Raw genomic sequence first — 142,520 nt, 5'->3', positions numbered from 1 at the left:
GGGCTGGGTTAGCCCGCCCAAGTTGCAGCCCTATGTACAACTATGGTATCCCTTTGGGTAATAACCACAAAATACAAAAAATGATGCTTAGATGTATTTATTTATATATAGCTTCATTAGTGATGCACTAATTAATTAAATAGATAAGTTACATTTGGATATCATATATCTACCCAATTAAAAATTACATATAATCCCTTAATGTTTATTTAATCACTTGAAAATTAATTCCCTTTGAGGAATTATTTCTAATAATTGAATAAACTCAATATTCATGAATTTTACAAAAATTATAAGCATCATTATTCATGAAATATTGCAATTATGTCTACCACTAAAATTAATATCCATTAATCATTATATTTAGGCCACTTTGGTAACTACCAACCATTCTATAATATAAATATTTAATTATCTAGTGATAAATTCAACATTAAATTACCTACCACATTATGCATACATAATTTACAAAATTAATTAATTAAATTTCTAATGGGTGTCCAAAAATTTCATAGATACATGTATTATAATGTATATTAATAAACATATATTTAATCATGTACAAAACAACATCATTACAATTTATAGCCTCAATTTGCGTAGCTAAATAATAATCAAATATTTCATTCTGTATACTACTGGAATTAAGAATGGAAAAGCTAGCTGAGGAAGAACTCCTGGACAATACCGAATACAGTGACAATACGAAGTCAGTCTTAATTAGTTCCTCTCTCTAAACAATTCTACATCATCACAATCAACATAAAAAAAAGGAGACAATCTGATAGTCACGAAAGTCACTTCATTTGTCTCATTATGATATGTAAATATAAGTTATATATATATATAAATATATAAATATTAACCATTCATTAGGTACCAAATCTGGGCACGCAATGTAATAAAAACAATAAATCTGGTAATTGATATATTGTATGTACTGAGAGTTATATTTCATGAAACCAAAATCTCGACAAAACAGATCACATACAACATATATAGGTGTATCCTAACGAGACATGATCATATACAAACAGATCCGTGACAGTAATTCAAAAAACGCTATTAGTGTACGAAATTGAAAAAGACCAGATCTGTTAAATTAAAATTATTTAATTGTTTAATTTTAATTTAAACTTAAATATATTATTTATGCAAATATAATGAAAAAATAATGAGTTCCAAAACTTGGGCTCTGATACTACATGTAAAACTCTAATTAATTTGTGTTAAACATTAATCACAAATAATCATAAATCCCTATATCATAGAACTTCAATTAATTTCACATCCTCATAATGCATAAATAAGGTCCAACATCTAGATCCTTTAACCATGAACTAATCTGCAACTCTGATCAACAGTCAAAGGTGTAAACTGGTTTCTCTCTATTGGCCTTTTGCACATATAAAACTATTACGTATTGTATCAATAATCGTACATAATCGATGGAATATTATACACTTTTATAAAGGCAAAGAAAGGATCAGTTTTCCTTTCAGTAACATAATTTTACTTTCCATCAAAATAAGGAATTAGAAGAAAACACTTCTGCAATAAGTAATTACCAAAACGGTAATTATAAGTTGACCAAGAATAATTAATTGATATCTATTTACTTAACCACCAACCAATATGTCACATGTCCAAATCATGTAGGACACAATTAAATAAATAATCTTACATTATAAAGGAAAAAAGAAGAAGAAAAAACAGTCAATAAAGTTGATTAAATTTATATTTTGGTCACTTTATTATTTATTTTTTGAACTCTTTCAACTTTTTAATCAGAAAAAAGGATCGGTCATGCAATCAAATTGGACCCTCATTAATATGAGTTATTTGTGGGCAAAGGAAAGGAATTAGAAAATAAAAAAAATAGAAAGATCTAAAATCAAGATCAAATTCATGTTAGTTTATTTTAATAATCAATTATATATATGTTTTATGTGAGCAACAAAGTAAGGGTACTAAATTAGTACTTGACGGTACATGAGAATTCTTTGCCAATCAAGTCGTAGAAAACAAACCAGATTATAATATTACCCACGAATTAACAAATTAATCAATCAATTAAACAAATAGTCTCCACAACTCCAATTCAATAATTAATCAATTTAATCATGGACTATGATATGCCGGACAAAAGGTAGTCCAACTATTCAACACCAATACAGTAATATATACTTTATCGTACATACGCCCTGTTTTAAACAAGAAATCATGATTAGGGCTCCTGAGTGGAGAGCATTACCCTCAACACCCTACATCCAAACCCTAAAATTATTATATATCTTCAAATATATAATCATACAACCCCATGTGATCGAGTTTGAATCCCAAGAAAAATCCATGCCACAAAGTCAAAACCTTAAAACTGGAAACTACTCCTCTTTTGAAAACAATCTTTCATTGACTACTATAATTTTCATTTTTAAGGAATAGAATAACGTATTTTTTTTTTATTTTACTAATTATAAACATAATTTCTTTGTTTCCCTTAAATACAATGTTATAATTGTTGATATTACTATAACGGTGGTAAAAGGCGAATGTGTGAAATCTCTCACTTTACACCCTCATATTTTTTGATCATATCATAATGTCATCTATTATAGATTTTTTTAATACTTCACATTTACATGATTACACGTGGACATGAGGTGGTGGAATAGCGACTGTTGGAGGGTTGGAACGATCTTGGTGGGCACCTTCACATGTATTGTTGGTATGGTTTTGGTTAATGAGTTGGTGCGTTTTGTTGAATGATTTTACTTGATTTAACGATGACGTGGTGAATCTGCTAGATCTGGTTGGCCCATTGTCCATGGGTCACACACTTTTTCTAGTTCTACTTAATCTTACGTGTTCAAAAAGTGCATCACCTTACTAACCGTTTAGCCAACCTTCGATTAATGAGCAAGCAATATTAAGACCCGTCAATTTATACATATGAGTATGGAGGGATCTATCAATGGAGCGGATTTAGATCCGAATCGATTAGTCGGATATGAATTGAATAAAAAAATCGATAATTCGATTACGATCCGAATCCGATAATCCATTAACTTAACAAATCGAATATAGATTATACTGATCCGATCCGTTAATAATCCGATCCAATCCAATTAAAATTATATATATAATTATTTACCAATAATTTTATATATATATATATATCAATACTCCTATTAAAATTGTATTAGAGGTAACCCAAAAATCCAAAAAAGAAAATCATAATGTTATATATACAGTAATGTAATGTTCTTATCCACATGCTAATAAATCTCTTAATATACATATTAATAGTATCATACTCTTTATTTATTAACAAAGATTAAATAATTTATAATATACTATATATCAATGTTATATATATTAGTTATATATTACTAAATTTATATATATTAATTATTTATCATCATATTCATTTGATTACATAGTTATATTATGTAGTAGTATTCTGTATATTAGCAATTATTCGCTTCATCTAACTTTATTATTATATATGTTATTAAATATGATTTTAATTGGAATTCGAATCCAATTCGATCTGAGTCTGAGCTAAATAGAATATGGATTGGGACATTCAATCCGAGAACTCGTTAGTGATCTAAATTCGATAATCCATTTGCTTAACAAATCGGATATGAATTTGATCGATCCGATTTGAATCCGATCCGTTGATAGGCCTAACCATTTATAGCCGGTAAGTGAATTAGGTGCACACAAGTACAATACAAACACAAATATTGTGTTTCATGATTGTAATGATGATATTGCGAATTTGGATGACAAAAAATATTAATTTGTCCTATATTAAATTCAGATAGAGAACATAATAATTTAAATTTTTGAGTTAAATCGAATCGCGAAACACCAAAAAAAAAATATATATATATATATATATACAGGTCCACAACACATTTGTCTATCCTACATGTTTATGTTCAACTTTTTTAAAAATGTCAATAGCTAGACCATTTTTTAACTTCTATCACATTACCGAATACTAACAAATGCCCCTTGTTTTCTTGTAAAATAATCATAAAACTTTAGACGTGTCGAAATATATAGTAGATGCATGCACATAGATCTGCTGCAAATATATTTCATTTTTCTAATATGTTCAAATTCCTAAACATTATCGTTTCAACTTGCCATTATATAATTTCAATTGTAATTCAGTTGTCATATAAGTCAAAAAAAATTAATTTGAGGTTCAAGTTGATGATTAAATTATTAGAATTTTAGCAAAAAGTAGAAATTAAAAATATAAAAAATAAAAAATAAAAAGGAGGAGGAAAAAGGAGGCAATAAGTGAAGGCACATGTGGTGGGTTGTGGATGGGTCGGAAAGGAGGAAGGAAGAAGCTAGCCAACCAAATCAAATAATTCGATTCACGTGCTTGTGATCGTTTTGGGTTCATTTGCTGCATATATATATATATATATATGTGTGTGTGTGTGTGTGTGTGTGTGTGTGTGTGTGTGTGTGTGTGTGTGTGTTAGTTTTTGAAACATCAAACTCCCTCCTTTGTTCTTTTTACTTTTTGACTAAGTCTCTAAGCCGTCAAGTCTACATGCCTTTAAGCTTTTGAATGTGACATTACACCATATCCAATTATCCATACATTATATGTGTGTGTGTATACATCCATCTATTTGATTTCTCTGTTGGGAAAGGTATGTTTAAATGCTCTTGATGATCTCTAATGTACCTTTGAAAAAAGTTGTTAAGTTAATTTATCATTGACCCCATTCTTTGTGCAAATTAAGGATGCCATATAGTTAATTCCATTGGCAATTTTAAAAATATAGTTACTTATCAAAAAATAAAATAAATTAAAAATATAGAGCAAGACAGTATGTGTGTGTGTGTGTGTGTGTGTGTATATATATATATATATGTATTATTAAAGTACTACAATTGATGAAACGAATGAAGTCTCTTTTGGTGTTAGCCTCCTTTTGTAGAAAGGAGTTCAATTCTTGTATGTGCACCACAATCATTTGTCTTATGAATGCTACCAAAGATATTTAATAAGGTTGGTCCAATTTCTATTCGCTTCATTCAATTTTGTTCACACCATTTGATTTCCACCTTATTAAAAAAGGTTTGTTTCATGGTCTATTTTGATTAGTTAATTGCGCAACGTCCTCAACAGTTCCATAGACATATTTTTTAGGAAAAAATAAAGGCTCCAAGTAATTAATCGAAGTGGAATCTGAGTTTTATTTTATGTATTTACTTTTGCACTTCGAGTAGGTTGGATGTGTTTATATGCTAAAATTAACTTGCAAATACATGGTGTCCTCTTGTTAAATTGACCCACAATAAATTTTGGTCTTATGATGTTCAACGTCACTCTTTGTAATAATGGTAAAAGTATACTTAGTTAAAATTAAAAGGGACATATAAACGTTCCCTTAATAGAGGTTTACAAACTCTTGAGATTGGTAGAGACTCACCAACCAAAGATACGGAGTACTGTGGAGTAAGATTGAGTCACCCAATATGAATTTTTTACATGATCGCAATTACATGGTTTGATCCAATCGCACATAAATTTGTCAATTTTATTTAGTTTGTTTTATTATTATTAATATTATTTTTTTGTATCAAGTTATGATTGATCGCGATTATTTATAAAAAACACTCGTCACGCGAGAGGCACCCTCATGGGTCCACCCTTTATTATTTTTACTTCAATGCCATTGCATTCCTCTAATTTAAAATGAGTAATGATAGGGTTCAGTGTCAATGCGTTCCTCCTCTTTCAATTGGCGTCTAATTTAAAATGAATAATGATTAAAAAAAAATCTTAAGACAAATTTGTCAAAAATATTAATGACATCATATGATGTCATTCCCCATCCACATAAATCAATCAAACTCTATATTATTATTTCTTTAAAATTTATCTCATTACCCTCTAAGAAGGATTCGCATGAAATTTTATTTGACAACTTTTAATAAAAAGTAGAGTAGATTAAGAGGTAATTTTTTTTTTTTTTTTTTTTTTTTTTTTTTTTTTTTTATCTTTAAAACAAGAATGTTAGATTATAAATTAATAGGTACAAATATTCGAACACTAACTCTCAAAGAATGACATTTTCGAAATAGCTAAGAATTTAAATACGTCACAATAACATTTTTAACATCCATGTAGCTAAGACTGAACTAATACAAAATCAAAAGCTTTTTCCATCTTGAATTTTTGTTTTAAAAAATATATATAATAAGTCCCACATGACATGTGCTGAAGTTATTTGCTCTGGAGCATATCTGATGATCACCCGCCGGGCACATGTCCATATCCTTTTATCTAATATTATGTGCTTTAACAGGCAACGAACAACCAAAATACTTTACTTAAAAAATAAAAAAAATTACTATTTGACGACGTGGCTACTTTAATGTCAAGTATAATGGACCCATCTTATTACAATCCAAATACAATTCTACAAATATATTTTTTTTTTTTTTAAAAAACACAAATAGCAACATTCCCGGATAAAAAAAGAACAAATCGCAGCACTTTAAATAATTGTACACAACGAAAAAAAATTCACTTTTGTCCTCCTCACTCAATATTCTGAGTCCGACCTTGATTATCAACCAAATTTGATACTTCTGGATTAGTGAATCTTTAGAACTAAAAAGTTAAAGTTTGAATTCAATTCTTTTTTATTTAAATCACCAAAATATCATTACAAGTACAGAAATCCTAGGTTAAAACTTTTGATCTCGCTTTTCTCCCTTGTTCCTTTATCTATCCTTTTTTTTTTTTATCTTCCTTGTCATCTTTTCTCCTTCTCAATCCATTCAAATCCACACCTTTCAAAACCCCAATCTCATTCAGGTAAGTTATCCTTCATCATTTATCTTCTGTGTGAGTTGGGATATATTTACTTATTTATTTTGATAAAGTAAGTTTTGTTGAGATAATGTAATTAGTTTTTTTTTATTGACATTAGCCAAGGTTTAATTAATAAATATTGACCTTTCTCTTATTCGTCAAATTACTAAATTAATAAATTATGTCGCCCTTGATATTTGTATGTAAATAAAAGATATTTTCCCTTCATTACCGAATTAACACAATTAAAAAAACTATTAATGTTAGTAATTTTTATATTTCAATTCTACTTGTGAATGACATGTTTATTGTAATAAAATATAATATATCTAAGAAAATGAATATAATTATAAATCGGACAAATTTAATAGAAAATGTGAGTAATTTGACAAACAAGATGGGAGCTTAGTGTCTATTGGTGTATAGTTATGACATATGTTGTGAGTTTCATCATTTTTTTTAATTTTTTTTTTTAACTCAGAACTTCTCGAGCAGGGCCCTCTGGACTCATCCCAAGTTATAAACCGAGAGTGTTGCAACCAGTCCCACAGCGACAGACCGAGGGTGCTGCAACCCGCTACACAGCAACAGCATCGTTAAATCAATGGTTATAACAGGGTGTTGGGAAGTCGAACCATGGACATGTTGGAGTGGGGCCCACTTCCTAAAACACAAGAGCATCTGGTTACAGGTTTAGGATTATAGGCCGTTGCACATGTGATTCCTTCCCTTAGTCCCCACTCCTTCCATAAGTACCCCCACCGTCCTCCCGCTTTCCTTCCATTCGCCCCCAAAACCCTCTTATCGTTCTCTCTCTCTAAAACGCACATACACACACGCAGTCTCTCTCAAACCCCTCTTGAGTGTGAAATGGCCCTTATGAGAGTGCTCTGCGTTGCTACTCTACTTTCCATTGTGACGGTGGTTTACGGTCGGATCCCCGGAGTTTACACCAGTGGGTCGTGGCAGAGCGCCCACGCCACCTTCTACGGCGGCAGTGATGCCTCTGGCACTATGGGTATTTTTCCAGCTCAAATCTAACATATAACATCTCTCTCTCTCACACACACACACATATATATATATATTAGCTCTTACTCTGTTCTTCCATTTACTTCCAAAGGAATACCCCTTACTCTGTAGGTACTCTGCTTCTCCCCTGTATCAAACGGTCGGCATTTTTCCGCCATTTTATCCAAAACCCTCACCAACCTCCATTTGTCTGCAAATCTCCAAAAACAAATGCCATCCTCTTCTTTTTCCAGCTAAATGTACAGCACCCACTTGTAATTTTCCAAGCCCCATTAGCACAAAAAATTTCGACCTCAACTATGTTACACTTGATGTTTTATACTCCTAAACATCATATATGTGAATTTATATTCAAATTTGTGGTTATACATTATGTAATTAAGAGATAGATGGTCTTGTAACCACTTATTGTTCTTGATTTGCTCAGGCGGTGCTTGTGGTTATGGGAATCTGTACAGCCAAGGTTATGGTGTGAACACGGCCGCTCTGAGCACAGCCTTGTTCAACAATGGCCTGAGCTGTGGTGCCTGTTTTGAGATCAAATGCTCCGATGACCCAAGGTGGTGCCACTCCGGCAGCCCCTCCATCCTCGTCACGGCCACTAACTTCTGCCCGCCCAACTACGCCTTGCCCAACGACAATGGCGGCTGGTGCAACCCTCCTCGGCCCCACTTCGACCTCGCCATGCCCATGTTCCTCAAGATCGCCGAGTACCGCGCTGGAATCGTTCCCGTCTCTTTCCGCCGGTGAGTCCCCAAAACCGAATCTGTTTTTTCTTCTTATCCTTTGCTTTGCTTCGTTTCCACGTCTTGTGGGTCAGGTCTGTTGCGTCAGTACTGTTACGGCTCCATTTCTTTTCTCTGTAAGTACAATAATGTCCTTTTGTCTTGCATTAATTACCTACATAACTGAATTTATCCATTGTTTTGGAATACGTAATGGTCCGCGTTGTGGGTCAGATTCCGGCCTTTTTCCTCACCGTGCCTCAAAACTTTTTTGCCTAGACTGAAAACGCGATTTTGTGTTTTGTTAAATATACCGGGCATAATTTTCAAATGATTTATCAAATAAAATAAAAAAACCTAATAGAATGACAAATTACAAATTTTAACTTATTAATCTTGGATGTTTTTATAAAACTATATTCCTTACAAATTTTCTGCTACTACTTTTCAGTGGTTTGTCTTTTCTATATCAATGAGAGAGATGGGTATATTTGTAATTAGACATGCATGAGGTGATCTGGTAAATTTACCTCACCGGATTATCAGGATTCGCCTTTCGGAGAATACGAAACGTGTGTTATGGTGTCCCACGCGACTATTGGCTCAGCTGACCGACGGTGGTGATGTGAGATGAACATTGGAGTCTGTTTTTTTGTGGGGTCTATTATTTTACCGGAAAACCGGTCAACCTAGGGTTCTTAACCGCCTAAAAGTCCTCCAATACGAAATTAAATTAATTAATTTATTCTATTTTTAATTTAATAGGTATATATTTTTGTTGTACAGAGTACCGTGTCGAAAGCAGGGAGGGGTGAGATTCACAATAAACGGCTTCCGTTATTTCAACTTGGTTCTGATCAGCAACGTCGCGGGTGCAGGGGATATCGTACGGGCCAGCATCAAAGGGTCCAACACCCAATGGATGCCCCTGAGCCGCAACTGGGGCCAGAACTGGCAGTCCAACGCTGTCCTGGTGGGCCAGTCTCTGTCCTTTAGGGTCACAGGCAGTGACCGTCGCACCTCAACCTCATGGAACGTGGCACCAGCTAATTGGCAGTTCGGTCAGACTTTCACGGGAAAGAATTTCCGCGTTTAAAGAAGATTCTCCCTCGAATTATAATCTATATTTGAAAGTTTCCCTCCTTCAGTTTTCGCTTTTTTCCCTAGAAAATTTGAAGATGGTGGTTGGATGGTAGTAGAATAGAGAAATATAGCAGAAAATATGTGGTAATGGTAAAGTCAGAAAAAGTGAGTGTGGTAACTTTAACTTTTTTACTTTTTTTTAACTTTGAAGTGGGATTGTTGTTTGTGGGGCTGGTGAAAGTAAGAACCAGCAAAGGCCAAAAAAATGTGTTGAGGCTGAAGTGGCTGCAAGAAAAAAGTTTGTTGCCCGCAGCTCCATTTATATGTCTAGGGTTATATATATATATATATAGATTTATATGTAATTGTGGTATTGTCAATTGTCTTTAATGAGAAGGTGTATGATGCACTATTGAGTTTATCAGGTGGTGTTTGGAAATTATTTGCCAATTTTTAGACTTGTATTGTGTGTGACTTGTGAGGTTTGTTGAAGGTGCATCACAAAGCACCAAATCAAAATTTAGTTAGAAACTTGAAAAGGGATGTTTCTTGCACACCTTTTTACATAGAGGGTAAAAGTGATAGGTATACTTCAGGAGTGTTTCTTACACCTACTCCATCAAAATTTAGTTAGAAATTTAAATTTAATTTTTTCAAATTCTAATTTTAAGGTGCCCAATTTGAACATGGCATTCACCAAATTTGAATGTCATAAGAGACACAAAGATAAGATCCTTTTAGTTGCTTCCAAGTTAATTCAATACAACGTTTTTTTTGCACATAACACCTTGAGAAGACAATGTAGGTAACCACAACGTTTCTAGTAATGCAATGTTTGTATACATATATGATGATTGACTTGCATAATTGTTATCAAAATGTATGTCATAAGAAATGATCAAATAGACTCCGAGGAACCGAAAAGACCGGATGGTTGGAGTCGTTGTAGGTCTAAGTGGGTCTGTAAATGTTAAAAATAAATAAATAAAATAAAATAAATTATACTCTGAAGCAGGAATATGTAGAATTGAATTTTGAAAGAGAATTTGTCCTAAACAAAGTAACAAGAAAGCTGATAGAAATATGACATGAAATAAATACAGTTAGGTCTGATTTTGTGAAAGAAATATGAAATGAATGACAAATTGACTCCTTTAAATGTTTCTCTAAATTAAAGAAATAAAATACACAATGATGAAAGCGATACAATTGACTACATTCATTTTCTATATATGTTCCAATTGTGAGTGAAGGGAATATATAGAAACACAAGTGACTAGGGGACAGTCTTCATCCAAATGGGGGTACTAATGTGACAAAATAATGGTAGGGCGGTGGTGGGTAGGCCTGTCAAGCCCCAAAAAAAAAGTGAGTTGAGTGTAAAACCCAATCTGGATTGAAAAGAGAGAGAGAATGGTATTTATACCTCATCTTTCATTTCCACAACCCCTTTCGGTATAAAAAAACAATTCTCCTTTCTTATAAGTGTCTAAAGTAAATAGTAATTGCAACAACCATCGACCGCCAAACATATCTTCATACTATGATTCTGTGTTTCTAATACTGTGCACTTGATATTATGGATATTAATATTCTTGTTTGTCAATGTATTTACAGAAAATTGTTCTTATGTTACGCATACCATTGATTGGTTTGCTCTTTTTACTGTTTTTTTTTTTTTTTTTTTTTCCTTCTCCTCCTCCCAAATGGAATTAAAGGTTTCATAATGTCAATGGCAATGGAATTTGAATATAGACTGAAACGTTGATTTATGGGTTTGAGTTTGGGAATTTTTCCAAATGGACAAGTTAAAGTTTAGTCCAGAAAGTTGGGAATATTAGAATGATCATTCCAACCACAAATGAAAAGTTTTGGAAGAAGCATATGTCCTCCTTATTAAACATATATTAATTCATACGAGTATATAAATTAGCTAATGAAATAATAATAATAAACAGTGAGTTTTTGGAAGTTGAATACACTTTACTGAGGATTGTTTGATGAATGTATGGTCTGGATTACTTTTTTTTTTGCTTATTTGTAGTTGTTAGGAAGTAGACATATAATTAAAATTCCACCATTCTTGAAAAATAAATAATGAAAGAGAAATGGATATTCACTCAAAAATAATTTTGAGACCCTTGTTTCTCTTATGGCAGAATAGAAAATGTGGGAAATATTTCTTCTGAATGCGCATATGCCCCTCGCGACTGAATAAAAAAGACACTTTCTCATGCTAGTTGACTCTCTGTGATCATTTTGATCCACTTTGAAGTTGCATTGTTTCCATGGACCCATTTGTTTTACCCACAGTTCGTATATTTTCTTGCAATTTTGGCGGGCCTGACTCCCCAAAACAGAGGGTCGGCCTGGCCTGGCCCAGCCAGGTACAAATATGGTACCTACAAGTAAAAAGTATTCTCATGAGTTTAATTATGTAAAAATTGTACCATTTTTTGTGGATAAAAATATCACTTTTTGTGCATATATGTATTATTTTTTATGCAAACTATTTTTTACGATCAATGATCAAAATTTATATATTTACTTATTTATTTAATCACAGATTTGTTCGGAAGTTGAAACTAATAAAATGAACAGTAGTTTTTCATATAATTATTGAAAACTATATATATTAAAAGTTAAGAAAAGAAAACTATATAGATAGTAAATTAATAATGAATATTTACAAAGAGTTGAAAAGGAAATTGCACGAAGAACCTGTCAACCCATTTTGTTGGAAGTAATAATCTAAAAATCAATTCTAGGATCGAAACAATCATACGCTCTATATCGACTACCATATCCCAACCTTTTATCAAACATATAGAATAGTGCGTATAAGCTTATTAATGGAACAATTAAGTTGTTGAATTTGAAAAGCCACTATCTCCAAAACTTTTGTCACCCTAACTCCCACACCCACTCGTCTCAGTACACTATTACTCATGACTATCACTAGTGTTAATAATACACTTCTAACATTAATCAAGAAAGTATTGTTACAAGACCCTTTAAATAACTGATCACTTATTTATAGTCTCACTACTATTTAGAACTTTTCACACATTTAAATATTTACAACCCTTCAAAATTCTGTACTATTCTACTCTCATTTCTATTTTTTATACATATCTATAGTTTCTCCAAATTTTCAATTATCTACAGTACTCTGCAATCTCCACACAATTTTTGGAACACTTCATAACAACTCTTCACATTGTGTCCCCTGGGTGAAGTAGCCTCCCTGCAATTAGGTGGGGCTTGACATAGTTGACCCTTTGTGATCATTTTGGTCTAACTTTGAAGTTGCATTGGTTCCTTTGGCTTATTTGTTTCACCCCCACTTTCATCCATTTTCTTGCACTTTTGGCATAGATGAGAACTGCTGTGCCATAGAATTCTGGATAACAAAAACCATTGATCCGTAATTTATATTTTTCTAATAATTAAAACATACTGTACATAAATCCTAGGCCTAAAAACAAAAAAAATACTTTTTGTCCTTTTTAATCTGGGAAGACATGAGATTCTTTTAGCTTATTTGGAGAATTAAAAAAATAAATCTTTTTAACGTCCATAATTATGGTCTCAAAGTTTATTAAAACTTTAGTTCAACCTACATTATTGACCCCATGACCCTACGGAATATAAGTTTATAACTCGGTTTTTTTAAGTCGGTCTAAATAGCAGTACTCTTATAACAATACAAGGCGCAAAATTTACGTGACATTGTTGGTTAAGAATGTACATGTGCACCATTTGTTTTGGCTGCAAGTAGATATCAGGAGAAGACACTCTTAATTCTAATTTGGGAATAAATGGAGAAATGAGTAGTCCAAAATATTCAAGAACTTTCATATATTGGGGAGGCATTGAAATGATACTCGAATAAGGTCAAGACAAACTCTCAACAACAATTTAAGAAAAACTAAATACACCCTCAATAACACTCTCTCCAGCTTTCAATTCAAAAAATTTGAATGATAGGTTTTTGTACAACACTTGAGTTATAATACATTAACAAAAACAACTGTACATTGTTTTAAGAAAATATAGTTACAGTACATGCCTGGAACTTCCTGAGTACTGCTTCCACAGGACCAAAGTCCGCCATTGGAATGGCCTTGTTGATTTACAGGTCCTCCTTTTGTGTACCTTTTATCACGCCCTTTGAGTCCTGAAGCTGCTCTAAAGCTGTTACCACCTCATCCATATTTGGTCTGAACTTCGGATCCATACATAAGCATTTAAGTGCAAGGTTAGCTGCCTTTAGGGCCTGACGTCGTGAATACTGGCCTTCGATACGGGCATCCATAACAAACAAAAATTTACGTTTATTTGCCAGATATGGTTTTGCCCACTCCACCAGGCTGCGCTCTCTAGTAGGTCGGTTCCTGTCTACTGCTCGTTTACCAGATAATACCTCTAGAAGAACGACACCAAAGCTGTATACGTCGCTCTTGGCAGTTAGATGACCTTCGCAAGCAAAATGCAACTTATGATCAGAACAAGGAAACACGTTTTTGTATATTTAATCAACTAGCGTTGGTATTTGCAGAAAACAACAATCCACTAGCCTGATATATCATATATGTAATCCTGGGTTAGTACCAAAAAAAATTTAAAAATCCTGGATTTAGCACAAGGAAGAGGATCACAGAGAAAATATCTGGATTTTGCCCACTTCACTAGTCTTGTCTACTGCTCATTTACCAATGATTCAGGGGATCTCAGAGAAAGTATCTCACCTGATTAGTTATAAGCATTCTATTCAAACCCATAATAACCAATAACACATTTAAAGTGAAGCAAATTCCACTATATGGAACTTCAATCACAAAATATGAATAATTTCTCATACTCGGTTTTGCACAAGGTTTACTGGACACATCCATGAAACCATTCAGTATTATTCTGCCTTGGTATTATTATGATGTAAGTGTAACAAATCCTTAAGTTTATAAAATAAGCAAGCAAAATTTACATTCCACAGTGCATATGATATGTATTATCCTTTACTTAGACAGCATACTTAGGTTTACATGAGAACCATGTCACAAAAAGCTATATTTAATTGGAAATGTAATCAAGGAACCAAAATGATAAAGGAAGATGCTAAAAAAAAAAAACCAAAGAAGCATTAGATAAAGTAGAGAAAGATGCATGAAAGCCGTATGGATGAAGGAACTGACACAACAAATTGCAAATGGAAACATACCTGTGGTTAGATACTCTGGAGCAGCATATCCAAAGGTCCCCATAACCCTAGTGGAGACGTGGCTCTTATCACCAGTTGGCCCATCCCTGGCCAACCCAAAATCAGAAAGTTTTGCATTGTAGTTCTGCGAAATTAAAGCAAAAACACAGAGCTATACAAATAAGTCTGCAAGAACTTTAAAATTGCATCAATATATGCTTTTGAAGTTACATACCGAGTCAAGAAGGATATTAGATGTCTTGAAGTCCCGATATATAACTTTTGTTTCAGCATTGTGAAGAAAGGAAAGCCCCTTTGCAGCACCAAGAGCAACTTTCATTCGAATGCTCCAAGAAAGTGGCTGAAACTGAGTCCCCCCTGTTTCAACAATATTTCAACTTGTCAAATTCAAATCATATATTAGGAGCTTAAGAGCTTTGAAGTTAGAATGATAAGCTTTAACCAGAGAATGTACAAATTTGAAATGGCAGTTAACTTAAGGATATGGAAAACTCACTCCTGAATAGATGTTGCTCCATGCTGCCCTTAGCCATGAACTCGTATACCAAAAGCCTATGGTCATCTTCTAGGCAGAAACCAATCAATTTCACCAGATTTGGATGATGCAACTGCCCAAGATAGTTTATTTCTGCCTGTGCATACAAAGATGAAACAGAAACTTAGCTATTCAATTAATCTGAAGTATTCTCCACACAATAGCATTTGAGGGGCATTGGCATCCAAAACAATTACCACTATGAAATTATGAACACCGTCATGGCCACCTCAGCTAGATTTATTGATTGAGTTAGTCTAGTTTAGCAAGTCAAGAAGGCATGATGGACAATTGAATACCCACTTTACAAAATACCCTTGTACACCAAAGTCGTGGTAACTATGGCCTACAAGCACTATAATATCCAAAGAAATAAAATATATCACTTTCCCAGAAGTAGTAGTAGTAGGTTTAAGAAAGTGAAATTTATACTAACCAACCATTCCCTGTGACCCTGCATACCATCTTGGTTTAGCCTCTTCACTGCAATTACCAATCCTGTGCCCGGCTTTGCAGCTGCAAGTGATTGCTCGTCGATCCACCCCTTAAAAACCGAACCAAAGCCACCTTCCCCTAATACACTATCAGGACGGAAGTTTCTGGTGGCAGTTCTGAGATCGTTGAAGGTAAAGCTTTTTAAATTGCTTGACTGCAAGATTTCACCCTCGCTGCGTGGAGCCTGGGATATGGAACCTGATGATACCTTACCACTAGAACTACTTAGGAATTTCCCATCACTGCTGACATTCTTTGAAGTCACTTCACTGCTTACATTCTTTGAATTCACTTCTACAAAAATTAACGAGACATGTTTGCAAATATTAACATTCCCAGACCTAGTCTCCATTATAAAACATCAAATCCTAATCATATAATCAATCCAGCACTGAAACAAAAGTAACACAAAGCATTATCTTTCAATAAAACCCCCTTTAGATAAGCCGATTATTTAATCATATCAAGAAATCAATATAGTCTGCGATCTTGCCGGTAATCTCAATGCAAATGCATCTAAATCCATGATTCAGGGGATCTCAGAGGAAATAATATCTCACCCAATTAATTACAAGCATTCTGTTCAAAAACCCATAATAGCAAAGAACACATTCAAAGTGAAGCAAATTCCACCAAAATGGAACTTCTTATAAAATATGAACAATTGGCTGATAATTTTCTCTAGAATTAGGGATAATTTAGTCAGAATGAAAAAAAAAAAAAAATCAGTATAGAAACCAAATCCACAAAATCATACATAAAAACTTCAAAAATGAACAGTTTGGTTGCTGAGAAATTGACGGAGGGGAAATGAAATCAAACCCTTTTTCCTTTAATCTAGCTAAAGTGTCTTAACTTTCTGGAAACAACAGCTACAGAAATCAAAAGGACGCAAAATTTGTCATCTAATCTTTTTTCTCACAATTTTCCCAGCTACCAAACGAAGTATACAGAAGAATAAATACGAAATCTCAGCAAATAATCGATACTACACATATATTTGAGAGTACCTGCATGTAATGGACTATCGGCATCGGCCTTAATTCGATTGCTCCAACACGCACCCATGGAAGAAAAGAACACCGAAACTCTCATCCCTCTGCTTTAAAGATCAGAAATGAACAAAATTAGGGTTTCGTTTGCAGGAACAAGTTGACAAAACCCAGCTGTTAACCATACATACAAGGTCCGTGAAGGAAACTTATACATAAATGCAATGCGAAAGCATATATTTTTCCTGGATAAAAGTCAGGTCTCAAATGCCCAACTGCTCCCTCTCTCTCTCTCTCTCTAAAAATTCTCTCTCTACAGCTTGTTTAGTTTGACCGGGAAAATTAATCGGTAGGAAGAATTGTCCACACAAGCAATTGGAAATTGACCTGTCCCTTCACTTTGGGGGGTGTTTGGGTTTCGGGAAAAGTGAGAAGAAATACACCTTAACTCTCTTTGTTGTTGATATTTATACAAGTATTTTTCAGACCTTGACCAAACACGGACGGTTGACTTGTTTTTTAATGTATTAGGACTAACATTATTAACTTAGACTAGCTAATGTTTAATGTTACATTCAACAATCTGTCTATGTATCCATATATGTTTCACAGCTGTACAAATTTATGTCGTTGCTTTGTCTTGTTTGTGCTAAATTGTTAGTAATAGATTAGTCAATATGTGTTGGTTTATTTATTTATTTTCGGAAGGTTCTGTGTGTGTTTGTTGACTTCATGTACCTACAATAATATGATCTTTATTGCCAATCCGTGTTTGAATGACGCAACAAGCTTCACATGAATGACTAATTATATATAAATATATATTTTGAAAAATTAACGACCTTTATTACGTTGGATTGCATAGAATTAATATTTTGAATTATGAATTAAAAATAATAATTAGTTTAAAGGTTAAAATAAATTTTCTTTATTTTTAATTACAAGTAACTGAATATAGCAATAAATTCATAAGAAAAAAAATTTAGACATTATCAAACACATTTTAGATTTGTAATTAAATCACTTAAAATTTAACATTACTTAATTTTCAGACTTGTAAAAATATAGGGTGAAATATGTAGCCGACTTAATTAAGTGGTTGGCAGTACTCTAAAACGATTGGATTCTGAATTATCGTCCTAGTTGTAGTGCTAATTGTCTTGTCCAGATTTTTGGACTCCTATACAGAATTCAATCCATTTGGAATTTTAAAAAGAAAATTTGTTATGTTTAATTTTTTTAGTTTATGTGGTATGAAAATTTGATTATATAATGAAGAGCTAGATGAATTTTTTTCTTTAGAATCGTTTAAGAGGGTAATATCAATAAACAATAAGGGGAATAATGCACAACAATTACACCAAGAAAAAATTCCATACAATCTAATCCAGGGCGGAGACATGTAGCTATGGCCCCCTGCCCATGTTGCTCCACTAGATTTTTTTTTTTTTTTTTTTATACATAAATTTGTAAAAATTAATAAAATATTTTCCAAAATGAATAAAATGACCATTTTATTCCTAAGTTCACTAAATTTTATTTTATTTTATGCGTATAATTTGTAAATATTTATAAAATACTCTTATAAAATTTATAAATTATTCCCTATAAAATTATCTATTTTTAAAAAGGTCTTTAAATCTTTATTCATTTTCGTTCTTATTCTTCAAATTTCTTTGTCATCTTCAAAAACTTTTGCATTCTCTTTCTACAATTAAAACCTATTTTTTCTTTCAAAATTCCCTCATATTTTTTTCTTTCTATTTTATTTTCTTCTTAAAAATTTCTTTTTTCTTGCACTCATACATAATTTATGTGCAATAACCTTTTTTTTCTTTTTTTTTTTTCTTCTTATTCATTTTTTTATTCTATTGCACTGTTGTTACACTATTATCTTTTTGGCTTGTTTGAAAAAAAAATATTTTGTCAGTGTTAACATGTCCCCTGAACCAAATTCCCGGCTTCGCTGCTGATCTAATTTGATGCATTTTTTCACCCATGAATGTGAGGTGCTTGACCAATGTTTATCATAATGGGGCAATGGCCTAGCGGTACTTGAGTCCTACTTCTTAAAGAGAGGTTAGTGGTTCGAGCTTCGGTGCAAGCATGTATGCGTGAGTATCAATTAAGAAAAAAAAAAAAAAAAAAAAAAATTATCATCACGGGTTGGACGCTTGTCTTCCCATAACATGCCGGGTATTGGACAAAGGCCTAAGCCCATTTAGCAGCTGCATTGGATCAGTAAGATCCAGCTCCATTTCAGCACTTCCTTTAAGTAAAACTTACTTGACTAGGGAAAATTTCTCTCGCCTTCCTTGGGCCAAAATGTAGAATTCGTCATCGGGCTGTTCATAAAAAACCCAATTTAGAAACTAAAACCCCTTTTCCGGCCCACGGTCATAAGATTTCAGTATATACTATATAGCATGTGGATATCATATCGTGCTTAAAGTGTTATTATTATTATTATAATTTTTTTTTGGTAAATCGCTTATATTAATTTAGGTGTTTTTAGATGATGTTAGAGTTGAATCACACACATAATTTAAATGTAAGTGTTTTGGGGTGATTGATGTTGATATAAAGTTGACACATTTATTTATTTGTCATTGTATAATTGTTCCAAAATCATTATGTAATAATTTATCATGATTGAGAGTTTTTCATGAAATTCAAATTCACGATTCGCTCCAAGAAGTCCCTTAATCACGGGGCATCGTATAAGGGTTTCACATCCAAGAGATCGTTACATTTCTTCACCGTGTTTTCACTAATTGAACAAAATTTGGCAAGATACATATAGATACACACACCCTTCCTATAATTGACCATGATTTGCAATATTGGTTTTGGCATCGGTAGCAGTGTAATGGACTCAGATAAATTCAGTATAAACTAGTCGATACGAATCACATATCAGACTAGAAAAAAGATCGCGTATCAACTGATATATTGTATATGATACGATATCTCGAATCATGCATTTGACACTAAAATTGATACCGACTAAAATTCTTCCAAAATAGAAGTCCTCTAACTTTGTATGATATATGGAACAATTATTTTGACGTTAGAAGTTAGAACACAAAATTTTAAAGTGATCAAACAATGCCCTTTTTCAAATTGACAGTGTCAAACCCTAGATAATAAGAGTCTCCTTAGCACAAGTTGAGTGGTGAGCAAACATGCCAAAGAAAGGATTTGGTATGTTCCCCATTCATCAAACCACTTGGTAACAGAGGTCAGACAACTGAGGTTATCAAGGAAAGACCTATTTTACCCTCAATTTCACAGATCCCTATGTGATCTGCAGGCTTTTCCTTGTACTGTTTTTACTGTTCAAAATTACTCGCTCTCTCTCTCTGAAGTAGGGAAAAAATATAGTACAATACAGGCGTACAACTTTATGTTACCGGTGCTGGTAAGGATTGTTTTGGTGTTTATTACATAAACATTTGGTGATGTTGATGGATCATATCCATGAACCAACGGTGTGATGTTGAGGAGGAGTTGGTGCCCATTGGAGGACAGTTCACTGTTAGCAATCCCTTCACACAACTTTTTCTTTTTCAGAAGTGGGCTCAGTGTGGAGATTAGGGAGGATCTCCCTCAATTTTACAATATGTTTGATGTGTCACAATCATTATTTTTACATTCCAAAGATACCCTTAGTTCTGTAACTGCATAGAGTAGACTATGGCTGGGCTTATAAATGATTATATGTCATTGGGACAAAATTTAGTGAGATTGAATTAAGTATCAATAATTCGATTTTTTCTTAACGAATTGAAATTTTTTTAATTCGTTATTGATTCGTAGGATAACGAATCAGACCGGAGCATATTCATAAAATGATCGATCGAATAGGATCAATTTTGCGAATAAAAATTCTTAAAAATTGTCCAATTTTTTTATTATTATTATTTTTATTTTTTTATTTTTTTACCATTACACACTATATAGTAAAATTTTAATTTATTAATATTAATTCATATATTTAAATGATCATTAACTAATACATTCTTAGATTCTATTAAATGATCGTTAACTAATTAAATTAATTAATACATTTTTTGAATATATATATATATATAAATATAGCGGATCGGATCAAATTTTGACAGCTTAATTCGTGATCCAATTCATAAGTTACGAATTCAATTTTTTTAAATTCGTCATCAATTCGTGGGCGTAGCAATTTGATTCGATCCGCACGGATTAAATTGGATCGAATTCGTGAAATCATAGCCCATCCGTAGAATCTATAAATAAATTGGTGTAGTGAGCACTTCTTAATATGGAAGCTCAGAATTGGATGCAGCATGTTCACGGGCTAAAACTTGTTTAAAAGTAGTAAGCATGCTAGGAGAGCTCTTGCAATTGGATTGAGAGAAATTTACCTTTTAACATATATGGTAAATTACACTGACCAACTTGGATATTAGGTTCAATTATATATATATATATATATATATATATATATATATATGAGGAATAGACCTTTGGAGTCAATGCTCACACAGAATACTTATAGTGAATTGTCTAGTCGAATAATTTTTAATTGGTTATTTATATCAAATACAACTAAGCGAAGGATTCTAATTCTTTATTTGTTTCATAATTTGCAATTATTCCGTGCAAGAATAATTTCCATATACGAATAGATCAGTTCATTGTTTACTTTGATCTCCTTTAAATTTGTGACTTTGAGAATAAAAAGTCAATAATATCCTTATATTATAATAATATATTATATTTTGTTAATATAAAAATTCATGTGTGTAATTTGCTGACCTTAGTGAAGATCAGGATAAGATATTCTATTGTCTTTTCAAATAAGAAAAGGGCAAAATTATTACTTTATAAAATTTGATTAACAAATTTGTTAAAATAAATAAATAAAAATACTAGTGTCATTAAGTACACACATCAAATCAAAAATATTTGTTACAAATGTTAGACAAGATAACTTATTCTAATTAAAAATATATGGGAATTTTGAACCAAATGATAAAGCAATTCACAATCTTATTGATTGAAAGACCATTAATGCGACCATATTAAGCATATTGTTGCTTTAAATTTCTAAAAAAAATTACCATTTAACTATTATGATAGTAATATATATAAATACTCCATATATATTTGTGGATTATGGTGATGTTGAGTTCCTTAGAAGAGAAATTCTCACACATTACTCATTTGAAGATTCAAAAGTCAAATCTTCACAATTTTGAGTCATTGGTAAAATACTTCATAATTAGTTTTGCACATGGCAACAAAATTATCGGAGACTGAAATTTTGTGTGATCACAGACAAGTGGTGCAATTTGAGTTTGGTAATCTGAACCTAACCTGAGTTCAACTTGATTTTTCATGAATTTAGACCATCATTTTTACAATTAGGGTTGTGTTTGGATTGAAAAATCTCAGTTCAAATTTAATTAAGGTTGGACTTGAGTTAAAGTGCTAATAACCCAAGCCAAACCCGAACCTGAATTCTAATATTATTTTTATATATATTTTTACTTTTAAATACATTATATATAATATTAAAACTATGATTAATTTTTTTCTTTTCAACTTCTATTTGTAAATTAAAATATATTGTATGTTAACATTTAGAAAAATTAATTTCCTATAAATTTGTTTGCAATTTATAAAAAGTATACAAAAATTCTTTAAACTTTTTATTGTTTAAGAATAATTTAATCTAAAACTAATTCAAGATCGTATTAATTTTTTGTGTAAGAATTAACTATATGAGTAATCTGAATTAACCTAAGTAAGTTTTTATCGGGAATCCAAACTCGAGTTACAACCCCGTATTTAAAAGTAAAAAGATAGAGTTGGATTTGGATTGAGTAGTTATGGTTGAAGATATGGTTAGAATTAAACTTAATTTTAATATTTTATATAATGAATTAGATTCAAGTTATATCTCAAACCTACCTAAATTGCACCCCTAGGTAATGAAATTTTTTCATGAGTTAGAGGGAGGATTCGCATGTCAATACCACCAATTATTTAATATGTATTACTAATTACATATTTTTTACTTTTCTTTTCGTAAAATAAAATAGCCTACAGCTTTTAGGCCAACAGGAAAATCATATTGATTCATGAAAGATTAGATTCTTTCATGAAAAACATTCACTAAAAAATATTACTCTAATAAGTGTTGACTTGAATGGTTTGTTTTTTGGTCTCTTAAAAACCAATCGTAGTGTGTTCAGATAAACAATATGTAAAAAATGTGGATAAAACCAACACCAAAGAATAGCATAAAGTAAAGGAAATAATGGTGTAATTTCATTAATTATTTAAAAAAATGTGGATAAAACCAACACCCAAGAATGGCAGAGAATTTACGGTGCGTGAGTGTTTTCATTTTGTGTACTTTTTTTAACCCCAGAATTGAATTGAGAGAGAGAGAGAGAGACAAAGAAAAGAAAAACAGACGTAACGTATCACTGACATCTGAGAAGGGCTGCAGCAAAGGTCGAGTCCCTATCAGACTCGTCCCTTTGTGCCGCGAAACCCGGACTACAGTCCCCCCACCCCTCCACTTATTATTGGGCCCCACCTCACTTCTCCTCTTTCTCCCCCTCTTCCTTAGATAATAATCATGCCTGCACTTCTGCACCTCCTCTCTCTATATCGTCTGGCTATACATGTATATATTTATATATAGACGTAGTAGTGAAACATATATGAGTTTTTAGTATCCGTTTGGTTTCAGGCCTACTAATCGATCACAGCTCCCCAACATGATACTGTACTGGTATAATCACAGCTTTTAGACTCGTATGGTGTGAAAATAGGTATTCAACCAGAGTGTCGTTGAAACTCGTTTCATTATAACTTTGTTCACGAGTTGGCTTTACAACTAGGGTACATTACACCCATCTTCTACGAGGTTTAAACTAATTACAAGCGTTTAGTGTTTATTAATTGACATTTAACTAATGTTTGTTGAAATATTCCTTATGTTTTTATATTATAATAATATATATTATATTATATTTTATAAAATTTAGTTACTATGTCTGCAAAATTTTAATAATAAATGTTGAATGGTGTATAATTTATTTAAATTTATGAAGACATCATTATAATTTACTCCAATTAATCCAATTTTATCCCTATTAATATAAATATATTATTAGAACTTATACTGTTTAATAAATTACTAATAAACTATTTTACAATTTAATCAACCATCACTTTTATTTCATCTTTGTCATACTGTTATACTCATCTTAATGCCATGGGAATGGAGGTTTGGCCACATGAATTCTTGGGATTTATAGTGCATTGTTAAATTAGTGTATTGAAATATAAATAAAAATATTTTATTTTAGTAGATGGGATTATTTAATAAGTTAATATATCATGTTATTACTGTAACCGTCAATGCTACTAGCATGTATTGGAAAGATGTGGTGAATAAATTACATTATAGCGTGGCTCAAATATGATAATTAGAGTATTGCAAAAGCAAGACCACAACTTTAACCAAAAAAAAAAAAAAGCAACACCACAATCTGTATTTCTCTCCAGTCACGTCCATGCAGTTGCAGAAAATGGGTAAAGTAACTGGGGGATAAAAGAAAGAGGTGCAGTGAAATATCACAGTGGCTTGACGATGATAGTTTCAACTTTCAATAACTCTGTGCTGCTAACATACGCCCAATGTTTACTATCCCCATTATGGTATTTATATACCCCTTCCGTTGACCAAACCCTTTTATTATTTACAATTCCTTTACAATATTGAATATCTACTGTATCGTATGAAATTGAATAATGAAAATTGTTTTATATAGTAATTGCAAATCTACTATAAATAATTTTCATGAGAATTATTTTTGGGGACCACGAGTGTCCTTTATTTGTGAATTACCTAGCATACAAGATGACACGTGTATGACGTGTCACACTTTCCAATAATGTCCCTGAGTTGTACCGCCCTTTCTGACCCAGGTGGCTCAAGTAAAATTCCCTTCCTCGAATTTACATAGATACATCACTCCGTCCAAACTCTTCACTCTACCATCATGATCGTCGGTTATTATCAATCATAATTTTCTACATCACCGACGTCCGTGATTTCGCTGTCATCTCAGTGTGTCCACTTATCCGTGACTCTATAAAGAAAGAAAATGAGAATCGCGAAATGACGGAATATGGCGCATGTTAAGCGCTGAAATCGAGCGGTACGCCCACTGTCGTTAATGCATTCTCTCTCTCTGCTGCGTTTGCTGCAGCAGTCCGTTTATCGTCTCTCTCTCTCTCTCTCTCTCTCTCTCTCTCTCCACATATATATATATATATATATCATATATGTATATGTATGTACTGCTATAACCTTTTTTGGCCGGAGAGGCACCCAGACGAGCTTACGCAAGCACATTCCTTTAAAGACGTCAGCCAGCGAGGGAGAGACCTTCAAATCTCGACCTTAGCCTTTATTTTTTTCCTACTCCCATTCGCGTGCCCACCTTTTTCGCCACTTTCAGAGCCCTCCCTCTCTCTCTCTCTCTCTCTCTCTCTCTAGACCTTTGTCTTTCTTCTCTGGTCTAATCTTCTGTCTTGCTCCCTCTTGAGCTTTCTCGTGCTTTCTTAATTTTCTCTCTCTAGCCTGGAATCTAGAATTGGAGTCTCTACCAACTTTGTTTTGGTTTTTGTTTTTTTTCTTGCCCTCTGTTTCATTGATAGAGTAATCCAACAGCAAATGCGTCAAAGAATAAGCTCGGTTACTTGAACGGAACTGTAAGAGCTCTCTCCTCCTTGCTTCGCTCACTTTCTTCTTCATACTAGTAATTTTTACGCATTTTTGCTATATATATATATATATATATATAATATATTCAAGTATGGTAAGATGATTTGAGCTGCCTCAAATGGTTGTACGTCTTGTGCTATGACTAATTTTCTTCTTTGAACACTCATGGTACTAATTTTGTATGGATCTTTACATTTTCTGTGTTTTGGAGAAAATTTGATTGCTTGACGTTCAGATTATTGGTTGTGATCGCGTACTGTCTTTTGAAGAAAATTTGATCACAAAGGACATTCTATTTTGCTAGCAAATTTTGATTAAGCAATGATAAGAGAAATTGGGTGTCTGTAATTTGTATGCTATAATATTTGGACTCCCTTTTATGTTAATGTGTTTATAGCAATATTTACATAATATTAACGTTTAATGTATTATAATGATGTGTATGGTTTGAATAAAAAAAAAAAAAATTAATTCTGTTACTCCTTATGGAACTCAAAGTAGTCTTAATTTACTTGATCATAAGCCCTGTTTTTTATTTTTATATTTATTTTTACGATGAGATTATGTGTGTATAATATTTAGAATAAAATGTTTGTGAATTTCTGAGAATTAAATTATGGAAATTTTTTATATCCTTTTTTTGGCGCATAACTACAGTGTTCTGGTAATCTTCATTGAGAAAACACTGTACTGCTATTTGAATTACCTAATTTGCTAATGAATTTGTGATAATCTTGCCTTGGATAAGTTGTATATATCTCAATATATTTTCTTTGATACATAACACTTTCTAAAAAGATTTATTTAATTAAACGAGGGAATTTTATCCTTGGTAAAATCCAATCCTATGGACTAATTCATTCTGAACTTGTTAAATTATAAGACTTTTTGATTAATTTTCTTCCAACCATGTTTTAAGTTCACATGTTAAGTATCATATTCTTTAAAATTTGTTCTTTTGGTACATGTTAACTAAAGAGGTTAAAGATGATGTGTGAAGCTTGTAAGAAGTCTTAGGTTTTGCAGTTGCATTTATTTATTAAAAAAAAAAAAATTAGGGATGATTTTTCAAGGATTTTTGTAGAAATTTCTACCACGGTAGATTATTGTCTTTTTGGAGGATATGATACGAATTAGGACATAGTTCTAATGTTATATTTATGGATATTTGCAGGGCACTTATATACGATCTGAGCCTTGTACATCCTATCAATAATTTCTTTGATTATGTTTATGTTTTGCTGGTTAATTTAAGTTATGCAGTAGCTTTCTTGCACTTAATTTAAGTATTAATAATGTTGTAAATATAGATCAAGAATTGACACTGTACTACAAGTATGGACTATGGACTAATGCTTCTCCATTGATTTTTTATGCACTTGGTCAAAGTGATTCATAGGTTTCTTATATTTTGTCAATGCTCTAGAAATTGTATGAGTTGCTTGTAATAAAGGTGTGAGGCTTTTGAGTTTTTTAGTAAATTCTTTTTCTTTTTGTTGCTGTCGTTGTTCAAGTAGTTTAAATGACTAGATATATAAGCATTATATTACCATGCATATATTTTATCATCAGTCAAGGCGGCATGCATATTTAGAATTTTGGTTGCGCATATTATTCTTAGTAATTCTTGATTTATAGTGTACTTGTGATGCCAAAATATTAAAATGTTGTATAATGTTTGGTTATACTTTGTTCTACTCTCTGTTAATATAATCGATATTAGGTGTGAAGGTAATATGAAATCTTTTGGATCTCATGGGAGTTGGTGGCTATGCTTTTACTTGGTAAACTTGTGTTATTAATGCATTTGACTTTACAATACAATTGAGAGAAATTATAACATGTTGTAGTCTTTCTCAAAGTGTGATTAGAATGACAGTTGGATTTTCCCCATATATCAGCTTATACTGGCTTATGTAATTTTTTTATTATTTATTTTTAGATAAATCCTTATCTTGCTAATTAACTGCATCTTAGTTTACACTATGAATAGCATAATATTTGGATTATTCACATGCTTATGGTCATTCATTATGCAAAATAAGTTTGGATGAAGGATATTTGTTTCAATTTCCATTACTAATATGTTATTCAATTATCTGTCACGAAAACCCATTAGTATGGCGAATTGCTTTTATTCTCGCCGGGGTTTTAATGAATTTAATTAGATGTTCACCTGAACCTTTTAAGTTCTATTGATTTTGTAATTCTACTGCCTATCTACTTGGAGGCATGAGCCAAATGAAAAAGGGTTTATGTATAAGTATAACAAACATAATGATCATGAAAAAGAGTCTTACCTGCAGCTAGATTGGGTATTCGGAGATTGGGATATAGTTTCATGATCATTATTTATCTCCATAAAGGAATAGTTAGTTCTTTGGGTTAGAAGGAAATATTCATTTTAAACTCAATTAGTGTGGTTACTCTGTGAACAGAATATGGTGAATTTTGTGATCTGGTAAACTTTAGGTATAATCTGTTCCCTTTCTTGAGTTCCTTGTGTGACAGAAAATTCAATATCTGTCCTTAATTCGTTGTTCAATCTATAATTAATAATCAAACCTGGCTGCCACCTGACTGTGGTACCATGATTGTACACCAATTTGTTTAATAGGAATCGTCCTAGAAAAAGGCTGAACAAATTAAATGTGTCAAGTCCACTGTAAAATGAGTCAGTTGAATAATGGTGTTCTGCTGGTATACCGTAAAGGTACATCGTCTCTATTAATTGGGAAGTACTTATTAGCTGGTAGACCATATGAAAACACAGTGTGTACGTCGTCTCCATTTATCATTTCCAGTATTTGAAATATTTTGCCTATAATGCACAGTGAATCAGACACCATATTGTGCCCTCATCAGTTCACGTACTCTTTTCTTGTTGAGAAATCCATGCCTAAATTCATCATTGTAGTTCATCATCTCTCTTCATTTTCTTTTGATAAATTGTTCAAGTAAAGAATTGGACAAAAAATGTTTTTGCAGATGGTTAACCTACATTCATTTTTCTAGAATTAACTTTTTGTTAGTGTGATTTTCTTACTCTGCCATTAAATTTTCCCTGTTACATACAGTATGAGCTAATTTCTTCACCCTGTTCTCAATTCTTCAACCCCTCATTGAACCAGATTGATGTTGTTGCACTGTCTTTTTGTTTTCAGACACACTATGAAGACATTGAGGCAATGGGAAGTGGTGTTTGCACCAAGAAATGAAGGACAGACAGAGGTGGCAAGCTGAAGAGGATGCTTTATTACGTGCATATGTGACGCAATATGGCCCAAAGGATTGGAACCTTGTGTCTCAGCGCATGAACACACCCCTCAACAGGGACGCGAAATCCTGCTTGGAAAGGTGGAAGAACTATCTCAAACCCGGCATTAAAAAAGGATCTCTAACAGAAGAGGAACAGCGTCTTGTAATCTGTCTTCAGGCTAAATACGGCAACAAGTGGAAGAAAATTGCTGCTGAAGTCCCCGGCCGAACCGCCAAGAGACTGGGGAAGTGGTGGGAAGTGTTTAAAGGGAAGCAGCAGAGAGAACAGAAGGAAAACAGGGTTGTAGACCCAATTGAGGACGGGAAGTACAATCAGATTCTAGAGACATTTGCCGAGAAGCTAGTGAAAGAGCGTCCTGCCCCATCCTTTGTAATGGCAGCTTCCAATGGGGGATTTCTTCATAGTGACCCACGGGCTCCTCCTCCAACTTTACTTCCACCATGGCTTTCTAATCCCAATGCAACATCCACTGTTAGACCATCAGCTCCTTCTGTAACCCTAAGTCTCTCTCCCTCAACCGTTTCACCCTCACCTTCAATCCCTTGGCTGCAGCCCGAGAGAGGACCAGATAGTAGCCCTCTTGTCATGGGCAGTTTGCCATCTCATGGAGCGGCACCACCTTGTGGAGAGCACCCGCTGATCTCTGAGCTCGCTGAATGCTGCAGAGAATTGGACGAAGGGCACCGTGCTTGGGCAGCGCATAAGAAGGAAGCAGCATGGAGGTTAAAAAGGGTGGAGCTGCAATTGGAATCGGAGAAGGCAAGCCGAAGGAGAGAGAAAATGGAGGAGATAGAGTCAAAGGTGAAAGCTCTTAGGGAAGAGCAGAAGAGTGCACTGGATAGGATTGAAGCTGAATACAGGGAACAGTTATTGGGACTGAGAAGGGATGCAGAAGCCAAGGAACAGAAACTAGCTGAGCAGTGGGCTGCAAAGCACCTACACCTCAGTAAATTTCTTGAGCAGATGGGTTGCCGGCCTAGGCCTTCGGAGCCTAACGGCCGGTAAGAGGATGTGTTATTTATGGTTGACCTGCTCTATTACTTCTCTAACTCTTTGCACTGCCCTCTATCTCGTTCGAACTTTATCAAACTTATTGTATTCTCTATGTTCATTTATATATTAATTCCCTACTGATATTCATAATAGGAATCTACTTTTAATTATATATATCTTCTACAAATGGTGTTGACTGTGCATCTGCTGGTTTAACTTTAGCTAAACCTGCTCTATCTCACATTTTTCTTTCAATGTATAAGAAAAATTCTAAACAAAATGAAAAGTAGTAGTAGTAGGTGGTGGTAAATTAGTAGAAAATATGGTATTGCAATTGATCATCAACATTTACTTTCAGTTTTTTGGTCATGTGGAATATAGCTGAACTAGAGATCCTTTTATGCCTTCGTTATACGTTACGTTTTGTTTTGTTCATAGATGTAGAAATAACAACATATCATCATAGAGCCTGACATATATTGCAATCTTCTAGAGTTCTTAGGTTTGCTTCTAATCCATCCTCTTACTGCCACAAAAATTATGCATTGCTGATGGGATGATACATGCAAAGGTACCAACCGGATCTTGGGGTTAAATATACAACAACTATTCGGTCTTTGTGTTGGGCTATTAGGGCTGGTCAAGCTGCACACTCTAGTTTCGACCCCATCAGCTTATTGGGATTGTCAGGCTTATCCCTAGATCCTAAGCCTAATAGTCTTGACCACTGGACTGATGTTTTGGGCCTCGGCCCATACACCAAAAAAGTTCATTGATAACAACGAAGTCTGATGCTATAACAAGACGACAACCTATCACGGTAGTTGATTGTTTGATAAGGTAAAAAAAACAGGTCAGAGACAGCAACTGGGATATTAATCCCTTTGGATGATGATATATCACATCTTAACCCTATCAAAGGATATGGGTGTTTTCGGGGTGATCCTTTCAACGCATCTCTGCGCGCCTTCAGAAAATCACTTCCACGCCTCCTCCTTTTCACTGCCCAAATGCACACCCACACAATGCACAGTAGATTAGACTCCACCCAAAACACAATGTACCACTATCCACAGTAGATTAGACTCCACCCAATACACAATATTGCACTATCCTCAATAGATATTTATCCAAAACTTCCGTATTTTAGTAAAAACAAATAAATAAATAAATTTCATATTGTTGTTGGTAAATTCGAAGTACCCAATAATTTCACAAATATATTAAGACATTTACTTATTTTTATTATTATTTTTTAATCTTGACAAAAAAAACTTACACATCTTGGACTCATTCTCACCTTTTTATATTAAAAAAAAAGAATTAATTACATTTACACCATTTAAGATTTGCCTTATTATCAGATGAAAGTTAATTTCTTTTTAAACAAAACATTCCCAAGTTCAATAAAGTTAATAAAAACTCTACAATCAACACATATAACAAATGACACAATAAATGACCTAAATACCCTTTGAATTGTCGACAACCATGTTAATTCGTTAAATAACTTGAATGCCCTTGCTTTGGCTTTGGCTTTTTATTTGTCAAGTTCCACATAGTATTGTCATGTTAAAAAATAAAATAAAGAATTGTACGGAGTAGATTACAGTTTGGTCAAAATTAGGCTTACTATTCAGCCATTTACCAAGCGTATTGGGTTGGTTGTAATACATAATGTCACTGTTCGTGCTCTTTTGGTGGTAGGCTGGTGGTGGTGGTGGGTGGGTGGGTGGAGAGAGAGAGGGGGAAGAGAAGGGAGGGTGGTTGTGTATAATTGTGGGTGGAGAAAGAGAGAAGCGGTGGCAGATATCGTGGAGAACCCATCAAACCCCATCATCTTCGCTCCATCAAACCCTATCATCGTCTCGGTAACTTCATCGGGGTGGTTGACTTCATCACATTGAAGTGCTTCTCTGTATGCAGCTATTTTGCTATGTTCTAGATTACCAAATTTAATTGGGTAATTTCTATGTATATAGTGTGTGTGTGTGTATATATATATATATATATATATATATATATTTCCATGCTCTGAATTACCAATACCAATGCCAAACCCAAATCCCTGAATTTGTTAATCTTGGATTTGATTGATTTATTTTGGGTGAAAATACGTCATCAAAGATGATTTCATTTTAGCTGCTCATAGCCAATGAACCCAATTTATGGGCAATTTGAATAGCTGTTCTAAAAGCAAAAGCCACAGTAAAATATTTGGGTTTCAAGTTGGTTTGATTGCTGTGAATCTGATGGTGTTTTTTTTTTATATATATTATTATTATTTTTTTTTATCTTTGTTTATATATATATATATATATATATATATATGAAACTGGTTTTTTCCACATATATATTTAGAGACATGAGAGGTGGGAGTGATAGTGGCGGGACTGTTAAGTGGTTGTGGTGCTTAATTTATTAGTATAAAAATAGTAGTGGAAGTGGTGGTGGTTCTCACGAAAGTGAAAGGGTAGATGTGACAGTTGCAGATTTCTGAGTTTGTAAGAGAGAAACATGTGGTAATAATGTTAAGGGGTAATTCTGTCATTTTAATATTTTAGATCAAAACTTAATATTTTATTGAAGGGTAATTTTGTCTTTTTCCATCTCGAAGGGTCTGTTTGAGTTAAATTTCTGACATGGGTGTGAACATTCAAAAAGAATTTAATTTTCATCTAACTTTTAATAAAGCAAATCTAAAAAAATGCAAGTGTAATTAACCCAAAAACAAAAAGTGTATTCCTAAAACTCACTTGTTGTAACAAGGTGCATTGAAGTTATGGGACCAAAATAAATTTAGTTTGAAAAGCTAAAGGATATACTAAAAATAAATAATTAATAATTAAAAATATATATCCAAAGTATTGATTGTGCATCACCCGACCAAAGATCTTATGGTGTAAGTTATATCTCATCACTTTCAAATTAGATGATAAGGGTTGGAGTTTGTAAATATGTGAATGGGGGTGTGTCATGTGTGTGTTTTTTTATCAATGAAAAATATATATATATATTTGCACGAAAGATCATGACACGTGGACGGTCGATATCAGTCCCACTTCCTTCAACCGCCTTATAAGTTGGGTTCATGGTGAAGCACTAATTATCCTTGTACATTGAGCGTGCGTTTCTAGTGTAGTTGTAGTCATCAACATCTCCTTCTATATCTTCTCACAAAACTCTCTCTCTAAAAAAAATGTCTTGCTGCGGAGGCGACTGTGGTTGTGGAGATGGCTGCACGTGTGGCTGCGGCTGTGGCTGTGGCTGCGGAGGGTAAACCTATTATTTTATTCCGAGCTCTGTTTGTTTTCCTAGAAACTAAAACCTTTTCTTGGATAAAGTTTTATGTTTTGAGATTTTCATTTTGAAATTTAGTCTCTTCTTTAAAATAATTGTTCATAAAATTATTATTGATTTGTTAAGTGTTTTTGCAATGATGACAGATTTGATATGTACCCTGATATGAGCTTCTCAGAGAAGACCACCACCCAGACACTTATTGTTGGGGTTGCAACCCAAACCACGTATGCATATTACTGTACTATATATATGTAACTTGAACTACTAATATATGTTATATCATTATTTGTTTAAAATTATAGTAATGTATATGGAAGCTGAATTAGTTTCATATATATATATATATATATATATATGCTCATTATGCAGATACTATGAGGGTTCTGAGATGGGTGTGGGAGCTGAAAACGAAGGGTGCAAGTGTGGATCCAAGTGTACCTGTGACCCCTGCACATGTAAATGAGAGTGGACACACAATCCAAAGCAGAGTTAGAGACCTCTCTTCAACAATTAATAATACATATGGTGTACAACTAGTGGTGATTGTGTGTGTGTGTGTGTGTGTGTGTGTGTGTGTGTGATGTTATGTTTAGAATAAAGTGGCCATGGTTGCTCTGTATGTATAGGATGGTGGGTGTCTCTGCTGGGCTTGTCATGTCGTGGTTCTGTGTTAGTATGATGTGTGTTAAAAAGAGATGTTGAGTTTGGTTGTATGAATGAGAATCGCTTGAGTTTGAAATTTTGAATTGGCTTTGTTTACATTTTAATATGTTCTATGACTTTGTTTTTATATCTAAATTTTTGGGATTTCAAGGTTTAAAAAGTTGCATAAAAAAAAAATTAATTTTTAAAAAAATATTTTTAGATTTTATTTTCTTGAGTTTGGTTGAACGAACGAGAATCACTTGTGTTTGAATTGGCTTTGTTACATTTTATTTGAGTTTGTTTTTCTATCTAAATTTTTGGTATTTCAAGGTTGAAAAAGATAGATATAAATAAATAATTTTTAAAAAAATATATTTTTCTATTTTATTTTGTCTTGTCTTATATATTTAATTTTTTTCAGTTTTGAGATAAGTGGAGGATAAGTGGACAAGTGCCCTATTTTTCTATTTTATTTTGTCTTGTCTTATATATTTAATTTTTTTGAGTTTTGAGATGAGACAAGTGGAGGATAAGTGCCCTGCATAAATTTCTACTACGATAGAATGATGTGTTTTTGTTACTTTCATCAATCATCTAAAAGAGGCCGGTCGTGAATTCTCTCCTATATTTTATCTCTCCAATCATTTCAATTTTGATGACATGATAATTTTTTCTCCGTGGATATAGACATGGACTTTGGGCATGTATATGTATATATATATTATATTATATTATATGCTTTTAACCAGGCTAATATACGGGTTTGCAGTTGTGTGTAATGATATTAAATTATTAAAAAAGAATTACGAAATAGATAAATACGGCGAATTATAACATGCATATAATCTATGCATATACATATGTCAAGCTGATTGTTTTACTTGGATCTAAAACAATAAATGAGCATTAAAAAGAAGACATCCTGCACAAGACCGGAAAAAAGAGATATTTAAGGACTTGGATGGATTTAGAAGACAAAAAAATTATTTTCAAATAAGTATAAAAGACAGTTCTCTAGAGACAAACTATTTTCAAAAAACATTTTTTTCAAAACTAAATCAAAGGCTTGCTTAGTTTGTAACTCTGAAATCAGTTCTTAAGAATTCAGAAAACTATTTTCAGAAAATTATAAAAGACATTTATTTGAAAACAGATCTGTTTATAACTGAATTTTTAGAAAATTGAACCAAATAAAAAAAAATTGTACAATTTTTTAAAAATAAATAACTATTCTCAAAATTACAAACCAAGCAAACCCGTAATTTATTTCCTTCCTTTCAAATTTTGGCCTGCAAGTAGGTAGAATGTTTTTTTTAAAATATTGTTTTATTTTCTAACATCTGATTGTCATAGTTTGTTTACGAAGAACAAAAAATATTAAAATCAAAAATATCTTAACCATCAATTTTCGACAACCTATTTTACATGCCCCGTCTAATGAACTCGATCTAGACCTTTGCCAAACACAAAAAAATAAAATTTTAAAAATATATTTTATCTATAAAAAAAAACTTTTTTCCGAAAAAATTATTTTACGTCACTAGTTTTACCACAAGACCACATATCACACCTTAACATTGGAATCGAAGAGGATACTGGATCAAAGGTTAACAACTTTTCCCTCCAATTTCATGCTACATTGCTACCAAGCAGGCATTAAATCATCTAGAAGGAGAGAAAAAAGAAAAGGAAAAAAGACCACTTCCACAGCCAAGTGAGCACGTGAACACTAGGGCGGACAAAATACTTGAAACTATACTGTTGCGAATGAGATATCCATAGCCGGGTGGAGACTTTCCAGAAGTATCCGAGAACTACTTGATACGTGACCCAAATATCTTCGGTCGTGATAGATATTACTTTTTCCGTTCCAAAATAGTTGGGATACTTTAAAAACTGTGACACACAAATTTTGGAACAGAGGGAATAAAAAAAAATTACTCAAATAAATGACAGGTTCAGGAGGTAGTGTCAATATTAGACACGGACACAATACCGAGTGTGTCTCCCTTGTACAGTATCCATGCACTTTGGTAACACAAAACACGAAAATTATTTATAATAATAAATAGTTTTTTTTTTTTTTTGGTTGAATGGGTAATAGATAAATAGTTGCTACCAAGCAACTTGCAGGTATTTCCTCGTTCGCTGCCAAAGATTAATCGACGAAATAACATCATTATATGAAGTGAAACCTCCTTACTATTATTCTAACATATACAGTATAGTCCCCGTGAAACAAGGCCTCCCAAATTTTCTTAGAATGCAAGTACTTTCACTACTAAAATCGGACTCTAAATATCCTCGTCAATTGGGTAGAAACTAAAAACACGAAGAATATAATGAAATAAAAGGGATACTTTCAATGGGAAAATAAAATAATCCCTTCCTCTCCTCTAAGGAAATTTATGTACAAATCTATTAAACTGGAACCCATCATTTCTTATTCTGCAATAACACAGATGACAAGGAACATACACTACCACTGAATTTTTTCCACGACGATATGATGAGAAGTGATGCATGTACCTGAGAACGACTGGTGTTAAGTGCGTGCATCCACGAGATGATTGATTATGATTGATTCATGGCACTACAGAGATTTGTAGCATTAGAATGTTCATCGTGGCCTGCCTCTTTTTAAAAGAGTTCTGTATATTGGGAAATTCAGCTGCCATTCTTGGGAGAACTTACCCAACTTCAAGAGTATCTCCACACTTCATCCCTATATGCATAAGAAGAAATAATCAAATAAATAATATTCATGTCCTATGCTCCTCGCTGCCCAAACAAACAAACAAAAACAAGTGTGGAAGTAATAATAGCAATAAGACCCACCCAGGTGGAAACTTTTTAGGGCTAGCAACAACCAAAGATAAAAAAAATAAACATAACATTGAGACAACCTTTCACACCCGCGACATTGTAAGAATGATTTTTCATTTGACTCGGCAATTACAATTTATAATGAATACTTTCTGATTAATCCTAGTGAGTCTAGTTTTAGTTCTCAAGCAACTAGTAAAGAACAGAAATCAAACTAGAGCACATTTGTTTAAAATGAATGCATAAAGAACAAGCCATTCATTGGCAGTTGTTTTAGCAAAGGCTACAGATGATAAACCTAGAGCACATTTGTCAGCAAAAGTAGCAGCTCAAGAAAGCACTTACAGTTTTTTGTCCTAGGTCACACCAATCTTTGATGCATGCGAACAATCTTTGGTCACTGGAGAGTTTCCCTCAACAATCAAATCCCCAGATTTGGTATTACCATCATCACAATGCTCCTTGTTGAATGTGAAATCAAGTTGCTTTTCCACAGACTTGAAAACAGCAGTTCTTTTGGATCTTAACTGATACGGAGGAGATGCATTAAGAGTCGCACCATTACGTAGCACATTGGTAGTAGCACTATCAAAACATGCAGAATTTTCACACAAACTTCCATCTCGTGACCCAAACTTCTCCAAACTGTTCTTATTTTGTTCTTGTTCAGAACTACTTTTACGCAATTGCAGAGGTGTTTGAACTCTGATCTTTCTCTTCCGTAATATGGAAGGTGTATTGGGGAAGCTCTTAGCAGCAATTTTCAATATAGATTCTGGACTTTGTCCACACAAACTGCCACTCTTTACACAAGGCGGTGTGGAGAAACTAACAGGCGACGTAATTGGACTAGAGTCAAATTCTGACTGCATCCATTGCATATTTGAAACAATGGAACTTGATGGACCAAAACTTTCTAATTGCAGTGGTTCATAGTACAATGAACCGTATATTGGAACATTGAACTGCAACGAAGTACCACTCTCTTTATCCCGATTGATTTCACCATTGCTTCTACGTCTCTCAACTGCTATATTTGAATGACTGTAGCCAAAATCTATATTTGATGACAATGGCCTGCATTTTACACCTATAGAATCAGCAGACTCATTTGAAGGAACACTGGATGTAGCAGCCAAATCGAGAAGGGGGGTTGAGGACTCTAACTGATCTTTGTCATCTTCTTCTAATTTACATACATCTGTAGTTCCTGATGAAGTTTGGGCAGTTGACTCTGATCCTCTATTCGAACAAACAAGCAGTTTCCCAGTTGAAGCTGTTCTGTTAATGTCTTTTGCACCATTCTGGAGACCATTCTTCACTACTGGTGGAAGATTCCCAGTAGCCAAGTAGAAATCTAGCTTCTTCTTTAAGGAACTATTCCAGTGATTCTTTATTGCATTGTCAGTCCTGCATAAACAAAATTTAATCACCAGCAAGAATTGGTTCAAATTAGTACGTGAAATGCGTGCACAGTTCACATGGCACTCCAAATGGTTCATTGTGCTCCTCCAACCTTGTTTGGTTGAATTTCATACAAGCCAATGCCTTAGTTTTATTAGTCAGATAGGTAGCTGGAAATATTTGTTTGTTTTAATTACAAGATATGGAATAAGTCTTCAATGAGCATCGAGGTTAGAAAGCCTGCCTTCCATATACAAGCCAACGCCTTAGTTTTATTAGTCAGATAGGTAACTGGAAAGATTTGTTTGTTAATTACAAGATATGCAATAAGTCTTCAATGAGCATCAAGGTTAAAAAGCCTGCCTTTCATATAAAGGAAGATGAGTGATGAGCAACACAAAAGCACATACTGCAATGCGCAACATAAAAGCACATGCATTCAGCAGGATTCCAAACTTTACAAAAACCCTTGAATCTTGAATTTTATCTTCTCTTAAATGCAGCCAGTTGTTCTCATTTATATAAAGATATTTCAGAATTCAGATTATATATCACCCCCCAAGATCAAAGGGGCTTAGTGTGTACTTCATGCGGGGAAAGAATACTCCTTTCTCGCTTAAGCGACTTCCCGTCTTGGCACTTTTGGCATCCGACTACGGTGCGGAGCGGGAACCCGCCGGGTCGAACTAAATTGCCACCCCTGATTCTAACGCTCAAAATCATTAATAATAAACTTTGCTTTCATTGCGAGAACCATATTCTAAATGATGATTAACTGGTTTACAATCAACTAGTGATACAGAAAAGGTAACAATATAAAATGATCGCATTCCCCCAAAACCCAAAGGTTGGCTTATAATTGAAGGAAACTAATAATGAACTACTCTCGCATAAAATAAAATAAAATAATCAAAAAAAAAAAAAAAAAAAAACTACTCCACATACTTACACCACCCAATGTTGGTCTCACCAATGCAGGGTGTTCAAAGAGGTGGACTCGATACAAATCTAACCTCCAACATTACTTTTAGGTTTTCCTCGCACAGATCAAGCCTCCATCATTCACCCAGCCATGATTCCCTATATGGATTGATTGGTCTAATTAAAGAATATGATGCATTCTCCATATCATAATTAGAGATATAAATGAACCACGCCAAGCTCGAGATTGGTTGGGCTCTGGTAATTTGTTTGTGGACTCAGCTTCAGTCCATTATGATTTTCAAAAGCTGATCTCGCGGCAGCTTGGGTTCTTCACGAGCAGGCTCCACCCATGAGTTTGTGAGCCAAATTTCTTTGGGCTCAAGTTGTTTAGTAAACAAGCTCTGAACAAACACAAGCCAGGCTCTAAATGAGCGAAGCAAGAGCTGTTCATCCACAGCCCTAAAATTATGAAATTTATGCCATAACATAAACATATTTCCATCGCAATCATACCCTGTATGTCAAATAGGACACGCTTAATGGGATAAAAGCAAAGTTAGAAAGGCAATTTGCAAGTTGTTAAATTTCCTTGATCGGCTACACTTGTGAGGGAAAAATTGTAGCGTGAGAGTGACCAAAAATACCAACGAATTATTTAGAAATTAAAATCAATTTGTTCTTTACTTCTGGCAGCTCAAACAAATATAGCTTTCAGATGTTTGTGATATTAAAAAATCCTAACCCTTCTCCTTTTAGCAGGGAAAAGGAGATTTGATGCCCTGCCCCCACTTCATTCGCTTCTTAGTTTATGATCGTGCAATTTCTCTGAACATTGCACATGAACAAAACTTTAGATTTAGAAATTAGCCAAAATAAAAACTAGCAAATGCCAAGGAACGGCTATTTCTTTGTGATCTACCAAATTGGCCACTCTGTTTCCTCTTTCAGAATTGACATACTATACATAAATGAGTACCTTCCAGGAAGAACCTTTGCTATTTCAGCCCATTTGTTCCCATGTGCCCGATGGGCACTCATCAGGGCAAGCTCCTCGTCTAATGTCCAAGCATCCTTTTTTATATCTGGATTTAAATGATTGTGCCACCTGAAAATATTCAATTAATAAATGACTCAAAATAATAATAAAAGAATAAAGATAGTAACTTCAAACCAAAATATAAAATAAAATAACGATTCTATTGAGTCATAAAATTACCTCTCACGGCATTGTTTCCCTATACGACCTGGCAAAGACTTCGCTATGATAGACCATTTTGTAGGACCGTATTTTGCGACCAGTTCAGTAATTTTTTCATCCTCCTATGAACCAAACAAGCAGCAAAGCGTTTAATTTTCAAATACAAGCACTGGTTATTTTACCAGAGACCAACACAAGAGGCCTTTCAAAAGTATGGGTTAGTTATACAAATGGGCTAGAGCTAAAATGAAGGATATAGTACATCTTTTCCTCTGATGGTTTCTAGACTGGCTTATGCTGGCCTGGTATATCATATTTGGGGTGAGCTTAATCGACAAAATTTGATGATATTTATATAAATAAGGTAGCATAAAAAGATGGATTGCAAGAGATGTAAGGGGTTGATTGTCACAGATAAAAAATGTTATAGATACTCTTGTGGCGAATGAAAAACTCATCACTAATGGAACTTTTCAGTTCAATGGAAGACATTGGCATGGAGTTGTCTTGGGTATAGCTGTAGATTTTTGTAGCTAATATCATCCTAGGTTGATATAATTGTATTTTGAGATCCTCTGTGTTGACAATATTATGATTTTTTAGGGAGTATTCCTCCTTTGGGAAGTCTCTTTGTTTAAAGAATTTTCATTTATGTACTCCTTTAATCAATAAATTTCTTTTGTTATCAATCAAAAAACAAGATACCTTGTCAAGATAAAATGTTTTAAAACAATCCTCAAGAACAAATATCAATAGAAAAGGGAAAGAAGCTAGGTTCCAACCTCTTGAGTCCAAGGTCCTTTAACAAGTTCTGGATTGAGAACCTTCTGCCACCGATGCAGGCATTGCACTTCCGATCTATCAGGAAAGAACTCAGCTGCATACACCATCAAGATACAAATATTAAGATAGGCCTCCCATTCAGAGTGCAACAATAGACTGTACTTAAGCAATTTGATACCAGTATTGAGAATAAAGAATAAGATTGCACCTCAAAGTGCTGTAACTAGTTTGTTTTCTTCAGCAGATATACAGCATATTAATTGCAAACATTTACATTAGTCAATGTTTGCAACTTACTTAGATGACTTAACAGATAGCATTTTCACCAAAAAATTATTATTTTTAGTTATTTCAATTTCTTTGCAAGTGCATCTTAAAGCTATTAAAAGCAGTATCCATATCAATTCTGCAACTAAATTAATTATGTCAAATCTTCTGCAAGCTTCTCATCTAGTTTAAGAACAATGCCATAACCTGTATGACAGAAGTTATTGCACGAAACAATTTAGCTCTCAGATAGAGTCTTAGAGAGAATAAAATGAAAAACTATATTGCAGACCATGTGTGATAGCTTGCATGTATTCATTTTATCCCTCGTTCATGACAAAATATGTAGTCCAGTCATTGTTAAAATTGTTGAAAACTTGAGTAATATAATATTAGGTCCAGGAATACAACAAAATACCTTGGATTAATTAACTATTAAGATTGATGCTATATTTGATAATATAACTCGGGGAAATATATTATCTGAACAGACTTACTGATATCACCATGCACACCACCACCAAGAGGGCTTATCCCTAATGGTATCTCCTCCTTCCAATGGAAGGTCAAAGGTTCAATCAAATCCCCAATGGGGTAATAATTGGTGCGTGTGGGACTTACCTATCAACAACAACCACCAAACAAAAAAGGGATACCGCCAAGCATGCATTAACAATTTATTTCCATTTCTCCAAATGGTAACAGTAGATTGTTTACCCATTTCTCTTATTCTAAGTAAATGCAGGTCCTTTGTGACAAAATCTACTAGGGCTGCAAATGAACCGAGCTATTCATGATAGTTCGGGCTCGACTCGTTAAAAGCTCGGCTCGGGCTTGGGCTCGGGCTCATTCGTTACGTAAACGAGCCAAGCTTGAACAATGCCAGGCTTGGCTTGTTGAGCTTGTGAACAAGCTCGTTTACATAAAAATACATAAAATTTATTTTATATATTTAAAAACTTGTCCCACCTATACAAGTTTAGCCCACGTAAATATATATTTTTAGTTGGCCCAATTGATAAGTCCATCATACAAATTTAGTCAATTTAACTAAGTAACCCAATGACCCAAGTCATGATTTAATCTAAGCCTTGCCGAACAACCGCAAGAAGAGCACCGCTTCTGCAAGTTCAGCAACTTGTGTAACTCTGCAAGTTGCAACTCCTCTGGCCATTGCACCGGCAACCAAGATTACTTTGCTCTCTCTTTATTCCCTCACTGGCCTTCGCACCAGCCTCCCTTCAACTCCACCGGCGACCAATGTTACTTTGCTCTCTCTATTCCCTCACTATTGTTAGTGGTATCGGAGATTAGTGGTTGGTACTTGAAGACGGCGAAGGAGCTGATGAAGAACTGATTAATGGTTGAAGATGGTGGCAATTTTGTCTCCGAAAACGATATGTTACCACTTGATTCATTTGATATACATACACATACATATATATATATATATACTCACGAGCTCGAGCTCGAAATCGTCAGAGAACTGGCAAGCCGAGCTCGAGCTTGGCCCAAACACCCTTATAGTCTAGGTGAGCCGAGCCTGAACAACCTAAACCTCTGCTCAGCTCGGTTCCTTTGCAACCCTGATATCTACCAATCTCATAACAATGACTTCAGAAGATTTACAAATTCCATTTGCAAGGAAACATGGGCTAACAGCTCAAGCATATATTGTATGATGCGACAATGACATAATAAACTGCATAATCTTTACTTGATAATTGAATCACAATTGCATATCTAGAGAAACAGGAAAATATATAAACGTAAGTAGAAATAAAAAAAGTTGCTAAGTGGACTTTAACCAAGTAGAAAAGAGGAAAATTGCAATTAGCCATAATAGAGTAACAATGTTTTCTTAGTATTTATAAATTAAATAAATTTCCAAATCAAAAATCAAAAGTTTTTCGCAGAGCTCGTAAGCCGTTCTGAATATAGATCCTGCAAACCCCAATTGCTGGTTTACTTCTTCATCAAGGGTGTCATGGAATATCAAGCATACAAGAATACTAATTATTCCTCATTTATACATTATCTACATCAACTCAACTTAATAAAGTCTTGTCCAAACTATATCTGCCCTAATCCTATATTTTCAGTTTCTACATCATCTACCTTGCATTATAAAGGTCAAACCAAATAATAAGTATGGATCTTGACCATCAATCCGAGAGAGTGGCTCCCAGACATGTACTGACACCTGCTTTCTGACAATGAAACAAATTCTTTCTGGTGGATGGAATACCATCTCAATCATAAATCATAACTTGCTCAGTATTCCAACAAATTGATTCTAGGTCTACAAACATGCACCCAAGATATATTAGGCTGTTAATTTAGAGTTTTGACACTCCTTACCAAACCCTGGGTGGTTAAAGCATGACCAAATCTTAAATTCCCTACTCTTCCAAAGTACTACACGTCAACATGAAGGAATGTGAAAGTTCTCAGTTTCTTTTGAAAGTTTAGATCGAAGAAGAAGAAATGATAACATAAAATCTTTTTGTGATAACTCTATGATAGCACAACTTCAGCACAATGTAGCGGGTTTGAACCATGTGAAGTCAGCTTTTCGGTGCAAACTATGACAAGCTTCCCCAAAATCCAATGGCATTTGATATAATAAACTTATAACTAGCATAACCTTAATAAGTTAAATCCTAAATTTATGATGAGGAATACTATAAATTTTTATGACAAGCTTCCCCAAAATCTAATGGCATTTGATATAATAAACTTATAAATAGCAAAACCATAATAAGTTAAATCCTAAATTTATGACGAGGAATACTATAAAAATTCTTAAATTTCAGTCTGGTCAAGGTCCACCAATAACTACCAACTGCATTGTAGCTTTAATAGTAAGTAATAAATATTAGAGACACCGTAGAGTGAAGATCAAAACCTATTTTCTTCCAGCACTTCCCCTTGAAAGTGGCAACAGCTTTTTTTAATGTATCATCCTGTAGCAAATTGAAAAGGTTGTTAGCAGAAGAAGACTATGATCCCCAAAAGAGTAATTAAGAGAAAATCATCGAAGAGACAGATGAACACAGTATAATTAAGACAAAGGCAGCAAAGAGACAGAGGAACACAGATCAACACTCGCAGATCCGAACTATAATCATGTGAAAGAGTGATGGTTTTAAAATAGTGTGAATCCACGCCTACATTGTTGGAAAACCAGAAGTTTCTTTAATTTAAACACCAGTCTAAAAATCAAGGCTGTATGACTTAAGAACTCAAACGGAAGACTCGCTAACAAAAAGGTTCAGTGCAACTATAAAAAAAATTCCGTCATGAAATATAAATTATGTTCACTAGTTACAGAAAACTGCTTACCTCCTGTGGAGTCCAACCCCCCTTAGCTCGTCTAATTGGGCCTGTTGTCCTCCTACAAATCCAAAATTCACCATCATCATATAATTTTCCAATCCAAGAAGTATGAATCCCATGCAAAATAAAATTTAAGACTTCCCAGAAAAAAGTGAAAATAAAATTAATAATAATACAGTGTAAGACTGAAAAAATAGAAAATTGAACAAAAAAATTACATAATTCTTCTGGTGACATCCATAGGCCATATGCTAGATGGTGGGGAGAGACTATAGATTATAGAAGTGTTTGGAATGTTAATTTGAAATATGTTCTTATTATTGGAAAATGTCCATAACATGGTTGCAAATTTTTGGATTTCAAACTATGTGCATACAACTTTTAAGTAAAACATTATACATTTTTTAGTTCTTAAGTGCAATGGGAATTAGCACATGTGTTTTATCCTCCATGTGACACAGAGGAAGCAAAAAGAAAAACCTGAATCCTAGAATTCACGGCCCTCAAATTCACAAGGAATAACAAGAGAAGACTCTCTTAAAGTTTATTATAGAAGAATAATAAGATTTATTTTTGTTTTTTTCCCTAAAAAGCCTATTCCATATAGGCCTTGTATAACTTTAATTACAAGTGATAACCTTCCTAAAATTACCCTAACCATCACAACAACCTATAAGAACTTGAATGCTACTATAAGTACCCTAAAAACTACTAATGTTATGAAAATTAAATCCTATAATTCTAAAAAGTGAGAATTAGAAGAAAAATAAAACTAAAAGATCCAATGATTGTGGCTAAAACTATGCAATCTGCTCTACGTAAGCCCCTCCCATTCAAAGAAATAAAATGAAACAAATATTCATCCTTGATTTTACAACTTTATCTTCAATTATTGTCCTTTCAAAAGAATCAAAACCAAAAAAAAAAAATGTCCTGGATACTTCAACAACTCGATTTCCGTTCAAGTTACACAAGCCAAATTTCTTTTTTAATAAATTTCAATGAATCCAAAAACAATCACTAAAAATTAAAGTTTTCCTCACATACAGTTTCAAAATTGTACATTTCTTCTTTAAATGGAATTCTAATTGAAGAACCATCAACCTTTAATTTGTGATCTTCAATCTCGTCAAGGATTTATTGTTGCTTGACTTCCTTAACTTCAAAAATCAAAGATTTCAATACCTTCTTGTTCATCAACTCAGTACATTATCACAATCAAAATGACAAAAAAGAACAACGGATTTTGAATAGTAATAATAAGAAAAGATCATAGCTCACAAATAAATGCCCTCTCATTACTGCTATAACGATATGCTATTCAATGATTTTCTTGAACTAGATCTTGTACGATTTCATTAGCATCAATATCAACTGCAGATTTTGAATACCAATCAATGCTTGAAATTTGAATATGTTCCAGCTGTCGTCCCTTCAAAGAAATCATGAACTTGTTGAAAAATGTTTGCTAATCCATAAACGAATGTTTTTCTAAAATCCTGTAATTAGTGCCACCAATAGAACAATGCACTGGTGAGGTTGCACCCTGCCCTTAATTTTGTTCTATTTTGACGGTCTCATATTCAAGACACGTCCATATCGTATCATCTAGTTATCACCAAAAAAAAAAGAGTTCTCTCTAAAGTAAAAATAACATAGATTGTCGGTGTCCCATATCAATTGCAAGATTCCCATATCAATCACAAACCTTCCAAATAGGAACATGTCCATGAATACGTTGTTTTGAGACCAATTGTCAATGCACCTATGGTCTTCAAGATCTCATGTTGGATGGCAGCCCACAACTAAAACCCTCATTCTGGTTGCCAGTGTTGTCTTGTTAGGAAATTGAGTTATGTGTTGGCATATTCCGCATCAAAACAGAAGTGCAAGGTTTACGGATATCCAATCACACATTTATGTTAAAAGGTAATTTTGAACTTTAGTTGACCTTAGTTTAACCTATTTTGCTCTTGGTTGGATTTAGAATGTTTTGGAATTGTTCTATTTTTTATTTTTTATTATTTATTATTTCTTAAAACTTATCAAAATTATGTTTTTCACTTGCTCACAAAGTTCAATTAGAATAAGTGATTCCCAGTTTAAACGATGTAACAGTTATACAAGTTAAAGGACAGTACCTATGAGAAGGTGACATAGAAGTGGGACTGCCTATTCCCGGGGACTTGAGCGTAACACTGCCACTGCCTTCAGAAAAAGAAGAGTTTGATGCGGCAGCTGATTGTTTGTTCTCGAGACAGAATTCCTCCATTTTCATCTCCGCCATCTCCTTGGAATTTTCACTTCCAAAACCTTACAACCTAATCAAAACCAATAACACAATAAACAAACAAAACCCTCAGACCGATTCAATAAACTAAAGATTCATTCAGTACAAAACCCTAAAAACCCTAGTCACGATCAACAGTTCCGAACCTCCAGTAATAAAAACAAACTAATCCAGATCTCGGAACTAATACACAGATCAAAACATGATTAATAAAACCCAATTATAACAGTTCTAGGGCTTTCGCATCAAAAATAAATAAATAACATAAGAAAAAAAAAACTAATTAAAAATAAAGGAATCAGAACAAGTGCAAAATAAGAAGAACGGTTTCGAATTATCAGAAACAGTTGCGAATTTAAACGAAAAATTAAATTCGAAAAAAAACAATTAGATAAATCTGAAAGCAAAGTACCTCTGCTCGCAGAGAAGTTTGTTGAATCAAAATCAAGCTCATCGAGAGAACATCACGTTCGAACCTCTTGCAGCCCAAGAAAACTCTGATATTTAGAGAGAGAGAGAAAGAGCTTTTCGCTCGAAAGAAAACCTCGCCCGTTGAAACAGAGACAGACTTAAAGAAAATATAAATATCAATATATGCAAATTTCATATATAACGAATAGGGCCACCGACGTCTCCGTTTCCTGCCGTTATAGAATGATTGTACTTTGTAGGCTTTAGAAAGCTTGTACCTTTTAACGGCGGTTGACGGTTCACGTAAACGTTAAGGATCAAAGTTTGAACCTCAAACGGCACTCTCCTCTTATAGCCATTCTTTAAATATCGAACATGTTAGGAGCTGTGGATGCTTCCCGGGTACTTTTGCACCGTTAGATTGGAATTTAACAATCAAGGTTTAAGTAGTTTGTGTATGAGAGATACGTTATAACTAACCGAGTGTGTTAGGGTAATTATCTGCTGGAACGTCAGATCACGCGACATCAACGGTGTGCAAATAATCTTGCTGGGCATTTAATATGGACCGTCCACTTTGAATTATTTGACCGTAGGAAAATTGCAGTTGAAGGTTCATTGGATGGATATGATTGTGTGGCATCCCTAAGATATCGAATATTTGATGGGTATTATGGAGGTGAGCTATAATGTATAGTCCATTCTGATATTTTTGTTAATTAACCAAGATGGAAAGGAAAGATTAATGGAGGTAGGGTATAAAAAATGTTCAGAATATTCTGCAAATTACTAGCAATTAGATGTATAATGTACAGTCCATCTGACATTAATTTTGTAAGGGCAAAACACAATTAAAAACTAATTAATAAATAGAGTTTTTTTTCAATTATTTTAAAATGAAAGTAGACGTTGAAAGTACAATGAAAGGTAAAAGGAGAATAATTAATCCTAACCGTTGTAAATTCTAGCAACAAAAATAAAAATGTTAAAAAGGAAGCAAATACAATATAGTCATAGAGTTTAAAAACCAATATACAATTTATACAAAAATATAAATCCAACAATTCCACAAATAATGACAAACCAAGGGCATGCTCGATCCACGTTTGTTTTTTGTGTTTTTATTTTTGTTGGGTACTATATTAGTGAACAGTGAAAAAAATCGTATTTGGTAAAAAAAAAAAAAAAAAAAATTATTATACAGCATTGAAACGTTTTCACGAATAATGATCAAAATTCAAAACACTAATTTAGTGGTGATGAAAATAGTGAGAAAAAAAAATTGTATTTGGTAAAAAATATATTTTTTACATAATGTTGAAACGTTTCTAAAAAAATGCTCAAAATTCAAAACATTAATTTAAGTAAAAAACAAAAAAATAAATAAATAGAAATAACCAAACAGCCCCGATTGTGTGGGTTACATGACCATCTCCTCTTAATTCGATAGTGGGACCTCACCTTAATTTGTGACCCAAATATCTTTCGAATTGGTGTTGGACATGACATGACTTGACCCTAGATCAAAGACTGCAGACGAGACACTTATACTCAAACATATTAACTTAAGTTGTTGAATATTATCCCACACACTTAAATATAAAGGGAACGAAGAGTTTTGGAGGGATAGAGAGGATTAATCACTAACTTTTTCAATCATCCAAAAAATGGTGGGAAATGAAAGACTAATTTAATTTTTCTAATACCAAATTTACCCTTAAGACAAAATCAAAAATATGCTTGGATTTTAGGACGCCCTTTTTTTTTCAGTAAAGCAAACATACACCCTTTTTTAATCAGGTCAGGACTTGAACCCCTCTCATCTTCTGCAGAGATAGGAAGGTTATACCATTAGGCCAAAGACCCTCTGGTATTTTATATACTACCTGGTATATATATAATTTGGAGAAAAATAAATTAAAAAAAGGGAACACATATGGGAGTTGTGAAGGGCCCCACAAAGGTACACAGTACACGAGCCCCAACTCCCAAGCAAATTCAAAAGAAAAAGCGCAGGTCTTCCAACGGTCAGATGATCCAAAACTCTCTTACTTTTTTCTCTCTCTTCACCACATCTTCACCTGTTCCTCTGTCTTCAAGATCCATTAGTTTCTTCTGCAAAATAAAAAAATCTCTCTATCTCTCTCTAAGTTCCTTGTCAATGGCGACTCAAACGAATTCATTTCACACTCCCAAAAAGGTCGAAGCTTTTTTCACTCCCGCAAAACCCTCAAATTCAAATCCCAATTCGATCTCAAAGGTCAGGGTCATTGTAAGGGTTCGTCCCTTTCTTCCTCGTGAAATCGCCTCAAAAAATGGCAGCCCGGTCCCTTGCGTATCTGTTCTTGACCCAATTGAGACTAGCGAAGAAGTAACTGTTCATCTCAAAGATCAAGAAACCAGGTTAGAAATTTCTTGTTCCGAAACCACAATCTGCTGTCAAGTTTTCTAGGGTTTGGTTAATAATTCTGATTCTAGGTTGTTTCTTTTTGGGTGTAGTCGAAATGAGTGCTATAAATTGGATTCATTCTTTGGCCAAGAAGATAACAATGTTCATCAGATTTTCGACAAAGAAGTTAGCCCTTTGATTCCGGTGATCTTTCGGAGCTGCAATGCCACTATCTTTGCATACGGGGCTACTGGCAGCGGAAAAACCTACACCATGCAGGTCTATTTCTTGACAAATAGAAGCCTTAATCTGAATATTTCGTGTGCACTTCATCAAAAAATTTCCCCCTTTCCATCCAAAACCATAATGTTAGTAAAAGCATAAGCTATCATGTCTTCTCTTGTGGCCTCAATCACCAAGGTCTTATCACCGATGATTTTCAATTTTAATCAGGGTGACAGTAAGGTTTAAACCCAAAACTTTTGGCTATGATAACATACGTACGATCCTGCTCTGATGCCATATTAACCACCTGACCTTTTTTTGGATCAACACATATTTTTATTCTAATTATCAGGTGAGGGTGAGCTTTGAAATCAGGACATTGCTTGCTCTAAGGGTCGTCTTCTTGGTCAAGAACTCAAAACACAGAAAACTGTTTTCAGATAATTGTAAAAGACATTTGGGCCTCCTTGGTTAAGTTTGGAAACAATTTTTTGTATTTTGAGAACTGAAAATAAAAAAAAAATTACAAAAACCTGCTTGACAATATATGAGGAAACTCGGTTAAAAAAATGTTTGTTTTTTAGAGACCCGTCTTTTATAGTTTGCTAAAAATAATTTTTTGTTTTATGAGTGACAGACAATTATTTGAAAATAGTTTTTATTTTTTCTTTTATTAATTTTTTTTTAGGGTTTTCTGATCTTCAGTTCTCAGGGAAAAAAAAAAAAAAAAATCCAATATTTTAATTCTCTAACACACACTTGCACACAATATCCAACTTTATAAGGCTAGGTTTAATTTTCTTTTTCAATTTTTTTTTTTTTTTTTTTTTTTTGAATTGTGGCTATTGTGATTCTGATGGAAATAAAGAGGACTTGGATGATGATGATGCAGGGGAGTGTTGAGAACCGAGGTCTAATGCCTCTAGCCATGTCGAAAATTCTGTCTATGTGCCAGATAACAGGAAGTACTGCAGAGATTTCATACTATGAGGTCTATATGGACAGGTGTTATGATCTTTTGGAACTCAAAGGGAAGGAAATTGCTGTGTTGGATGACAAAGATGGCCAGATTCATCTAAAGGGACTGTCTCGGATCCCTATCAACACGATGTCCGAATTCAATGAGGTGTTTTCTTGTGGAATTCAGAGGCGGAAGGTTGCGCATACGGGTCTTAATGATGTCTCTAGTAGAAGCCACGGTGTGCTTGTGGTTACTATTTCATCTCCTTGTGGTGATGGTTCTGCTGTTACTGGGAAGCTTAACCTCATAGATTTAGCAGGTTCTTGATTACCCTTTCACTTTCAGTGGCTTAATTATGATAAAATTGTGCCATTTGAATGTGGGTTGAATTGTAATATTTCATATTTCCTGAATTTTATGTATGATTTGATCAGGTAATGAAGATAATAGAAGGACCTGCAATGAAGGTATTCGTCTCCAAGAAAGTGCCAAAATTAATCAGTCCTTATTTGCACTTTCGAATGTGATTTATGCACTAAATAACAACAAGCCTCGAGTGCCATATCGAGAAAGCAAACTGACCAGAATATTGCAAGATTCTCTTGGAGGAACTAGTCGCTCTTTAATGGTTGCTTGTTTGGTAAGAAGTTTTGAGTTATCATAATATCTTTTGCTGCTTTTAATTGATTGTTATTCAGATTGTACTGAGATAGGAACTTAATTTTCTTTGTTGTTAATAGAATCCGGGAGAGTACCAAGAGTCTGTTCATACGGTCAGCTTGGCAGCTCGATCTCGTCACATCTCTAATTTTGTTTCTTCAGCTCAGAAAAGATAAAGTTGACATGGAAGCAAAGCTTCGTGCTTGGCTAGAATCTAAAGGAAAAACAAAGAGTGCGCAAAGAATAGGGGCATTTGGTTCTCCATTTTTGAGCCAAACTCCCAATTCTGTGACCTCTGCAAGAAAACCCTTTGCATATCAGAGCTCTGCAAAAGAAAAGACTAACACCAATCAATGTGGTTCTAATGCAAAAGAAAGGTCTGGGATTGCTATTTGAACTTCTTAGCCTTACACAGTATAAGCCTTCCTTGGTTCCTCTAACAGTCGTAATTATGTGATTCACTTGCAGGACTATGTCTCGCAGAAATCTATTCAACAATGGAGGTCCAGTTGATGTAGGCATGGAGGTAAAACATTTAATTCTTCTTGCTGCTTGGAGCTAATAGACATAGCATTCCTATTAACAAATAATATAGTATATAACTCTATTATTTGTTAATAGGAATGCTATGTCTTGCACAGTTCTTTTATCATGTAAAAGAAAGAGGAGATCACACTGTCACTTCGAGTTAGAATGCGGAGAATATGCATAAAAAATCTTTTCGTAGATTTAGCAGGATATGTATATCCTTGCAAAGTAGAAACGTGGTGTGCAACAATTTCAGAAGATGGGGGCGATTTTGGGCTTCATTCATTTAATCTTAGTTTTTATGTTTTGTTACATACAGTAAAGGAAATAAAGCCTGTTGCACAATTTAATATCTTGCATTTCCACATTGAATTTTTTATTTGCAGAATCCGGAACATACTCTCAGGGGCAACACAGAAGAAGGGATCAAGGTTTACACTGATGATATTGCATTTGAGTCAAAGAGATACATACCTGGTATCTTTCTCCTATTGAGACTTTTTATTAGCTTGAATGTTAACCTGATCTCTGCTGCTTTACACTAAACAAAAATTAAAAATAAAATAAAATTGCATTCGTATAAGAAGCACATGTTTATTTTAGTTCAATTTAATTAGACTGTTTTAAGGCTTAACATTTGTTCTCCTCCTCTGTAGATGGATCATTGGACAATGAAGACAAGACAACAAGCATCAAATCTATTGACTCACTTGGATCTTCGCCAATTTGTGATAAAATAAGAGCACTTCAAAGCTCCCTAAGAAAAGTTCTCTCCCCTATAAACTCCAATGTAAACGTAGAGACTATATCATCAAGAGATGATCAAACATTTGGCACCCCACTTGATAAATTTAATGCACTTAGCTCTCATGTCAAGGTTTGTAATAACATTTGACAGCTCGAAGTTTCTCCTTTGTCTTTTGTACTTGTGTTCCTGATCTTTATAATTCGAATGTACAGAGCTCCCTAGTTCAAGAATATATCGATTTCTTGAATACAGCAAGCAGGTAAGTTATGTTTCCTTTTCTTTTCTTTAAATATATGTGTGTGTGTGTATATATATATATATATTTTTTTTTTTTTTCGTTTGAAATTTAGAGAACTTACTATCTTTACAACTCTACATTTCAGGGAGGAGCTACTGGAACTGAAGGTATAATCAACTGATCAAATGCAACAATCCAGATATTAGCCTTCCCAAGTTATTGATTTTTTTTTTTTTTTTTCCAACTCTACTAATATACAGGGAATTGGAGAGAAGATGGCTGAGTACATACTTGAGCTTAGAGAATTAAGTCCAGTAAAAAGGGTAAGAAACTTTTCAAAATGAAGATGTGAATATTAATTTCCTTTAATTTATAAAAATAAGACTTACACTGATATCTCGAACTGTTGTTGCTTGCAGCTAGGTGATTTGGAGAAGATAGGCCTCTCATCCAAGCAGGTAATAATACTGTTAATTGATATTCAAAGGTTGGTCTAAAGTCTAAACCATGATCATGAAAATTTAATCAACTATATTAAATCGTGTTGCAGGTGCACAATATGTTTGGCAGAGCTGCCAAACGTATATTTGATTAGATTAACTGTTATATGCAACACCCGGTTGCTTGGAAAAACTTGCAGCTGAATTTCCTCCATCAATTCAAATTTTACTTTGTAACAATTTTTATTTATTTATTTTTATCACCTGTATCAATTTCCTCCATGTAATAATGAACATGATGATATTCATTTATTTTATGTTACTAATTGATAGAATTGTCGTGGATTAGAGAAATATGGAGCTGTTAATTTTTTCTTTCTGCTAAACTACCCTAGGTGAAAAAAAGCAAAATAATGTTTGACAATTCCATATAATCGATTGGAAGAATAATACAAAATTTGTATGGAGAACAGAAACTTGTTATTTTAGGTATTACTTGTGTATTTGCCATGCTGCAACTACCCTTTGATGTTTGTTTGAGGGGGAGGAGGGGGAACTTCATAGTAACATTTTAAAGGAGTTTCTAGTACCAGGTATCCGAATTTCTTTCGGCCTCGTTTGGATGGGAGGATTTGGGAGATTGGGAAAGAAAAGAAAAGAAAGGATAAGGAATGTTGTGTTTGGATAGAAAGATTTGAGAAATTCCCGGCATCTAGTAGAAAAAGAATATAAACAAGCAAAAGTTTTTCTTTCATAATTCAATTTTTTGACCATACATAATCGCCAACGAGAATTTTTACGAACTTGATGTTGATAAATCCGCGAATCTAGAAATTCATTTCGGACAATTGAACCTTCTCGAACTGTTTCTTTTTAAGAACCAAAAATATTTGTGCCAAAATAACAGATGCCAAGAAGAACAAAAGACCCTGGACACGTAATGGATGAAAAGAAAGGATTGAGGAAGATTAAAAAGAATAGTTATCTCTCCAAATCCCTCACATTATGTTCTTTAAAAAATGAGAAGGTTTGGAGAGAAAGGAAAGTGAGTTAGTGATACTTTCATAATACCAAAATTAACCTCCAAAAATCAAAATTATAATATTGGCTTGCAAAACTACCTCCGAAATTATAGATAGAAGATATGATAGTAATTTAATTGCTATCATTTCTTTTCTTTTCTCTCCCACGTCTCATGAATACTAAGAGTTTCTTTCTTCTCTCCTTATCTATTCAAACATGAATATAAATTATTTCTATTATTTCATTTCCCTCCCATAACGAATATTGCATAATAGATTTAAAGGTTGTTGTATGATTTTTGCTTTTCTACTTTATTTTTTTAATATATAATTTTAAAAATATATATATTCCCAAAAAAATAAAATTCAAACTATAATTAAGTGAGTTTTGAAATCAAAATCATAATAATAATAAAAGAAGCCAATTCTAGTAGAAGAAAGGAGTTTTCATTAATTCAACCAAACTCACTCTCTTGTTTAACATAATAGAAGATCCCATGAACAGCAGAGACGCATCATCACCTACAATTCACTTGCATTATACAAACACAAGCGCAACTCAGAGCATGCAAACCACGCCCACCTTATTATTCTAAACACCATAGAAAAGCTTCATTTAGAAGCTTTAACAAATACATACATCATTATTATTAGCTATATATGTATATAATATTATTCATCATATATATATATATATATATATATATATATATATCTCTCTGCTTTATATAGACTTGTTGGCGTCACTCTCATTTACAAGTGCAAGGATTACAGGTGCAGGGTTTGCACTTGCAGGCATCATTCTCAGCTCCCACACCACTCTCAGAAGATCCCACAAAGTATCTGCATCATAAACATCAAATTATTTTAATTAGCTCCATATAATAACAAATATATATTGACATTTTATTTTCATTCTAATTATATACTAATTATATATGTTATATACACATACGCCTTCTGGGGTGCAACACCAGTAATAAGAGTCTGGCTTGTTGTCTTCTCTGAGTAACCCATGTCAGGGTACATTTTGCATCTGTCACCATTATAGAAAACATTCAACATATCAACAATGAATATTTATTAACATTTTTTTTTGTTTTTTTGCAATAAAGAAACAGAGGTAAAACTTAACAGAAAAAGAACAGAGGAAATATTTAAAAGTATTATTATATCATTAAGTATAATCAAGTTATGAATTCTCATGTAAAAATGACAAAAAGAAAAAGTTTCATAAGAACCCATATTACAGAAAACCAAATAAAAATCTTAGTTTGTTTTTCTTTTAATTTTCTCCTAAAAAGTTTTGTGGGAAAAATAATAATACTAAATATATTCCAGGAAAGAGTGGTAAACATTTTTTTGTCTCCAGATATTTCTTTTCAATAAACTGTATAAAGAAAACAAATTATTTGTTGGTGCAAACTCAGTCTTTGAATTTTGTGGGTTTCACAGTCAAGCCCACACATTTAAGGGCTAACATTGTGCAGTCACGATCGCACTCAACATTTCTCATTTTTTAATGCCAACAGAGGTTTTAATTTCCCGGAAAACAAACAACTTGAAATAAGATCAAAGCCTTACCCTTTACAGTCGTTACCACACTTGCAGTCAGAGCCACAGCCACAGTTCCCTCCGCAGCAAGACATTTTTTAGAGAGAGAAAGTTGTTTCAAGAAAACTGAGCAGAAAGAAGATATTGATGAATGCCAAGCAAACAATCAATCAATTATAGAACGAGTATTAAGGCTTGACCCATGAATCCAATTTATAATGCAGTTAAGGAGAGAGAGCAGTTTCCATTCACCGTACACGTGTCATGATCTCTCGTGATGTTAGTCCCCCCATCCACACCTATTATAACTCCTTTTCCCGCGTATATCTCGTTGTTAACTGGTTCTAATTAGTTGTTTGTTATTTCAATAAATTGTTATTCTATTTCACAACCATTGAACTAAATATACACAACAATTGAACTAATCAAATAAGAATATAACTTATTAAAATAAAAATTTGCAATTTTTGCAGTCTTCCTCTCGCATATGAAAGAAAATATTGTGAAAGCAAGTTGTTTTTTTATTTTTATTTTTTCTTTCCCAGACTGAAAATTGAAAAAATCATAACTATTTTTTAAGGAATATTATATATTTTATGTATTATTTTCTGAAAAATACAAATTAGAAGTGGAAACTAAACCTGTAGAAAAATCATAATTAATTTTTGAGGAAATTTATAGAAATAAAATACAAGGTAGTATTGAAGACAAAAAAAACAAACTACGAAGTTAATATGGAATTTGATTTCTAAAAGCATAAAATGAGCCATCCAGAGTCAACATGCAACCGAAATTTGGTTACATTATGCAATGCAAAATATGCTGGTAGGTTGGAGCTTTGATGATCCTCTGCAACAAAATCTAATAATTGTGTTCATGTTGTATTACATCGTTTAAATATATATGATTTATTATTTCATTAAGACTTGAATCGTAGTCCTAAGTTGTTAAATCAGAAATTAACCATTCAAAAGGATCAAAATGGAGCTATTAATTGATTTCACATTTAGAACAGGACCACTGAGTGAGAACAATATAGCACTCTTGAGAAATTTCACTTATTAATTTCTACTTTTAACATGAACTGTTACAATTTAAAATTTCACAACAGTACAGTGTATATAGATTTTGTTGTCAAGGGAAATTTTTTTTTTTTTTTTTTATCCCTCATCTCTTTCCCAACTATTTTCTATGAATCTAAGTGAAGCAATATCAATTTCACAATTAATATACACGAAAAAATATATATCAGCAAGAAAGCTGCTTCAGAAGAGAACCTGATCTAGCTGGCTGCAACAAGCTCAAGTACAAATAAGTTCCTCTAAGAGATCATCAAATATCATGTCCTCCAGCTCTAGCCCGACACACTCAGCATCAAATTGGAGGTTCATCCATCCATCACTTTTTGCTAGATCCCGGCTCACAGCATCATCCAATGACTGGTCAACCTCAGGTCTACATCTCAAGCAACAGCTTATATTTGCCCAGACCTCTTCAAGAACATGGAATCCCACCGGCATTGGATGGATGTGAGAACGGGAAGACAAGCGTATGGGGCAGTACATGAATGATCTCTCATAAATCTCCAATAAAACCTCATTGATTAGATCAAACAAAAGCAGATTATTACTATTGGCACCTTCTTCATTTTCAGAATCGTCCGTTTCATAGCCTTCCACTTCCTCAAACATAGAAGGGTCCAGTGGCTGGTCAACGGAATGCCATGTCCCAAGAAACTCATTCCTGCTGAAGCCAGATAACTCCAGCACATCTCTTACATAATTGAACTCAGCTAAGTCTTCTGTGTCCACTAGAACTTGCGGAAAGTCAATATTGAATTGCTTAGTTGGAGTTCCTTTTTTCTCTAGGTCAACTTTGCTCTCAGCCAAAGTAGGAGAATCCATGCCTGTCTCATCTTGCTGATTGGCCGAAGAATCTGAAGTATCTACTCCATCAAAAAAGAGGCATCTTGGTTTTAATTCTAGCCCTGCTTTCATCAAACCAAATCATGAGACATCCACTTTCAGCCATATGACACAAAGATGGTTAAAGAGGGATTGATATTCCATGAATCATAATTTTGACCACATTAAATTAGCAAACATATGACCAAATTATTGAATATTGTTTTTACATAAGAGGAATATATAATTGATGGTCTGGATACTATATTGTCAAAAGAATGTATTCACGGATTTCTAAGTTATATCCACTAGAAAATGTTACCATGAGGACAGAAATCTTTCAAGTTCATGGGCTACAATGTTTCCTAGGCCATGTAATCCAACAATGGCAGTTTGAACAATGAATATTAGAGTATCAACCTCAAAGGATTCTTTTTTTTTTATTTTTTATTTTTATCTACTGTCATGATATAAAGTGATGTTAATTATGCACAAAATTTGTGCATCTCTTTGTGTCTCTCTCCACGGACGGACACATGTAGTTGTTGCATGACGTACATTAAGTAAGAGGTAAAGAAAATGATGACGGAGAAGAAACAGTTGGCAAGTGGATATACCTTCTGATATGGAGGGATTTGCCGGGCTGGTTATATCCTCTTGAAAATTGGAGTCAAGTACAGAATTTGGACTCGGTTCTGCCACCTTAGAATTGTGCAGAATTTCATGCTCATCATGAGAAGCACTTTCCCCTGTTGTCAAGTTCCCCAGTCTATCAAGAGTCCAATCCACTTTAGCTTTTGCCTCATCATTTGCTAATGATGTTAATCCCACCTTTTCCTCTGTAATCAGATATGATTCACCAACTTTTTGACTTCCAATATCTTCCTTGGAATCTAACACAGTTGCATTTTCTGAACCTAAAGTTTTCTGTTCATCAAACCTGCTATTTCCTCTACCCAAAGTACTGTTTACAGCTGTCCTTATTGGTATCCCTGAAGACATATCCTTGGGAGATTCCTCATTTTGAAGATATGATCTGAGATCAGGTAAGGAAAGAATTCTACCCAAGGGTTTTGGACTACTCCCATCAGAAGAAGGTATCTCTTCTGCTCTCGACTTTACTCTCTCAGAAATATGATTTTTGGCTTCTTTGTTGAAACTGGACTCAAATAACTTACAATATCGATCCAATGATTCATCAAAAGATGATGTTCTTCGGATTGATTGCAGTCCACCCTTGCTTAGAGCAGTAACAGACTGATGATTCTCACAACCACTTTTAGGAATGTTTTTACTACTTCTGTCCATAGCTGGCTCCTTGCCGAAATCAGCAGTCTCCTCCTTCATGCCTCTGGACAACCTATGGCCATAAGGAATTTTGTGAAGGATTGCATCCATAGAGATCCGATACTTCTCCTTTTTGCTCTCTTTCATTGCATGTTTTATCTTTTGTCTAAGATTCTTGATGCGCTTAAATGCTACTTTATTTTCAGGATCGTTCAGCTGGCAGGGGGAAACTGAAGAAAACTTGTCAACAGACTCAGACCTTGCCAAGCATGATCTTGGAATGCAATTCACCCGATAATCTGCTCCCTGTGACACTGAATTCTCACTTATATCTTCCTTAGACTCCAATTCAACCGATGTCTCAGCTTGACTACCAAATTTAAATTTCTCTTCCCCTTCTGCACGAGACTTGGTCTCCTGCTTGTGTTTAAGCTTGCTTGGCCAGACAGACCTTCTGCCTGATGAGCCAGCCAAAGGGAATGACACAGACTTGCTTATTCCTACCTTTGAGTTGAATGCTCGTCGTCCATGGAAGTGATGTGCCAATGGAGAGCTTGGATCTTGTAGAATTTTCAGGAATAACTCCTTTTCCCTGTTGAATATACCCACAGAATCCAGAGATTGGTTTGACTTGTGGACTGAAACATCGTTTCTAGGTTCCAACAGATCTTGCGCTGCTTTGTTGAACTTCTCACAAGAAGGTGTGTGATTCCCAATGGGTTGCTTCCCACTCTCATAAACCGGACTTTGTCCCAAGTAATTCATAGTAAGAGTGGTGGCACACAACTCACACGTTTTGTTGCTGGCAACCCGTTCCTCACAGACCTTTGATTGCATTATGTCCAAAGTGCTGGCAGCAGAAGAGTCTTCACTACCTAGGTGAATATTTCCTGGTGTATCATTATTTAAAGCAGCTTCAACTGGGTGATCCAGATTTAAAGGTTCTAGACGATGGATGGAAATAGTTCGTGTAAGTTGAGTTTGCGCAGGGTAGGAACAACATCTTCTATGTCGGACCTTTCTCTTAGACACCTCCTCAGAAATCAAAGCTTTTATTCGAGATTTCACTGATCTTTTGGCTACTACCTCTGTTGTCTTTTCTTCACCCTGTTATTTTTTTATAGATACTTTCTTAATGAAATTTATATAATAACCTTGGCAATTTGACCAAAAATAGGTTTTATTCTGATAAGAGCATTTTAAAACTTGTAACTGGAAAAATATTTAAAAAAAACCGAAGGTAAAGCCTTCGAATTTTTTTTTTTTTTTTTTTCAGTCAAACAAGAAAAGCATGCAAATAAAAATCATATTGCAAGACTTGCACAAACTTACAAGGGAGTTGTCCATTTCAGTATCAACATGTTCTTGCAGCATTTCACCGGCATCGGTTGATTTTATTTCATTTCCTGGATTTTCAACTCCTGAACAAGGAAAGGGGTTATTAATTAGAAACACAAATTATCACTTAAAAATCCATGGAATCAAACACTTTGTACCAGCTCAGGCTTGTGAATAACCACTAACTGAATAAAGGTGTATAATAGACTGAAGTACATCACAATGACATCCCATTTGCGTATGTATCCTTTATCTATCTCATGATCCCAATGGAATAACAAAGCGCACATAGCTCACACATTAACACACCTTGACAAAAGCTGTCTAGAACTGATATAAAACATTAAATGAGAGTCAAGATGGCTTACCAGCATCATGCTTTCCACCGCCACGGCTCCTGTGTGGAATCATTTTCTTGACACAACGCCAGCGATGGTAGTGAAGAACATGAAGCACGCCCCACATGCATCCCTGACGATTATTGTCTACTGAAATGCCAGAGCGTTTCTGCTGCAACTTCTTTCCCATTATTAACAATGAATTACTTTGGAATCCACTTCATTGATATACGAACGTAGCTATAGCTTTCCTAATTCCCAAACCTGATCAACATCGCAAAACCAGAATTAAGAAACACAACCTATCTTCAGTGAATTGCATACATTTGTACCATGCAAAGCCCCCAACTTAAACAACCCAATGCACGTCACCGAATAATACTCTGTGCACATTGTTAATTAAAGGTCATGAAAGGACAAAAACAACCATGGACTTCATAGCAATTGAGGCCATGAAAGGACTAGATTTTGTTGATTTATAATAATTATTTTGTATAAGGAGTTCTGAAATAGTTACTTAACTATAATTTGAAGGAATATGTTGAAGTAGATGGATATATAATCAACCTATTCCATGAAACAAAGCAAAAATATTCAGAGTTTTTAAATATAAGAACTACACTAATTGGCATAAATAGGCATAAAGAGAACACAGAGTATTTAGTGGGTTTCAAACTTCACATAGAAAAGGAATTATCCCCATTAATTTGATCAAATTTAATTTTTGATCTTGGATGCTGAGAAAATTTCAAAAAGATAATCGAAACAAAACATTTCACCCAACTTAAAAGACTAAGTATGTGGTTTATTTGAACAGAGTTTATAGTCACTCAAAAACGCAAACCAAAACTACAATAAAAGTGACAGAATTAAGACTTTTCCTAAGGAAAGTTCCCCCCCTTTTTTTTTTTTTTTTTTTCATTTTTTATAAAGAATCACGAACAGTATATAATTGAAACAGAGAATTAAGGTTAATAATTGGGAATTGAAAACCTAAACTTAACTGCAGATTGTCCCCCCAAAAAAAAATAATAAAAAAAATAATAATAAAAAATCGACATAAATAATATACACGCACAGACATATTTCTGCGTAAGGTCGACATTGTACCTTTTGGAAGAGAGAGATTCTGATGGAAGAAAGTAGTTGTTTTGCTCCGTTGGCATGGGGAGAGGTCCAACTTTAGAGAGAGAAAGAGGGAGTTTTAGAGAGAGAGAGGGTAGAAATTTGTTGAGGATGAACGACGAGAACTTTGGTAGCAACAAGAACGAAGAAGAAAGAAGAAAAAAAATTATGTTTGTTTGACAAATAATGGAGAGAGAAAGCAAGAGAGCAAAATTCAAGCCATCGTTTTCGGATTGGGGATTCCATTTTTGTCAGGTGAGTCGTGGTTTTTCCCACTGAAAATTCTCACTTTTTATTGGGTCTCACTTTCTGCTTTTAGCGCCATTTACCCGCCAACCGCACTCTCCCTTCCCTCTCTTATTTATCTTGTGAGCTTGTTACTTTCTAACGTGCGCCTGAATCATTTTGCTTGTGACTGCTTTTAATTTTCTGGAATTGCTGAGTATCCCATCTCACAGTCCCATCTTTGATTGATTGAAATATTAATTATGAAAGTCATCATTAATTTATTCTTCTTACTTTTATGAAACTTTAAAACATAAATTTTTAAGATTAAATTACTTTTTAAGATTTTATTTTTTTACCAAAAATAAGAGGATTTTTTTCATATAAGAAAAGGAAAGAATCTTTTCATATAAGAGGTTTTTTTTTTTTTTTTTTTTTTTTTTTTAATCATTCACGAATATGAATTTAGAGAGGAGAGGGGATAAAAAGGAAAAAATCAATTACAAAGGAAAGAATGAAGATTATATTTATATTTGTGTGTGTATATATATATATATATATACATACACATACCAAAACCGAAGGAGGAAATAATTTTAATTTTAAAGGGTAATTTTATTCTCAAAGGTTATATTTTAAAGTTCCATAAAAGTAGTAAACATGCATTAATTATGACTTTCATGATTGGTATTTCGACCTTGTGCAACTACCCCTGTCACTTCTTCTTATTGTGAAATTCATAATTCAGAATTGAAATTGGACATAATAGTATAAAATAAAATAATAAATAAAAATAAAATAATAAAATGTGAGGTATTCTACTTCTCACTTTCTATCACATTCAAGAACTGAAGGATATATTATTAGCACATGAATGGTGTAGTTTGTCAAATGATTCATTATAGGGTGTCAACAATTCCTTCACGTCTAGAAATTAATCTAAAAAAGAAGAGATATATTCACTATGAAAGGATCTAAAAGAGGGTGACTATTTTTCTTGTTAGTTTGTCAATTTTTATAAGAAACAATAAATAAAACAGGTGTTAGTTTGTCAATTTTTATAGGATAAAATGTCAATGTTTGAAGAAAATGGTTCATTTATCTCAAAGTCAGAATATGAGAATGCTAACATGATCAATATATATTCTTCAAGAGTTCAACTGCAGCTTGTGACAGTCACTGACATTAAAATATAAAATAAGAAGGAATTTAAGTAAATAATGTTAAGATCCATGTGAATTAATCTATCTGAGTTATTCATGTTGAAACTTAAACCATTTTACCTTCAATTTTAAGATAGAAAGAAAATATCACTGGATTATAGTACTTGTTTAATCCCGTTACAAATCTTACATTACGACATTTATAGGCCCAAGTGTTTGTCTTACATCATATCTAAATTGGGAAATGTTATAAAGTACGTATGAAGTATAACCCAACAATTTAAAATTTTTAATTAGAGGGTAAGTTCTATACTCTGTATAAGTGATATTAGAGGGGTTTCATGCCGAATAAGTAGGGTAATACCTTTTTTTTGTGTGTGAAAATTTGTCACTAAAAATTCAACCACACATATACGTCTTTTATTCTCTTATAATTTGTAACATTGAAAAATTTGTAGAAAGATTTCAAAAGGATAAAGAGTTTGAAAATTTATATATATATATATTTAATTGGAAAATTCTAGTAACTAAATCTTAATCATTAATTTAATGGAGAAAAAAAAAATTAAGAGTAGAGTCACATTTCTAACAAGTTTAATAATGTAAACTACTAAAATTAATAAGGAAATATGGAGTGTTGGAGAGAGATAACAATTATATAATATTAAATAGTTTGTAGAAATTGATAAATGAAAGAACTTTTTAGAAGAGATGTAAGCCTCATTCCAGAATTTTTACAGAAAAAGATCCTTTTCCTGATATAGTTGGAAGTTCCTATAACATAATAAATGACCAATCAGATAGAGTAAACTAGCAATTCTAAAAAATTAGTCGGTGCAAGTACGATTATTTATTACTGTAACAGTTTTTATTTTTATTGATAGTCGTTAACTCTAACCAAACTCGAATGTAAGTCTACCATTTCCAACCAAAATTCAAAGATTCGAATGAGAATTGAACTCAACATCATTCTCTTTCAAAAATTCTAATAAAAAAAAAAAAAAATCAGTTAAAAAAAACTGATACAATATTTAGCTACAATCATGTTTGAAAAAAATGTAATTCTCATTATCAACTTTGAGAAGGTTTTGAAAAATAATTCCAACTTGAAAAGACGAACGGCCTGTTTGATTTGTCACTCATAAAATATTATCTTTAGAAGATTTTGGAAAAAGAATCCCAACATAAAATAAAAAGAACAAACTTAAATGGTACTCAATCATTAAAAAAAAAAAACAGAAAATTATTTTTTTAAAACTATAAAAAAAAAAAATTATAATTGATATTTAGAAAATTGAATCAAGTAAAATTTTTGTACAATTTTCTGATTTTTTTTTTTTTTTCCAAGTGACGAAACAGACCCAAAATAACTCCCAACATACATTTAATAATGTTTATGCCATCCTGTTTGCAGAATGTGTATTAATTGCTTAGTTGTACAAGGAATACCTATATTTAATAATGATTTCTGAGTAATTTTCTTCTAGTTTCTTAGCAACCAAATCGTTTCCTTTCTATATTTCAATTAAACACCACCAGTAGACCATAAAATCCTTATAAAGGTGTATCGGTAGAAAAGAAATCCAATTCAGGATTAAGCCGATGGGGAACTCGTAATAGTACAAGAATGTGATTATACAAAAAGTATCACAGTAAAATTAAAATACATGAAATGGCTTGATCCAGTTGAGTACAGATTCCATGAAGCACAAAGCAGCAAATTATGTAGTTAGTCCCATCTTATGATGCCATCAACTACTGTATATTTGTGCATCTTCAATTTTAACTCCTAATCGCACTTTAGCTGAAGAGAAGATGATTTATGGTGCTGAAAGCCAAGAAACTGGGGATGAAGCTGAGCATAAACCATAAGCGAGCCAGAAAAAGTCTCAAGTGTCATCAGCTCTGAGTAAATTCCATATTGTAGCAAGTAGGATTGCAAGGATAAGCACAATCAATTTGTTTCACTACTTCCCGGTCGAAGTACCAATCGCCTACAGACTCTGCAATTGTCTGTTAAACAACCAGTAAAACAATCACTTCCCAAATCCCATTAGGTTCCAAAGAGAAAACTACTCCTGTGCCACCAAGGTACAGGTTATGGCACTCAAACATTTTCGCAGGCACCAAGCAGAGCAACTCAATTGCAAAAACACGAGGAAAAAGCACCTTTCTTGTTGAAGTAAAGTTTGGACTTGCCCAAGAATGATCTGTGCTGGTTTTCCAACATAACTGAGAGGGTATAACGGTGGCGGTATCTAGTTGCAGCAATGAAATTTGTGTTGCTTGTAGTGGGGCCGGTATGGTGTTGGTGGTGGAAGGTTTTTGAATGAATTTAGTGTCACCTTGAAAGGTTGGGTTGGGTACTACTGGCGCAGAAGTGATAAAGATGGAAGCCTTTCCATCCCCACTCCCCGCGAAAGGTGGGATGGAGGCCTTTTGCTGATAGTGCGGCCAGTGGACATTAGTTTGTTGCTAGCAGGATTCTGGGGTATAACATCGGTGAGGATTTTTCTCTACGTTCTTGTATTGAGAATTTGAGATCAGTGTTTGAATGATAAGGTTTTAACGGGAAGGTGCAGAATTGGTTGGTAGTTTGAATTTGAATTCTAATCCTTTGGCCAGGGCTTTACAACCACCTTTATGCATGTTCAAGTGTATTGGGAGGAGGGAAAGTTGGGAGGGACGGTACAGGTGCAGACTTGGACATAATAGTATCTATTTTAATTTAAAAAAAATCTCTAGAGAGAGAATATAGATTTTTCTTTCAGTATAATACCATAATCATATTTAAACAAGTGGAAGGGCATATTTTGACAAATTATTAGGTTGAGTGAATTTATTTAAGTTGAGACCTTCTCATCTCCCCAACTCCCCAAATAGTGCAGAAAGAAATTTTCCTTACCTTATTGTTGATTCTCGGAGAAATGGGAGAATGCCATGTCTCAGCCGTCCATGTCTGACAATGAATAAAGCAAGAATTTATAAACATTCCCCCTTCCTTGTTCCGCTGGAATTCTTTGAGCGCATCTAGCAATGAATTCCTAAAACCTATATCATAACTCTGATTAGCAAATCATACAGTATGGGAATACATTATAACATATTCAGATATTGCTAACACTCCTGATACTATATGAGATAAATATGAATTCCAGTTATTCACCAATCACTAAAAAAAGAGCCAATTTAAAGCTCTTACTAGGGTCGGACATGCCATGCCATGATATCAGCTGGAGCATTTATTGTTTTAAATATAAACTATGGATAAGGTGACTTTCCCATGTCATTCTATTATTATTATCATCATCATCATCATCATCATCATCATAATCATTTATCAACAACCAAACCCTAGTATTGTATTATGATGGATTTAACACCATCATTATTTTATTTTTTAATGTTTTTTTTTTTTTAATTGATAAAACAGTCTCCTATGCAGGGGTGATCACGGCACCTGCAAAACATTCTGGCCTGGTGATTCAGCATTTCCTCTAATTTTAACTTATGAGATTACTAAGATGGTAGCTTTTAAAGAGCACAATTTATTAAAGTCAGCGACAATTCATTACATTCACGAGTAAATACATATGCCATCACCTTGGAGTACTTCAATTTGGCTGGGATTACAGTCACGAATATTCAGCCTGCATTTGAACCAGCTGTGATGCAGATCCGATGCATCAGGTACCAAGATGTGTTGTATCTGAAAAAAAAAAAAAAAAAAAAAAAAAAAATTACTTTTACATGATGCTTGTAAAATTGCATCGCAGAAAGAATAAATGAAACATGTTATCTGAGGATGGATTACCTGCCAAAAATCATAAGCAGGGTTGACGAGGAAAAGTGGTGTCTTTATGTTATTAATAAATTCTTGAGGAAAGAAACACTGGCATTGTAGTTCATAACAAATAACAGTGACTGCATGTTAGATAATCAAGGTTGAGCAGCAAAACAGGAAAGCAGCTTATATATAATCAGTGATTCCAAGTGGAAGTTATGTGCAATATTGCAATGAAAAAGCTCACCTTAAACGGTTCTGTTCTTGCCATACAATCCTTGTCCAAGCCTTTTGCTACACCCTGACACCAAGAAAGGTAAGCATAGAATATCAAAAATCAGTCCTAGAAGGCTAGAATAGAATTTGCAGCATTAGTTGAAACAAAAGAGTGATTAAACGAGTGTATTTCAATTCAGAGCATTAACTGCATCATTATGATGACGAAATCGACTACACAATTTGAAGTCAAAGTTCACACATACATACTATTTACTTTGCAGTCTAATTTTATCATTTATGGGCACTATACCTGGTGTTCCCGTCACACGTTCATTATTAATCCTAATTCTTTTGTAACTACATATCATATAACTATTTCATTCTTTTGTAATTTAAAACATTCTAATTGTTTTGGAGTAGACAAATGCATAAATCCAAAATGCAAAAATATATATATGAGTATATCGATTTGATTTAAGCAATGTAAGCCATCTATTATCTCAAAAGGACCAAAAAACCAAGACCTAAGTGTCAATCATGGCCAAATATTAATTACCGAAAAATCATGGCCAAATACAGAACATCGACAATATTATAAAAACAGGAACTTGTGATATCTAAATAGAACTAAAATCTGGTATAAAATACAAATAAAGAAGTACAAAAGCTTGACGGCACAACCTGTAGGTGGACAACATCATGATAAAAAGATTCAATGGTGTGATTTCCAGCAATATCTATCCTGAAATTGACGGGAAAAAATACAAAGAATCAAATTTCATGCTTAAAATATGAGCATTCAACCATCATACATGTAGAACAAGCTTTCAACATAACTGCAGGAATCTTTTAGAACATTACACATCTTATAGGTATCCATTTTAGATTTCATTGTGGACAAATATGTTAAGATCACAAAATACATATAAGTTTATATCAAGATTAACATTGAGAAAAGGAAAAGCATGTTTGCAAAATTTTGAATAAATTGTGAAAATCTCCATCACATCCCCGCCGAAAGCTTAATTTTGAATAAATTCTGAAAATCTCAATGAAATTTGAGGAACCATCACATCCCTGTGGGAAGCTTCCTCCATAACAGTTTGTTCATGTCTTTCAGTCTTTCATATTCTCCTGGACGGGATCTAGGACTGCCACACAAGTCTTGTACTTTTTCTTCAAACTTCCAGATGTCGAGCGTTTTTAGCTGTCCATTGAGGATGGAATGAGTCAACATGGAACGGCCAACATACCAGCATTCAAGAATTTATTGTTAATTTGTAACGAGCTTTCATCGCTTCAATGTATATAAATTCTATTCTACCACGGTACCACCATGACTGTAAAAATATTTGTTTTTGAATTTTCATATTAGAATTCTATGTTAAAGTCTCTCTCTCTCTCAAACACACACTCACAAACACACATGCAGATAAAAGAGAAGTGTGAAAGATAAAGGTGAATTTTTATTTTTATTTTTTTAAAAGGAAGCTCTGTGAAAGCTTTACAGTAAAACACTCCATGCACAAATTCTTAAAAAATAATTCCACAAGAATGCCATTTCAGAAGAACTTGAAATGTGAAGATTCTTAATAAAGAGATAGCATATGGTTGTATAATGGAAACATATATGTAAAAGAACATACTGGTTAAGAAAAAAGCCTGCATCAGAAAGACACTTGACATTAGCAGCCTTTGGCAAAATTTCTCTAAAATTATCACAGTGTATAAGAGTTGCCAACCCTCCAGCAGAGCATCCTGAAAGAAGTGCCTGTGAAATTATCAAATATATCAGTAAGGAACTGCAGTTTTTTAATTAAATTCAGAATGCAGGTCAATACTTATCATCAACCGAACAAGAAAACAACATTTAAAGAAGATTTATCACAACCAGCAAAAATCACTACATTAGTGTGGATAGAAGTTCACTGCTGAAGGCATGTCAGTAGAGTAAACAATGGCACAACAGCTGTCAATGATTTCAATCTATTTTGCAAGTGTTACAGGGAGAAAAAAAAAAAAAAAAAAAAAAAAAAAAAAAAAAAAAAAAAAAAAAAAAACTATTACTTAAACCACCTCTAGAATGAAAATAGATTCAGGATTCATTTGAATCTAGAGCCACTGAGGATTTGAGGGATACAAAGTGTTTGGGTGAGCAACAACTCAGTCTTTATGTTATACTGGTACTTTTGTCGCCGATCACCATAATATTGGGCTAACTACATTGAGTAGTGAAAGTGTAATCAAGTCTAAATGACTCAAACCACCAGAATGAGAGTGACGGGAGAGGAAAATGAAACTTACCTCTGATTCTAATACCATTGATCATTAAACAATAACATGAAAATCATCTAAAAGTCTATGATTCCCAGAGTGTGTCTATTAACTTTTTAATCTTAATAAAAAAAAACAATGAAAATTTATAATTAACAGAATTAAGTAATATACTTGTCTGGCATTAGACAATCCTATTGACAAGAGTTCATCTAGTAGTGCTTCCCAGATAAGCTGGCCTCTGAAGAAGAGTTCCTTTCCATGCTGCAGCATAAAAGACAGAAGACAATTACATCAAAAATAAAATCTGTTTCTTTTACTTTTTCCCCTTCTCATTTGACATGAAGTACAAAAATGCACAAATTTTTCTATAACTTCCAACCAATCAAAAAAAAAAAAACCTCCTACAAACTTACCTTAGACTCACTTTCAGGGTGGCCAGCAAAAGATGCACCGTCACAATAACGTATCTTGACTTTGTTCCAGTTAAAGAAATCTGAAGAATGCCGACAACATTAAATTAGAAATCTGAAACTGATTGAATATGAATATTGGAGAAATTGGACTAAAGCTCATGTAAGCATTGGTTATATTTGAATAACATCAACAATAAAATGCTATTAACATTACAATAAACAAATATATATATATATATATATATATATATAATCCTACTAACTTTGAACATTAAATAGACAAAAAAGTGAGTGGTTTGTTGTTATCCCCCAGATTAAAGCATAAAACAGATTCAAAGCATTTGTTTTGCGGAACTAATGGATGACTAGAATATCTCCATACCAAATGAATAAGTTCAGACAATCATCATTTAACAAATTGAAAGAAATAAAAGGACGAAAACAATTAATGTGTATATGTGTCTCTATATACATACTTGCAGGACTAATATCACCCAACCACTTTTTGGGGTACAACATTTACAAAGTAGTTATCAATCAAGATAAAGAAAGCCCTACGCAAGAGAATGAAATTGCTAATGAAGTGCTTAAGAGATAGAAAATTGACCCAGGGATACTTAGCCTTTTCTAAAACAGTATAATCTAGGGCCAACTTATGCAATGGGTTTATCAATGCTTCCTGTTCCAAATAGTTCATCCTAGCTTCTAGCTAAATCAACAAAAGAATATAAAAGAGTATGGTTCTGAAAATTAATAACCAAGTACGCCCAGACTTTGCAAAATTATAGTTGACGTATTATCCAAAGTTTGTCCAAAATTCCAAATTTTTACAACCATTATAATCAGTTAGCATGAATTTTGTGATGCACCCAAATAAAAGTGAAATGCCATCACAAGGTCCATATCATGGCCATGAAAACTGGTTGCAGTAAAAAAAATAGGGCATTGAATGTGTAAGAGGCCATTGTTTGGTGTAATAGCAAAAGCTCAGTTTGAAAAGCATGAGAATGCAAGTTCAAGTCTGAAAGCAGACACTCTTATAAAAGGCTACGCTTGTCTCTGGTCCACCAACAATAAAGATACTCTAGGGGCACATGCATAAACATATCATGATATACTCAGAATGTAGTACAGTGCTTGTAGCGCCTAGGTACTAGAAATTTAAAGTTCTTCACAACGTTTAGACAAAGAGGATAGCCTCACCACAGGCATCACATATTTTTTAACAATGAAAAAAAAAAAAAAACGAAAAAAAAGAATCTTAAATAGTAAGCCATAAGAGTACATTTTGCACTGGTTACCAGGATTTTGTGATGGGTCATGGCCCAAAATTCCATTAAATTGAACTTGATGGTCCATGTACTTCGAAGAACCTAATGCAGTGTTCTTACGAACAGAACACGACTCTATTGTATTGCACCAACCTCCACCCTAGCAATGTAACAAGAAAAGAAGAAATATCAGTGAGGTAATCACTACCTCTGCAATTAAATAGAGTAGAGTTGACTCTGCTAATTCGATTTGTTAACAGCAAAAATGTTTTACAAGTTTCTCTAAGCATATACATACCTATATAGATATATATAGACACACTTTGTTTTGATACAAGTAGTTATCAATGAAGATCGATTCGTGTTTTAAGAACAGAGAAACGAAAATAGTAGTGAGAGAGAGGAGTGTAAACCTCAATGTGAAGAACCCAGTTCACAGAGCCAGATCCAAAGCCCTTTTGAAAATGGTATCCAGGAATACTCCCATCCAAACAAACTGAAACGAGGGGAGAAGACATGTAACTAAATAAAATATATATATATATATATATATATATATATATAAGTGCGTGTTTGTATGTGTATTGCATATGATTTGGAAAGAGTGGATTACAGGCGCCTCTGTTCTTGGCATTGCGCAACAAGGTTAAGGGGACCCAATCAGAATCAGTGGCGGAGAGATTTTTGGTCCGTGAATTGGAGAGAAGGGAGAAAACCAAGATCAGTATAGTGAATCCGACGGCTGCGATGGTCCACTCTCTTCTGGTCCATTTTCGCCACCAGATCAGACCTCGAAGCCTTTGATTCGTCATTCTAAGCTCTGTGTTAGTCAATGCACCATCACTTCGAATCCAGGGATTTCCATTGCAGAGTATTGTACTCAAACGAAGGAGCAGAGACTCACGACGTCGTTGGACCATCTTTAAAGCGTCACTCTGTTTTTTTCGTTGTTTTTAATCAAATTTAATAGTCGTATAACTTAGTATTCACTATTCACTAGTAAATGAAATATTTATGTCATGTATCAGTTTAATAAAACAAAATTTATAACGACACCACCATCATCAATATATATATATAAAATTGCATGCTGGGCATTGTATTTGGGAGTCTAGAAACACATTTAATTTTAAAATTCAATTCAGTTTAGGTTTAGAGAAAAAAAAAAAAAAAAAAAAAAAAAAAAAAAAAACCCCATTTTTACTTAAAAATAAAAAATAAAGAAAAAAGATAATATAGTTAACCTGTAACACTCTTATTTTTTTTATTTTTATGGAATGAAAAGCAAAAAGGACAGAGAATCCAGAGTAGATTAATTCATACAACCAAGTTCGCTCTAAAAAAAAAAAAAAAAAAAAATTTGCTCTAGTATAGATAAAATATATATGGAAACATCCCGAAAGCAAAAAAACCAGATCAGGTACAACCTAAAGACATAACCAACATAACAAAGTGCAAATTTTCTTCAACTGATGATTCCAAAGTAAATGTACCCAAATCCAGTTCCAATTTTGTTCCAATCCAAAATTGACAGCCACAATCTATATCCCCTTTCACATCCAATCCCACCCAAATCCATCCAGAAAATTGATTACAGCCACAAAGGAACACGAAGCATGTTTTCCCCGAACAACATTATCTAATGAGTAGCAGAACCTGCAGTGGACATAAATTACCAAAAAGTATTGAACCATAAACCAAAACTTAGTGCTCTGCTGTCCAATGCAATCCACGAGGGTGCTGGGATAGCGAGGGGCTTTCTGCCAGTTCTTTCAGTTTTTCAATATCTTTGAGTCAAGTGATGTTCAAACTTCAAATAGTAATTTGCTGAAGGCTTGTGTAAGGATCTCCTGAAGCTTTCCGAACTTTGGCATTTATCTACCATATAAACCTCTGGATCCCAGGCTCATGGTCCCAATGGAATGACCGGAACAAGAACATGATCATTGTGAAGACATTGATGGCAAGATAAAGGATTGCCATCAGCAGCCAACTCTTGTAATCATTGACGTGGGAATGGAGAACTAAGAAAAAGAATGGAATAGTATAGTATCGGAACTCTATCAGTGGAGCAGGGATAAGAACTGCAGCAGAAGCCAAGAAATATAACACCACCCAGATCTTCTTCTGAACTTTCGCTGCCAGTGAACATATAAACAAGTGTTCAGTATAATTGACACAAAGAAGAAATGATATAATGATTTGACTTTGTACTGACCCAAGATACTGAAGATGGATAACCACGAGTAAACATAAAGAGGGACCAAAAGGTACTTCATTGACCAATGAGCTTTGATGACCTTCCGCCAAAGATAAAAAGTATAATGCCGATTGTCAGCAAGAAGATAAGGGTGAGCTATGCTGCAATTTCCAGTAAATCACGTCATTAAATCTTTGAAGCATAGGTGTCGACACGAGACACTCATACAAACATGAGAAATGGACGCGGGCACATTGTCCCAAAAACAAAAATGAAATCTTAAAAGATAACACGTACACGGATAAAATTGCCACATCTTTTATCCACGGAATTACATTGCATCCAACAAAAATAACTTTTATGATATGTTAGTATAATATTTTATCATAATATTTAATGACAAGTTGATACTTTAAGAACATGTCACATAGACAAAGATATTGGAAAGGCATGACATATACACGCATACATGTCCATATACAAATATGAAATATGCATATCAGTATCTGTATATAAACGGATTATGGTAATTTCTCTCCTACTCCAATACCCACTTATTTAATAAAACCTTTCCATGTCATAATTTTCTAATGAAAGAACACAGTCAACTTTTTATAATTTCTGCCTTCTCCTGGACGTAGGAAAGTCGTATTCAAAAATTTTCAGTCACATGTTTCCAAGTGCCAAAGAAGTGTCACGGATTTTATTTTTAAAATTCTGACACATTCAAGATGAATTGAGCATGTATGGGAGCATGCGAGATGCGTCGGTATTTAACACAAAATTCTCATCCTTGGAAGTGTCTGTGCTTCTTAGTTAAACATTACCAATTTCCAAGTAATCTAGGATTTGCAGGCCATCAAAACTTGTGGAGCTAGGTTTAACCATTCAAGGGAATTGAAAAAAAAAGTATGATACGTTCAGCTCCAAAATAAATAAAGAAATAAAAATATGTAATTAGGAATACAATTGCAAAAAGATCACTAGAAAGCTGATAATCTATATCAGATCTAATTGGCGTGGAACCTAATGGCACCCATTTCACGTGCACCACATGCATGAAACAAAACCAGGACTATTAACTTTTAATCAATTCCATGCAAGTGAAAATATTGAACTTCTAGTGGAAAAACTAGTAAGTGTGCTTGTCATGTGAAGTGGCTGAGCAATCTAACCTGAAAAAATGCACTGAAAGGAAACCAGCAGCAAGGGCCACAGACCATTGAAAGAAACTCAGTGGTTTGTTCTTCCAAAATGACCAGACCATAACTGAAGCTCGACTTAAAGTGAAGTGAACTGGAGCCATAAACAGAGTAGAAACGAGACTAAAATACATTATTTGTGTAAAGTGTAGAGAAACTGCATGCGCTTCTTTTGCCCCTGCAAGATCAGGAGGCAGGGTGAGAGATTGGTCTTATGCTAGTTCTAATAATTCTTTTAAAAGAAAAATAAATTAAGTAACAACAAAAAAAATAAGATGGGTAGTACTGGTACCAAGAACTACACTCCCATTCCAATGGACAAAAGTGACAAAAGCCACCAACACAATGAAGAAGGGACCAAAGGAAACCAACAGCTCCCACTTAAGATGCCATGACTTTAAAATAATGTCCTGAAGTTCATTAAACAAACCTGCAATGAAGTTAATGCCGAAATGATATATACTGTTAGCATTGTGACAAAAGCATATACAGTACATGGGATGGAGGATAAATCACGAGATAGACCCAAGGTTGCACGTGGATATCTCCACTCCACATTAATGCCCAATTATCACACCGTAGAATGAGTTAAAACTTTTAATGACGATCAGAAAACTAGAAGCAAAATATGAAAACTCCACAATATTTGATGCATAAGTACTCAATTATGATGCCGCAACAGCAAGACTAATCTATTTGACTCTTCATTTAGTTTTCTTCCCTCTGCCATTCCCTCCAAAAAAAAAAATACACACACACACACACACATAAACTTAATTTCCAATTGACAATATTAGGGAAACCTTGGAAAAATAAGATGACATGCATTTGGTAATCATATTATCCCCTTAGGTTAGGTTTAAACCCATCAACCTGTGAGTAACATTATGGCACTTATTCTACATTCGTGATAGCAAGCACTTGTAGACGTTCTCAAATTAAGACTGAAAAATAATGATAGGGTGACATCAAGAAAAGGTTGTTTTGCTGACAATGCATTTACCATAATAATAGACTCCTCCTGAGCCATGCTAATGAACACTTAAGACACAGACGAAGTAAGGCATGAATAAAGTATACGCAAAGACGCGCTTATGGACACACACTGAATTGGTGCAACCAATAGAGTCAGAGATTAACATGCTCACAGTTAGTTGGTAGCTTCTTAGGATACCTTCTTAATCTGCCACATGTAGCATTGGTATTCCAAAGTGAAATATCTTAGTTTTATTTTTAAAAAAAAAAAAGTAAAAAAAATTGAGAAAAACAAATTGTACTGGTTTGAATATGCACTTCATTTACCCCATATTCACAAGGGAAAAAATGCAGTACTTAGAAATTTCAGCTTTGTCCTTGTATCCTATAATTTAGGGCATAACTTACTCTGACTCCTACACACCCACACTAGACATGCATATTCAATTTCTTGTATCAATCTAACATCTTGTTTCTTCACATGAACAGGGGATTTTTCTTTCTTTTTATTTAGGGCACCACTGGGTGGGGGGTTAATGGCGAAAAATGATTAAGAACACAACAATAGCAGGAGGCAAAACTATTTGTTATTGAGTAAATCAAGAGGGCACTCTGTCCACATCACACAGTCAAATAGATCAGGAAATCTTGTACTCCACTTTCGAAGATATTGGGTTGATTTTTTTCTCACTCAAATATATTTAAATATTAGTCTAAATACTCTACAGAACGGCAAATGAACATCATTACATCAAGCTATATTCATGAGAAAGACTGCAGAATATTCTATTGCAAAAAATGGGAGATGCCGCCAAATATTAGAAAGCTTGCTCTACACAAATTTGTGCAGGACTGAGACATTCGGAAGCTATAATTAGTAACTAAAATCACTAAGAAATTCATTGGAAGACGAGATTTAGAACCTGACGAACGTGTCACCAAAGGGGTGCGTGTTCTGGAAATAGCATGGTTGACAGTACCCAAAGCATTACCAAGACTTCGCTTTCTCATATTGGGGCCCACTGTGACACCTTTATTGGAAGCTAGCTGACCATCTTTCAAGACTGATACATCAGAGTCATCTAATTGCACATTATTTTTTGGAGGAGCAGCCACAGTACAATTTATAACCCCGACACATGCAATAAAAAGCATCCATATAATATTTGTCTGTCGTATGAATATGGCCAATACCCCAAGCTGCATATAAGTCGATGAACACAAGTTACTGCTTCCGTTGAAACATAAAAACCAATTTTTCATGTCTTTAGAGTATATAACTAAATTGCATGTGGGATGTAGAAACATGCACCATAGAACACTGGCATTGTAATAGAAAATAATGGAAAAAGAGAATCATGTGGCCAACCCCACTCATATGGGATAAATGCAAGGATAATGATGAAGAGAAATATGCACCATAGATCTCCTATAGTGATATAGAAGATAATGTTCCAAACTTGTGATCCGTATGTTGTTTTCTCATAATTTGGTCCTAATGCAAGTCTCATTTCAGTAGACAAACCAGAAACATAAGGAGACGGATAATGGGCCTTTTCTTGCTTAGCTAGGCCGACTGGACGAAAACGAACTCTTGAAGTTCTTTAAACTAATAACTAGCATCTAATGGGAGAAACCTGCACCATAAGTCTGTCACAGAAATTCTTTTTGCTCTCTTTGTTGCACCTGGTGGCCTGAGCCAACTACATAAAGAACAATTCCATGTCCAACTCGTGATTATAGTAAGGATTTAAAAGTACCACTACTAATGATTGGAAATCAATCTTTCAAGTCGGTGCATTAGAATTGATAAAGAACAATGAAACCCTGAGCTCTCCTTTATTGAATGAAGATCATTGCAAAAATAAAAATAGGAAGAATAAGGAATAAGAAATAAAGAAGGAAATATAAACTGTAATGGTTTCAGAAACAATAATTTTAGTGGTGCACGGCATTTCTTCATGCTGTAATTCATGTGGCAGTCAAAAATCTTCAAGGTTTAACCCAATTATTTATAAAATCCCCCTCTAAGGGCCCGTTTGGCCTTGCTGTAGCTTATAACAAGCACTTCTTCTTCTTCTTTTTATGTAGATTTGTCAAAATCACAGCCTCTGGAAGATCAAATAGCATTTGGTGAAGCAGTATATAAAGCACTTTTTACAAGTATTCTTTTTCCATAAATAGGCTCTTTCTTTATATAATTTTTTTTCTCTACTTAAGAAAAGCTCCAAATTTGAGCTTTGGTAAAGCACTACTAAGCCAAAAAAACGTTTTATTTTTTATTTTTTATTTTTATTTACCAAACACAACTAAAACAGAAATTTAAATTAAAAGTGCTTTTAGTCTGTCCAACAGCAACGCCAAGCGAGCACTAAATAAATTGAGAATCATGTGATTTATAGAAGACTTCATTAAAAGAGTGTGCCAGCAATGAGGTGATTTCAAACCAACTTGTTTAAAGAGCTAGTTAACTGGAAAAACAGGTCTTTTGTTTTACCAAAAAAATAAAAATAAAAAAATAAATAAAGTCCTTTGGTTAAGAAATAACTACCATTGAAGGTAAAAACAAAGAGTGCCAAACAAGTAACAAAAGTAGTTCAGAAAATTTGATAAAACTCATCCTTAGTAATACCTAGATAGAAAACATATCTGGAGGTATCACCACCATAATTGGAGACAACAGAAAGCATTGAAGACATAAAAGTTTGCTACAAAGGAAAATGCCTAGTAGCATTTAAGGGATTCGTATGTGTTGAAGGATATAAATATTAAAGTTACACCCTCTCTAACAGCTTAAGCTTTTAGAGTAGATGGTTGTTAACACCCTAATTAAAAATTGAAAAACATGTGTTGGACCAAAAAGAAGGCCACGCGTGAGGGGGCGTGTTGAAGGACATAAAAATTAAAGTTACACCCTCTCTAACAGCTTAAGCTTTTAGAGTAGATGGTTGTTAATAGTATGCAACAAGTTCATGATGATCAGGTGTAGAAAACTCGAACAAATGGCATCCCATTAAATTATCAACTGTGAGGGGCCATAAAAATTTGCTACAAAGGAATATGCCTAGTAGCATTTAAGGGATTCGTATGCAACAAGTTTAAGATGATCAGGTGTAGAAAACTCAAACAACTGGCATCCTGTTAAATTATCAACTGTGAGGGGACACTACTGCTGTGCCCTAGGTTTTGGGCATATAAGTATATAAAAATTAAATTCCTCAAAAATGTAGTTGAAATATTTTCATAAAAAATTGCTATAAACAGAGGACAGAAGCAAGGAACGTAGAGAAAAAAGCTGCATGACCCTGATCAATAAATTAATTATCTAGATAATTTTATAGTGTACTAATCACATATGACATAAGTTATAACTGATTCCATTACCAGTGCACTGAAAAGGTAACTCTTCTTTAGGCATGCAAGATACATAGAAAGCACTATCGTAGTTGATGCAACATCTGTATAATAAAGAAAAGTGAAGAACCAGTGGAGGGGATACAAGGCTAGAACAACTGCATATAGAGTTGCTTTTCTATCATCAAGAGTTGGCCTCAAGCAGGTGATTATCTCATAAACCAGAATGCTGCAAATTACAGCCAGTACACCATTGGTGGAGCGAAGAACGGCGGTGGAGCAGACATCTGAAAACAATGAGGCTATTTGCATACATAACATGCCTGGAAACAAAGAAGCAACATGGGCAAGTGAAACATAGTACCTGCAAAAGTATTAGATTCAATCTATCAACTTCTGTTATTACTATGTTTCTTCTATTTGGTTGATTATTTATTTATTTATTTATTTTTCTTCTAATTAGCACAAATAGGGTATCCAAGAAAAGAAAACCAAAGGCATGCCAACTGTTTCAAGTGTGAGATAGTTTCTGATAAGTTTAATATACCATTAAACAAATTCACCCAAAACACAGGTAGTCTCATAACAGAACTCCATCACACAACACTAGCACCAAAAGAATGACATTCTGAATTTGTTTTTCAGGTAGCTGATGTTTCATTTACTCGAATTCATTCAGCATTGATGTCCTTATTCCTTTATGCCTTTAGGCACTGCTTAAGTGGCATCATGGAACAACCTGATTCAGGTGTATTTGCTTTCATTTGAGAGAAAGAAATTACGAAATTGAAGAATCAATGAAGTTATTTTCTCTTGAATCGCCAGCAATGAAATGTACAAGATTTAAAAGTTTGATTTCATTTATTTTCCTATATTTTCCAAGCAACCAAACAAAAAAAAATATAATAATTTGCCCCTAATGTCTAAGATTCAAAAGTTTGATTTCATTTTTTTTTTTTTTTTCCTTAATTGGTACTCATTTGAGGAGTAGGAGCCTGGTACCGCGAGGCCACTGGCCTGTTGGTAATTTCATTTATTTTCCTACATTTTCCGAGCAACCAAACAGAAAATTATAATTACTTGCCCCCTAAACTTATCAAAACATCTTTTTTTCTCGGTATCTAAACTTAAGCCCAATAAAGTAACTATGCAAAACAACACTATGATTCACTCCCTTCTCTTCCAATATTTTCCATTCTATCGAAATTTCAACCTACTTGTGAATTGTGATGTATAAAAACATTGTCTAAAAGAAAATCAAGAAGTAAAGATTCACAAACTCACAAGCCAGGGGGAGTCGTGATCATTGGGTCCCAACTTCTGAAATTTCCTTTGCAATACTGTTGCGCCTGAGGTACATGAAATATCTCATCCTGCGCATTATATGTATATCAGCACGTGATGATTATATAGATATAACGTCTATATTTCAATTTTGAAAGATTACCATGTAAGGATCAGGGACAATGCGATTGACGATGATGAAGATGGGGATGACCCACGAGGTAACTATCACTGCAACTGCTATTCTACCCATATTTTCTACCTTTCTTCTCTCTCTCCACGATTGATCAATTACACAAATCAATCAATTAGGGTTTTTCATCCGCCCCGATTTGTGAAGTTCTTTGGTTCACCGACTAATTCTACACATACTGAGACGGAAAAAATCAACAACTCTGGGTAGAATTAGAGTCTTCTGCAGAGACAGGTGATTCGAACGACGTCGTGCATATATGGACTTGTCAATTGTCATGGCTGATGAGGCATGAGCGAATAGGACAATGTCCATTTTCTACTGGCTGCTCAAACTTTTTTCCAAAAATTAACGATTAATTTTGAAAATTTTAAAATCCAGGTTGATAAGGCTTGTTAGGGCTTGCGTGATATTTCAGTGTTTTCATTTATTTATTTCTTTTTGTAAGTAACTTAAAACCAAATACCTCTCTTTTGAGAAAGTAAAATTATCCGATTCGATTCGGTTTAGTCCGTATAGATCGGATCGAATTATTATACTCACGGATATCCTTAACTTACAGGTTGGATCATGAATTGAGTTGTTAAAAATTCAATCCGATTCGTGAAATTTATATATATATTAGTTAAATTAATTAGTTAATGACAATTTAATGAATTCTAAAGATGTATTGTATTAGTTAATAATTATTTAAATATGTGAATTAATACAAATAAATTAAAATTTTATCTATTGAGTTATGATTAAAAGATAAATAAATAATATTAATTATAAAAATAATAATAATAATGGATAATTTAGATAAAATTCAATCCGTGGATTCAATCCGATTTGATCCTATTACACGAATTCGATCTAATCCGTGAGATAACGGATTGGTGGCGAATTAAAATTTGTCTAATCCGTTGAAAGCGGATCGAATTAGAATTGATACTTAATCCAATCCGTGACCAACTCTAAAAATTATACTCTCTCCCTTTTAAAATTTATAACTATGAATTTATGGAATCAATTTCAAGTACAATTTTCAATTTAACTTTTAAAAAATAATTGACTTGATTTCATTTTAGTCTGTTTTCGATGAGAATTTTAAAAAATTAGTCTTAAGCTAAGCCCAAATTAGTTTGTTTTAGTGCTAGGTTGCGACAAGTGGAGCAGTTTACCCAAAAGTTTCACTGTCATTGAGCCTCCAGGATTAATGATATCATGTCTAAGGTAGTAAATTTTCAAATAACATCATTTTTCGGACATTTTATTATTTGTTCTTTTGTCATTTTCACATAAATGAATTCAAAGTCTGATGATAATGATTCTTTTAAGTCCATTCATTTTCAAAATTTATTTAGAGTTTCTATCCGTTTGATATAACAAATATGACTCACACTCGAGCATCAAATATGTTTAAATAGTATTAGCATGACAACATCATTGTATATATTGCACTCTTAACCAGATGAATGTGTTATCTCATCCACTTTAGTTATACAGAATGTCATATGAGAGTTAAAAATAAGAGAGATAATAAGTGTTTTTACGGTTAAGTGCAAAAATTTGCGGTATAAAAAGAAAACAATCTTACACCAATTACACTAAAAAAATAGAGCAAAAGATGATGGGTAAAATTTTCACAAAAGCAAAATGACCCCTCCCCCGAATTCTTTTCGGTTGTGAGACACATTTAAATTCAATATAAGTCCCCCAAATGCAAATAAAAAAATAAAAAAAACTAGAGGGGGGTCAAACTTCTTGAATGAAAAAAAATGAATAAAATAATTAGAATCACCCTAAAGAGAATCTCTGGCCTTGCCCTACACAAATATGATCCAGGCATATATATCATATATGTGGACATATTGCATATCAAGAACGAAAAAATGCGGATATGGTCGAATGGTAAAATTTCTCTTTGTCAAGGAGAAGACGCGGGTTCGATTCCCGCTATCCGCCCAGGATCAAGTAATTTATTTAATATGATAAAAGATTCGGTATAGTTGGCTGTGACAGTGAAGTAGTTATATCCCCCTTCCTTCCCTCCCACCCCAAAATAAAAAGTGGTAATTAATTACTAGTTAACAAAGTTAAACCTCAATTTTTTTTGTAAAAAATGTGATTTGAACCCGTGACCTCAAGGTTATGAGCCTTGCGAGCTACCAAACTACTCTACTCCGCTGAAGAGAAGAACTGAGAACTAATAGAGAAACAAGGATTGAATGCGCCCCTCTACCATATCTGTACAAATAGAATAACCCATTTATACAGAATGGTAAAGGGACCCTATACGATCGATGATCATAGAAAAGGGATATTTTAATCCTTACCAACTTGATCTTGTTGCCCCTGGCAACAAACATGCATGAACCATTTCGCGAAATATGTGTCCGGATAGTCCAAAGTCCCGGTAGTTAGCTCTCGGTCTTCCGGTCAAAAAACAATGTCAATGAAGGCGTGTAGGTGCACTATTCCGTGGGGGGGATTGTAACTTTCCATGAATTTCCCATTTGTCACTCAACGACGAAACTTTGCTTATTTCTTTTTTTGAGGATCGACGAATCAAATGATATTTCTGTTCCAATTTTTGCCTCTTCTTCTCCCTCTGAATCAAACTTTTCCTTGCCATAATGGTTCAGTTCCTATTAGTATCTATGATACAAGTCGGATCCTAGATGTAGAAATATAAGAAGGTGGACCCCCTCTCCATCAAAAGAAATGAGATTATCGCGAATACAACATACAACATATTAAGAAAAAGAATATCAAAATATTGTACATTAAGGTTCAATCCCGTGAAACTTAACAAATTCTCGAAGATAACATAATCTGGTATCTTCCCGAATAATTTCTCATAAGGTGAATTCATAGTTAGGACATGAATAGGACTACGGTTTATTCACCAAATAGTTATGTTAAATGGTTCAACCCAAAAACGCAAAACGTGTTGGAACTATACTGTGAAAAAGTACGAAATAGCTAAACCATTTTGCTATTTAATTTTTGGACAGAATTTATGATGAACAATACCATTTATCTTCAAAATATGAAATAAATCTGTTTGATGCTTTTTGAGGGAGGGATTAATGCAATATTTTTATTGCTTTGTGGAGAAAGATTAATGCTTAGAGATTGTCAACTCATATCAGTCATAATTCATAGTTGATTTCTCCATAGTTGGAGAACATTACAATCTGAAAAGTGAAAACGACAGCCCCTATCCCGAATTCAAGTTGATTATATTAACATCAAACAATTCCCATGCAGATGGGATCTATATTAAATATTTGAATATTTGAATAAGATCTCAATTCCAGGCCACGATTTCATTAGAGATATCTTCTAACTAGAATCTCTCTTTTTCCCAATCCAGTTTCTCCACCACAGCAAACCCCAGTAAGAGAACACAACATTACATTCACAAATGATGACGTCGATGAGTAGTTAGCTATCTAGATAGAATGTTTCACATTGAACAGCAGTTACCGAGTTAAATTATTCATTCATTCATCAAACACTCCCTAACAAAGAACATATATAATTATGAAACAGGGTCTGCAGGGCAACCATTTCTCAACTGCTAAATAAAAACAACAAAATCAAGACTAGAAACATTCCGGAAAATCACCCTGCCCTCTATTAGGTTAATGTCCAGACATTAAAAATAACAATAAGGAACAAGAATATGTTGAATCAAAGAACAATAATGCAAGCAACATTTTCTTTCCACAATACATTATAAATATAATACTTAATCCACCTATTTCCTCGCTCGCTCGTGTGTGATCAGAAACATTTCCTGTACACAATTGAAGGGCCAGACTCATCATATTCTGCCTTTGCAATCCACATCTGCAAAATCAAATTATCCCCATCACAAACACTGCAAAGAGCACCTTAAAAATAAAATATTGAACAGAAACCAACCTACCTGTTGGAAAATACTGAGAGATGCCAAGATGGAACCTCCGATCCAGACACTATACTTCCGTTCGGGTGGAGCCACCACCTTAATCTTCATGCTGCTAGGTGCTAATGCGATAATTTCCTTGCTCATTCTATCAGCAATACCAGGGAACATGGTAGACCCACCACTGAGGACAATGTTTCCATATAGATCCTTCCTGATGTCCACATCACATTTCATTATGGAGTTGTAAGTTGTCTCATGAATACCAGCAGCTTCCATTCCGATCATAGATGGCTGGAAAAGGACCTCAGGGCATCGGAAACGCTCGGCACCAATGGTGATTACCTGGCCATCGGGTAATTCATAGCTCTTCTCAACAGCTGAGCTTGTCTTGGCTGTTTCTAATTCCTGTTCATAATCAAGGGCAATGTATGACAACTTCTCCTTCATGTCCCTCACAATTTCACGTTCGGCAGTAGTGGTGAATGAGTAGCCACGCTCAGTCAGAATTTTCATCAGTGCATCCGTGAGATCACGGCCTGCAAGGTCAAGACGCAGGATAGCATGTGGAAGTGCATAACCTTCATAAATGGGGACAGTATGGCTGACACCATCTCCAGAGTCCAGAACAATACTTGCACAAGAAGCAAATAAAACAATGTTTATTCTTCAACATCTCTGTCAAGCCAATTCAATCAATAGTGCATTAAATATTCATGAACATCAAAATGAGCCAAATAATGTACCATATTATTTGTGAACTTAGAAAATTATACTAAGTAACTAATAATGACCCAAAAAGCATGTAACATCTTTCTTTACCCTGGGAACCTGACTTATTGGGTCCCCACAAAGGACCATCGCCCTTATTTGTTTAGTGCATCCTTCCAAAAAAAAATGCAAAAACAGATGTAGCTCTGTATTCCTCCCCATTTAATTGTCTGGCTTCACATAATGCATAAAGAGTCCAAGCAATAGGCCTAAACCCTCAACCATCAAGGCCCTTTTCACTTCGAATACTACATCTCTACTTCTGACCAAAAAAATGCTCAGTATAGCACGTGATAATCCCCTAAAAAAATAACTCATGAAATTTCAAAATCTAATTGATAATAATTTTCCAAAATAAATCTTAAATATCCATTTCCGTATTTGTGCGATGTGATTACAAATTGTCATACACTCCCATTCTCATATATAAAACAAAACAAAACCTAGAATAAACCAATTATGCACCACCATTGCAACGATTTGATTCCTGGTTTAGACATCTAGCTTTATCAACAATGAGAACTGGAAATTGCTCAAGAAAGTTTCCTGGTGAAAACATATCTTAAATACCAAATGTTCCCCTAGAAACAAGAAATGGAATACTTGATATTGAGATAACTGAACAAGAATGAATAGATTGTGCTTACCAGTTGTACGGCCACTAGCATATAGGGAAAGAACGGCCTGGATGGCAACATACATAGCAGGGGCATTGAATGTTTTAAACATGATTTGTGTCATCTTTTCACGATTGGCCTTTGGGTTTAGAGGTGCTTCAGTGAGAAGAATTGGATGCTCTTCCGGAGCCACACGAAGTTCATTGTAGAATGTGTGATGCCAGATCTTCTCCATATCATCCCAGTTACTCACTATACCATGCTCAATGGGGTATTTCAAAGTTAAAATACCACGCTTAGACTGAGCTTCATCTCCGACATATGCATCTTTTTGGCCCATCCCAACCATCACACCAGTATGGCGTGGCCGTCCAACTATGCTAGGGAACACAGCTCTTGGAGCATCATCTCCAGCAAACCCAGCCTATACGTTGAAGGTCACAATCATTAAAAGTAATTCGAATACCAAGGAGGAAAGTATATCAATATTGATAATACTCTAATCATAAATAAATTGTGTTAGTCACATTGAGTAAAAGTTTAAAGAAAAGGACTTCTCTGCTAACAATACTTCAAAAACAATTTGTATTTGATACCTTGACCATTCCTGTTCCATTATCACAGACGAGAGGCTGAATATCCTCGTTATCAGCCATCTTCTACTTCCTGCCAGAGAATTTAGCACTGCATTAGCGAGTGACAATGTAAAAAATGTACCCAGCTTCTTTCAATTGCTCATTGTCTAGAGATCTTGCAACAGGCAAAAACTAAAAGTGAATTCGCTACAATGACCACCAACAAAATGGAAATAAGATCTTTAGGAGCTTATATACTAATATTTTGAATTTTATGTAATCTAAAATCATAAATAGATTTTTAAAAGGAAAGTACTAGACGGGATTTACTCATTTAAGAGATACGGAAAAAACTGGCACAAATCTAAAGAATCAAGAAAGATTAAGATCTAATCTCACATGCTTATACTCATTTAATCTTTTTATTAGAACATGAATATACAGAAATGACTAACAAAACTCTAGTGGTCCAAAAACTAAAAGACAGGTCCTCAATGTTAACATTAGCCAACCCAAGTGATAACCACCAAAACTTTCACAGAGACTTATTATATCTTACTTCGACCATGTATATACAGAAAAATGTGAAAGCAAACACAGCTTCTGCATGCACGTTGCATCGTAAAGAAACAAAAAGCATGAAAATCAAAAAATTACATAATGTTGCAATTAGGACAGAGATGTATCCAGGGAAGAACTAACAGTGTACATGAGGTTCTGAATATAATTATATGAATATAAGTTTTCTAGGGGAAGAAATCTGAAACCTGGACAGTGTATACTTTCAATTTGAAATAAGAAATCATTTGGCCCCTAACATTGTCAAAAATATAAATCATACAGCCAATTTCAGACAGGTAAAATTTTTCTATTTCAAATTACCCAGTCTTTTTCTTTCTTTTTCCAAAAAGTGAATTTATAGATTCAAACTGGATCAGAGTACAATCCTCCTTTTTAACCTCATTCAGTCAAATATTACAAAACTTCAACATTATCCAAATTATGTGCCAAAATTAATTATAAATAACAAAACAGCCACAATTTTCCCTACATCATGTAAATAACAGATAGCTTCAAAATCAAAATCATGGCAGAATTGCACAGCACCTAATTTGAGGTGCCATCTCGAATTGGAAGTAGATATCATGATAAGCAACCAAGAAAAGACGATTCCTTGGCAGCCAATGGCAGAATTCAACTCAAAAAACTCTTGCATTGCAATAATATGAAAGGCATATATATATCTAATAATCATAAAAAAAATGGCGAAAGAACAAATCCAAATTACGGCAACGCATTCGCTAAAATTCGTGCAGTGAATACTGTAATGTATATATCTATACAGCAATTTGTTTGAATTGCAAATCCCAATATCAATCAAACAACAAATATCCATTCACATACCTAAATCAAAACCTTCAAATCAAGAACAAACCAATCAGCAGTCACGAGAGTGAAGTCAATCACATAAAAAACAATAGATCAACAACAACGATAGATCAACAACAATAATCGAACGAAAATTCATGACAATGCACCTTTCTTGATGCCCTTCTTGAAAGTGAAAGAGAACGAATGTCCTTCGGTTAAGCGCGTCACGTTTCAAAAAAAAAAAAAACAAAAAACCAAAGATTATGGTAAATGAAACGAAACTACCACCACCACCAAATGAAATGGAAATGAAAATGAAATACGCCTTAAATGAACAACAAAAGCGGTCACGCTCGGATCCCGACGACCATCCGTTGTTATATATACTGTGTGTGTATAAGTAGTATATACCTAATCTACGGTCACGGGCCACGGCTGATCTGGGGCTCTTGTGGATACAGCTGTTTGATTTACTTTCCGATTCTATAGTTGCCAAGGTTTTCATTCTCCAGCTACTACGAACAAACCGATTTGCCCCTGCATTTTCTCGATTTTTGGGTATGGGTCCTCAATCTTCCATGGAACATTTATTTTGTTTTATTTTATATTTTTAATTATTATTATTTTTTATTATATGAGGGGTAAAGGCTGGATTTTCCCATGGATCTAGTGGTGAGTTCCACCGACTCTGGCAAAAGATTAACACCCTCAGGTGTTGTATGAGAAAATTTACTGTAATATTAATTATGAAGATCTTAACACTGTGTTTGGAATCCAAAATTTGACGGAAATTAACTTCAAATGGAATTTGTCTTGTTTGGAAAATATTTTAAAAACGAATTTGTTTGAAAGGATTTTATAGTAAATATTGTAATGTAAGGAAATCAGGAGAAAAAAAGAAGGAATTAGAAAGGATTTGCTAACTAATCATTAAACTTATCAAAATAACCATTTTAAAATGGTTACAAACCATCATATTTTACCAAGTATCTATTTTCCCTTTTTAAATCCCTTATCTAAAATGGTACAATTTTTTTCTTCTCCTCAAATTCCTTTTTACAAATTTCAATTTATTCCAAACTACAAATAGATTACTATTTTAATGACAATCCAATTCCTTTTCAAATTTTATTTCCAAATTCCAAATTTTTTTATTCCAATCAAAGCGTTAGAGTTCATTGTTGATATTTATATTCCCAAAAAAAAAAAAAAATGGATGATATTGGTAAATTCTTTCAAATGTTTAGAATTAAAAATAGGACTAAAATCATAAAATCTCCTATTATTTCAAAAAAATTATCAATTAATCCCTCAATTAAAAAAACTATCATATTATCTCTTGATACTTTAAAAAGCTTGTCATATTGCTCCTCCCTTTAACTAACGAAATTAAATCACGTGATTGTCACGTGCATAATATTTCACTTAAATCTGACCACACTGTCCTTTTAATCGCCTAAGGACTAAATTGCCCCTACCTCAGTCTAAAGAATCTCTTTTCTTCAACAACAAACTCATGCTCAGTTTGGTAGAGTGGAAATGGGAGGAAAGGGAAGGGAAGATGATAGAGAGTGATTAAAAATTTGTGTTTGGGTAAAATGGGTGGAAGAAAAGGAAAGTAGAGGGAAGGGTTTGGAGGGTTATGGTCTGCTTTGTATAGTGATATGCTTATCCTCCCAGAAATGGGTGGAAATGGAAGGAAAAGAAAGGCAATGACTGATGTAATATTTTTTATGCCAATTTTACCCTCTACTCGTTACCTTAAGCTTGCTAACGGCGGTGGCCAGCTGCTGAAGCTTGCGAACGGAGAACCGAACTGAAACAACGGGCGATGGAAACTGAAAGATATGGGTTTTGATTTTTTGAACAATCTGAAATGATATGTCGATATGGGTTTTGAACTTTTGATTCTTGATAGACAGCGGCTGTAGTGCGCAGAGAAAGAGACAGAGAGAGAGAGAGAGAGACGTGAGAAGGTTTGATCAAACAAAGACCCAATAAATTGCTTCAGTCCAGCGACACCTTGTGGGTGTCACTTATCAGACGCTGATGTGGCACGTTGACAAGTCAATTCAACCCTGGCTAAATCCTCCGTGGCAAGTTGAAAAGTTAAAAGCCTCGAAAGATCTAGCACTTTAAGCCCTGGCATCGCTCCAGGCCCTCAAGCCTCGAAAGATCAAATCTCGAGCACTCTAAGCCCTGGCATCGCTCCAGGCCCTCAAGCTTCGAAAGATCAAATCTCGAGCACTCTAAGCCCTGGCATCGCTCAAGGCCCTCAAGCCTCGAAAGATCAAATCTCGAGCACTCTAAGCCCTGGCATCGCTCCAGACCCTCAAGTCTCGAAAGATCAAATCTCGAGTACTCTAAGCCCTGGCATCGCTCCAGGCCCCCAAGCCTCGAAAGATCAAATCTCGAGCACTCTAAGCCCTGGCATCGCTCCAGGCTCCCAAGTCTCGAAATATCAAATCTCGAGCACCCTAAGCCCTGGCATCGCTCCAGGACCCCAAGCCGCGAAAGATCAAATCTCGAGCACCTTAAGCCCTGGCATCGCGCCAGGCCCCCAAGCCTTGAAAGATCAAATATCGAGCACCCTAAGCTCTGGCATCGCGCCAGGCCCCCAAGCCTTGAAAGATCAAATCTCGAGCACCCTAAGCCCTAGCATCGCTCTAGGCCAGGCCCCCAAGCCTCAAAAGAGCAAATCTCGAGCACCCTAAGCCCTGGCATCGCTCCAGGCCCCCAAGCCTCGAAAGATCAAATCTCGAGCACCCTAAGCCCTGGCATCGCGCCAGGCCCCCAAGCCTCGAAAGATCAAATCTCGAGCACCCTAAGCCCAGGCATTGCGCCAGGCCCTCAAGCCTCGAAAGATCAAATCTCGAGCACTCTAAGTCCTGGCATCGCCCTAGGCCCAATAAGCCTCGAGAGGCTGATCTTTGAGCATTCCGAATCCTGGTGTTACGCCAGGCGATACCGTCCCGAGAGATCGGAGCTCCTTAGCACGAGATGAGGTAGGATCTCTGTGCTATAGGAGTCCATATTTGGGAAACTTAGGAGGATCTTGGATTGGTGGATGAGAAGTCAAGAAGTGCCTTCGCTCTTAGCAAGACTCAATTAACAAGATGATGGGATTATACACGTTATGACAGCAAACCTTAAAATCACAATTAATGCTATATCAGGCTTGACCAACCGACAGCCAAGCAGCATTTAATGCCCCTGATTAGGGGATAAGTGACATGGCAACATAGGACAAGGCTCGAGGAAAGGATTAGACCCTTCAGCCCTCTAAATCTGCAGGATTACTCGCGTAATCCGGATTAGGGGTGATGCATGCGAGAAACCATGCATAGAAGAAACCATTGGGTAATGACCAATGGAAACTCGATCTATAAATAGCACTGTCCTATGAAGAAAGAAACAACTTTCCCGAACAAAAGAAAAGCTGTTACATTGTATATTTGCCCTACCACCATCTGGATCTAGTTAATTAGTCTTTTTCTCCTCCTCCTACACTAAGCATTTCCTCTGTTTTCCTTCTTATTTGTATTACTGATATCTTTTTTTATTACTATGTTATTACTTAGCAAAAAAGAACCCCTACACACCTCAAGCCCTCTTTAACGAAACCCAATTCAGCCCGACGATGTCTCAAGCGACCTCGACCTGTAGCGACCAATATTATCTAATGAGCTTCTGAACAACGGACCGAAACGAACGGATTCCCAAATGCATGCACTTATCTCTTGTGAACAGACACAAAGTTGTAAGACGTCCATCGGTCCATGCAACTCCATGAATGTCAGTGATATGAACTAAGCATCGAACGAGCTAAACCTAAAAGCGAGCACCAAGTTGCTGCAAGACCCACCTTGACGTACTCCATCGACGATCAAAACTGAAAGCTCTGTTAGCAAGAAAACCGACATACCTAGTTTGGTAAGGCTTACCCATTTTGATCATCATCCAACGAGCTACACTTCCATGCATGCGCACATGTGAGCCTTGGTACACCAGACAGAAAACTTCTTCAAGAAACCCAACTCCGGAGAGATTCACTCCAGTCCGGCTAAACAGTTTCGGCAAGCCACTAATATATATAAGCGACATTTTAAAGAAACAGTTCTTGGATTTGAGTTTGTTAATCCTTTTCAAAAGTTACTAATCCAAGAACTTGTGAGCTAAACCCAAAAGTGAGCACCAAGTTGCTACAAGACCTACCTCGACGTACTTCATCAGCTATCAAATTTGAAAGTTCCATTAGCAAGAAGACCGGAGAGACCTAGTTCGGCGAGGCTTACCCATTTCGGTCATCATCTAGCGAGTTACACTTCCATGCATGCGCATCCGGTGAGCCTCGATACACCAGATGAAAAGCTTCTTCAAGAAACCCAACTACGATGAGCTTTACCCCAGTCCTTTCAAAAGTTGTTAATCCATCTGTGAAGTCACGAAGAGTGTTTTAATGAATAAAGATTGAATATTTGAATGAAAATACCTCAATAAATGTACCTATTATATCACTAGACCTTTTTAATGAGTTAAACTTATTCGAATTTCGAGTTAAACTTATTTGAGTTTCCTATGAAGTTGCGTAGAGTGTTTTAATGAGTAAAGATTGAATCTTTGAATGAAAATACCTCAATAAAGGTACTTATTTTGTCACTAGACCTTTTTAATGTATAAAAATTGAATCTTTGAAAGAAAATGAGACTTTTGAGTTTAACTAATTCGAGTTACTTATGAAGTCGCGAAGAGTGTTTTAATGACTAAAGATTGAATCTTTGAATAAAAATTCCTCAATAAATATATCTATTATGTCACTTGACCTTTTAGGCATAATTGCCATTTAAAATCAACATTTTCAATTTAATAAAATATTAATATACTATAAAGGGCATTATTGTCATTTCATAATAAATTAAAGGTTCTGTCGTGATAGATTTTGTTAGTTTAAGGAGTTATTTAATAATCGAGGGTGTTATATGTTGTTTTTAGAAACAATAGGGTCTTTTTTTTTTTTTAGCGTCAAGTCACTCTACTTCATTTTAGCGTAATTTCATTGACAAATTTTTTAAACAATGTTTGCCTCACCCTGCATAAGAAGGAACCTCATTCTTATGATGAGGTAACCCAATAAAACATCAACATGTGTTAAAGTTTTAAAAGAAAAAAACAAATGATGACTACAGGGAATAAAAACTGATTCTTCTTCTTTTCCTCTCATGTAGCTATATATATTACTTATGTGTTTTGAATCTAAAATTAAACAAACAAAATTTAAAGATAATAATAACCTGCAAGTTGTTATTAGTTCGAATATCAAACTTCGATAACATCTTTGAGATTCAGAAAAAGAAACAAAGAAAAAAATTATCAATTATGGTTATAAATCTAATAGCTAATTAGAGAATATTTAAATACAAGATTTAATAGACAATTACAAAACATCTAAATAACCACACACATATACAGAAATTGCCAAACGAAGTAAAACACACTATTGATGTTCTAGAAAGAGATATTTATCGAGTAAAGATAATTCAGTGACTTGTACGATTTTGAAGATCAAATGGCTGAATCAATAAACTTTGTGAATTTATGATGGTGGTGATGTACGAAAAATTAAAAAGGAACATTGTTGATTTTAGATTCAAAATAGAGAAGTAATATACATCGCTTCATGTGAGAGAAAGAGGGAATGATCAGTTTCTATTTTATGTGGTCATCATTTTTTTTTTTTTTTTATTTAAAAACTTTAACACCCGTTGTTGTTTTATTAGACCACTTCATTATAAGAAAAATGTTCCTTCTTATGCGGCTTAAGACAAGTATTATTCAAAAAAATTTAGGTGATATTTAAATAATAAATGCTCTCAAAAGAGCTCTCTACTAAGAAGAGTCATGAACTCTGATTGTATCTAAACAGTGGATTGAGAAAGCTTTTTGAGATTTGTGAAATTTTAAGCAAATCATTTAGTACATTTTTTAGTTCACTAATTAAAATGAAGAGGTTATGGTGAGGGAGTTCTTTGGACTCTTGAGAACATTACTCTTTTAAAATTGTGTTATTAAATAAAGATAGGAAGAATCGATGTACTTGACCTCAAGGCTAGTTGATATTTTTTATTTTCTTATTTATTTGATTTAATTTGTATTTTATTATCTAAACTAAGCAGAATATATATATATATATATATATATATATATATATATATATATATATATATATATTACTTTTTGTTCATGGGGCTTTCAAATAAAGACCAATAATCAATTAAAATCAATGACCTGTTCTAATTGAAAGCTAATTTGCCGACGTGAATGGGAACTTGAAATTTTATAAAGCAATTTTAAAATAATATAAATTAAACCGATGTTCTAAGCATTTACGGTGACATGTGGTCATGGAAAATTAAATTTAAATTATATTCGATTACATAGAATTAATATTCTAAAATTGAAATAAAAAAATTAATTCAAACTTTAAACTAATTTTTAAGTCACTAATTTCATATTACTGAACATAATATTAGAATTTAGTAAGAGGTATATGTAAATAACAAACACATAATACCATACATAGCACAAACAAAGTCGAATTCATCTCAAATTTTCAGAAATTTTGTTGACATCCCATAAGATGAGAAAATGCGAATTTGGAATTCTAAATGAAGGATTTCAGCCGTAAACCACACACACACGTTAAAACTATTGGGTTTCTTTCAATGGGTCGTTTTCACTCCAAAAAAAAAAAGAAAAAGAAAAATTACACCATTCGAGTAAAAAAAGAAATAAACTTGTTAAAACTGTCCGGTGAATCCTCAAATTAACTTAAACAAAGGTTACACAAGTACAGAAGTACTGATGAAGGCTGGGTCAAGTAAAAAGGCCAACTCAGGCCCAACATAAACTCCGTCAAACCCAAATGGCTAGCTAGCTGTAAAAATTAACTACTCCGTTTGAGAGATGGGAGTTGAGAGTTGCGTGTATTGCATGAATTTTGGACTAAATTAATTATGATATATATCTCAAATTTTTTATTTTCTAAAAGAAATTCTAAATTTTAGTGTTCAAATTTTGTAAAATATATGTTTGTGAACAATGTCAAAATATCTCAGAAGTATATTATAATTAATTTAAAAATACATGGTAGAAATTTTAAAAATTAATTTAAATTTGTATATAAAATTAAAAATTATCCAAAAATGTATGTAAGGGCTTGACATGCAATTGGAGATTGAATGTGACCCACTTGAAGTTGTATTCCCTACCACCAATGAAATTGAGTGAGGCAGCTCAGACTTTTAGAACAAGGATGTGATATCTCTCAATTCAATCTTCTGAGAAGCAAAAAAAGCTTTTAAAAAGATGAAATAAATGGGTACCTGACATACCAAGTCACTAACAAGAGACACATGATGATAGTGGAGAACATGATCACCTTGTACTCTAAGAAAGCTAGGTTGACACTTCAATTAAATGCATCTTCTTCAAAAGTAACCTAATTATTCATTAGATTCAAGAGTACTACTCTGTCCAAGGGACCAATCTGCTTCTCTCTCTCTCTCTCTCTCTCTCTCTCTCTCTCTCTCTCTCTCTATATATATATATATATATCAAAATAGACATGGATGGTTCGTTACTCTTTCCTCCACCAGGAGTGCATGGTACGTATAATATAGCAGAAAGGGTAGTGTTAAATTCAAGGAGAAGGCAAGCTGTTATTCTCTACTTCTATGATTGTCACAAATTGACTAATATTGTTTGTGTCTGAATGATGTTAAAATAGATGTAATATTGATACTGCAATATATACAGTATCATTCTCTACTTATTTTTTTTTTTTCCTTATTCAAAATATAGGACGCATATACAAGAGTTTGAGTCTCGTTCACAAAAAAACTAAAGTAAATTTAGAAGTACCGAATTAGTAGTTTAAATTTGAAATAGGTGATTCAGTGACTGATGACTCAGTGAATAAAGACCCTTTTTTAGGCAAATCCTAAACTCAAATGTTGTGAATTTAATTCTCATTAATTAGTATCTTAGAATTTGTCATCAGTGGTCTAAGTTCGTTATCCACCTCATCCATATAATGACTTGACTCTTGAGTGAGATTGATACTTTTTTCTCTTTCCTTTTAATTACATCGAACAATAATTACTAAAAAATAAAATTAATAATTCGGGCATGAAATATACAAAAAAAAAGAAAAATAATAACCAAAAAGAAAAAGAAGTGCAAATAAAGGAAGAAAGCAAAAGATAGAGAGACATAGAACATGCCACATGTTGATCAATGATTCTGTAGTGACTCTGAAAATGTAGTACAGGTACAATAAATGCTAATCATGCCTGTACGTGCTGCATTTCTCTTTGCACGATATGTATAACTCATCTTAATATATATATATATATAAATTAAATTTACATTCTTAAAGTGAACCAAGGTCACTTCCACAATATTGAATGAATTGGAATCTCATTACATCTTTGGATCTTTATGAATTATGTGAGGGGGCGGATAATGAATTTTTAAAATAATTTTAAAGGAGTAATAATAATATTTCAAAGGTATATGGTTGAAGAAAATAAATTACTGAAAGTTAATTATTAAAAGATAAAAGAAAATTTCAGGGGCACAATTGCCTCTCCCTCATTCCTGTGTAGGCCCGTCCCTGCTAATATATATATATATATATATATATATATGATGTGAAAGAGTAACGATTCTTCATCCACTTTTACATGAGTTTATTCGCAATTTTCATTTATACTCTTAAATAAAGATTCAATAATTGTAACTCGTAAGTCATAAATTTTCTTAATATAAAATATTTACTGTAAAACAATTTTAATCGTTCTTCAATACATAAAATACCCTAGTGGAGAATTGAGGGAATGGATTAGAATGGGTTGAAATTGGAAAGGGAGGTAGAATTATTTTGAGACACGGGACACATATGATGGTTGGCAATGGGGGCAAAATAATGAAGCATGTGAATGAAATGCAATGATGCCGCATGAGAGTGTGTGTATTTGTGTTTTTGTTTGTCAATCTTTATGCTATTTCTCTCTACCGTACGTTAACCCCACCTCGGTAAATTATTAAGCAACAGTAATAATAAATTAGTACATAATTACCAAAGTAAACATTGCTTGTTTTACCTCCCTACCAGAGCTGGTAGGTACACCTCCCAGTTAGAGTACAAACTGAATCACCAAATTATACACGCGCATTGAATTCGCGTGTGAATTCTGCTTCTCAATTATAACTTTTGATGATGAAAACCATGCACTCCCGTGCTGGCCCCCCGCATTACACTCGAACTTAATTTTGCTTTCATATCTTCAATTTCTCGTGTCACGACAATAGTGTGGTGTGCTATATATATATATATATATATATATATATATATGTTTTTATGCATACATATATTAAATATAATTATAGATGAGCTGCAGATGTACTAACTACTAACTCATGGTAGCAGAAAAGTGAGGAAGGTTTACCAAATCTCAACTCCTTCCATCTTTAGTGGAGGAATCCCATGATCAGCTTGTGTACACATGGTACATGCAAATCCACAAAATAATATTGAATTAAGAATTAATAGTATTAAATTGAAGATAAGTAGACAATGTTAAATTGTTACATTATTTTATTTAAAGATGTGCCGCTGCATGGCTTGGTCATGCCTACTATAATATATGGTTATTTTTAATTTTAGTTTTACATATATATGAACATTTTGTTTAATTCCCTCTTAAACTTTTAATTTCTAAAATCATCTTTTAAATTTTTTCTTTCTTCTCTCTTTTACTCTTCAAATTTTTTTTATTTTTTTTAAAAAATAGTTAAATTGTCCTTCTTCAATCAAACTCTAACGAGTAATGATAGACAACGCGAAAGAGAAAATGCAAAAACTCTCCTCTAACGAGTAATGATAGACAACGCGAAAGAGAAAATGCAAAAACTCTCCCAATTTGAATTTGATTTGGCTAAGTGAGTTAAAAAATTGAAAAGGGAAAAAGGAAAGAAAAAAAAAAAACAGTGCTTCGTCTTTTCCCTCACAAATAGGAAACTAAAAACTCTCCTTCTTATCTGTTACCAAAATCCTAAATTGCAATACATAACAGAGTATAAATAATACTATATTTGTTTTGCTAAAATCAATAGTTAAAATAATTAAAATGATTTGATTTAATACTATAAAATAAAAATGATTTGTTTTGTTAAAACCAATAGTTAAATGATTTGATTTAATACTATTGGTTTTAACAAAATAAATACAATATTATTTATACTTTGTTATGTATTGGCAAAAGAAAAAATAACTAATCAGATCTTACAAAGTTAAAATTTGAACTATACAATTTGAATCTATCAAATCATTTTAACTATTGATTTTAATAAAACAAATACAGTATTATTATTTATACTCTATTATGTATTATTTAGGATTTTGGTAATGAGGAAGATGGAGAGTTGTTTTTAGTTTTCTGTTTGTGAGGGGGAAAGAAGAAGCGCGGTTTTTTTTTTTTTTTTTTTTTTTTTTTTTTTTTTTTTATATATATATATATTTATATATATATATATATTTTGGTTACTTTTCTTTTTTCCCTTTCAACTATATAACATAAGAGTGATTCATGGCTTAACCAAATCAGATTCCAGAGAGTTTTTGCGTTTTCTGTTTGGCTTTGTCTATCATTACTCAACTCTAATTTATTTCCTTTCAAAGTTTTGCATTTTCTTTCCTTTTTTTTTCCTATATTTTTTTTTCTCTTCTTTTTTAAATTTTTACCGAAATTTATGAAGCCAATTGATGTAATTTTCATGCATTGCTTTCAAAATACTAAGACGTACACCAAACATTGTTCTAGTTCTTATATTGGTGAAGTATTTATATTCTTATACTCACTGGTTTACCATATTGTTTTGCATTTATTTTTCCCTGCTTTGCTCCTTAATTTGAACAATCAATATTTGTCATATTAATTGATTTTTTTTTTTTTTTTTTTTTTTTTGAGAGCTATATTGGCCTCCACTATTATCCTTTGGCGTTCCATTTCTTCTCTCTCCTAAGATGAAATTACAAAAGAGTCCACAACCTATACAATGTTTGGTTGTCATAATTTTTAATACCATAATTGTCCTCATCTCTTAAGGTTAAAATTCTTTAACTAAATTCCTTCAAATTCTATTCACATTACCTTCCTTCATATCTCCAAACACAAAAATGGAAGATTTCCCTAATGGTACAACGTTACTTAACTTCCTAAGACAAGAAAATCTCATTATAGTAATTTTTTATTTATTTTGTTCTCCTTCCTTCTTTTAAAACATATATTTTGAGTTAGAACATACTAATTGTTAACCCTAAGATTAATTTTGATGATAACAAAACATTAATGATGTTTTAAGGATTAATATTTGCATTAAGATCATATGACAGATAAATCAGTTGAAGTCCAAATGGAGAAGAAATCAAAGGCAAGAATGAGCCAAGCAAGTTCCATTCCATGCACTCCAAGGATAAAAGAAGACAAGTCATTCAATCCCAAGCTTCAAAGATGAAACATGGAGAAGAAAAGTAATTAAGACCGGCGATTCAAATGGGGTTAGATTTAAATGTTAAAATAATTTATGAATTTTATGAATCTCATATCTTAGGATCATTCATTCCTCATTTCAAGGTTTAAATGGCATCACATATGGTCAATAATATGACTTTGAAAGCCCAGCACAAAGAAATAGAGAAGGAGGTTCACATTCAAGGATTTTCGGCCAACTGAATATAAGCACCAACCGGCTAATATAGAAAATAGAGAGTTAGGTTTTGGCTAACAAACGTTTCGGCCGACCGAACATGAAGGTTCAGCCGACTGATAAAGGTTTCACGAAAAATATATTCCAGAGAGTCATCAGTCGACCAACAAGAAGCTTTCATGAAAACAGAGAGTTGGTGTATTTCAACCATCGTTTCAGCTGACCGATGATTGGGGATCAGCTGGTTGACAAGAGATTTTCGGCCGACAGAAGACACTCCATCAGCCGACCGACACAGCGTCAATTTCAAATCAAACGGCTACCTACAAACTTGGACTATTCACACCTCATCCCCAACACCTATATTACGTTCCTCTCTTTATAAATAGGGCCTGCAGCTTTTGTTATATATACACAACTATTGAGAGCATTGAAGAGTTTTATTCTAGACTATTCAAGTCCTCGATCATTTGATCACTCATTCCATATCTCTTATTCTTTCATATCATCTTAGAGATTTGAGTTTCATTTCATTTATATAATTATTCTAGTTGTGAGCTTACACTTGTGCATCTATCTTGAGAGAGATTCAATCTTGTATTTCAATTACAAACATTGCTACAAACTTGTAAGGGTTGGTGTGACCCAAAAGAAGCATAGGAAAAGGGTGTTCTCCTAGCAAGAAAGAGAAGCAAGGGCTTACTTCATGTGAAGGTTTGCTCTCCACCATTAAGGAGAAGCTTTAATGGATTGAAAAATCTTAAGAGGGATCTTGAGCCGAGAAGTAAGAGTTTCTGAACCTTACTAAAATCTCCGAATCATTGTTTTCAATTTCTTATTCTTATCTCTCTTATATTTATGTTTTGAATTGTTTATCTACCTTAATTGATTATTGAATGATTGTTAATTAGAAGTTAAAGTTGCAAATTTAAAAAATTGGCCATTGACTCTATTTACCCCTCTAGAATCAATTAGTGTTTAACACTATTTATTCTTTGATGAATTTTACCAATCTCCTTGCAATTAATATTATTCTATCAATATTTACTTTAAAACTGAATTTTAACATTGGATTCTACGGGGAGAATAATAGATACAATCCCTGATGTAACTTGAAAATTTCTATAAATATTCTTACTATTCTATTATACTTCTTGAAAAAAGCCCTCAACCAACAGTTCTATTTTTACTCGTACTTAATTTATTTATTTGCTTTACCTTTTTCTCTGTGAGCATGGATATGGGCTGCCTACAATCCCAATGGAAACATCACCCTTGAAATGTTCAAGACTTCTCAAAATTTGGACAACTTTCTTTACAAGTAACTTATTGTTAAATATAAGAAGTATTTAAGTTGGAAATAAACTTTTATATAAATAAGTAAAACTTATCACATTATAGAAACAACATTTAATTGAATTGAAAATCAAAATATAAATATATGAGAGAGAACATGATGAATCCTAACAGAGTTCAAGAGAGGAGATGCAACTTGAAATAAAACTCAAATGAATTGAAATTCTTAATAATAATAATAATAATAATAATAATAATAATAATAATAAAAGAATTGAAATTCTTAATAATAATAATAATAAAAGAATTGAAAGAGTTCTTACTTTATAAAAAAGGATAACTATGGCATTATAAATATAAAAATTAAACATTAGATATGGTAGGGATTCTTTTGTAATTTAATTTTAAAAACAGAAAAGGAATGGAGTGCTTTAGTAGGATAATAGTGGAGAGCCAATAATGTACTCAGGCGGCGCTCCACTCTTTTTATCAAAAACAATAGTTTACTCGAACAAAACTCTAGCCTCAAAGACTAAAAGAAATATAGAACATATATATACCCAATAATACCCTTTGAAGCAAGTTCACACACGTGTGTGCGTATATATAGCCAATCTTTACCATGATTCTTAATTTTGTCATGTCCAAACTTGTTGCCGCCATATGGCCGCAATTAACGTTTTCAAACAAACCCAATGTTGACATGTTGAAAACTTTGATTTCAGTTTATGATTAGACCTCTCAGCCCTCACAAGCAATTATGGCAATAAAAAAAATATAAGAAGAAGCTATTGTGTTTAATTAGGGATTATTTATTTTTTTATTTTTTTTTTTTTCTAGCAAATAACTTAGACCACTTTTTGCTCTAGTAAGAATTCGAACCTTCAACTAATTTCACTTTTTTTTAAGTATGTGAGATTATCATACAATATTTCCAGAATTTGAAAAATTATTAAAAATAATTATTTTTTTCGCATGTACTATTTTTATTTAGAAAAAAATAATTTATTTTACTGAACTAAATTGCTGACTTTGCCACGGAATATAAACAAAAAGATGCTTGTTAATTTAGTTTAATTTAATTAGTCATTATTTTTTGTTAGATGTGAATGTGATCCAAGTCTTTCGTATGCGTTACGCAGTCTAGATAGGATTCCATGTTTGCCCAATTTCCCCGTTTTGACTCTGAAACATGTACAATCGTGGTTAACTGTTAAGTCAAAACACAAAGTCATTTGCTCTCTAATTAATGCAATTTTAAAGACCAATATTTCAAAGATAACTGACCCATATCCACACACACATTACACACGCTACCAACATCCCCTTATTTTCAATTTAATAACTCACTCTTGAAATGTCTATACATAGTAGATTTAAGGTGATAAAATAAATGTAAATTATAATAATGAGGAATTAAAAAAAGAGTAATACCCACTTGATAGGTTTTTTGTTTTTTGGTAGACTATTATGTATGTGTGTGTCAGTGTGTGCATATATATATATATATATATCACAGTTGTGCTTTCTTGCAAGAGAAATAAAGCATCTGAGAAATGAGTAAAGATGGTGATATCGTGAGAAAAGGGAAAGGAGAATTTCACATCAGAAATGGTCCCCATATAGCAAAACCACGTGCATAGATGCATCAAAGTTCGTAGAGATCAGAAAATTAAGAAAAGCTAAATGCTCAAACACATTAGCTATATACACACACACACACACACACACATTTAATGTCTAAAATATGTATATTCGTAGAGAGAGAGAGAAATCAGTTAGTGAAGGGTGGAGTCTTTCAACCCTCCGTGCCGAAGGATCCGATGCACTTAAACTATCTCAATCTCTCTCTTTCTCTCTCTCTTTATAAGCTTCCATAAACACGTTACTCTCTCTCTCTCTCTAAAAGTGTGGAAAAGAAAAACCAGAAATCCAAAGAAGCTGAGAGAAATCACTAAAGAAACAGCAAAGATGGTGATTTGATGATTATATTCCATGTAGGACATCATCTATAAACCACCCACCCTTTTTCTCACTTCTCAGCTTCCCCATACCCCCCTCTTTCTCTCTCTTGCCATTTTAGCTTCATGTATTACGAGTTCACCAAGTTTTCCTTTCTGGGTATGTCAAATTCGGATTTGTTCATCGTCAAAGAAGATCAAAAAAAGATCGAATTCCAACTTTTCTCAAGACCCACCTCAAATTCACCAGATGGGTGTCAAGTCACACCCTCAAACAATCATCATCTTCAACAAGATCTGCACAAAGATGATGATGATGATAAGAAAGAAGAGAGACATCATGAGGCCACATCCTCTTTTTCTACTGAGCTCAAAACGCCGTCGTTAGGTGAATTGGACGCAACAGTGGACGAAGATGACCACAATAATGGGTTCAGAACTCCAACATCTCTGGATCACAAAATCCCAGTGATCACACAGTGCCCGCCGGCCCCGAGAAAGATCAGGACATTTACGTCGTCGGCAAAGAGGAAAATGTTGCCGAGGCTTCGCCGGAATCTCCAGCTAGATCTGTCAAAAGAGGTTGAATCCATGTTCCCTCCAATTGTTCAAGATGACATAGGACGCAAGATCAAGAAAGCTCGGAGAGATCATGACACAGAATAGTATCATTATACTGTTACTCATGTTTAATTATATGGTAAGAAATTAAATTTCATGTAAAATGAGAGACTAGTATATGTATTTCGTGATAATGGTGCTTTTAGCAATAATATATGTTTTTTTTTTTATTATTTATAATTATTATCTATTTTGTCATTTTCCATTTTTTCCGGTGGATTATTCTCATATATATGTGTGTGTGTGTGTGTTCTGCTTGAGATCTTCAGTTGGTGGGATTGTTCTAAGACCTTCAGATACAATTTGTAAAGTTAAAGTCACAAAAAAGATTAGAGAGATGAAGAACATATATACCAAGAAAAAGAGGTGGACATAGAGAATTCGAACTTTATTGCAACCTACTTCTTTTGTAATCAAGGTGTTATGCAGTTTCAAAGAAGAGAATATATTCTCAATTGTTGGATATATTCAAACGTTTTCTTTTTTTTTTTCCTTTAATTGTGAAAATCATTATTCGTAATTGGAAAGTTACATCTATACTATATATATAATATATTGATGCAGTTCTACAGTCTGAAATATCTTCTTTGGCATCCATAAGGGCGGGCAGCTGAAAGCAGTTAGCAGGAGAAGTAGTGCTGTGAATGTGTGAGGCTCTGCACAGCAATTCCTGAAGATTTGGTTTTGGGGGCCAGTATTAATGGTAAAAAGACAAAACTGTCCTTACAAAAAAGCTACACGTTATCATTTGATGTGGGGGCAAAATTGGGTTTCCATAGCATTTAATTATGAGGGTTATTTTAAGCATAACTAATTTGGTGACCTTAAATCACTGACCTCTCTTTGCTTATGGAATTTAAGTAAGGTGTGTATTAAATGTAAAACTTAGTTTCCCAAGAGAGAGGCAAACATCCTCCATGATGAGTGCTTCTTAATTTTCTAAATAGTGGTAGTTAATTAATGACTATTTATGGGAACTGTGGCCCTATTGTTTCCCATGAAAGTTGATATGCATGGGTTCAACAACTTCAATGCCATAGCGGCTATATTTGTGTGTGTGTGTGTGGATATTAAAGTTCATGCGTTTTAAGAGAGACTCTTGTTATTTTATTTGCATGAGCCAAAAAAACAAATATATATATGTTATAAAAATTTATTGATTAAGTACATGCACTTTCACCAGGTTATTTTATCTTAAAAGTTTTAGCATACCACATAAGATTAGTGATATGGTTATCCATTTTAGAGAAATTGGATGGAAGGACAATGCAAGATTAATAGGTTTATTATTACATGGTCTTCCCTCACATGGCACGTATGCAGCTCGCACTATTAAATAATATAACCTTTTAGGTTAATGAATATGCGTTTAATTCGTTACAGTTAATACTAGAGTTAAATTCAATTTTTGATTTGATATCATGTCAAGCGACGTACCCACTCAGAAGGTGCCTGAATTCAGACTGAATAGGCAAAGTAATACGACCTCAATAAGGACAATAATGAAAGAATTTTTTTTTTTTTTTTGGTATACATAGGCTAATAGGTTAAGTTTTGTGTAAGGGGGCAAGTATTACCTAACAATTTAAGTTTTTTGGTAAGAGATGACAAACACCTTCTTATTATATTTTCTTAAAAAAGGGAGGAAAAATTATGCCTATTTGTTATATATATATATATATATATATATATATATATGTATGTATTTTGGGTGGGGTCCACTTGTAATTAACACATTTTGAATAACTGAGCATCTTGTTGAAGAAGCTGCTTGGTGCCCACATTTTGGAGGCTATAAATTGATACCATGTGTACACAATTGAGGTGTGAAAAATGAATAAAATTATCTCTCTCTCAGCACTCTCTCTCATATCTTACATCTCTCTCATCTTTCATATTTGTCATATATTGTAATACATATATTTATTACACGTTATCAACACGAACTCTAGTCATCTGAGATTTGAACAAGAAGTTTTCTCTCCCTCTTTCTATTTCAACTGTATATCTCTTTGGTGAAATTAGTTTTGATAGATTGCTGGGTTTGTTTGCTTTACTAAAGAAAATTGTATTCCTGATTCCGAAGGGTAAAAGTATCTAAATTATTGATTATTGTTCATGAATTAATTTGTCTACTTAAATGATATATGTGCTCACACTCTGGTCAGTTCTACCACCTTTATTATTTAATGATCTACTAATTATGGTCAGTTTTACTACCTTTATTATTTAATGATTTATGACCAATTTTTATCGTCTTTATTGTTTAATAATTTATTCACTATGGTTGGTTTTACCACCTTTGTTATTTAAATAATTCATATTATATTATTGTTTCACTTAATACTATTTTATTTATTTATATACTATGCTAAATTATATTTTTATATTGTTGTCACATCTAGTTATTCTGAAAATGTCAAACTTGACAAAGCTGGAATTCGTGGCCTTAGATATTTCTGGCAAAAATTATTTATCTTGGATTCTGGATGTTCAGATCCATTTAGATGCCATGAGCCTCGGAAACACAATTAAAGAAGAGAATGATGCATCATTACAAGATAAAACGAATGCCATGATTTTCCTTCAGCGTCATACTAGTGAGGAGCTAAAAACTAAATACCTTACTGAAAGAGATCCACTGTGTTTGTGGAAAAATTTGAAAGAAAGATATAATCATCAAAAAACAGTTATCCTCCCAAAAGCTCGGGCTGATTGGCAGCAACTGCGGTTGCAAGATTTTAAATATTGTGACTGAATATAATTCTGCCCTATTTAAAATCAGTTCTACACTGAAATTGTGTGGTGATACCATCACTGATGAATTTTTGTTGGAAAAAATATTCACCACATTTCACGCCTCGAATGTACTCTTATATTGAGAGCGTAGATTTGAAAAATATTTAGAGCTGATATCATATTTACTTATGGCAGAGCAAAATAACGAGCTTTTGTTAAGAAATCACCAGTCCCGTCCAACTGGATCGACACCGATCCCTGAAACATATGTTGCCTTATCACGTGAACGTGGACATAATAATAGACATAATCGTGGTGGTAGAAATGGCTACAATAATGAATATGGTTGTGGTAAAAATCATTCTTATTACCGTGAAGCATATTAATCCTCAAATTTTCGCAATCAGAGATCCACACCATATCCTCAAATGGGATATTATAATGAAACAAATAAAAGGGAATGATGTGGTTCAACCTTCCATAGCACATGATAATACTTGTTATCGAATAATAGGGCATTGGCAAAGCATTTGTCGTATACTTAAGTATCTGACTGAACTTTATCAAGCCCCAATGAAAGAAAAGGGGAAACGGAATGAAATGAATTTCATTGATCATGATGAGCCAGTTGACATCACAAATCTGGATGTATCAAATTTTTTGAGGACCGTGATGGAAAGATAGACCACCTGATTGATGAGGGAAATGTCCACACCAATTAATCATATTTTTCATTTCATGTTCTTTCTACTATTTTATCATCAACATATTTTTAATTTCCTTGTATTAAAGTTTATTTTGTTATAATTGTTTCTTTTCTAAATTTGCAAGAATAAGAATGGATCTAACTGGTCCTAAAATAAATGGTGAAGATATATGTTTTGCTGATAGTGGAACAACACACACAATCCTTCGAGATCAAAAATATTTTTCTGAACTAACTTTGACAGATGCTAGTGTCAGTACAATATCAGATCCCACCGACTGGATTGAAGGCTCTGAACGAGCCAACATTATTTTACCACGTGGAACAAGATTACAAATTAATGATGCCTTATATTCTACAAGATCTTGAACAAATCTGTTGAGTTTTAAAGGCTTGCGTCGTAATAGGTATCATATTGAGACCGCAAATGAAAAAAATGTAGAATATTTTTATATTACTTCCATTACCTCATACAAGACTCTGATATTAGAAAAACTCCCCATTTTCTGTTCTGGGTTATACTATACAACCATTAGGACAATTGAGTCAAATGCTATGATACATAAAAAATCTTGTGACTCAAAACTTTTTATACTTTGGCATGATCGACTTAGTCACCCGGGAAGTACAATGATGCGTCAAATTATTGAAAATTCACACGGACACTCACTAAAAGATAAAAAAAAAAAAAAAAAAAAAAAATTTATTTTACCAAATAATCATCTATACACCACCTGCTCACAAAGTAAGTTGATTATTAGACTATCCCCTTCAAAAGTCATTGTCGAATCTTTCCCATTTTTATAACGAATTCACGGGAATATATGTGGGCCAATTCATCCACCCTGTGGACCATTTCGCTATTTTATGGTCTTAATTGATGTCTCAACACAATGGTCACATGTTTGTCTCATTTCTACTCGTAATATTGCATTTGCTAGACTTTTTGCTCAAATCATCAACTTACGGGCACACTTTCCTGATTACCTAATTAAGACAATTTGTCTTGATAATGCCGTTGAATTTTCTTCTCAAGCTTTTGATGACTATTGCATGTTAGTTAGAATTAATGTTAAAGATCCTGTCGCACACACTCATACTCAAAATGGTATGGCGGAATCTTTTATTAAAAGGCTTCGGTTAATTGGTCGTCATTTGCTTATGCGAACAAAATTACCTGTTTTTGCCTGGGGACATGCCATATTACATGCTACATCATTAGTCCGTATATGACTTACTATTTTTCATAAGTTTTCACCATTACAACTTGTTTTTGGTCAACAATCAAATATCTCTCACATATGAGTTTTTGGCTGTGCTGTATATGTTCCAATTGCACCACTCCAACGCACTAAAATTGGTCATCAACGTAGACTTGAAATTTATGTTGGTTTTAATTCTTCATCTATTATTAGATTTCTTGAACCCCTGACAGGTGATGTCTTTAAAGCATAATTTGCTGACTGTCATTTTGATGATGTTGTTTTTCCACCATTAGGGGGAGAAAAGGTACAACAGCAACATGACATTACTTCTAATGACCTGAAATTGTTTCATTTTGATCCTCGCACAAATCAATGTGAAAGAGAAGTTCAGAGGATTATTCACTTGCAAAATATTGCAAATCAATTACCTGATGCATTTTCTAATACAAAGAAAGTAATAAATCACATATACCAGCTGCAAATGTTCCAGCACGAATTGCTGTCATTGAGGGACCTTCTGTCAGAATGCAACAAATGCATCTATAACACGCCTGAAGCGTGGCAAACCAGTCGGTGCAAAAGATACTACTCCTCGTAAAAATAAATCACAAAGAAAAATTGGCATTCCTGAAAAGGCCACAAAAATATCAACAAATATTATTGATCAATCTGAGATTATAATCTTTAATAAGGTAAAGGCTCTTGATGAGGCCCAGGTACCTAAAAATGATGAAATAATAAATATTGATGAGGCAAATGCAATAGATGATGATATGGCCCTTGATAAGGCACATGTCCTTGATGAGGTAAAGATATCTAAAAATGATGAGATCTCATTAAATCATGGAATGAGATGGAATAGAAATGAAATTGTTGTCGATAACATATTCTCATATGTCGTTACTCTTGATATTGATAATGAGGATCCGGAACCTCAAAACGTCGAAGAATGTCGACGAAGAAATGATTGGCCAAAATGGAAAGTAGCGATATAAGCAGAGCTAAATTCATTAGCTAAATGTGAAGTATTTGGACCTGTAGTCTAAACACTTGAGGGTGTTAAGCCTGTTGGGTATAAATGGGTATTTGTACAAAAACGTAATGAGAAAAATGAAATCATAAAATACAAAGCCCAATTGGTAGCTCAAGGTTTCTCACAGAGACCTTGTATTGATTATGAGGAAACATACTCCCCTGTGATTGATGCACCCACATTTAGATTCACAATACATTTGGCAATCATAGAAAGATTACATATGCATCTAATGGACGTGGTTACAGTATATTTATATGGATCACTAGATAGTGATATTTATATGAAAATCCTAGAAGGGTTTAAAATACCTGAAACAAAACCACGTAGTATGTACTCGATAAAATTACAACGATCCTTATATGGATTGAAGCAATCTGGACGAATGTAGTATAATCACCTTAGCCATTACTTACTCAAAGAGGAGTATGTGAACAATCATATTTGTACATGCATTTTTATTAACAAATCAGAATCTGGTTTTGTTATTGTTGCAGTATATATTGATGATCTGAATCTTATGGGAACATTGGACAAGATTGAAAAGACGACCACTTATTTAAAGAAATAATTCGAAATGAAAGATCTCGGAAAGACAAAATTCTGCCTTGGGCGGTAGGTTGAACATTTTTCGAACGGTATTCTCATCCATCAATCAACATATACAAAAAAGATTCTGAAACATTTTTATATGGATAAAGCCTATCCATTGAGCTCTCCAATGGTTGTCCGATCACTTGACATCAAGAAAGATCATTTTCGTCCTCGAGAAGATGATGAAGAACTCATTGGTCCTGAAGTGCCCTATCTCAGTGCGATTGGTGCTCTTTTGTATCTTACAAATTGCACAAGACCTGACATAATTTTTCCAGTCAATTTATTAGCAAGCTACAGTTCCGCACCAACCCGCAGACATTGGAATGGAATCAAACACATATTGCGATATATTCGTGGTACAATTGATATGTGATTGTTTTATTTAAAAACACCAAATTCTCAATTAATTAGATATGCAGATGCCGGCTATCTCTCTGACCCACATAAAGCTTATTCACAAACAGGATATGTGTTTATTTGTGGTGTCACTGCTATATCATAGCGATCTATGAAACAAATAATGATTACAACTTCTTCAAATCATTCTGAGATACTCACAATTCATGAGGCAAGCAAGGAATGCATTTGGATGAGATCAATGATCCAACATATTCGAATATGTGGTTTCTCATCAATAAAAGATAGCCCAACAGTATTATATGAAGATAATGCAGCATGCATTGCACAGATGAAAAAAAGGGTATATTAAAAGTGACAGGACCAAACATATCTCACCAAAATTCTTTTATGCACATGAACGCCAGAAAAAGGATGATATTGATATTCAGAAGATACATTCATGTGAAAATCTAGCAGATTAATTCACTAAAACGCTTCCAACTACAACATTCAAAAAGCTAGTGTACAACAATGGAATGCTTCAACTAAAGGATCTTTAGAATTGAACTAATGTAACAATGAGGGGAAGAAATGTAATACCCCTAATTTTAAAAGGATAGTCCTGACATTTATTTAATTGTTTAATATTTTATTTAATTGTTTAATTGCGTGTTGGCATTTATTTAATTGTTTAATCTTTTATTTAAATTGTTTAATTGCGTGTTATTCTCTTAATTGGTTATTTTAATTGTGTGTTTCTTCCATAGTTATTTAAGTTTGTTTTTTTTGTTTTAATTAATTGATTAAATTGTTTGGTTTTCTTTTATTAAATTATTTTAAATTAAATTGTTTTATGATGTTTATTTGACTTAATTAATAATTGGTTTTATTTAATTAAATTAGTTTAAATTAGGATTGTGTTTTCTGTTTATTCACGTATTAGCAGACATAGGTTATAATTTAGGTTATTCTTGGGCCGACTAAGTGTTGCATTAGGGCTCACATTATACAAGGATTAGGGTTGGATTACTATGCCTATATATATGACCTTATGTGGGTTTAGAGGTTGAGGGGAAAAAAAATACATAAAACTCTATTCCCGTATACAGTGATACAGAGAGTTGTGAGAGCAGAGAAACAGAGAGGGAACTTGAGTATTATACAGAGAGGTTCAAGGAAGGTTGGACGAGGTGTTTTCTGGGTTGAACCAAGAGCGTCAAAGGAGTAAGACAGTAGTCGACGACGTTGACGGACAATTTAGAGACGGAGGTTTAGAGTTTCAAAGTCTGAAACTCAAGGCAAGTCTTTGTTCCACTCTATCCCTTTAATCTGTGTTCTGTGCATGTTTAGGAAGACTCCAGGGATTAAAATAAGTTTTAAATACATCTTGTATGCATGTTAATCAGTGTTTAAAATTATTGAATTAATCTGTCTTGCAGTTGTTTAAAATTTCAGTTTTGAATCCTACTGCCGTTGTTTAAAAAAAAAAACTGATGTTTAATTAAATTCAAGTTTTGATTGTGTACCATTGTCTTGTGATTAATTTGGAACTGGGATGGAACTTCAAACATGTAATAAAAGTTACCACAGAGGGCTGGTACTCACAGGAATCGGAGAAGACGAAGTTTAAACGGACAGAAAGCTGCTAAGGGAGGAAGAAGAGGCTTCCAAAACCTTTAGAGCCGGCTCCCAAAGAGGAGGAGCCGGCTCTTGGTGCACTAGAGCAGGCTCTAGTAAGGCTAGAGCCGGCTCTAGATGGGAAGAGCAGGCTCTACTTTTTTCTAGAGCCTGCTCCCTCTTTAATTGGCCAGAATGTTGATTTTAGGGTCCGTTTGGGCTGAAAATTGGTTTTCTAAAATCATTTAAAAGCTACTGGAGAGTGTAAATCATTGCCAAATACTTATAAAAATGTTGGGAAGCATGGTTACAAGTAGGTATAGAGGATGGAATTAACTTTAGTTTAAACAGAGAACCGTAGGAGGATGATTGAAGAATTAATTTTCTTTTGTCTATTATTTTTGAAATTTTGATTTCTCTATATAATCTTAAACTGCTAGTTATGTTTTTTATTATGGTTTAAGCATATAGTAGTATAATTAGATGTAGATTTGGATAGAATTAACTGATGATTTAAACTGGATATAAATTGCACCAGTTATGGCACTGTTTGGAGAAATAAATTGCATGCTTTTGTTTTGTCATTTAACGGACTGGAATTGGGATTTTTTTTTATTACTGTTTTAATTATGTTTAGACAGTTTTATAAGCATAGTAAAATTCTTGGAATTATCTATGTTTGGTTGGAAGTAATTGATATAACAGTTCAGTTAATTTTATCAATTAGTGAATTTGATGCATGCTATAAATGCTATGTTTTATAAATAACAAATTTAATGGTTGGAATATAATTTCTAGGCCTGGACTGAATGCCTAAGTTTTATAATTATGGATTAATTTGGTTTGTGCATAATTTGGGAGTTGGGTTGATGATTATCTAGTACTGTTTTATCAACTCTGTTAACTGGAGGATGGTATGTACCGGTATGGGACGGTGACATACTAGGTATGGACTAATTCCAACATTAAGTCTTACCTAATTTGGATCAAGGTATGGATTAATCATATAGGTTAAGTCCATCACCTACTTGTGTCATATCAATTGAGAATTGAATGACCTACTATGGTATCAGGATGGATTTGTTGTACATATATCAGACCACTACACAGATGGATGGTATACTGTATTAGGGGGAGTTCGGACTTTATATATATATTATATGGTGCCGTGGTATAAGCTTGAGTCTCATGACTATGGTTAGGGCGCGTATATCGCCGAGGATGGTTAACTGGACATAGGTGTTGTTCCCTGGTAGGTCTAGGTACTCATGCCCACCTTAGGGTGCGTATTTGCATGTTGCCTTCTATTCAGGCTGAGACAAACCTACTGGACTAGCGAGCGTCCTATAGTGTGTACTATATACTTATATGAACTACTTTAGTTATTGTTGAGTCTTCCTAAGATGTATCTGCGTATCGGATTACTGTTTGGATTGTAGTAGATCAGGACTTGTATGTGGGCCTGACCCATTTCTTTATTTTTCAGGTGTTCGTCAGTTCCAGGGTTAGATCTTGGACGTGCAGAGCAGATACAGCTATTCATTCCTCCGATTATGTAGGAATCTTCTCTATGTTAGCTTTGGATTTTATTTTTATTATTTCAGTATCTTTTGGAGAACTTTAATAAGGGGTCCAATGGATGGATTTCCGAGTTATAAACTTATAGAGTTTTGGATTTTTTGGATTTCAATATTTATATCTTAAGGATTTTCAGTTAGCACTCTTCCAGCTTATTATTTTTATTTCTTATTTTATGTTGTATTCTGTGTTCGATTACATATTAATTGTTTGATATTTCCCTCGGGTTTGGGCCTGAGCCTGATCAACCCGTATCTCGGATTCGAGGGGTATCACAAGAAATTAGTTGAAAAGGTATTGGCATATTGTACTCTTTTTCCTTCGTTCAGGTTTTATTCCATTGGGTTTTCCTGTTAAGGTTTTAATGAGGCAGTTTCAACTTTTGCAATACCATTTTTAGATATACAAGAATACTGTACTCTTTTTCCTTCGCTAGAGTTTTGTCCACTGAATTTTTCTTAGTAAGATTTTAACGAGACATATTCTTAGTGTAGTGCAGTGGACCTCAAAGAAAAGTGTAATATGTATGTTGGGTGAGGTCCACTTGTAATTAACACATTTTGAATAACTGAGCAGCTTGTTGAAGAAGGTGTTTGGTGCCCACATTTTAGAAGCTATAAATTGATACCATGTGTACACAATTGAGGTGTGGAAAATGAATAAAATTATCTCTCTCTCTCACACACACACACACACATTTTTACATCTCTCTCATCTTTTATATTTGTCATATAATTCAATACATATATTTATTACAGTATTACAATTGTACCTAGTACAATGTACATGTGTGGCTTAATCTTCATCACGTGAACTTCTATTTTATTTTATTCAAGTACCCAATACGGGTTGTGTTTAAACTCATATGCTATATATTTAATTTCGTGAAGTAATTATTTATTTTCCAAGTCAGTGTTCAAGTGATTAGTAGGTGAAGAGTTAGTAGGTGAATTGATTCTTGTTAAATATATATATAAAAAAAAATGTTTAAACACGTGTTGTCAATTTGATAGTCCAAACATTTGCAATTGCATCATACCAAACGGTAGTCAAATGTGCATGGATTTTGAGAACTCCAAAACTTGGAAGAAAAAAAATAGGGAGAAATAATAAAAATAAAAATTGTAAAAATAACTTTCATAATATAGTGGTTTTTGTATGACATTTGATATTGGGGGACTAGACCGAAAATTGAATGCTAACACTTATGCACAGAAAGAGAAAAAATTCTGTATATTAAAATCATTTTAATTCTCTTTGCCTCCATTTTATCCCCATATTTTCTTTAATTATTTGTCCAATCAATGTTGAAACTCATTTTCCTTGCCACAAAACTTAAGATGTCAAAGATGTCCAAAGCCTGATCAATTGAACAAATATTACATATATATATATATATCACAGTTTGTCAGTGGTGTTGGAAAGAACTGAAATTCAACATTTTTTTATTTTATTTTATGGATTTTTCATTTACTTTAAAGTTATGTCTGAAAACAACTACATTAATTTTTGAAAATGTAATTGAAAGAAATTTAGTTAGAATTTTGAATAAAATTTCGTCTAAGTCTAACACATTATTTCTAACACGTCTAAATGACTAAACTGCAGTGGCCATTGCATATCAAGGACATATTCATTTAAAAAAATAATCAAATGTTAAATAAGGTTATATCCACCAAGCTCTCTCTCACACAAGACACATAGTGAGACCCCATAATACCTAATATCTTACGAAAATAAAACAGACGTGAGACCCATTTATTGGGTAATGTAATGGTACGGATGTGAGGAGGAGTGATCACTGATGATCCATTGACCGTTTCTTTCTTGCCAACCAACCAACCATCCAAAGAAATGTGTAACTGTCATCAGCCATGTTTTTCTCTCTTCCGCTTCTCTTTCTTTCCTGCCGTTTCTCTCCCCCCAAAGGAAAAATTACCAAAACTTTCTTGGAATTGTTTCAACATCTTTCTGTCTATGTTTTCCAAAATCTGATCATTTCCCTTTCTTTTCTTTTTTTCTTTTTTTTTTTTGCTTATGTTTTCATTACTTCGATCCGTTGAATTCTTTTAGCAATGGCAACACCAACGCCAACGCCAACGCCAACGCCAACAACACCAACCACGCATCAGCATCGGAAGACAATGACGATTGCAAACTGGGATGGTTTAGGGAACGATGAAGACGATGACAATTTCTTCGAAACCTTCAGTCGAATCTCTGCAGCAGATTCCCATGACTTGGGGTCTTCAGGGTCTGATGAAGATTTTGAAGACAGCCGGATGTCCTTTGCTTCTGCCGTATCATCGGCCTCCTCCATTGGTGGCATTCGTGGTTACAATGCAGTCAAAGCCTCTTCAATCATGTTGGAGAACTATGACATGTGGATGGAGGAGCCTGGCTCCATCGAGGATCGTCGCAGGCGGCTCCTTCAGGGTATGGGGTTGTCAAGCAACAAAGACCTTCTCAATGTCACCAGCACCAAGTTCAAGCACACTTCTTCAAAGAAAGTTGCCAATGAACAACCACCTCCAAAGTCGAAGGTTGACTCGGCTCCCTCAGAAGAATTAAAATCAAAATCAAAACCAGAACCTGATCCTGAGCCAGAACCTTCATCTTCTACGACAATTGTGCTAGTCCGATCAAGATCAGATGGCGATATCGAATCATCTTCTGTAAATACCAAAAGAAGGAAAGAAGAATTTATTGGTGATATCTCAAAACAGCGCCTCACAAGAACATCCTCGTCATTAGTAACACCACATGCTAGTATGTGTGCCAATTCCATTGAAGTATTACCAAACAGAACAAAAAACAGATCAGTAAGTAATGCTGATGTGATGTCATCTGTATTATCGGACAGCCAGTTTAGTGCATTCTTTTTGATAAAGAATTTGGACACCGGCAAGGAGTTCATTGTTAAAGAGTACAACAAAGATGGAATGTGGAATAGGCTCAGTGATCTTCAGACAGGGAAGCAACTCACCATGGAAGAATTCGAGAAGAGTGTCGGCTATTCCCCTGTTGTTAAGGAGCTGATGCGTCGTGAAAATGTTACAAGAAATCTGGACGATGGTCGGAAAATGAGCACTAATTCGTTTAGTAAGAGCTTTAGAAATAGCAAGAGAAGGGGGGCTGCTTTCTTGAAGAACATAAAGGGTGTGGCAAATTCCATGAGTGGATCAAAAGCTGACAAAGAAAGAGAGCATTCTACACCAGCTGATCAGCAGCGATCTAACAAGAATTTGTCCTCCCAATGGGTTAAAGTCCGTCAACAGGGGAAGCCCCACAAGGAATTTACTGCTCTGCATTTGTGTCAAGAAATTCAAGCCCATGAGGGATCTATTTGGACCATTAGATTCAGCTTGGACTCACGTTACCTTGCAAGTGCAGGAGAAGACCGGGTAATTCATGTCTGGGAAGTCCAAGAATGTGAAGTGTCAACGAGATCATCCGATGATCTGAATTCCACCAGTTCAAGCTCACTTTCTACCCTGGCGTGCAATTCTCCAGATAGGCCCCCTCTTGCAGAGATTTCACCAATGCCATCAGAGAAAAGGAAAAAAGGGAAGGGTACAAAAAAAAAGGGCAACTCAATTCCTGACTATGTTTATCTGCCAGAAACTGTATTTTCGTTCTCAGAAAAACCAGTATGCACCTTCACAGGTCATCTGGATGACGTCTTGGACCTGTCTTGGTCGAAATCTCAGGTCAGCTTCCACCACTAGAAACACCCTTTAGAATTTGACTACTCTTTGAAGCCAAACATAGCAATCTTCTTTATCAATAATAAATAAAGGACTACAGTCTTCATTTCAGAAGAATCCATCCACAAAATACTGAAGTCGTCAATTGCACATTATAAAAGAATTTTCTTTCTCTAATAAGGAAGAAAATATCCATCTCATTTGCTACATCAAAGATGTCTTACAATCATAAAATTTTATGGATTTGCAGCTACTACTTTCATCTTCAATGGACAAGACAGTTAGGCTATGGGACATGGAAACAAAAAGCTGCTTAAAGTTGTTTGCACACAATGATTATGGTGAGATGCCTGCCTTTGTTATCACAGCTTAATCAAGGCCTAATGCAATGATTTGCCATAGTGTTCCTGTCTAACCTACTTTTGCTTCTATCCGTGCTTGGTCTGGCAGTAACATGTATACAATTCAATCCAATAGATGATGATTATTTCATCAGTGGCTCACTTGATGCAAAGGTCCGAATTTGGAACATACCTGATCGACATGTTGTGGACTGGACTGACCTTCATGAGATGGTTACTGCAGCTAGTTATACTCCTGATGGCCAGGTAGTCATGCTGAGTTTTCAGTCCATTTTTTGCTTAAATAAACTCAGTTGACCACTTATCTTCAGTCTGAGTGGACTCCAGATTCCGCAATGAAATGAAGTAAATTTCATGTTTGATATATTGAGTACCCCATACTGTTCCAATCTGCTCCGTTAAGCTATATGTAGCAGAAACTTTAAGTTTCAACCCAGGTACACAATTTGTGTTGGACTTGGACCAAAATAAAACAAACATAAGGAAAAGCAAATTCCATGACTGTATAATTTGATTTCTAAACATGAATTTAAATATTTACTATTGTTTTGTGTTTACTTATTGAAGGGTGCCCTAATTGGTTCACATAATGGGAATTGTCGCTTGTACAGTACAGCTGGTATGACTTGCTCTTCTAGATTCTTTTAATTTTTCTTTTCCTTTTTGCTTTGTTTAATATTCTTGTCCTATCCATTTATCATTTCTTCAGTCCTTGGTTCTACTCTAGTGAGTTCTACTTTATAATCTTTTCATAGTATATACAGATGAGTTAGTTAATATCCATTTTATCTGGTGACTTAGATTTCAAGCTAGAACAGAAGGAACAGATTCACATCCAATTCAAGAAAAAGTCTCAAGCAAAAAAGATCACCGGTTTCCAGGTGATGCTCCCCTCCTTGCTCCTAGTTTCATCTTGGCTTATATAAGCTCCTCTTTGCCCAACCACTTATAGCAAGCTAACTAATCTCGTTGATAGAGAAACACTAAGTAATCTTGTTTATGAACAGTTCGTCCCAGGAAATCCATCTGAAGTGCTCATTACTTCAGCTGATTCCCGGATTCGAATCTTTGATGGTTCAGACCTCGTTTATAAGTTCAGAGGTACTTCCTCGAAATATATTCCCACATACATGGATGCATATAAATCTATGTGTTTTCTAAATACTATTTGATAAGCTTTTGGGTAACAGGTTTTAGAAATACTACCAGCCAAATTTCGGCTACATTCAGTCCAGATGGAAAATATGTCGTAAGTGCAAGTGAAGATTCCCAAGTATGCATCTGGAAGCGTGAAGAGCACCGAAACGTAGGCGCAGGGAAAAGCAGAGGTTTTGTCTCCACCCAATCTCACGAATTCTTCCAGTGTAGAGATGTTTCCGTTGCAATCGCATGGCCAGGTAGCATAAAAAATGAGCCACCTACCATAGAGGTGCATTCTAAGAGGCACTCAAAACGATCTATTCCACAAGTAACTTCAAATATTGGATCTCCTACCCAAGAAGACAATTTGGGAGGTTCCAATAGTAAAAGAAATTTGCCACCTCTTCCCAAGAAAAATAACGGTTTGGAGAAAGCTTCAAGTTGCAGGGACGAGGACCTTGCTCAAGCTTCTCGTGCAAACTCCGGGATCGGAGTTGGCGAGTCCTTCGATTCAGCTTCTGCTTCACTTAGGTACGGCGATTCACCGTCTATTTCTGCTTCTGGAAATCCTAGGTCGCATTCTTGGTCTTCCTCTTGGTCTTTGTTTGATGGTGGTATTAACCATGGAGGCCGTACCATCCAAGCAACAGCATGGGGATTGGTGATTGTAACAGCGGGGTTGGGAGGTGAAATCAGGGCTTATCAAAATTTTGGGTTGCCATTAAAGTTTGGTCGCCAGATGATCTCTTTAGATTCCTCACGTAAATAGTTTTGCACATGTAAAAGATGGGAGCGCATTTTTATTTTTCACCAACAAAGAATCTGTTCCGGTTCAGAATCTGTTCCCCTTGTCCTGGACGTGATTGTGTATGTAGTGGTAGAGTTCTTACAAATGAGAGTTAGCTGGTGCAGTGATATGGAACACTAGGAGCTGTTTCTTCTAAGTAGTTTCTATATCGTAAATGCCAAAGTTTCTTCTATTCAGCTTATAATTCACTGATCATTTTCGCATATTGAGCATTTTCAACCAAATACGAGTGCATGAAGAAAATTTATTGTGGTCATCCATCATCCTGATCTTAAAACAACTATGGCTAAAGATGAGTTCATAAAATTCATGCATATTCCTAGTGTACATGCTATTGCATTTTGATTCTATGAAATAGCTCCTAGTTTTTGGTGCACCTGAATTGATTCCTATAGAAACATCCAGTTGGCGTATACAGACAACTCCACACAACACATAGAGTATATCAAATAACTTATATCATCCACAACAAGAGAAGATGAAATCCTCAATGGGTTTCCTTAAACAAAAAGCACAAGGCAGCAAGCAACATATAGAAAAGCTATACGTATCAGAAAATATATATAGATATAAGAAAAGCTATCAAAGCCCAAACCACAAAAGATAGTTAGGAATTGAATCAGATAAAGCTTTGGCTTCCTCAAGAATTATTTTTCTACCTATCCCATCATATTTGGTTTTCGCAATGACTTTTTCTGCCTTATTTTATCATCATACCCTTCCAATTCAACTAATGTAAGTTTTTTTTTCTTTTTTTTTTAAACATTCACACACACTTTTCGCTGACACCCGTGCTCGAACCCCTCCCCTCCTCCGTGAAGACGGGGAACAGGCTAGATGCCCTTTGGTATAACCTAATGTAAGGTTTCATATGAGCAAAAAAATGCTTTTTCTTCGTAAAAAATAACATATTATTTCTTTCTCCTACAAAATAACTATAACTTCCAGTGATTTTTATACTAAAATTGGAGACTTTTTAAACTGCCAATGACAATGTTTTGGACATAAGCAATGAAGACATCAAGAGAACTAATAGCATTTAGAAGTGTTATAACAAAGTAGAATTAAACCATTAATAAATCCACATATCAGTCAGTTAACAGAAACAAAAATCATCCACAGTACCTAAATCACCGATGAATAGCCTCTTGAAAATGGTCGTCAATGCCTGCAAACAAAACCTACAAACACATTACAACTTACGAATTTCATATACAAAATCTAAACAAAATCGATTAATATATAAATATGTACACGCACACGCGTATATATATACTTGTATGTATCATTTCTGTTACAGTGAAAAAGGCGAAGAGATTTACCGAATCACCGGGCTCACTCGGGAAAAAAATCCCAACTCAACCATCTCATTCATTAAATCCTTCGTATACTTTCAACTATTCTGAATATACATAGTCGATGAAAACCCTAACTCACATTTATTCCTTTGATTAACTCGCAACATTCAATTCACACCCATTCGACACCATCCAAATTAACCGCTACAGTCGACCTTGGAGATGGAGAGCGAGTGAAGAGGGAGAGAGTAGGGGGGGCCTCGTAGAGTCGCAAATAAAAGTCACGTGATGGCACGTGAAAATTTTAATGGTACTATAGTTTAGGCGTATTATATAGTTTACATATATTACTTTTTTTTTTTTCTTTTTTTTTTTTTTTGCATTTAATCCTCCGAGTAATATTTTTACAGTATATAATTTTTTATTTTTTGTTATCTTTTTCAAATGAAAGAAGCGAATTTTGATAGAACATTAAACGGTCAAAATTGAAATAATTTATGCAAAAAATTACAATTTATACGAAATTACATGAAACTGAATAAATCCTAACTCATCCAGTATTCTTTTTATTCACAAAATATGTATAATCTATAATATAAATTTTGTCCACCTTTGAGAAAAATTTCTCAATATTAATTTGAATGCATAAACAAACATATAATTTAAAATAATTATTATAAAAGATCGGGGTATCACAGTACACTAATTAACTAAAAGGTGAAATTTGAAGTACATAAGCTATGAGATTGATACATTCATAATACTCACACACTTAACTCTTACATTTTGTTTTTAAAAAGTAATTTTATCATTTTTTTATTTTAGAATAAATCAGGAAGAGGAAGTGAGGGTTCTCTTCTTAACCGCAGATATCACATCCCACGAGTTTTTTTTTTTGGGTAAGTCTCGTTCCACAAAGTTTCTAAAAGTCACAAATATTATCTTTATACACCAAGTTCATTCCCAAATGTCACAATTAATCCATCACAAGGACATTTTAGTTCTCAAATGTAGCATGTTGCTATGTGTTCAATAAACAATTAAAATGATCTATTAGTTTATTTAAAAAGGTACAACACGGTCAAAAATAAAAAAAAAAAATTGTTTTTAGATATATAGTTCAATCTGTATAAAATAATAATAAAAGGTATACAAAATGCAACAAAAGTTAATTTTTGAAATTCTTTTGTTGCTTTATTTTTTAGTTATAAATACATATATACCAAGATCAATTTTAGTTTACCTCTTTTAAATTTTCTTCTCTATTTACTCGAGAGATTGTTGTGAATTTAGCTCTACGAATTATTTTTATTTTTATATGGCAAAAACGTGCATCTCACTTCATTTTTATTAGTACTTCAAAAAACATCAACAAATTATTCTAGTCATTTATTTTGCATGTAATGCTGTCTACAGTATTGAAGAAATATATTGGGTATTGGAGCATTCTTTAAACTCAATTCTAAAATTCTACTTACAATTCAATACGCTACATTTGTAAACATCATAATAACCCTTAATTGTAACATTGTTGAGACTTCACCTATAAGTAGAGGTAGTAACTCAATTATATATATTAACCAACACTCCACATTCTAGTCCTACAATAATCCACATTCTAGGTATGGTTATGTACTAAAGGGTTTCTATCAAAAGTAAACCAAGTTATGCCTAAAGCAACTAATGAACTAAAACTTGTTGATCTACTATATTTGAAAAAGTTTTAAAATAGTCAGATTGAAAGTAGATAATGGCCCGGCTGACTGGAAATACTTTATGTAGTTCTTTCACATCCCGGGGCTGATGCAGGCAATTTGAGTAATCATCCAGTATTAATGGATGATCAATCTTCATCAAAAGTTCCACTGTTACTCTGCAATTTGCAGGTACATAGAGTTCAGTGATCAAGTCCATTAAAAATAAAAAATAAAAAATAATAATTTCACTGGCACCCCATTAGTTTGGCCAAATATCAGTCTAAAACATCTTTTGAAAATAACTATTAGTTAGGTCCATTTTTGTTTTTCCGTCACAGTCTCCGTTAAAGGCATGGGAAAAGACAAATTTGCCCCTATTTTTTAAATAACATATGTTTCAAAATATTAGATTAGTTAAAAGACAATTATACCCCTGACAATTATACCACAAATAAAATCTGTAACTTCATCATCTCTCCGACGAATAAGACATCTAAATGAGGACATCAGTCACCTTTGGTGCCGGAGGCGATGAAGACGACGAGGGCTTGGAGGTTTCTCTGTAAACCCTTCCCATGCCCATACACAATCAATGAATCTAACGCTTTAAATTTCCCAGAATTGTCCACACCAATTTGGTATTATAATTGGATGGCGCTTGGAATTGAATGAATCGAATGAAAAAAAAAATGTCTAAGCGAAATTGAACGAATTGGACTGGTTTGGACTTCGAATTAGGGCTTTGAGTGATGCTTTATACGAGAAACAAAACGGCCACCGTTCAGAGAAATCAAGGGTTCCTGTTAATGAAGCTTCTGCAAATTCTGGAAGATGAAGCTTCAATGTGTTTCATTGAAACTAATTTTGAAAGTTGACGCTTCAGGGTTACTGTTAACAAAGATTCAATGTGTTTGATTGAACCTATTTTTTTTTCACTAATTGAACCTAATTTCACAAAACAAAGTCGATGGCTGTGATGGCATCTTCCTGTTTTAATTTTGGTGGTTGGGTTATAGAATCGGTGGTTGTGGTGGTGGTAGGGAGAGAGAGGAACGGTGTTGTGGTGGTGGAGAAAGAGGAACGGTGATGTTGGTGGTGGTTGTGGTGGTGGAGAGAGACTGGTCTGGGAGTTAGAGGGTGAGGGAGGCGACGATATATATATATATATATAGTCCCAATTGGCAGTTGTAGAGGCCGATTCGGGTTTCGACGGTAACCGAAAGAGACGAAGGTGAGAAGAATTTTGGGTTGCGGCGGCCGGATTGGCTACTGAGAAGGGTTTTGGAAAGACGGTTGGTGAGGTTGGAGAGGGTGGTTTGGTGCTCAGCCACCACGATTCGGCTGCCAACGCTGCTGTCTCTTGTGCCGACATCCTCGCCGGTGTCGGTGGTGGTGTTGTGCTTGTGTGTGTGTGTGTATATATACATATATGTCTCTGTGTGTATATAGGAGTATATATATATATATGTCTCGGTGTGTGTGTTTATAGGGGTATATATATGTCTGCCTGTATATATAATATAATTTGTAAATTTACAAATTTTTAAGGGGCCATATTGTCTTTTAACAATGATATTTTGGAAAAAAATAAATTAAAAAAATGAGAGTAGACCAAAGTCAAGGGTCACACTAAGGTCAAAGGGTAAGAATGTCTTTTTACATGTAAAAAGTGGTCTGACATACATGTAAACTAACTTTTGGGGTGTGAGTGAAAAACGGAGCAAACGTTTGTAACGTGAGTGATAGTTATTTTCGAAAGATATTTTAGACTGATATTTGGCTAAACTATTGGGGGTGTCGGTGAAATTATCCCCAAAAAAAAACATGAAAGCTGAAATTAATGAATTACCACATAAATTGTTAAGAGTAATTGGATTAAGGTGGTTGAAAAATCAATTTCAACAAAAACTACAAAACAAAATAAATAAAATTTACCTTCCACTTCTTCCATTGTTTTTAAATATTCTAACCATTTATTTTGGATGTAACTCGTATTTTAGAAATATATTGGGTATTGGAGCATTCTTAAACTCAATTTCTACTTATAATTGAATAGGCTACATTTGTAAACATCTTAACCCTTAATGGTAACATTGTTGAGACTTCACCCATAAATATAGGTAGTAACTCAACCATATTATTATCCATCACTCCACATTCTAGACTTACAATAATTCACATTCTAGTAAATGTTAATAGCATTTTATTAATGAAAAGTACAAGAAATTAATAACAGCTCTAAATACATGTACTCGAGTCTTTTTCAATCACTTACATTAATTAGATTGATATATTGTATAATGCAAATTGCTTAGTCTTTTTCAATCACTTTTTTTCTTTCATATTTTTGTCGGTATATAGTTAAAAATAAAATGATTTGGATTAAAATTGATAATTATAAAACTGAGATTGCAGACGTGGGATTGTAAAATTTTATAAGAGTATTAAAAAAAAATTCAAACTAACTTTTTAAATTAAATATTTCCGATAGGAGACAATCTTTTAAAAATTAATTAACATTAAAATATAATAAGACACCCATCAAACACCACAAAAGTATCAACATAACATTCAAGTAAAGTTTAAGGAAGAAATTAGAGTGAAGCCTAAACAAATAAAATAAAATAAAAATAATATAGAAATAGATAGATAAAAATACTTAGTTGGAAAGTATACTTTTTAGTTAAAAAAATAACAAATGAGAGAGGGAAAGAACAAAAATTAATAATAGTGAAGTCAAGGACTCTAATTTTTATTTTTATTTTTTTATTTTTTTAATGTAATCAGCTAAAGAAATACAGTTTATTTTATATTTAAAATGATTAAATTAAATTTTTCAAAATGAATTATATATATCCAAATAAATTTAGAAGTAGGAAGATGAAATTCTACAATCCTACTTTTAATTCTACTAATCTAGTGCCAGTGAAATTGAAAATCAACTGAACAGTGAGAGAAACTCTCATATGGAAATAATGGAAGACGAAGGCAGAGGCGAGGGTTCGAGCCCTCTCGCTACAGTCGAACAGATCCAAAGACGCCTCGTTCGACCTACCACCTCTCTGCACTCTCACTCATCCACCACCATTATCACACCTTGGTACTCAAATTCTCCATACATGATCTCAATAAATTTCATTCAACATCATTTTCTTTTTTATTTCATGTATTTTTTTTTTTTTTTTTTACAGGGATGATGTGAATTCGACGGAGTTTCAGAGGATAAAGCGAGAAGGCGCGAAGAGAGAAGTGACGAACAAGAGGCTTGAGGATTACTTGGATCCGGTTCTTCTCTCTGCAATTCGTAGGAAAATTGGCGGCAAGAGCAAAAGAGATGGAGGTTTGAAATTGAAGAGAGAGTTTGAATGGCCAATTGATGGATTGAAAGTGTTCGCAGAGGATTTGAGGAGAGAGAAAGGAATGAAATGGAGGAGTAGTGTTGGTGGAGCTGTTGATCTCGACGAGGATCGGGATTTGATCGGAGGTGGTGGAGAGGATGACGAAGAAGAACAAGTCTCGTGTACTCCGTTTCAACGGTTCGAGAGAGCGGCGTTGAAGCGCTTCAAGGGGGTGGGTGAAGGATAAGCAGGGGAGTAGGTGACGGATAAGATTATGGTCTGGCTGGGTACTCGCATTGTTGCTCTGACTTCTTGAAGAACACATATAGTGTGAACTGGATACTGTATAGCATACGCATTATGCGTACAGTAAGCAGGGACATGGGTCTCGTGTTGTGGATGAAACCTACTGAATAAAATATGGTCCCACTCTATATTTCATCAATTGAGCATAGTTGAGTTCCATGAATATACTAAGAATAGACTTCTTTTTATCTAATTAAGTTTTTTACAGTACATCTTTACCCAAAAATTAATACTTTTTTAAAAAAGCTCATTTATAAGTTAACTGTTCTTCAAAAATCTTTTTCAAAACTTATTTAAAAAAAAAAGAAATATAGGTATTAATTAGGTTAACTAATACTATAAAGCTCGTTCTTTGGACATGCTATAGGGCACGGCCACAATCAAGCACACATGCCGTGTATATTACAAATCACACTAACAAACTAACAAACGTGTGTTGTGCGGTAGAGAATCTAAACTCATATTTAAAGAAAAAGTAAAATAATATTTACCATAGAAGTTAAGAAACAAAAGAAAGGAGAGAAGATTAATTCATTCTATTGTTTGGACTTGGATGGATGGGAACAGAGCAATGAATTGTATTATTTGTCAATAGAAAGACAATAACTAGTATCATATTTTTTTTTCCCTAGGTATAACTAGTATAAGAATTTTAAGTTTAGATAATTTTCTGTAATATATGTATACAAGACTTGACCAGTTACTGAGAAAAAGTTCAGTTTGGAAGTTGTTGTGCCAAAAACCCACATTGGAATTTCAGTTTGGAGTGGTTTTGGTTCAAGAACTAATCAGAGCCCATAAATCTGGCATTAGAAACCATAGCTTCTCTCTTTACACAATCACAGAACCTTATGCATACAAGGAAATTATTTCGACCAGTTCTTGTGGCAGCAATAGTCAAGAATCACCACTTCAGAAATCCAACAACAACCGAGCCTTTCCCAATTACATCGCTCGGCTACGTGAATCTTATGCTTCCATTCCGCACATAGTCAATTTACAGCAGAAAAAAGCCTTGCACGGAAATTACAACCACATAATGCAAAATATGGAAACCCTAACGATGAATTGATTGCCAAAGCTTGTAAATACATGTTGTGTTACATATACAAATAATACAAATGCACTTAGCTGTAAAAAGTAATCAGAAATTTAATGCGTGCACAAGACATATACTCTGCTTGTACTCAAGACTAGTAGAAGTACTCAAAAACAAAGAATCTAAAAATGTCCCGACAACTCGACTTGATAGGTGCAGAAGGGTACACAAACCAATTTGACCTTGAGAGTTTTGACTTATGCACTTCAATAGATTTCAAACAGTAAGGGAAAAAAATTAGAAGAAATGGCTATTTGTTAAACATAAACAAATGGCATATACAAACAATAATGGTATATATACATATAGCATTGTTTCCAAATAGCAAAATGAGAATAGTGTAAAATGGTTAAGCAACTATCAGATGCAGCTTGGCCTCATAAGAAAACCAATAACTGTGTTGTATTCAGTTAGCAGGCCTGCAACTGGGTTCCTGCTTATTCAAACCACATTGAAGCACATTACAACTACAATACTGCACCGAACCAAAACCACCAATTAGAACTTGTGAAAAGGCCTTTTAGTTAACTCGTATACCCCTCATATGCTCTTAAAAATCGACAGTACATTCAGAATGGAGTTTCAAATACACACTCAATGGGTATAGATTCTGAAGGAATTAAAGAACGCCATGCATCCATGTGTACCTTGTTGTGGCGGGATCAGAAATGAATGTCATCGGCTCATGCATCTGTGTGTTCCAATTTTTAAATCTTATCAATCCCTTCATTTTCAGCAGAAACTTTTCCAGAATTTCGGCCACTCATCCTCCCAAATGAGCTCATGGTTGACAAACCCTTGAAGCTGCTGCTGCCCTCACTGATGTTAAAAGACTTCCTTGATCTACTTGGCCTTGACGGACTGAATTCTAGTTCTCTGCTGTTGTTTATTTTGACCTCGGCAACAACTAGTTGAGTAATGCTGCTTCGACAAAAGGGGCAGACTGGGGCCTTTGGGCAAGCAGAGACGGAGTTGGGTTTGTTGTGACAGCACAGAGCTAGAGTGCAAGAGGCACACATCTGGTGGCCACAATTTTTAACCTCAATTGTGCAGACCTGATCAAAGCAGATGCAGCATAGCTCGACGTCGCTGGCCTGTTGAGAAGTACTCTTCCCCGTGAATAACAATGTATATACTTTGAAGATTGATAGGAAAAGCATAATGCAGATTTAAAGAAAAGATACTGTCTTTTTTAGCATAAGGTGTAATCTAGAAAAATAGGTGCATATTTTGAAGATATGTAGGAAATAGATCAGGATAGATATAGATTTAAAGAAAAGCCAAACTTCTTTAAAAAATAAAAAAAAAATTACTCAAAGCTCTTTTTTTTTTTTTTTCATTCACGATTCATTATCATAACAAAAAGTATAAATAGAGTATGTTTAAAAATGTCAGTAGCTCTGGTAAGGTGGTGATCCACATGCTTCCTAGTGCGGTGGATGCATTCCTCTCAAAGCTGAGCAAGATAGTAGGAACAACTTCTTAAATTGTTAAGGGAATCTTTCACAAATATAAGAGTCACATGACATAAAAATCAAAGGAGAATCATTAGGAAGCTTGTTTAGAAAAGAAAAAAAAAAAATTTATTGAACATTAGGAAGCTTGTTCCATTGCATCTGAACCTTTGGGATACATATTTCTGCCAAACATAATTCCCATGTAAAGGCATAGAACTGGTCTGTTATGTGTATACACACACACACACACGCAAGGAAAAAATAAGAATTTAATACAAAATTTATAATACCTCAGACATGTCATCGCCAGACTCAAAACCAGACTGCAAAGATGATGGAAGTGAGTAGACTGTCTCCTTGAAGATGGCTTTTTCCCTCTCTCTGTTTGCCTCCATTAGGGCTTTTTCTAACAGAGCTTTTGCTTCCGGATTGAGCTCAGTAAATAACTTCAAAGGCGATGGCCAAACGAGAGGCTCCGGAGATGAAGGATTCAACAATGCTGCACATGCTCCATGCTTGTTCTTCAGGGCAACCATGTAAGGCATTCTCCTGCAGAGTTCCCATCTGATAATGATTAGTTTTACATGCAAATGTTCACAGTTGACAACTTTTCTCATCAATTACACAGAAGAAACCTCCCACAATCAGGATGTAGAATGGAACCAAAAGAGTAAGAATTAAGTATGTGTGTGCTAGATATACAATAAATCACCAAAATCAATTTACAGCGAACATACACAAAAAGAGTTCTGCAAGTTCTTGAAGTCAGCTCGATAAATCCTTCTGAGTGTCATAACATATTCTTCTAAATCATATTATTCTCAAGTCTCTAACCACATTCTCTTTTACCTTCCCCTCCTCATTATAACTTTGAACCCAATTAGTCTTGGTTACCATAGTAATTGATCTTAGAGGAAGATATAGTTTGACCACTAAAGAAACTTTTAAATTTTAGCAAGTTCAATTTTGCAAAAAGGGAATTCCCAGGGGATCTACTTTATGCTTCAACTTTTATTCTCATCTTCAGTCCTAACAGCATTCTAGAATTTGTTTGACAGAGATCAAGGGATAAAAATTGATTTCACCAACAAGAAGCTTAAAATTGACCAAGTTAACCTAGACTACCATATTGCACAATTTATGTTTAGCAAAATTTTAAATTCAAAGTCTTACCCAGATGAATCTCGTTGCAGGCGATCTGCGCCCCAAGCAAGTAATTCCCGCACACAGTCCAGAGAACCTCCACGAGCTGCCATATGAAGTGGAGTACTCCCTGGGTAGCTGCAAGTGGGACTTTTATCAACTTGAAATTCAAAATAGCACTGCCTCTACAATGCATAAAGAGCTTCATCAAGATTGTTACCCATATCCGCCTGTGGAAACACAAACTAGCGCGCCACTGTTTAAGAGAGTATGAACACACTCTGGGCGCCCTTGTCGGGCTGCCAAGTGCAGGGGGGTCGCTCCATTTCCATCCCTTACATTCACAAATCTTGCAAATCCCCTGCCATTGAATCCAAACCAAACCAAATAATACAGTAAGATTAGAATTTAATTGATATTAGAACACAGATATATACTTGTGTTTGTTTGTGACAGAGATTAGAGTGAGAGAGGGTCACCAGGAAGCTGCAACGGGGGTTGAACGGGCAGCAGAAAGAATAGCTTGCAGACAATCTGAATGGCCATAATAAGCAGCATAATGCAAACAGGTTCTTCCATTCAGAGAATCAAACATTAAAATCTGATAAATTTCAAAAGCAACCCATCATAAATCCTTCCATTACAACATAATCAATCGGGAAATCTGAAGAGAGAGCAGGAGAGAAACACAATTGGCATACATTTGCTCCTGCTTGAATAAGCCTTTCCACACAGGAAATTTTCCCATGCATTGCAGCTAACATTAAAGGGGTCTAAAACAATCACAGACAAATAAACAAATACACATGTATTAATTATCATATACACGAGATAGAAAGGAAGGTTCAAGATTATATATGGTCAATAATAGAGGTTATATAATACCAAATTATAGATGTATACATGCATCATTCATAATGAGTTTGGGTGTGTGGAAATTACCTGTTTGTGGCGATTTACGGCATCTGGGTTAACAGACCGATCCAAAAGCATAGAAAGAACCTACCCATCATCAAAACCAAGCACCAAATGCAAAAATCACAAAGAACCATCAAGAAATATGCCAAGAAAACAATCCCCAGAAAAGAAAATATGAAAATCCAAATCAAAATTAACAATCCAAAAGAAAATACACAAAACCCACCTGGATCTGACCATTTGCAGCAGCTACATGCAGTGCAGAGAGTCGACCATGAGCAATGGTCCTTTCCAACACATTCGTGTCTTCCTCCAACATTGCTTCAACTCTTTCCAACTCTCCATTTTGCACTGCACTGAACAGACCACGACCATGGCTTTCTCTGCAACTCAGCCCCTGACCCATTTCCTCCTATATTCTCTCAGCATCAGTGGAGGTGCCCCGATCGTCACTCACGCGCCACCGCCCACGGAGGAGGTGGTGGTGCAAGTGGCGATGGGTTGGGACGGGGAGTGTGGGTAAAGCCAGAGGTAATATCTAAAGTATTGGAGTGGCCTTCGAATTTGAACCTGCCCGCCGAGATTTCGGGCAGTTGTCGGATGCTTTTGGTAGTTGTCGGGCAATTATCAGATAATTTTCGGGCAAGTTGTTTTTCAGTATATAATATAATATAATGAAACAGTGGTGTAAGCCTGGTAGCAGAGACTTTAGTCAAAATCACGTGAATTATGTTTGATTTTTCAACACGGTTTGCAGGGAGATATCAGAACCGTTGATGTTCGTTGTTCTTCTTTGCAGCCGTCCGATTGATTTTTTGACCAAGCTTATAATAAAATAATTTCCTCATAGATTTTCTCTCCGGAATTTAAAAATGAAATTAAAATTTGAAAGCATTTTCAAAACAAAGATGGCATGAAGGACAATAAAAATTCATATAAAAATTTCCTATAGATTAGCAGTATTTCCTTTTGTTTGCTACAGTACTATTTACCAACCAAACAATTTTTAATCATACCTGTGAATGGATTTTGATTCCGATATTATCCTCGTATAAATGAAATAAAAAATTTAATAATTTGCTATTTCAATAAATGATAATTTAAAATGATTCAATCATATAGCAACCGGATTACATTAAAATTATATATATATATATATATATATATATTATTTAATTACAATATACTGTGTATGTTATACTCCATATATATTAGTTATTTATCTTTAAATTTATATATATTTATCATTTATCATTAAATTTATTTGGTTGCATAGTTATATGGTGCATATTAATAACTCTTCACTGCACCTAACTTTATACGAGTTTGCGTGAGAAATGACACAATAAAATGATTAGTGTCGATTTGATATATGGAACCAGTAGAAAAGGAAAAGAAATAGAAAAAAAATAAAGTTTTTATGAGTTTGGGTATGATGAAAAGAAAGAAAAAGAAAAAGAAACAAAAAAAAAACAGCAAGTACAATTTCTGCAGTGGTTGATTTTCCTCCAAAAAGTTTCTATATAAAACACAACCAAATTTTAGTTCCTCGTGATATTTGCACCTCTATATTTTAATTTTCTATTATGTTGGTGACTCAACGTGTTTAATTGTTGATAGACTTATTCATGTACCTTTTCATATATTTTTGAAGTTAGAGTCTAAGATTAACATTAAAAAAAATTATGAAGCCTTTCTCGTACATAAACAATTAAAATTTGATAAAATTCATTATATTATAAGTATTTTAATAATCCATCATTCATTATTATTATCATAAACTAAAAATGGATATAAACAATTGGTGATATAAAAGGGATTGATCCAACATAAATTTATTTAATTTTTATAGTATTTGAAATCATAAATGTAATTTTAGCAAGTATAATTATTAATATTATTAATTTATTTTGATTATTAAAATTAACAGAATAATATTTTCCCATAATTTTTTTATTATAATTTTATATAACTAAACGACTATTAAAATTTTAATTTTCCTTTAATAAGTTCACACACATGCATGGCAAAGTATGGAACAATTTTATCTAGATAAATAGACAATCTCTTGTCGTGTTTTAGTCCTTTATTGGAGCACTTTTGGTTGTAAACATGTACTTTAATTGTAAACTTTATTTCTTTTGACTTGCTCCTTTCACATAATTCTTCAAAATCATGCTTCACTTTTCTTTTTGCTTTGATTTTCGGTCAATTATTTACAGCTACAAAGCAAGTGCCTTTAAAAAGAAAAGCAAAAAATGAAAAAGAATTTGTATGAACCTTAGGACAACAAATTATTTGAAAGACTAAAAGACTGAGTCATAAACTCTTCTTATTGAGCAGTTGATTGAAAATTTTGTTTTAAATATTTTATTTATCTTTGTAGATATTGTAAAAAGTATGTATATTTTAATTCAGTTGCTAAATAAAAAGAATTCATAACTTTTATCAAAAGAGAGCTCCTTTCGAAATAAGAAAGAATGTTATTTTGGAGTGAACTATGTTTGGTTCGCATATTTAATTTTTTTATGTCATTTTTAACTACTCAATCTCACCATCTCATTAATATTTTTGTCGATCTGGTCCTAATTGAATAAACAAACAATTCTTTCTTTTTTAACCAATACGTCTTTAGATCTATGTTGTAAATAATTATCTCACCTAAATCTACTTTTCTTCAAAATTTTTATTAATAGTCTATTTTTTTTTTTTTTCCACACATGTTCTTTACTAATCTTACATTTTATAGTCACTTGTATAATGTAGTATTTTCATCACCCAACACTTTATTCCAAATAAACAGTTGGCCTAATATATACACACACACACACTAGTCACACATGCTACCTCACCTCATTTTAAGTTATTTTAGATTTTGAAATTAAATTTAGAGGAAAACTAGTTTATACATTAAATTAATTTTTGTCTAAATTCAGTGTCAGATTATAAGGTTTAGTTTTTTGTTTGTTTGATTGCTTGCTTGCTTAGTATTGCACTATTGATTATAGTATTAAATAGCAAAATATCATTCGCTATTATTATTTTTTATTTACAACTATAATCTTTAATTTAATTTTCACGTTGAATTACACTTGAGTGTATTGAAAAGGTCTCGCTAACGGCATCAATCAAATCAAGACAGGCTAATTTTTTAAAAAATTTGATTAAACACAAGACATATCCAAAAGAGCATCAGGGCGCAAGCCACTTTAGAGTGGCTGTGTGTCAGTGTAGAGTGGGAGGGGATCGGTACGCAGATGGAAATAGAGAGCCTTTTTTGTGGACTCTACAATTACTTTCCATGGACTTATCTACAGACAGAGAGGGCAATGGACAATTCGCTAAAATTTTTGTTCTTTCTTTAATTGGCTGAGAATGAAAGAAGGCCCACTATCTACCACACAAGCTAGATAGAATTAGCTATAGCCGGTGATGGCCCACCTTTGAATAATGAGATACTGATGTTGCATACCTTAGAACAATTTTTATTAAAAAAATAGAGTATCATGTAAGCATTTTTTATTAAACAATACTTATGTGACACTCTATTTAAAAAAAAAATAGATAGAGAAGGTGTATAAATGCATACCGGATGCTCTAAATAAAATTTTCATTTTGTTACTATTTCACAAGTAGTCAATACTATCCACAATCACGGGCTTGGGCACAGAGCCCATATGTTACCTTGACCCAATCCGTATAGTTTGGTCAGGTTTGGGCCGTTTGGCACGAGTGCGGTTTGGTTAGAAATCGTACTAGCCGGTTTCAATTCGAATTGGGTCAAGAAAAACAAATGTGGACCAACTGAACCGAAACGTGATAATAAATCTTGCCCTAGGTACGCATCACCCGCACACCACTGTCTCATCCACCGTCTCGAGCGACTCTATCCGGCCGGTCAAACCAACGCGACTCCCTTGTTCCAAAATCAGAGACGACGCCTTCATCTTTTCCGGTGAGTTCCTCTCTCTCTTCTTTGTTCTCTGTACATATTTTCACACACGCACTCAACACTCTGTTGATCTCTCTCACACACACACTAGGCCACACAAACACATTCACTCACTGTGCCCTGACGCCCTGTTCAGTTCGAACTGATTAGGTTTAGAGACTTTAATCTCGTTTTTTTTTTTTTTTTTTTTTGAGACTAGTTTGATCCGATTTATGCTGAAGTCAGTTTCATCCGAATAATATCAAACTCGTTTCGTTAGCACCGCCTTAGGGGCAACATGTCAGTATTTACAACATTCGGCTGTGGTAAACGACTTGTTGTAGTTCTATACCCTTCAAGTAAGCGCGCGCTCTCTCTCTCTATAGATTTGGCAGTTCGCACACTCTAGAAAGCCCTGTAAACCCTCACCGATCCGTCTTCGCAACATTCGGTTGTGGTAAACAACTCCTCGTAGTTATATACTCTTCAAGTAAGCTCTCTCTCATTATATATCCTTTGTTGTATTGTCAATCTATTATATAATATAGGTTACGGTAGATCAAGAAAGAGAGAGAGAAATAAATCTTCTTTAAATTTTTGAATATTCATGGAAGGAATGCCTTTTTTTTTTTTTCTCTGGAAAACAGTGAAAAAGATAATCTCAGTTGGTACAGTTATTAAAATCAGAATCCCATGCTAATTTTTTCCTTAAACCTGAAAATAGTGAAACATCAAACTTATAGGCATGGTGTCTTTAGCTATTTAGGAGTAATTTATTGATTTTGAGAGAAGAAAACGCCCTGGTTTGTGAAGGGACTTGGTAAATGTTGACCAAAAAAATTAATGAACTTGCACAATATGGAGGTTGTGTTATTTAACTGATTGTTTGTTTGATATGCCAGGTTTAAGAGAACAATGGATGATAGCTTATACGATGAGTTTGGCAACTATATTGGACCAGAAATTGAGTCTGATCAGGAGAGTGATAGGGATGATGAAGATGAAGATCTCCCTGACAAGCCCATTGATGAGGCAGATGTATCAGATGATGAGGACGCAGCTGGTGCATCCAATGGGTGGATAACTACCACTAACGATATCGATATGGATAACCAGATTGTCCTTGCTGAGGACAAAAAGTACTACCCGACTGCGGAAGAGGTTTATGGTGAAGAAGTTGAAACCCTAGTCATGGATGAAGATGAGCTTCCCCTCGAACAACCCATAATTAAACCAGTCAGGAATATTAAGTTTGAGTTGGGGGTTAAGGATTCCTCCACTTATGTGTCAACACAGTTTCTTTTGGGTCTTATGTCAAACCCTTCTTTGGTTCGTAATGTTGCCCTAGTGGGACACTTACAGCATGGGAAGACCCTGTTTATGGATATGCTGGTTGAGCAAACCCATCATATTTCAACCTTTGATCAAAATAGTGAGAAGCATATGAGGTACACTGATACAAGAATTGATGAGCAAGAGAGGAGAATATCAATCAAGGCAGTTCCAATGTCACTTGTTCTCGAGGATAGCAATTCAAAATCATATCTTTGCAACATCATGGATACGCCTGGACATGTCAACTTCTCTGACGAAATGACAGCTGCTCTAAGGCTTGCTGATGGTGCTGTGTTAATTGTAGATGCTGCTGAAGGAGTTATGGTAATTATTTTATATTGCACTCTTTTTATTGTTTTATAACCCACCACAATAATAGTCATTAAGAAATCTGTATGACATGAATGTGTGCTGACAAAGTAGCGTGAAGGCTGACGTATTCGTCCTCAGCTTTTGAGCTTGTCTGACTAACTTGCTCGTCTGACAATTTATTAGTATTACTATTTTTTGTTCTGCTTGTCTTTGTAGTGCATTCTATTAAAACAAGTTTCTTCCTTTTATCACTGCATGTATGTTTTCATGTCTTAATTTAGTTTTTTCTAGTTTCATATTCGGCGGTATCAACACTTTCATTTGATACTTGTTACAGTATTTGTTAATTGTCAATATGTGCTACTCTGATACTTGGATGCACGAACTGGGATAATCTAATTGGTCATTTGTGGGTATTTCTTAGCCATTAACTACAGAATTACATATTTAACATTATTTATATTACCGAGTGCTGAGAAAACTATGAAACGAGCATGGAACTGACTGACATAATGTGGGTATTATCTAACGTGTATATTATCTGATATATTTCTTTTATTATTGTATTATTGTATATTACTCTTGAGAAATTGCAAAATTTAACAAAAAGGCACTGGTATTTGTTGAAGGATTTAAATATTAAAGTTACATCCTCTCTAAATGCTTAAGCTTTTGGAGTAGGTGGTTGTTAAAATGGTATTAGAGCAAGCAAGGTCCTGTGTTCAAACTTCACCGTTACCCTGATAATTAAAATTGAAACATGTGTTGGACCAAAAGAAGACCACATGTGAGGGGGATTTAAATAGTAAAATTACACCTTCTAAAAAAGCTTAAGCTTTTGGAGTAGATGGTTGTTAATAGTATTCTATCCAGTGATATATCATTTGTTGCAACATAGTGTTGGTTTCATAGTATGTGATTTCCTTGAATCATTAGTGTTTGATTGCCTAATTTTTGATATGTCATGGATATATTGCCAAGATTTCTCATGTTTTTCTCCTAATAGTTTATCTATTCCTTGTCTGGATGGCATACAATGTTTGACAATATAATGAGACCAAAGGAAAGATATGGGAACATGCTTTACTTTCGAAGGGTCTAGAACTATAGTTAACATTTGGAACTTTCCTTTGGGTCCTTCACATGGATCAATACTTCCATTACAAAAATTTCCATGGCTTAGTACTTAGAGTTTTTGCTTTATTCCCTTGTTTTGGGCTTTTATGTAGTCATTTTTTGAATTTTGGGTCCGCTATGGATTACAGTGCAATTATTGGCAGGAACTGTGTATTCTGCTCTGCTATCTGAGACCACTTTTGGATTGAACTTCCTTGTGGAAACAGTTTCTTTATATGATAATTTTGTTATAGCAGCATTTTGTAATCATAACATTGTTAGTATTGATTATGAACATCGTACAACCGCTTCTTATGATTAATTTTCTATTCATTAAATGAACAGGTAAATACAGAGAGGGCTATACGCCATGCCATTCAAGAACGCCTTCCTATTGTTGTTGTGATCAATAAGGTAATTTCCTGAAACCATGCTTATATTATTCATTTGATTTTTATATAAAGCAGTGGGTTGCCACAAACAAATGGTTTCAATTTTTCTTTTAATTTAATATCTACTTATTCTAATTATTTTTTTAGGTTGACAGGCTAATAACTGAACTTAGGTTGCCCCCGAAGGATGCTTACCATAAGCTCAGGCATACAATAGAAATCATCAATAACCTCATATCTGCAGCTTCGTCAACTGCTGGAGATGTTCAAATTATTGATCCAGCTATCGGAAATGTTTGTTTTGCTAGTGCTAATGCTGGATGGTCCTTTACCTTGCAATCTTTTGCTAAGCTATATGTCAAGCTCCATGGTATTCCATTTGATGCTAATAAGTTTGCATCTCGTCTTTGGGGAGATTTTTACTATGATGCTGATGCCAGAGTTTTTAGGAAGAAACAACCTGCTGGTGGAGCAGAAAGATCATTTGTCCAGTTTGTGCTTGAACCCCTCTACAAAATATACAGCCAAGTAATTGGAGAACATAAGAAGAGTGTGGAGGCAACTCTTGCAGAACTTGGTGTGACTCTCAGCAATGCAGCTTACAAGTTAAATGTTAGACCTTTGCTAAGGTTGGCTTGTAGCTCAGTTTTTGGTTCAGCCACAGGCTTTACCGATATGCTGGTTCATCACATTCCTTCTGCAAAAGATGCTGCCAGTAGGAAGGTTGAACATATTTATACTGGGCCTAAGGACTCTGAAATTTACAAAGCTATGGAAGATTGTGATCCTTCTGGCCCCCTTATGGTTAATGTGACGAAACTGTACCCAAAATCAGATTGTAGCGTTTTTGATGCTTTTGGTAGGGTATATAGTGGTGAAATACAGACAGGGCAGACTTTGCGGGTTTTGGGAGAAGGCTATTCACCAGATGATGAAGAGGACATGACGGTAAAAGAAGTAACAAAATTATGGGTCTACCAAGCTCGTTATAGAATACCCATAAGCAAGGCTCCTCCTGGTTCTTGGGTTCTGATTGAAGGGGTGGATGCTTCGATTATGAAGACTGCCACACTGTGTAATCTGGATTATGACGAGGACGTGTATATATTCCGGCCTCTTCAGTTTAATACCCTTCCAGTGGTGAAAACAGCTACAGAGCCTTTGAATCCAAGTGAGTTGCCCAAAATGGTAGAGGGTCTTAGAAAGATTAGCAAGAGCTATCCTCTAGCCATAACCAAAGTTGAGGAGTCTGGGGAGCATACCATTTTAGGCACAGGAGAGTTGTATTTAGATTCTATAATGAAGGACCTCAGGGAGCTTTATTCGGAAGTGGAAGTCAAGGTATTGAGAAACTTCCAAAAAAAAAAAATTTTCTTGCTTTTGTTGAGCATAATTTTTCCTACTTATGCTTTACATGAAATGTAGGTGGCAGATCCAGTTGTCTCGTTTTGTGAAACAGTGGTTGAGTCTTCATCAATGAAATGTTTTGCTGAAACACCCAACAAGAAAAATAAAATTACAATGGTATGAATGCCATCTGATTCTCTTTTGATCTTGAGGTGATTTGTAATTTTATGTTTTCTAGTTCATGCAATATAATTATTTAGTTCTGTTCTCTAGATTGCAGAGCCATTGGAGAGAGGACTTGCTGAGGACATTGAAAATGGTGTTGTGAGCACTGATTGGCCCCGAAAGAAGATTGGAGACTTCTTTAAAACAAAATATGACTGGGATCTGCTTGCCGCACGTTCAATTTGGGCATTTGGGCCTGATAAGCAGGTAATATAAATGTTTTATGTGGATGCAGGACCTGGTAAATTTGACAGGACAAAACAATTATGTTGTTTATAAACTTCCAAAGACTGCTAGTTTGATCATCTCTATTCAGTATAATCCTAGCCTCATATATTCTTGATTAAAGTTTGCTTTCGTGTGACAACTGTTCATGTTCCCATCTGATAAATGTCATACTTGTAGGGACCTAACATTCTATTAGATGACACACTCTCAAATGAAGTAGACAAAAGCATGCTGAATGCGGTTAGAGATTCAATCGTGCAAGGGTAAGTTAATTTTAAATCTTCATTTCCTCTTCGTAGTTTCCATTTTCTGCGTCTTGATGACGGGACTATCCTATTCTGGACAGATTTCAATGGGGTGCACGAGAAGGACCCCTATGTGACGAGCCCATCAGAAATGTTAAGTTCAAAATAGTTGATGCTAATATTGCAAAGGAGCCCTTGAATCGGGGATCAGGGCAGATCATTCCAACAGCTCGACGTGTGGCATACTCTTCTTTCCTTATGGCTACCCCACGGCTTATGGAACCAGTATACTATGTAGAGGTAAAAACTTGGTACTACAAATTATCTAATGAAGGTTATATTCTGACTATAGAAACCATTTCATGGAGATGCACATAGAGATGGCTTCTTTTAACCTACTCGAGGCAAACAAAGTTCATTTTTCAATCCTTTAATGACCTTATAACTTCTTCCAGTAGCATTTGATACCTGTTAACATCACATTGAAATAAAATTTCTTGAAAGTAGAAACTATTAAATAACATTTATTGATTTCTTGAGGTCCAGTGGAACTTTTATTAATACAAGTTCTTTAAGGTGCCTTTGGGCCTAGAATATTCTGAAAAACAAGAAATAGGGTGAGATTTGATTATCTTGTTGAAAAAGGGAAACTTTTTGTTTTTCCCCATTTCATGTCAAGTTGATGTTAAAAACTAAAGAATGCAATGTTGCCTTTTCAGATACAAACACCTATGGACTGTGTTACTGCTATCTACACAGTGTTGTCACGCAGACGTGGGCATGTTACAGCCGATGTTCCTCAACCAGGGACTCCAGCTTATATTGTCAAGGTTTGGTTGCTAAAGTTGCCTTCATCATTACAGTTTTTGCTTACTATTTTTAACAGCCTAAATTGTTCCCCATGAGAGAGATGGATATTGATGACACATATAACAATCATACAACTTGGTAGTCTTTTTCCTAATGAGAGTTTTGATCGGACAATATAGAAAATATCTCCAGTTTCATTTTCGGAGAAGAGTTGAACAATTTTATGTAGCTTCCCGAGAAGTTGGGCTAAAGTTGAACAGTTTTATGCAGCTGTTCCCAAGTAGTTGGGCTGCCATGTTAATTGCTTGCCAATCCATATATATATTTCATTAGAAATCCTGAGACCAATTATTTTAAACACTTACATGATTTAACTCTAATTATATAGTTGAATATTCATTTTATTGCTGTTATATTTATGTGGTTCTATATTATAATTGGAACTGCAGGCTCTTTTACCTGTGATTGAATCTTTCGGATTTGAGACGGACTTGAGATATCATACTCAAGGGCAGGCATTTTGCCTGTCGGTGTTTGATCATTGGGCTATAGTTCCTGGAGACCCCCTTGACAAGAGCATAGTTCTGCGGCCACTTGAGCCTGCCCCAATTCAGCACCTGGCTCGTGAGTTCATGGTGAAGACAAGGCGTAGAAAGGTATTCTCCCTCCGTTCTTCCTTTCAGACAATAAGTTCTCTGATTCATATATGGAAAAAATATAAGGTGGTGTTTTAAATGCGCACACACATATATATATTTTTAAATATGCTCTATGATGCATCAATTGCACTTTTAAGGGCCCCCAGAGGTATTTTCTCATTTGAACACATTAAATTTTTAGAGAAATATGATTTTCTATTTATCTGTAGGAAAATAAAAAGAATAGTACAGACGCATTTTTGTGCAATATAGAGTGAGCAAACACATTTAATGCTTAAATAGTTGAGGTTTGAATTGATGGCAGGGAATGAGTGAAGATGTGAGCATCAACAAGTTCTTCGATGAGGGCATGGTGAAAGAGCTAGCTCAGCAGGCAGCTGAACTTCATCAGCAAATGATGTAGGTGGGAGGGAGACTGCAAATCACAATCTTCATTTCCATGTTTCCGGTCAGTGATGGAACTGTGTTAGAAAGTCTTTCGTACCGCAAGGACCCAGTCTTCCGTGCTGCACTTCTTTGTAATCTCTGGCCTATGGGGCTCTCGATGCTCATTTACACTGGTTCAACATAGTGAAAGATTTTAAGATTGGTCTTTCCAACATGGGTATATACATTTTCAAAGGAACTTGTAACGGTGGTGCTATTATAAGTGCATTACTGTTGGTAGAAAAGTGAAAGAATGATTATAAGTGCATTACTGTTGCTACAAAAGTGAAAGCCATGGTGAAACCTGCAGTTTGGATAGAAAGATATGTTGTTTATCATGATGATGGATTATAATGCTGAGTCATATTTGAGTGAATCAGTATGCGAAATTCTATTGATATTATTAATTAAACTTCTTGTGGTTGATATGATTCGGTAGTGGTCTCACAGAGTAACACCACCACCACCACCACCAGAATCAATTTCAACTAGGCTTTTGACACGAGTAATATGGAAACCAGAATAATAGTAACATTGTTTGGCTCACCTTCACCATCAACAGCTTTCAACTCGAGTAGCCAAGTTGTATAAATAGCATACCATCCTTCGATGTGAATTATGTTGAATGATGATGATCAACCACCTGTGAACGCCTATTTATTGAATTGGGTTAAATGAATCACTCACTAAGAAGCTTGAGAGAGAACCAGGCTTACCAACAATTAAAGCAAGGCATATTTTGTGTTTCATAACCCAAATATGATTCTCCAAATCCTCCAACATCCATAGCTCTAATTCCATATCAGTGGCGGGAT

The 142,520-nt window shown here is 34.1% G+C and overlaps 15 protein-coding genes and 1 long non-coding RNA gene across 22 annotated transcripts; 8 read left to right on the top strand and 8 right to left on the bottom strand.

Moving 5' to 3' along the window:
* The first annotated feature begins 7,632 nt into the window (after positions 1–7,632).
* Positions 7,633–10,123, top strand: LOC132293536 (expansin-A6-like). Its single transcript, XM_059791063.1, has 3 exons — positions 7,633–7,880; positions 8,322–8,640; positions 9,406–10,123. The coding sequence occupies exons 1-3, from the start codon at positions 7,733–7,735 to the stop codon at positions 9,713–9,715; spliced, it is 777 nt and encodes a 258-aa protein (XP_059647046.1). The 5' UTR covers positions 7,633–7,732; the 3' UTR covers positions 9,716–10,123.
* A 3,413-nt stretch (positions 10,124–13,536) lies between these two features.
* On the bottom strand, positions 13,537–17,351 carry LOC132293535 (probable serine/threonine-protein kinase PBL10). Its single transcript, XM_059791062.1, has 6 exons — positions 16,964–17,351; positions 15,895–16,247; positions 15,420–15,555; positions 15,138–15,280; positions 14,924–15,047; positions 13,537–14,181 (listed from the first exon to the last, which is right to left on the bottom strand). The coding sequence occupies exons 1-6, from the start codon at positions 17,046–17,048 to the stop codon at positions 13,838–13,840; spliced, it is 1,185 nt and encodes a 394-aa protein (XP_059647045.1). The 5' UTR covers positions 17,049–17,351; the 3' UTR covers positions 13,537–13,837.
* A 7,784-nt stretch (positions 17,352–25,135) lies between these two features.
* On the top strand, positions 25,136–30,158 carry LOC132293534 (transcription factor AS1). The gene is made up of 2 exons (XM_059791061.1): positions 25,136–25,720; positions 28,898–30,158. Exon 2 carries the CDS (start codon positions 28,948–28,950, stop codon positions 30,016–30,018), a length of 1,071 nt encoding a protein of 356 aa, XP_059647044.1. The 5' UTR covers positions 25,136–25,720; positions 28,898–28,947; the 3' UTR covers positions 30,019–30,158.
* Positions 30,159–33,102: 2,944 nt separating this feature from the next.
* On the top strand, positions 33,103–34,055 carry LOC132293533 (metallothionein-like protein type 2). The gene is made up of 3 exons (XM_059791060.1): positions 33,103–33,282; positions 33,453–33,533; positions 33,679–34,055. Exons 1-3 carry the CDS (start codon positions 33,206–33,208, stop codon positions 33,770–33,772), a joined length of 252 nt encoding a protein of 83 aa, XP_059647043.1. The 5' UTR covers positions 33,103–33,205; the 3' UTR covers positions 33,773–34,055.
* Positions 34,056–36,294: 2,239 nt separating this feature from the next.
* LOC132293532 (transcription factor MYB3R-3) lies at positions 36,295–47,558 on the bottom strand. Its single transcript, XM_059791059.1, has 9 exons — positions 47,398–47,558; positions 46,837–47,016; positions 44,702–44,753; positions 44,265–44,322; positions 41,089–41,183; positions 40,325–40,428; positions 40,085–40,213; positions 37,126–38,190; positions 36,295–36,679 (listed from the first exon to the last, which is right to left on the bottom strand). Exons 2-8 carry the CDS (start codon positions 46,980–46,982, stop codon positions 37,137–37,139), a joined length of 1,638 nt encoding a protein of 545 aa, XP_059647042.1. The 5' UTR covers positions 46,983–47,016; positions 47,398–47,558; the 3' UTR covers positions 36,295–36,679; positions 37,126–37,136.
* Positions 47,559–49,279: 1,721 nt separating this feature from the next.
* Positions 49,280–53,920, top strand: LOC132293531 (kinesin-like protein KIN-10B). The gene is given in 14 exon segments (XM_059791058.1): positions 49,280–49,799; positions 49,896–50,064; positions 50,903–51,290; positions 51,406–51,611; positions 51,712–51,797; positions 51,799–52,008; positions 52,100–52,157; positions 52,546–52,636; positions 52,816–53,036; positions 53,120–53,166; positions 53,291–53,312; positions 53,406–53,468; positions 53,565–53,603; positions 53,696–53,920. Coding segments are annotated over 14 exon segments (2,112 nt in total). The 5' UTR covers positions 49,280–49,332; the 3' UTR covers positions 53,741–53,920.
* A 1,642-nt stretch (positions 53,921–55,562) lies between these two features.
* Positions 55,563–62,510, bottom strand: LOC132293530 (uncharacterized). 3 transcript variants are annotated; one of them, XM_059791057.1, is made up of 6 exons: positions 62,139–62,510; positions 61,059–61,292; positions 60,685–60,773; positions 58,683–60,459; positions 57,439–58,148; positions 55,563–55,643 (listed from the first exon to the last, which is right to left on the bottom strand). In XM_059791057.1, exons 2-5 carry the CDS (start codon positions 61,216–61,218, stop codon positions 57,463–57,465), a joined length of 2,712 nt encoding a protein of 903 aa, XP_059647040.1. In that variant the 5' UTR covers positions 61,219–61,292; positions 62,139–62,510; the 3' UTR covers positions 55,563–55,643; positions 57,439–57,462. The 3 variants fall into 3 exon arrangements, with proteins under 3 accessions (XP_059647040.1, XP_059647038.1, XP_059647037.1); XM_059791055.1 differs by lacking the exon at positions 55,563–55,643 and adding an exon at positions 56,192–56,287 and having other exon boundaries at positions 62,139–62,509; XM_059791054.1 differs by lacking the exon at positions 55,563–55,643 and having other exon boundaries at positions 57,206–58,148; positions 62,139–62,509.
* Positions 62,511–65,110: 2,600 nt separating this feature from the next.
* LOC132293529 (pectin acetylesterase 5-like) lies at positions 65,111–72,570 on the bottom strand. The gene is made up of 12 exons (XM_059791053.1): positions 72,119–72,570; positions 71,919–72,001; positions 71,536–71,665; positions 70,235–70,314; positions 69,993–70,082; positions 69,191–69,315; positions 68,226–68,286; positions 67,573–67,626; positions 67,356–67,433; positions 67,145–67,250; positions 66,447–66,592; positions 65,111–65,554 (listed from the first exon to the last, which is right to left on the bottom strand). The coding sequence occupies exons 1-12, from the start codon at positions 72,423–72,425 to the stop codon at positions 65,441–65,443; spliced, it is 1,374 nt and encodes a 457-aa protein (XP_059647036.1). The 5' UTR covers positions 72,426–72,570; the 3' UTR covers positions 65,111–65,440.
* A 174-nt stretch (positions 72,571–72,744) lies between these two features.
* LOC132293528 (dol-P-Glc:Glc(2)Man(9)GlcNAc(2)-PP-Dol alpha-1,2-glucosyltransferase) lies at positions 72,745–81,001 on the bottom strand. Of its 2 annotated transcripts, XM_059791051.1 has the most exons (8): positions 80,684–81,001; positions 80,521–80,609; positions 79,267–79,600; positions 76,806–77,082; positions 75,200–75,337; positions 74,881–75,085; positions 73,724–73,866; positions 72,745–73,643 (listed from the first exon to the last, which is right to left on the bottom strand). In XM_059791051.1, exons 1-8 carry the CDS (start codon positions 80,771–80,773, stop codon positions 73,384–73,386), a joined length of 1,536 nt encoding a protein of 511 aa, XP_059647034.1. In that variant the 5' UTR covers positions 80,774–81,001; the 3' UTR covers positions 72,745–73,383. The 2 variants fall into 2 exon arrangements, with proteins under 2 accessions (XP_059647034.1, XP_059647035.1); XM_059791052.1 differs by lacking the exon at positions 80,684–81,001 and having other exon boundaries at positions 79,267–79,559; positions 80,521–80,610.
* A 3,486-nt stretch (positions 81,002–84,487) lies between these two features.
* LOC132293527 (actin-like) lies at positions 84,488–86,655 on the bottom strand. Of its 2 annotated transcripts, none has more exons than XM_059791049.1 (4): positions 86,596–86,655; positions 86,026–86,423; positions 84,633–85,245; positions 84,488–84,553 (listed from the first exon to the last, which is right to left on the bottom strand). In XM_059791049.1, the coding sequence occupies exons 1-4, from the start codon at positions 86,653–86,655 to the stop codon at positions 84,488–84,490; spliced, it is 1,137 nt and encodes a 378-aa protein (XP_059647032.1). The 2 variants fall into 2 exon arrangements, with proteins under 2 accessions (XP_059647032.1, XP_059647033.1); XM_059791050.1 differs by having other exon boundaries at position 84,553; positions 84,625–85,245.
* A 16,066-nt stretch (positions 86,656–102,721) lies between these two features.
* On the top strand, positions 102,722–104,627 carry LOC132293526 (cyclin-dependent protein kinase inhibitor SMR14). Of its 2 annotated transcripts, none has more exons than XM_059791046.1 (2): positions 102,722–103,671; positions 104,157–104,627. In XM_059791046.1, the coding sequence occupies exon 1, from the start codon at positions 103,098–103,100 to the stop codon at positions 103,635–103,637; it is 540 nt and encodes a 179-aa protein (XP_059647029.1). In that variant the 5' UTR covers positions 102,722–103,097; the 3' UTR covers positions 103,638–103,671; positions 104,157–104,627. The 2 variants fall into 2 exon arrangements, with proteins under 2 accessions (XP_059647029.1, XP_059647031.1); XM_059791048.1 differs by having other exon boundaries at positions 104,194–104,625.
* Positions 104,628–115,121: 10,494 nt separating this feature from the next.
* LOC132293524 (uncharacterized) lies at positions 115,122–119,697 on the top strand. The gene is made up of 7 exons (XM_059791045.1): positions 115,122–117,116; positions 117,364–117,454; positions 117,564–117,721; positions 118,043–118,094; positions 118,277–118,356; positions 118,483–118,576; positions 118,666–119,697. The coding sequence occupies exons 1-7, from the start codon at positions 115,482–115,484 to the stop codon at positions 119,382–119,384; spliced, it is 2,829 nt and encodes a 942-aa protein (XP_059647028.1). The 5' UTR covers positions 115,122–115,481; the 3' UTR covers positions 119,385–119,697.
* Positions 119,698–120,471: 774 nt separating this feature from the next.
* On the bottom strand, positions 120,472–121,021 carry LOC132293525 (uncharacterized). Its single transcript, XR_009477855.1, has 2 exons — positions 120,746–121,021; positions 120,472–120,591 (listed from the first exon to the last, which is right to left on the bottom strand). It is a non-coding gene; the product is annotated as an uncharacterized LOC132293525 (long non-coding RNA).
* A 4,155-nt stretch (positions 121,022–125,176) lies between these two features.
* On the top strand, positions 125,177–126,160 carry LOC132285295 (uncharacterized). The gene is made up of 2 exons (XM_059787468.1): positions 125,177–125,518; positions 125,610–126,160. The coding sequence occupies exons 1-2, from the start codon at positions 125,385–125,387 to the stop codon at positions 126,001–126,003; spliced, it is 528 nt and encodes a 175-aa protein (XP_059643451.1). The 5' UTR covers positions 125,177–125,384; the 3' UTR covers positions 126,004–126,160.
* A 1,254-nt stretch (positions 126,161–127,414) lies between these two features.
* On the bottom strand, positions 127,415–131,301 carry LOC132293523 (putative E3 ubiquitin-protein ligase XBAT31). The gene is made up of 8 exons (XM_059791044.1): positions 130,906–131,301; positions 130,704–130,763; positions 130,463–130,534; positions 130,241–130,362; positions 129,982–130,122; positions 129,792–129,899; positions 128,909–129,167; positions 127,415–128,255 (listed from the first exon to the last, which is right to left on the bottom strand). The coding sequence occupies exons 1-8, from the start codon at positions 131,083–131,085 to the stop codon at positions 127,869–127,871; spliced, it is 1,329 nt and encodes a 442-aa protein (XP_059647027.1). The 5' UTR covers positions 131,086–131,301; the 3' UTR covers positions 127,415–127,868.
* A 3,196-nt stretch (positions 131,302–134,497) lies between these two features.
* LOC132293522 (110 kDa U5 small nuclear ribonucleoprotein component CLO) lies at positions 134,498–142,117 on the top strand. Of its 2 annotated transcripts, XM_059791043.1 has the most exons (12): positions 134,514–134,634; positions 134,831–135,100; positions 135,513–136,269; positions 137,719–137,787; positions 137,913–139,106; positions 139,191–139,289; positions 139,386–139,544; positions 139,743–139,828; positions 139,912–140,110; positions 140,530–140,640; positions 141,070–141,276; positions 141,584–142,117. In XM_059791043.1, exons 3-12 carry the CDS (start codon positions 135,526–135,528, stop codon positions 141,680–141,682), a joined length of 2,967 nt encoding a protein of 988 aa, XP_059647026.1. In that variant the 5' UTR covers positions 134,514–134,634; positions 134,831–135,100; positions 135,513–135,525; the 3' UTR covers positions 141,683–142,117. The 2 variants fall into 2 exon arrangements, with proteins under 2 accessions (XP_059647025.1, XP_059647026.1); XM_059791042.1 differs by lacking the exon at positions 134,831–135,100 and having other exon boundaries at positions 134,498–134,634.
* The last annotated feature ends 403 nt before the right edge of the window (positions 142,118–142,520 follow it).

The sequence above is a fragment of the Cornus florida genome, unplaced genomic scaffold (genome assembly GCF_030987335.1).
Source record: "Cornus florida cultivar Cherokee Brave unplaced genomic scaffold, ASM3098733v1 CherokeeBrave_3.0.0_Hap2_Chr02, whole genome shotgun sequence".
NCBI classification, from domain to species: Eukaryota; Viridiplantae; Streptophyta; class Magnoliopsida; order Cornales; family Cornaceae; genus Cornus; species Cornus florida.
The sequence above is the reverse complement of the archived record's forward strand: the minus strand, read 5'-3'. Positions and strand labels throughout refer to the sequence as shown.

Bases quoted from the DNA above. Each gene is read 5' to 3' on its own strand.
- LOC132293536 (XM_059791063.1), top strand. From the start codon at position 7,733: ATGGCCCTTATGAGAGTGCTCTGCGTTGCTACTCTACTTTCCATTGTG. The intron at 7,881-8,321 runs GTATTTTTCCAG...TGATTTGCTCAG, and splicing joins TGATGCCTCTGGCACTATGG to GCGGTGCTTGTGGTTATGGG. The intron at 8,641-9,405 runs GTGAGTCCCCAA...TTTGTTGTACAG, and splicing joins GTTCCCGTCTCTTTCCGCCG to AGTACCGTGTCGAAAGCAGG.
- LOC132293535 (XM_059791062.1), bottom strand. From the start codon at position 17,048: ATGAGAGTTTCGGTGTTCTTTTCTTCCATGGGTGCGTGTTGGAGCAAT. The intron at 15,556-15,894 runs GTTAGTATAAAT...TTGTATGCACAG, and splicing joins AGGGTCACAGGGAATGGTTG to GCAGAAATAAACTATCTTGG. The intron at 14,182-14,923 runs GTATGTTTCCAT...TTGCTTGCGAAG, and splicing joins TCCAGAGTATCTAACCACAG to GTCATCTAACTGCCAAGAGC.
- LOC132293534 (XM_059791061.1), top strand. From the start codon at position 28,948: ATGAAGGACAGACAGAGGTGGCAAGCTGAAGAGGATGCTTTATTACGT.
- LOC132293533 (XM_059791060.1), top strand. From the start codon at position 33,206: ATGTCTTGCTGCGGAGGCGACTGTGGTTGTGGAGATGGCTGCACGTGT. The intron at 33,283-33,452 runs GTAAACCTATTA...CAATGATGACAG, and splicing joins TGTGGCTGTGGCTGCGGAGG to ATTTGATATGTACCCTGATA. The intron at 33,534-33,678 runs GTATGCATATTA...CTCATTATGCAG, and splicing joins GGGGTTGCAACCCAAACCAC to ATACTATGAGGGTTCTGAGA.
- LOC132293532 (XM_059791059.1), bottom strand. From the start codon at position 46,982: ATGGCGGAGATGAAAATGGAGGAATTCTGTCTCGAGAACAAACAATCA. The intron at 40,214-40,324 runs GTAATTTTATGA...GAATATTTTCAG, and splicing joins GGGAAACAATGCCGTGAGAG to GTGGCACAATCATTTAAATC. The intron at 38,191-40,084 runs GTACTCATTTAT...TTGTTTATGCAG, and splicing joins GCAAAGGTTCTTCCTGGAAG to GACTGACAATGCAATAAAGA.
- LOC132293530 (XM_059791057.1), bottom strand. From the start codon at position 61,218: ATGGGAAAGAAGTTGCAGCAGAAACGCTCTGGCATTTCAGTAGACAAT. The intron at 60,774-61,058 runs GTAAGCCATCTT...TTCCTTGTTCAG, and splicing joins CGGTGGAAAGCATGATGCTG to GAGTTGAAAATCCAGGAAAT. The intron at 58,149-58,682 runs GTATATCCACTT...TGATGAAAGCAG, and splicing joins AAATCCCTCCATATCAGAAG to GGCTAGAATTAAAACCAAGA.
- LOC132293529 (XM_059791053.1), bottom strand. From the start codon at position 72,425: ATGGTCCAACGACGTCGTGAGTCTCTGCTCCTTCGTTTGAGTACAATA. The intron at 71,666-71,918 runs GTTTACACTCCT...TTACATTGCTAG, and splicing joins ACTGGGTTCTTCACATTGAG to GGTGGAGGTTGGTGCAATAC. The intron at 70,083-70,234 runs GTAAGTTTGTAG...TTTATGCTGCAG, and splicing joins ACCCTGAAAGTGAGTCTAAG to CATGGAAAGGAACTCTTCTT.
- LOC132293528 (XM_059791051.1), bottom strand. From the start codon at position 80,773: ATGGGTAGAATAGCAGTTGCAGTGATAGTTACCTCGTGGGTCATCCCC. The intron at 79,601-80,520 runs GTGAGTTTGTGA...ATACTTTTGCAG, and splicing joins ATCACGACTCCCCCTGGCTT to GTACTATGTTTCACTTGCCC. The intron at 75,086-75,199 runs GTACCAGTACTA...CTGATCTTGCAG, and splicing joins GAATGGGAGTGTAGTTCTTG to GGGCAAAAGAAGCGCATGCA.
- LOC132293527 (XM_059791049.1), bottom strand. From the start codon at position 86,655: ATGGCTGATAACGAGGATATTCAGCCTCTCGTCTGTGATAATGGAACA. The intron at 85,246-86,025 runs GCACAATCTATT...TTCTTGTGCAAG, and splicing joins AGTGGCCGTACAACTGGTAA to TATTGTTCTGGACTCTGGAG. The intron at 84,554-84,632 runs GTAGGTTGGTTT...TTGATTTTGCAG, and splicing joins CTCTCAGTATTTTCCAACAG to ATGTGGATTGCAAAGGCAGA.
- LOC132293526 (XM_059791046.1), top strand. From the start codon at position 103,098: ATGTATTACGAGTTCACCAAGTTTTCCTTTCTGGGTATGTCAAATTCG.
- LOC132293524 (XM_059791045.1), top strand. From the start codon at position 115,482: ATGGCAACACCAACGCCAACGCCAACGCCAACGCCAACAACACCAACC. The intron at 118,095-118,276 runs GTATGACTTGCT...CTGGTGACTTAG, and splicing joins TCGCTTGTACAGTACAGCTG to ATTTCAAGCTAGAACAGAAG. The intron at 118,357-118,482 runs GTGATGCTCCCC...GTTTATGAACAG, and splicing joins AAAAGATCACCGGTTTCCAG to TTCGTCCCAGGAAATCCATC.
- LOC132285295 (XM_059787468.1), top strand. From the start codon at position 125,385: ATGGAAATAATGGAAGACGAAGGCAGAGGCGAGGGTTCGAGCCCTCTC. The intron at 125,519-125,609 runs GTACTCAAATTC...TTTTTTTTACAG, and splicing joins ACCACCATTATCACACCTTG to GGATGATGTGAATTCGACGG.
- LOC132293523 (XM_059791044.1), bottom strand. From the start codon at position 131,085: ATGGGTCAGGGGCTGAGTTGCAGAGAAAGCCATGGTCGTGGTCTGTTC. The intron at 130,764-130,905 runs GTGGGTTTTGTG...GATGATGGGTAG, and splicing joins CTGCAAATGGTCAGATCCAG to GTTCTTTCTATGCTTTTGGA. The intron at 128,256-128,908 runs GTATTATAAATT...ACTTCTCAACAG, and splicing joins CTGGCGATGACATGTCTGAG to GCCAGCGACGTCGAGCTATG.
- LOC132293522 (XM_059791042.1), top strand. From the start codon at position 135,526: ATGGATGATAGCTTATACGATGAGTTTGGCAACTATATTGGACCAGAA. The intron at 139,107-139,190 runs GTATTGAGAAAC...CATGAAATGTAG, and splicing joins ATTCGGAAGTGGAAGTCAAG to GTGGCAGATCCAGTTGTCTC. The intron at 141,277-141,583 runs GTATTCTCCCTC...AATTGATGGCAG, and splicing joins TGAAGACAAGGCGTAGAAAG to GGAATGAGTGAAGATGTGAG.